Source organism: Pongo abelii, chromosome 12 (genome assembly GCF_028885655.2).
Source record: "Pongo abelii isolate AG06213 chromosome 12, NHGRI_mPonAbe1-v2.0_pri, whole genome shotgun sequence".
NCBI classification, from domain to species: domain Eukaryota; kingdom Metazoa; phylum Chordata; class Mammalia; order Primates; family Hominidae; genus Pongo; species Pongo abelii.
In genome coordinates this window covers 57,366,882-57,511,060 of record NC_071997.2, presented here as the reverse complement: position 1 = coordinate 57,511,060, position 144,179 = coordinate 57,366,882, and the positions used below count along the sequence as shown (strand labels likewise).

General features: G+C 45.5%; 1 protein-coding gene across 1 annotated transcript; it reads left to right on the top strand.

Annotated features, from left to right (window-relative positions):
- Window positions 1–46,488: 46,488 nt before the first annotated feature.
- On the top strand, window positions 46,489–106,403 carry HK2 (hexokinase 2). The gene is made up of 18 exons (XM_024242557.3): window positions 46,489–47,261; window positions 67,224–67,386; window positions 80,683–80,831; window positions 85,326–85,445; window positions 86,304–86,399; window positions 86,884–86,983; window positions 87,332–87,515; window positions 90,248–90,403; window positions 91,742–91,975; window positions 93,318–93,622; window positions 94,766–94,914; window positions 95,175–95,294; window positions 98,523–98,618; window positions 99,331–99,430; window positions 99,527–99,710; window positions 100,940–101,095; window positions 102,276–102,509; window positions 103,841–106,403. The coding sequence occupies exons 1-18, from the start codon at window positions 47,199–47,201 to the stop codon at window positions 103,983–103,985; spliced, it is 2,754 nt and encodes a 917-aa protein (XP_024098325.1). The 5' UTR covers window positions 46,489–47,198; the 3' UTR covers window positions 103,986–106,403.
- The last annotated feature ends 37,776 nt before the right edge of the window (window positions 106,404–144,179 follow it).

The window sequence follows — 144,179 nt, the reverse complement described above, 5'->3', positions numbered from 1 at the left end:
CCGTGTTCATGCCATTCTCCTGCCTCAGCCTCCTGAGTAGCTGGGACTACAGGCGCCTGCCACCACGCCTGGCTAATTTTTTGTATTTTTAGTAGAGACAGGGTTTCACCGTGTTGGCCAGGATGGTCTTGATCTCCTGACCTCGTGATCCACCTGCCTCGACCTCCCAAAGTGCTGGGATTACAGGCGTGAGCCACTGCATCTGGCTTGTTTTTCTTCTTTTAAAGGTCAAATCCTCTTAAGTTTCTGTATGTTCTTCACTTCTCGCCGATGCTTTCAAATAATTTTTTTTAAATTTTGTCTGGAGTTTAAATTATCAACAGGAGAATTAATTCAATATAGAATTACTGAGACAGGGATAGCATTTTATTGATTTTATTCTGTGTATCTGACTTAAAAGGCTGTGATTCCAAAGCAAAAGTGGTAAGAATGCTCAAACAACCAATTTGGGTAGTAGGGGAGTTTAAGAGCCAAACCCGGACTTTCGTAGAGTCTAAAACTGGCATTCAGGACAGTAAGCATGGAGAGCAGTTAGGAGGCTGAGGTCTTTGTGTAGGCATGTGTTGAAGGCTCATTTTAGAGGGGTGGTGATGGAAACAGGGATGGTACAGGAAGGTTTAGCTAGACAAGAAAGACCTGGGTCTCACTGAATAAGGAGGAAAAAGGAGAAGGAAGAGACAGAAATGACTCTTCAGTTTTGATCTTGAAAGACAGAAGGGCACAACTCTTGAGAAAGGCATGGAAATTGGGAAGGGTTGTTACAGGCGAAGGTGATGAATAGTTCACAGGGAGGAGGCAGTGTTGAATATCAGTTAGGCTAGAGGTAGTGATCTCTTTTTGGGAGAGTGTAGAGAGAGCCATGTGGAGACCCGGGGACTGATCCTGGGCAAATACTGGCATTTAGAGGATGGAAGAAGAAAGTAGAACCTTTGAGAGAACCTTCTCTGGAACTAATCTAGAAGAGGCATCAGAGAGGTAGAAGGGGATCTGTAGGAGAATCTGTTAAGAATAAGGAGACCTGGAGAATGCGGAAAGCTCAGAGGCCTAAAGTGGAGGAGTGGGGACAAGAAAAGACCATCAGAGGCAAGCAGGTTGTTGGCAGTGACAGTGGTGAGAACAGAAGTCATCATAGGTTAAATAGGAAGTGAGCTTAATTACTTCAAAAAAATTATCTGCCTTTAATGCAGTCCTATCCCTCATCCACTAGCTCTCCCAATCTCAGGTCAGGCTCTTTGTTGCCTCTGGGAGACTGGCAGTTGCAGTTGTTGCCAAGTGGCATTTACAGGCTCAGCTCCCTGAGGATTAACCACCCAGAAGAGGATTCAGCTCTGAGGACAGAGAGATGAGCACACCAGTTGAGCAGCCTAACCTCCCCATGTTTGGAAGATAAATGCTTCCCATCCCAGAATTTTAATTTGAGCTTTCCAAGCTTTCCTGCTTTCCAAACATTTGGCTAAGATGATGGATAACATTTAATTGTATACCTGTCTTCCTCAAAGCATTTTAAACAACCTTCTCCCAGGATCCAAATTGGCTGGAGATAAGGCAGAAGGGAGACTTTGTTCCTTAAGCACCATTTTCCCTTTTACAATCTCATCATCAGCTTTTTGGAGCTGGTCTCAGGTGACATTAAGGTAGAGCTGGCCGTGGACACAGCAGGTTCTGGGCCCTGATTAGGGTGCCCCTCCCAAGCTAAAAGACTAAGGCATGAATTAACTGAGAATAAGGATGAGAAAAGAGGAGGTGGAGATGCTTTCTGGGGTCCAGTTTGATGGATGGAGAGGTCATTAAGCAAGATGGAGAATATAGGAGGAATGATGTGTTTGGAGAAGATTATGACCTCAGTTCTGAACTGTTTGGTTGGAGGAGCCTGTGAGAGCCAGATGCTACCCAGTAGTCAATGTTATCTATGAGTTAGGGTTCGGAAGAGAGCTCAAGGGTGGGGATAAAGAGTAACTGGGACATAGACTGTTGGGCATGGTGTCTCTGGATGCTTGGTTGAGTTGCTCCAGTCCTTCCCAAAGTCCTTCCCATGGATTAAAGAATGCGTCCTAAACAACCTGGATGGAGAACCACTCTAAGCAGAATTTTCAGAATTGAAAAAGCCCCCAGCAGAGGGTCAGGATAGGTGGGTTCTAATTTCAGCTCCATTTTAACTTACAGTGTGACCCAAAGCAAATAGCTTCTTGCCTCTGGGACTTGATTTTCTCATTTGTAAAATGAGGGGATTAGCTTTCGTCATCTTGCATCGCTAGCGCCTAGGCATCCATAGCACTGTCTTAAAGGGGTCCCCAAATGAGGTAGGTTAGAAGGAATTAGACATCTTGACAGAATACAATCAGGCCTTAGAGCCCTAGAAAGAAACTTGGAATGGTATCCTTGAGAGCAATGGAAGGAAATAGTACTTTTTACCAACTTGCTGAGGACTTACAATGCACCAGGCACAGAGGAGGGCCCTCCGCTTCCGCTTCCATCATGTTTCCTCCTCACAATGCTGAGCTTCTGTGGCTTAGAGAGTAAAGGAGTTAGGATTCAAATCCAGGGCCTCCTAATTCTACACCAGTGCTGGTCAACACCAGGCATGAAAGAAAGAAAAAGCTGAGAAGAGGGGTGGGAGCCAGAGGATCGTTAGGCATAAAACCTGTCTTTTCCTTTGATCCTGTAAACTATTTTTTTTTTTTTTTTTTTTGAGACGGAGTCTCCCTCTGTCGCCCAGGCTGGAGTGCAGTGGTGTGATCTCAGCTCACTGCAAGCTCCGCCTCCCGGGTTCACGCCATTCTCCTGCCTCAACCTCTCAAGTAGCTGGGACTACAGGCGCCTGCCACCACGCTCGGCTAATTTCTTTTTGTATTTTTAGTAGAGATGGGGTTTCACCATGTTAGCCAGAATGGTCTTGATCTCCTGACCTGATGATCCGCCCACCTCGGCCTCCCAAAGTGCTGAGATTGCAGGCGTGAGCCACCGTGCCCTGCCAATCCTGTAAACATTTTTTGATGCTGTATAGGTAACCAGTAATAGAATTTAAAGAATTATAATTTCAATTTTATTTTAGATTCAGGGGCTACATGAGTAGGTTTGTTACATGGGTATATTGCATGATGCTGAGGTTTGGGGGTATGATTGATCCCATTACCCAGGTGGTGAGCATAGTAGTCAAAAGTTAGTTTTTCTTTTTTTTCTTTTTTCTTTTTTTTGAGATGGAGTCTCACTCTGTCACCCAGGCTTGAGTGCAGTGGCGCGATTTCGGCTCACTGCAACTTCCGCCTCACGGGTCACATCATTCTCCTGCCTCAGCCTCCCGAGTAGCTGGGACTACAGGTGCCTGCCACCACGCCTGGCTAATTTTTGGTATTTTTAGTAGAGTCAGGGTTTCACCATGTTAGCCAGGATGGTCTTGATCTCCTGACCTCGTGATCCGCCCGCCTCGGCCTCCCAAAGTGCTGGGATTACAGGCGTGAGCCACGGCGCCCGGCCACAAAAGTTAGTTTTTCAACCCTTTCCTCCCCGACTCTTTCCCCCTCTAGTAGTCCCCAGTGTCTATTGTTGTCATGTCCATGTGTACCCAATATTTAGTTCCTTGTTATAAGTGAGAACGTGGTATTTTGTTTTCTGTTCCTGCATTAATTCACTTAGGATAATGGCTTCCAGGTGCATCTATGTTGCTGGAAGAACATAATTTTGTTCTTTTTTTATGACTGTGTAGTATTCTATGGTGTATATGTACCGCATTGTCTTTATCCAGCCCACCACTGATGGACACTTAGGTTGATCCCATGTCTTTACTATTGTGAATAGGGCTGCATGTGTCTTTTGGTAGAGTGATTTATTTTCCTTTGGATGTATACCCAGTAATGAGATTTCTGAGTTGAATGGTAGTTCTAAGTTTTTTGAGAAATCTCCAAACTGCTTTCCACCATGGCCAAGCTAATTTACATTCCTACCAACAGTGTGTAAGTGGTCCCTTTCTCCATAGCCTCGTCGGCATCTGTTTTTTGACTTTTAATAATAGTCTTCTGCCTGGTGTGAGATGGTATCTCAATTTGGTTTTGATTTGCATTTCTCTAATGATTAGTGATATTGAGCATTCGTATGTTTGTTGGCCACTTACATGTCTTCTTTTGAAAAGTATCTGTTCATGTCTTTTGCTCACTTTTTAAATGGGGTTCTTTTTTGCTTGTTGAATTGTCTAAGTTCCTTATAGATTCTGGATATTAGACCGTTGTTGGATGCATAGTTTTGTGGATATTTTCTCCCATTCTGTAGGTTGTCTGTTTACTTTGTTGATAGTTTCTTTTGCTGTGCAGAAGCTCTTTCATTTAATTAGGTCCCACCTTTCAATTTTTGTTTTTGTTGCAATTGCTTTTGAGGACTTAGTCATAAATTCTTTCCTAAGGCTGATTTCCATAATGGTGTCTCCTAGGTTTTTTTCTAGGATTCTCGTATTTAAATCTTTACATTTAAATCTTTAATTTTTTACATTTAAATCTTTAATCCATCTTGTGTTAATTTTTGTGTATGGCAAAAGGGGTCTAGTTTTATTCTTCTGCATGACTAGCCAGCTATCCCAGCACCATTTATTGAATGGGGGAGTGCTTTCTCCATTGCTTATTTTTATTAACTTCGTTGAAGATCAGATGGCTATAGGTGTGTGGCTTTATTTTTGGGTTCTGTATTTTGTTCCATTGGTTTATGTGTCCTTTTTTCATACCAGTACCATGTTGTTTTGGTTACTATAGACTTATAGTATAGTTTGAAGTGGAGTAATTAGACGCCTCTGGCTTTGTTCTTTTTGCTTAGGATTGCTTTGGCTATTTGGGCTCCTTTTTAGTTCCACATGAATTTTAGAATAGTTTTTTTCTAATTCTGTGAAAAATGACATTGGTAGTTTGATAGGAATATCACTGAATCTGTAGATTGCTTTGGGCACTATGGGCATTTTAACAATATTTAGTTTTCTGATCCATGAGCATGGAATGTTTTTCCATTTGTATGATCTCTGATTTCTTTCAGCAGTGTTTTGTAATACTCTTTGTAGAACTACAGATTCTTTCAATTCCTTGGTTAAATGTATTCCTAGGTATTTCTTTTTGTTGATTTGGCTCTCCAGCTTGAATGTTAATTGGTGTATACAAATGCTACTGAGTTTTGTACATTGATTTTGTATCCTGAAACTTTACTGAAGTCATTTGTCAGTTCTAGGAGCCTTTTGGCTGAGTCTTCAGGGTTTTCTAGGTATAGAATCATATCATCTATGAAGAGAGATAGTTTGACTTCTTTTCCTTTTACTTTTTTCTCTTGTCTAATTGCTCTAGCTAAAACTTCCAGTACTATGATGAATACAAGAGGTGACAGTGAGCATCTTTGTCTTGTTCTAATTCTCAAGAGAAAGGCTTCCAGCTTTTGCCCATTCAGTGTGATGTTAGATATGGGTTTGTCATAGATGGCTCTTACTATGTTGAGACATGTTCCTTCAATGAAGCCTAATTTGCTGAGGGTTTTTGTCATGAAGTGTTGTTGGATTTTATCAAAAAAAATTTCTGTGTCTATTGAGATGGTCATATAGTTATTGTTTTTAATTCTGTTTATGTGGTGAATCACATGGAATGATTTGCATATGTTGAACTAACCTTGCATTCCAGGAATGAAGCCTATTTGATTGTGGTGAATAAACTATATGATTGCTGCTGGATTCAGTTGGCTAGTATTTTGTTGAGGATTTGTGTCTATGTTCCTCAGGAATATTGGCCTGTAGTTTCCTTTTTTTGTGTGTGTCGGCCAGGTTTTGGTATCAGGGTAATGCTGGCTTCCTAGAATCAATGAGTCATTCCTGCTTATCAATTTTTTGAAATAGTTTTAGTATAATTGGTACCAGCTCTTCTTTGTACCTCTGGTAGAATTTGGCTGTGAATCCATCTGGTCTGGGGATTTTTGTGTGTGGGTAGGTGTTTTCATTACTGATTCAATTTTGGAACTTGATATTGTTTTGTTAAGAATTTCAATTAGGATGGGAGAGAGAAGGTAGCTCAAAGTGATGATTATTCTACCTGCCTCAAACACAGTCTGTACCTTCCTGTTGGCCCAAGACTTGAGAGAAATTTTCACAGCAATGGAGCCTTGCATAATTAGATATTCTTCCTCTGCAGATTGGGATATAGAAAGGAGAACATTTTCATTTAATGAGAGGATCATACATGGCTAAGAACAGAAGTTAGGAGTTAGGATAGAGATGTGTTCTTCACCATTAATCCTGCCTATAATAAAGTGTGTTGCACTACTTGTCTCAATCTGGGTTCAATCAGGGAAGCTGAACCACTGTGAGTATTGCAGATTAAGGAATTTATTAGAGGAACTAGACCTTATGCAATTGTGAGAGAATCTGGGGAAACACAGGTTTGTGAAGGGAAGTTGAAGAATCAGAGGAAGAGTCATTGACTGGCCCTTACGCTGGCAAATGAACTGAAACTTGCAGGGGAATCTGGAAGCCAGGCACGTTCTACCATTGGTGTAGAAGTCCATGGAAGGTGGTGGACTCAGAGTGGCCTCTGCAGATTTGAAGTAAACTGCCTGATGACGGGGCCTGGGCTTACTACTGATCAACAAGGTTGGCAATCAGGAAAGAGCTAGAAGGAGAGCTAGTCATGGAGTGGGGTGCCTGCCTGCACCTCTGTGGTGTCTCTCACCTCCTCTGACATATGACAAATGCAGAGCTTGATGGCTGTGGCATCTGTCCCCCCACCTCTCACTCAGCTGTACCTCTGACCGAGGACCATACCGGTGAGGGGTTTTGTGAGACAGAATTCTCAACATAGCCAAGTTGATGCTAGAACCACTGAGCACATTATTATAGTGATGTAATATAATTGATGGTTGCTTTGGTTTGTTTTTATATTTACTAATTCATATTTTGCCTCATTTCAAAATAGGATATTTGAAGCAGCTTAGAGAAACATTAGAAATTGAGTGAAATTATAAAAGGAAGTGATGGAGGCAGAGAAAAATGTGTGGGGCAATAAAATAATTCAAACTTAGTGTCAGTGTTCAAGAAATCCATCTAAGAGCCTGTTTCCTTGCAGATGGGGCTATGGATTGGGCTCAGAGCATCCTCAGAGCCAAAGCAAATATTTTGTGACAAAGATCATCACAAGGGTAGTGGCAAAGATTTTCCTGGTCCTGTGAACTAAGGGAAATATCTCCTAGGGGTCCTCAAAAATATCCCTTTGATAAGGTGTCTTGGAACCATTCAATGAAATCTGTGCTCTGAGGAATTAAAACAAAGAAGACCTGGCATGTGCTCCAGGCTTTCCTGGCCTCATCTAGACTCTATCCTGCCAGAAAGCGGCCAGGAGACAATTTCTAAACATTACAGCTGTATGAATGGATGGTTTGTATATTCTTCAAGCTAGGAGTTGATGAACTTTTTCTTCTTCTTCTTTTTTTTTTTTGAAGATGGAGTCTCACTCTGTGGCTCAGGCTGGAGTGCAATGGCGTGATCTTGGCTCACTGCAATCTCTGCCTCCCAGATTCAAGCGATTCTGCCCGAGTAGCTGCGATTACAGGTGTCCACCACCATGCCTGGCTAATTTTTGTATCTTTAGTAGAGACGGGGTTTCATCATGTTGGCCAGGCTGGTCATGAACTCCTGACCTCAGGAAATCCACCCGCCTTGGCATCCCAAAGTGCTGGGATTACTGGTGTGAGCCACCGCGTCCAGCCGATGAGCTTCTTCTGTAAAGGGCGAGATAGTAAATATTTTAGGCTTTGCAGGTCGCTAGGTCTGTGTTACAGCTACTCAGCACTGTCATTATAGCATAAATGCAGCCATAGAGAGTCTGTAAACAAATGAGTGTGGCTGGGTTCCAATAAAACTTTATTAAGGAACACTAAAACAATAATTTCCATGTGTCACAAAATATTAATTCTTCTTTACAGTTATTTCCAACCATTTAAAATTGTAAAAACCATTCTTAGCTGTAGACTGTAGCCATACAAAAACAGGCAGCAGGCTGGATTTGGCCCATATGCCATGGTTTGCGCACCCCTGTTTCAGGTGGTCCTCCATAACTGATTAACCCATTTCCCCTTTAGAAAAAAAAGTGCGGCTCGCTGCCAGCACTGGTTTAATTTGACGTAAACATGCTTTTTGATGCTGAAGCAAAGCTGACCGATTTTCAATGTGAAAATAAAATATAAAAACTGTTCTTGGAGTTATTTCTAAGCAGAACTTGTCTCTAATCCTAGTGTAACAGAAATGTATATGATGTTACACTAGGATTAGAGACAAGAGCATTCTCGTGGCAAATGGAAATGAGTTAAGAAAGTGGGAGGCGGCTGGGTGCGGTGGCTCACGCCTGTAATTCCAGAACTTTGGGAGGCCGAGGTGGGCAGATCACGAGGTCAGGAGATTGAGACCAGCCTGGCCAACATGGTGAAACCCCATCTCTACTAAAAATACAAAAAATTAGCTGGGCATTGGTCCCAGCTACTTCGGAGGCGGAGGCAGGAGAATTGCTTGAACCTGGGAGGTGGAGGTTGCAGTGAGCCGAGGTCGCGCCACTGCACTACGGCCTGGGTGACAGAGCGAGACTCTGTCTCAAGAAAAAGGCCGGGCACAGTGGCTCACACCTGTAATCCCAGCACTTTGGGAGGCCGAGGCGGGCGGATCACGAGGTCAGGAGATGGAGACCATCCTGGCTAACACGGTGAAACCCCGTCTCTACTAAAAATATAAAAAATTAGCCGGGCGTGGTGGTGGGTGCCTGTAGTCCCAGCTACTCGGGAGGCTGAGGCAGGAGAATGGCGTGAACCCGGGAGGCGCAGCTTGCAGTGAGCCGAGATCGCACCACTGCACTCCAGCCTGGGCGACAGAGCGAGACTCCATCTCAAAAAAAAAAAAAAAGAATCTTCTTAAGGGTGGGGGAAATTACAAAGTACACTGATCAGTTAGAGTGGGGCAGAAACAAATCACAATGGTGGAATGTCATCAGTTAAGGCTATTTTCACTTCTTTTGTGGATCTTCAGTTGCTTCAGGCCATCTGGATGTATATGTGCAGGTCACAGGAGATATGATGGCTTAGCTTGGGCTCAGAGGCCTGACAGTTACCTGGAGATCACTGAAGATCCCTCCACTGGTTTTGATGGACCAACAGGTTTGGGCTGTGACCTGTGCTTTGCTGAAACCCTGCCTGGCTCCAAAGTCAGACACGCCAAGTGAGGTCAAAAGCAGGTGCTGTATAAACCAGGACTTTCTCTCCATGGATGGCTAGGCTGGCTTTGCAATAGCAATGTGGGCTGACACCCCGACTTTCTGAGAGTGAGGGGGCAGAGGTAGAAGCCCCAGGAAGGCAGGGCCTAGTAGGCAAAGTGAATAATGAGGTTTCCACTTCAGCAGTACACTCCCCTAAGCAAGAGGGATGGAGGCCCAGCTCAAGGCCTGGCTCAGAGCCAGATGCTTGGGAGAGGACTAGAGTCTCATGGGGGTGGTGACGGTGGTGTCAGCACTTAAAATACTATTTTTCTATCGTCAAAATTGCCTTCAGAGGCCCTCAATTTTCCCACAAAGTCTAATGTTTGGCCGGCTGCGGTGGCTCATGCCTGTAATCCCAGCACTTTGGGAGGCTGAGGCAGCGGATCACGAGGTTAGGAGATCGAGACCATCCTGGCTAACACGGTGAAACCCCGTCTCTACTAAAAATACAAAAAATTAGCCAGGCATGGTGGCGGGCACCTGTAGTCCCAGCTACTCGGGAGACTGAGGCAGGAGAATGGTGTGAACCCGGAAGGCGGAGCTTGTAGTGAGCCGAGATCGCGCCACTGCACTCCAGCCTGGGCAACGGAGCAAGACTCCATCTCAAAAAAAAAAAAAAAAAAAAAAAAATTCTAATGTTTAAGATAACCATATCCCACCCTATTTAGAAATTCTCTTTTGCTCACCAGCATTTAAGAGCTACCAATACGGTGGCACAACACTGCAAATGTAATGTATGCCACTAAATTTTACTCTTAAAAATGAGTAAAATTTTAAATTACTCATTTTGTAATTTTTATGTGTATTTTATTACAAGAAAAATGATAAATTGAGATAAAATATAAAAGTGCATATTTATGTTACATTTATTTTACCACCACCAAAAAAAAAAAAATCACTGAACTGGACAACAGGATGTGAACTCTGTGTGGATGTGGGCATTTAAAGAATTACCCTTTTACTCTCTAACAGGAAGGTGGGTGGACAATTCCAAAGAACTTTTGCTTGTCTGCAGGAGTTATTCTATTCTGCTTTTTTTTTTTTTGACGGAGTCTGCAACCTCTGCCTCCCAGTTTAAGTGATTCTCATGATTCAGCCTCCTGAGTAGCTTGGACTACAGACATGCACCACCATGCCTGGCTAATTTTTGTATTTCTAGTAGAGATGGGGGTTTCACCATGTTGGCCAGGCTGGTCTTGAACTCCTGACCTCAAGTGATCTGCCCGCCTCAGCCTCCCAAAGTGCTGGGATTACAAGCATGAGCCACCACACCCAGCCCTCATTCTGGCTTTTTTCTTTTTGAACTTTTTACTATGGAAATTAAAAACAAAACAAAACAAAACAAACAAACCAACAAAAAACACTCAAATAGTGAAGAGAATCCAGCAATGCACCGTCTTTGAGTCTAGGACCCAGCTTCAACAACCATTAAGGTTTGTTCTTTTTTTTTGGAGATGGAGTTTCACTCTGCTGTCCAGGCTGGAGTGCAGTGGCATGATCTCGGCTCACTGCAGCCTCCGCCTCCTGGGTTCAAGCGATTCTTCTGGGTTCAAGCGAATCTTCTGCCTCAGCCTCTCTAGTAGCTGGAACTACAGACATGTGCCACCACACTCGGCTAATTTTTTGTGTGTGTGTTTTTTTTTTTGAGACGGAGTTTGGCTCTTGTTGCTCAGGCTGGAGTGCAATGGCATGATCTCGGCTCACCGCAACCTCCGCCTCCCAGGTTCAAGCAATTCTCCTGCCTCAGCCTCCAGAGTAGCTGGGATTACAGGCATGCACCACCACCATGCTCAGCTAATTTTGTATTTTTGGTAGAGATGGTGTTTCTCCATGTTGAGGCTGGTCTCAAACTCCTGACCTCAGGTGAGCCTCCTGCCTTGGCCTCCCAAAGTGCTGGGATTACAGACGTGAGCCACCTCACCTTGCGTTTTTTTGTGTTTTTAATAGAGACAGGTTTCACCATGTTGACCAGGCTGGTCCTGAACTCCCGACCTTAAGTGATCCACCTGCCTCAGCCTCCCAAAGTGCTAGGATTACAGGCATGAGCCACCGCACCCGGCATGTTGTTATTGTTAATATACCCCTCCAATGTTTTTCAAAATTCTCTCACTCCATCCAGAGCATGTCAGGAAAAGCTCAAGCAGAGGTCTAAGGTGTGAGCGGGTGAAACCTATTCTGCAGGGAGGTAGATGAAAAATGATCTGAGCTGGGAATAGAGTGAATGCCGGTAGTCACTGGGCAATGGGACATAGAATCCCAGCTGTCTACATCACCCAGCTCCTGAATCTAGACACTTTCAACTTCAAGTGTGGTCTTGGGATTGGCAGCATCCATACAACCTGGGAGGTTGCCAGTCTTGCAGAACCTCAACCCCTGCCCAGACCTGCTGAATCGAAAACTCTGCGGGTGGGGCTCAGAAACCTGTTTCCACACACCCTTCGGAGATTCTGTTGCTTGCTCAAATTAAAGAGCATCTTCAACAGCAAGTGAGGCATATGGGAATGCAGGATAATATCCCCAACTACATGATTCATAACAAGTTGCTGATAGATGAATAAAGAAAAGACAGTTGGAATAAATCAGCAGTTGAAGTAAAATTACTGTATTATTGGGGGAATAAATGAGCAGTTGGAGTAAAATTACTGTATTATTGGGGGAATAAATGGGCAGTTGAAGTAAAATCACTGTATTATTTATTCATTTATTTAACACACATTTGTTGGGCCAGGTGTTATTCTGGCAGTGTGGATATAACTAAACAAAATGGACAAAAACTCTTGGCCTTGTTCTCGTGGGGAAACTTAATAATTGAGATAAAAGAATAAAAGATGTGGGCCAGGCACGGTGGCTCATGCCTGTAATCCCAACACTTTGGGAGGCCGAGGTGAGCGGATCATGAGGTCAAGAGATCAAGACCATCCTGGCCAACATGGTGAAACCCCGTCTCTACTGAAAATACAAAAATAATAATTAAAAAAAATACAAAAATTAGCTGGGCTTGGTGGTGCGTGCTTGTAGTCCCAGCTACTCGGGAGGCTGAGGCAGAAGAATCACTTGAACCCGGGAGGCGGAGGTTGCAGTGAGCCAAGATCCCGTCACTGCACTCCAGCCTGGTGACAGAGAGAGACTCCATCTCAAAAAATAAATAAATAAATAAAATAAAAATAAAAGATGTGGTATTTAAAGGGTGAAAAGTGATAGAGACAAACAAAGCAGGGAGGGGAAATGGGCAGCATGTGGGTGGGGACAGAGAAAGGGTTTGCTGTGTACCAAAAAGTGGCTAAAGAAGGCCTATGGAGGCTGGGTGCGGTGGCTCATGCCTGTAATCCCAGCACTTTGGGAGGCCGAGGCAGGCAGATCACGAGGTCGGGAGATTGAGACCATCCTGGCTATCACGGTGAAACCCTGTCTCCACTAAAAATACAAAAAATTAGCCGGGCGTGGTGGCGGGCGCCTGTGGTCCCAGCTACTCGGGAGGCTGAGGCAGGAGAATGGCGTGAACCCGGGAGGTGGAGGCTGTAGTGAGCCAAGATTGCGCCACTGCACTCCAGCCTGGGCGACAGAGCGAGACTCCATCTTGGAAAAAAAAAAAAAAAAAGAAGGCCTGATGGCCGGGCGCAGTGGCTCACGCCTATAATCCCAGCACTTTGGGAGGCCGAGGCAGCTGGATCACCTGAGGTCAGGAGTTCAAGACCAGCCTGGCCAACATGGTGAAACCCACGTCTCTACTAAAAATACAAAAAATTAGCGGGGCTTGGTGGCGTGTGCCTGTAATCCCAGCTACTCGGGAGGCTGAGGCAGGAGAATCGCTTGAACCCAGGTGGCAGAAGTTACAGTGAGCCGAGATCGCACCACTGCATTCCAGCCTGGGTGACAGAGTGAGACTCTGTCTCAAAAAAAAAAAAAAAAAAAAAAAGTTCTGAGTAAGAAAGTGGCAATTCAATAAAATCCTGAAGAAGTGAGGGAGGAGCCATATGTGTACCTGGGGAAGCTCATTTCAGGAAGCAAGGGGACAGCTGGTGCTAGAGTCCTGAGGCATAGCACTAAGGAGGCAAGTGTGGCTGGAGCACAGTGAGTAAGTGGGGGAGAGCTGCAGGAAGTGTGGCCAGATTGCTAACAGCGGATGTGCCATAAAGGGTCTCACAGACATTACGAGGACTTTGGCTTTTACACTGTGTGAGATGGGAAGTGTATTCATTTTCTTGTTGCTGCTATAATAAATTGCCACAAATTTCGTAGCTTAAAGGAATGTAGATTTATTCTCTTTCAGTTCTGGAGGTCAGAAGTCCAAAAACGAGTCTTCTCGGGCTAAAAGCAAGGTGTCTGCAGGGCCAGTTCCCTCTGGAGACTTCAGGGGATGATCCAGTCCTTGCACTTTCCAGCTTTGAGAGCCCACTGGCACTCTTTGGCTAGTAGCTGCATCACTCCAAACTTGGCTTCTGATATATCTCCTCTGACTTGGACCCTCCTGTCTTCCTCTTATAAAGACACTCATGATGACATTAGGTCCACCTGGATAACCCAGAATAATCTCTCCATCTCAAGATCCTAAATCACATCTGCAACATTTTTTTTTACTGTGTAAAGTGACATCATCTCAGGTTCTGTGAATTAGGATGTGAAAATATTTGGGGAGAGCATTATTCAGCCTACCACAAGAAGCCATCAGAGCTGTGACAGTGTGATGTGCTTTCTAAGAGTCATTACAGATACTGTGTTGAAAATTGTTTTGGGCAGGCAAGAGTGGAAACAGGAAAATTAGTTATTATATCAAAGTCTATCTACTCTTTAACTCCTAAGGACCTTGTAGGCTGTTCCCACACAAATGAGCATGTAATTCTGTTATGGGCTGAATTAAGTTCTCCACCCCAATCCATATGTTGCAGCCCAATCCCTCAGTACCTCAGAATGTGACTGTATTTGGAGACTGGGTCTTTGGAGAGGTAATTGAGTTAAAATGAGGCCATTAGCTAGGGGTTCCTAAAACACTCTGACTAATATCCTATAAGAAGAGGAAATTTAGATACACAAAGAGACAGCAGGGATACGAGTGCACAGAGAAAAGGCCACATGAGGACAGGGCGAGAAGGCGGCCATCTGCAAGCCAAGGAGAGAGGCCTCAGAAGAAACCAAACCTGCCAACCTACACCTCGGTCTTGACTTCCAGCCTCCAGAACTGTGAGAAACAACTTTCTGCTGTTTAAGCCACCCAGTCTGGGTATTTGTTTATGGCAGCCCTAGCAAACTAATACCAATTTTAAATGCTTTCCTGAAACCCAGACACAGACCCTCCTCTTAATCCCCTAGTCCAGGATTCCTGTCAGGAAAGGAAGTCACCTAGTTGGCCAGATATTTTTGAAGCAATCCTACCTACAGCCTAGGAATGAACAATTGAAAAGTCTTTTGCTCTTCAAAAGACACTGTTCAGAAAATGAAGACAAATCAGACTGGGAGAAAATATTTGCAAAACACGTATCTGATAAAGCACTTGTATCCAAAATACATAAGCCACCTAAATAAAACACCTAGTTAACCAAGTAGGTAAAAGATCTCTACAAGGAGAACTACAAAACAATTCTGAAAGACATCAGAAATGACACAAACAGATGGAAATACGTCCCACGCTCATGGATTAGAAGAATCAATATCATGAAAATGACCATATTGCCCAAAGCATTCTATAGATTCAATGCAAATTCTATCAAAATGCCAACATCATTTTTCATAGACTTAGAAAGCAATCATAAAATTCATATGAAATAAAAAAAGAAGAGGTTGAATAGCCAAAGCAATCCTAAGCAAACAGAACAAATCTGGAGGCATCACGTTACTTGACTTCAGATTATGTTACAAGGCTGTAGTAACCAAAACAATAGCATGGTACTGGTATGAAAGTAGATACATAGACCATTGGAACAGAATAGAGAACCCAAAATAAAGCCAAATACTTACAACCAACCAATCTTTGACAAAACATACAAAAACATAAACTGGGGAAGGGATACCCTATTCAATAAATGTGCTGGGAAAACAGGATAGTCACATGTAGAAGAATGAAACTGGATTCATCTCTCTCACCATATACAAAAATCAAGATGGATTAAAGACTTAAATCTAAGACTTGAAACCATACAAATTCTAGAAAAAAATCTAGGAAAAACTCTTCTGGACATTGGCCTAGGCAAAGAATCTGTGACTAAGACCCCAAAAGCAAATGCAAAAAAACCAAAAATAAATAAATGAGATCTAATTAAACTAAAATGCTTCTGCACAGCAAAAGAAATAATCTTCAGAGTAAACAGACAACCCACAGAATGAGAGAAAATATTTGCAAACTATGCATCTAACCAAGGACTAATATCCAGAATCTACAAGAAACTCAAATCAGCAGGAAAAAACAAATAATCTCATCAAAAAGTGGGCAAATGACATGAATAGACACTTTTCAAAAGAAGATATACAAATGGCCAACAATATATGAAAAAATGCTCAGCATCACTAATCATGAGGGAAATGCAAATTAAAACCACAATGAGATACCACAGCCAAAATGGCCATTATTAGAAAGTCAAAAAACAATAGATGTTGGCATGGACATGGTGAAAAGGGAATGTTTATACACTGATGGAATGGAAATTAATACAACCTCTATGCAAAACAGTATGAAGATTTCCCAAATAACTAAAAGCAGATCTATCATTCCATCCAACAATCCCACCATGGGGCATCTACACAAAGGAAAATAAGTAATTGTATCAAAAACACGTCTGCGCTCATATGTTTATCACAGCACAATTCACAATTGCAAAAATATGGAACCAACCTAAGTGCCCATCAATAGATGAGTGGATAAAGAAAATGTAGTTTATATATACCATGGAGTACTACTCAGCCATAAAAAAGAATTAAATCATGTCTCTTGCAGCAACTTGGATGAAGCTGGAGGCCATTATTCTAAGTGAAGTAACTGGGGAATGGAAAGCCAAATATGGATGTTCTCACTTGTAAGTGGGAGCTAAGCTATAGGTACACAAAGGCAAAGAGAGTGGTATAATGGACTTTGAAGACTTAGGAGGAGGGAGGATGGGAAGGGGATAAGGGATTAAAAACTACATATTGGGTACAGTGTATACCACTCAGGTGATGAGTGTGCTAAAATCTCAGACTTCACCACTACAAAATTCATCTATGTAATAAAAAACCACTTATATTACAAAAGCTATTGAAATAAAAAATATGTATTTAAAAATGTGGGCAAAAAGTTTGAACAGACACTTCACATTAGAAGAGATATGGCTGGCAAATAAGGGCAGAAAAATGCTCAACATCGTTAGTAATTAGCAAATTGAAATCATAATGAGATATCATTACATACCTACTAGAGGACATAAAAAAATCTGATGATATCAAGTGCTGACAGAATGCAGAGGTGCTGGAATTCTCATGCATTGCTTATGGGAATGCAAAATGGTATAGCTGCTTTGGAAAAGCAGTTTGGCAATTTCTTATAAAGTTAAAGATATTCTTTACACGTAACCCAGAAATCTCAGTCTTAAATATTAAACCAAGAGAAATAAAAATATATTTTTACTGTATGGGAATAGCAGCTTTACTCATAATATCTCAGAACTGGAAACAAACCAATGTCCCTCAACTGGTGAATAAAGAAACCATGGTACATCCACAAGATGGAATCCTACTCAGTAATAAGAAGGACTGAACTATCGATAAGTGGAACTACATAATCTCGAAAGCAATATGCTAAATGGAAGAAAGCAGACATAACTGGCAGCATACTGCATGTCCCATTTATAAGATTTTTTTTGAAAAAACAAAACTATAGGGGCATAGCTCAGGTTATTGGTTGCCAGGGGCTGGGAGAGGATAATTACCCTAATTAAGACAACATACGCAGCCGGGTGCGGTGGCTCATGCCTGTAATCCCAGCACTTTGGGAGGCTGAGGCAGGCGGATCACCTGAGGTCAAGAGTTCAAGACCAGCCTGGCCAACATGGAGAAACCCTGTCTCTACTGAAAATACAAAAATTAGCCGGGCGTGGTGGCACATGCCCGAGGCTGAGGCAGGAGAATCGCTTGAACCTGGGAGGCGGAGGTTGCCGTGAGCCGAGATCATGCCATTGCACTCCAGCCTGGGCAACAAAAGCGAAACTTCGTCAAAAAAAAAAAAAAAAAAGGCAACATATGCAAAAGTGTAAAATGCTACATGAGAAGATATTATAGTATTGTGAAACATCGACAAACCTTCCTCAGGAAGGCAATCCGTGGGAGAGAATGTCTTTTACCACCTTTGTTGAGGCAATGGTGCCTGCTGTCTTACACTTTGGCATTTAAAAGGAGGCCCTTGAGAGATTTATTTGCAAGCTTTGCGCCAAAGTGACTTACTAGCAACTTACAAGGTAACTTCTTTCACTAAGTTCTTTCTTTCCAGGCAGTTATCCTGTGGCAGTTATCCTCCATTTCTGCTCCTCTGAGGAGCAGAATTAGAATTGATTCTTATTTTTTTTTTATTTCTTTTTCTCCCTATACTTCAATGGATGCAAACCTTATTTTATTTTTTATATGGCTCTGCATTTAAAAAAACAAAAGCATAGAAATGCATATAGTTGGGGAGAGTTTGGGAAACCTCAAGAAGTCAGGTGTGGCTAGAAGTTGGATATATGGGGAAGTGGCAGGAGATACGGCAAAAGCTCCATGATGGCCGTAAAGGAGATTGTGTCAGTGGGGTCCTTTTTGCAAGGTCCTTACAGCCATTCTGCTCCGGGTTTAAAGCAGTGGATCTCAATGTGTTACACCCAGACCAGCAGCATTGACCTTGCCTGAGAGCTTGTTAGAAATGCAAATTCTCAGGCCCCACCTCAAACATTTTGCATCAAAACTCGAATCAGTTTCAGCTCTGTGTTTTAATGAGCCTGCCAGGTGATTTTTATCCATGTTGAAACCTGAAAACCATTGGTTTAAAATATTTCCAATTTGAGATTGGAAATCTCCCAATTTGGCTAGCTCCCCAGTGAGCTAGCCAAAAAGCCAGCTGCCTTCCTGATCTCTTAGCCCATCCTCTTGTACAGGGTCCCCTGTCTTGGTTCTCTAAACCCCAGAGAAGCCCTCTTCTCTGAAATAATGGCAAGGAGGTAAGGACTTGCCTCTGAATGAATAGATGTGATTTTATTTACAGGCAAAGAAGCGTCTGGGAGGGCCGCACTTCACAGTGCTTGCCCAAATCCAGATACTTCTCTCTTTGGGTTAAAAAGACCTGGAAGTAACCCAGAAGAGGTGCTCAGGAGGCACTGGGTCATCTAGTGCTAGGATGTTACAATGTGTTCTCTGCTGTTTCTCCAGATTATGTGGCTCTTTTCTGTCTGTTCCCATTATCTAAGGACAGAGCATCCACCCTGACCTCCCTGCAGAACAAGGAGGCCGTGGCTGTTTGAAATTGCCGTGAACCCTCAGGGGTAGCTCCAATGCCTTTGACTTTCAGACCCCTCACCTGGAAGCCATCTCTGCTTCACCAGAACTTACTCTACTCCCAAACTCTACCTGGGATTACCGCCTGTGTGTCTTGTTTTCCTTACAGTCTAAAGTGCTTAGCATATGGGAAAGAACCCAATAAATGATAATTACTATTTTTGGTGGTTTTTTTTTTTTTTTCTTCATTAAACAGGGAGAAAAGAGGGAGGAAACCCTAAGGAGAGGGACCATTAGGGCCAGCTACATAATTTGCGGGGCCCAGAGCAAAGTGAAAATGTGAAGCTTGGATGCTGGAAAAACACTCTGTCCTTCCCATGGGCCCACTCTTCCAGGCCATGTCTAATAGGTAACCCCCAAGAGGTTGCAACCTCCTTGCAGGGACATGCTTGGAAACTGAGATGGTTAAGAGGACCCACTGAGTGACTTGCCAAACACATCATCACCAGGGCACTTGCAACCGAGGGCACTTGCAACCCAGGGCAGGGTTGGCTGTTACCTTGTCCGGCAAGGAGCATGCCCAACTCCGATCCTCCCCATTTATGCACCCAATCCCTTGCTGAGGCTGGAGGGCAATGGAAAAATAACATGGTTGTCACTCCGGCAGAGGGTGGTGGCTGTCACAGAATAGGAAGGAAAATATTGGCCTCAGGTTCAAGGATCAGGTGGCTAATAACTCATCCCAGGGAGGTGCTGGGAGGGGACCACACATGAATCATCTGACCATATCACCTTGTCTCATTAGTGACATCTATGGCTTACCAGATAGAGCCACCCTCATGGGCATATGCCCCTGGTAGTCACACAGGGCCATGCTCAGAAGGGCCCCATGCTTGATGTAATACTCTGCTGTTGCCATCTTGAAATTCTAATGATTTTATCTTTGAACTTGTGTTTATTTAGTGAAGTCCAACAGGACAATGAAGCACACGTGTAAACAGAGGAGGAACGTGTGTCTGCCATTCCTTTCTGCCCCATTTGCCTGTAGTATTCACGAGACCCCATGAGCATAGAATCTGGTGGACTCATGGCATGTAGGAGTTTAACGAATACAAGGAAGTGCACGTGAGTGCAAGTTAAGTGTGGTATATCTATAACTGAGTAAGTGGGGATATTACAGCCCTAGATGCTACACCTTCTGTTCCAACTAGAACTTGCTTCAAATACAGACAGAAGGCATTTTAAGAAACAAAAACAATCAAGGAATCTATCATCTTTTCTTACTGTACCAGTCAACCACTTATGCTGAAGAAGATGACATAGAAGGAAAGGAAAAGATTGCACAACCCATAGTTCCTCTTCCCTTCAGTCCTTCCTTCCCCATCAGTAAGCCTAAGATAGAGTATTAGTAGAATGTGCATGTATTGAGAAGTGATATAAAAATAGTTGAGTTCGTTTTGCACAGCATTTCTACTGTCCTGGTAAGAATGAAATACACATGCACATTTGAGCTTTGAAATACAAACTGTGGGCCGGGCGAGGTGGCTCATGCCTGTAATCCCAGCACTTTGGGAGGCCAAGGCGGGCGGATCATATGGTCAGGAGATCGAGACCATCCTGGCTAACATGGTGAAACCCCGTCTCCACTAAAAATACAAAAAAAAATTAGCCAGGCATGGTAGCAGGCGCCTGTAGTCCCAGCTACTTGGGAGTCTGAGGCAGGAGAATGGCATGAACCTGGGAGGCAGAGCTTGAAATGAGCCAAGATCGCGCCACTGCACTCTAGCCTGGGCGAGAGCAAGACTCCGTCTCAAAAAAATAAATAAATAAAATAAACAAACTGTGTAATTTTAATGATTTCGAATATGAGTTAAATGTGCTTCTTTGCATTTAAAACTGGCATTGCCGGGCGCGGTGGCTCATGCCTGTAATCCCAGCACTTTGGGAGGCCGAGGCAGGTGGATCACAAGGTCAGGAGTTCAAGACCAGCCTGGCCAACATGGTGAAACCCCATCTCTACTAAAAATACAAAAATTAGCCAGGCGCAATGGCAGGTGCCTGTAATCCCAGCTACTTGGGAGACTGAGGTGGGAGAATTGCTTGAACTCAGAGGGTGGAGGTTGCAGTGAGCTGAGATTGTGCCACTGCACTCCAGCCTGGGTGACAGAGTGAGACTCCGTCTCAAAAACAACAACAACAACAACAAAAACTGGCATTGCATAATATAAAGATGAACAGTAAAATTTATGCTAATAATTTAAATTTTCAATTTTCTGTACTTAGAATGACACTAGTAGTAAATGAAAAACACCATGATGAATCAACAGAGAAAGTGCAAGAAAAAAAAAGCCTTATATTTTATTATCTTTAATGGCCCTTACTCTTTGAACAAAGGGTCTACATTTTAATTTTACACTGGGACCCACAAATTATGTAGCTGGCCCTGCCCCAATCATCCAGGACTTACCCTCATGTCCCACAGGCTTCCTTTCTACCAAGACCTGGCATCATGCTCTGCAGTTTCGGCACTCATTTGACTGATCCATATTCTAGGTACATAATGCTTTGGAAAAGGGAATGTGTTATATTAAGACACAAAGTTGTATATGCATGAAAAACTTATAAAAACGATCTGATTTTAGACAAGGATATTTATCTCAACACTTTTTATAATAGCAAAAATTTGGAACAACATATCTGTTACAATATGGGAGATCAATTTATTAAATGAATTTATGTCCATGCAGTGGAATATTTTGATCCTTTAAAACTGATGTCAAACTACGTATTTATTGAATGGAAAAACATTCTTGCTATATTAATAAATTTAAAAAGTAGGTTACAAACCAGTAAGGATAGTGTGCTGCCAGTTTGCTATAAAAGTACAACTGTGGCTGGGCATGGTGACTCATGCCTGTAATCCCAACACTTTGGGAGGCCCAGGTGGGTGGATCATCTGAGGTCAGGAGTTCTAGACTAGCTTGACCAACATGGTGAAACCCTATCTCTACTAAAAATGGAAAAATTAGCTGGGTGTGGTGGCACATGCCTGTAATTCCAGCTACTTGGGAGGCTGAGGCAGGAGAATCACTTGAACTTGGGAGGCAGAGGTTGTGGTGAGCTGAGATCACGCTATTGCACTCCAGTGTGGGTGACAAGAGCAAGACTCTCTCAAAAAAAAAAAAGGAAAACTGTAACCATACGCTACATATGCATTTAAAGTATCTGAAAGGACAAATATAAAAATATTTACAGTAATTGTTCTAGATTATAAGGTTATAGCTTTTAAAAAATCTATGTCTTCTAGCTTTTTCTCAATGAACATGTATTACTTGCATAAATAAATAATATGTTTGGTTTTTGGTTTGAAGTCTCTGTTTCAGCTTCATTAGGCTAAAGATGTTTGTACAAACTATTCTTTCTTTTTTTTTTTTTTTTCTTTTGAGATGGAGTTTCACTCTTGTTGCCCAGGCTGGAGGGCAATGGCACAATCTCAGCTCACCGCAGCCTCCGCCTCCCAGGTTCAAGCGATTCTCCTGCTTCAGCCTCCCACGTAGCTGGGATTACAGGCATGTGCCACCAAGCCCGGCTAATTTTGTATTTTTAGTAGAGACGGGGTTTCTTCATTTGGTCAGGCTGGTCTCAAACTCCCGACCTCAGGTAATCCGCCCGCCTTGGCCTCTCAAAGTGCTGGGATTATAGGTGTGAGCCACTGCGCCTGGCCAGACAAACTATTCTTTTAAATGTGATTATCACTTAAATCAGTAGACTTTGAGTAAAGCAGATTACCTTTCATTATGCAGTGGGCTTCATCCAATTAGATAAAGTCCTTAAAATTTAATAACATAAGGCCGGGCGCAGTGGCTCACGCCTGTAATCCCAGCACTTTGGGAGGCCGAGGTGGGTAGATCATGAGGTCAGGAGATCAAGACCATCCTGGCTAACATGGTGAAACCCTGTCTCTACCAAAAAAAAAATACAAAAAATTAGCCAGGCGTGGTGGAGGGCGCCTGTAGTCCCAGCTACTTGGGAGGTTGAAGCAGGAGAATGGCGTGAACCTGGTGGGGGCGGAGTTTGTAGTGAGCCGAGATCGTGCCACTGCACTCCAGCCTGGGTGACAGAGCAAGATTCCGTCTCAAAAAAAAAAAAAATTAATAACATAAAATTAACTATCCTAGTTGAGTAGCTGAAAAAATTCACATTTTTATTAAGAAGTATTTATTAAGCACATAGAATATGTGATGTGTTGAGAGCACAAAGTTGGATAAAACGTAGTCCTTTCCCCCAAGAAGCTCCTCATTTTTTAGAAGAAGGTGGTCAAAGAAGCAGACAATAATAATACAAGATGATAAGGGCAATGGTGGAAAGGCTCCTGGAAGTGAGTGGGGTATTATCTTTTTTTTGGGGGGGAGCTACAAAATTTGATATTAGTCTATGAAATGAACCATAAGATCGAGGAGCTTATGTCTGAATCCAGACACAGAATGAGCCAACCTCATGACTAAAGTTGTCTAGGATGACACAGAACTTGGCTTAGACAAAAAGGTGACACTGAACTGCATCTAAAGAATAAGTAGAAATGCTAATGAAGGGGGAAGAGGACAGTGCATTCCAGGTTGAGAATGGGACGATGGGGTAGCACACAGCATGAGTCATGAATCAGAGATAGCATGGTGCATCAGGAATTTGTGTTACTCAAGTGGGAAAAGTGGGGAGAGCCACAGGAAAGATTCTTGAGATCCACGAAGCAACCTAAATTTACTGGGAGTCTGCTATTGCCAGGTACGGAGTGTGTGTGTGGATGTTGGGGAGGGGGGATGAAGTATGAAGAAGAGTGTGGTGTTTCTGCCTTCAAGGAGTTAACAGATAGGCCGGACACACACACACACACACACACACACACACACACACACACACACAGCATTCTGCATAGGCTGGGGTGATCAGAGATGGTTTTGTCCATTGTAGTTATATATGTCTTGTGTCTGAGGTGGAAGATGGGAGTAGACCAGGGTGAAGGGGAGGGACAACAGAGAAAGAGTGCAGCCATACGTAAGCAAAGGTTCAAAGAAGGCTCAGAGGAGCCCAGTTTCCACTACCCTGGGAAGAAATCAAATTTGCTGGATGGAAGAGTTTGCATCAGGAAGGAGGCTAGGGCAGGGTGGAACTGGGAGAGTGATAAACACCAGCTGAAGTAACTTGGACTTCATCCCGTGGGCAGTAAGGCTTGATCAAAACAAGAGTGTGGCAAAATTTTAGGTGTGTAAGATGGTGATGTGGGTGTAGGAAGAGCAGCTGAAGTGTAGGGATTTTGAGGGAGGGAGCAAGATCAGGGATGGGGCAATATTATAAAGAGCTTTGAACAATAAGCTAAAGGCTTTGAAGTTTATCCTTCAGACTACTAGTGTTTTTCCAAAAAGTTTTAAAGCAGTGGCACCCGCCCCCCTGTTTTTTTTCAAAATAATCTTAGCAGAAGTTCAAAATATCAAACAGAAACCAGCAGCCATCAAGTTTGCTTGGTTCAAAAACTCCTGCTGAAAGCAATGGAGATTCCAGGAAGTTGTAAACTCTGATGGCAGTGTAGGATCTGATTGACAGGAGAGAAGCTGAAGGCTAGAGGCAGGTTAGAAAGAGATCATGAAGGTGTGGATGGTGGAGAAGAAGGGAGCAAGATGGATTTGAAGGGTTTAGGAGGGAGAAGCAACAGGGAGGAGAGGGGAAGAACCCAATCCCAGCCAGGAAAGAGAAAGCAGAGCCCTTGATGGTGGTTGTGGGGTGCGGTTCTTGGCTGCTATCAGGGAGGGTAACTTGAAAACGTCTGGTCCAGTTGTGTGGCCTCTGCTACGGATGGACAGTACTGCCTGTCCCCTAAACTTTGTTCAGTGCTGAGACTTTTTGGAGGAACTTTTGGAAGAAGATTTGAATTTTGAGTCTTACAAAAAGTACAATACTGTGCATGTGTCCATGCAGCCTGACAATCAGAAGTAAAACAACTCTTCCATCTGGGCTGTCAGAAAAGTTTTGTTTGAAAATTCCAACACAGCGCCTTTTTTTTTTTAATTTTTATTTTAAGTTCAGGGGTACATGTGCAGGATGTGCATGCTTCTTACATAGGTAAACGTGTATTAAGGGAGTTTGTTGTACAGATTATGTCATCGGACAGGTATTGAGCCTAGTATCCATTAGCTATTTTTCCTGATCCTCTCCCTTCTCCCACCCTCTGCCCTCCAGTAGGCCCCACCCAGTGTGTGTTGTTCCCCTCTGTGTGTCCATGTGTCTATGTGACACAGTTCTTGGTGTTGCTAACAACAATAATCTTGAGTCCTGGGCTAAAATGACCTATACAGATCCCTGACTGTCGAGAATTGTGAAGGACTTGAGATTTTGCTGTACTTGCAAGCTAACAAGCCTGACTCACAAATGCCAACAGAAGACAGAAGACTCCTGGGTCAGAGGCAAAGAACAGCTTAGTACTTAAGTAATAGCAGCAGCCTAGTATCCCTATTTTTGCGTTGGTTCCTCAAACCCCAATTTCCACAGGGTGACAAAAGACCAAGACCCAGGTAATTCTTGCACTTGTTGTGAGTTACATTATAAGAGAGGAATTCCAGGCTTAGTGAACTCAAATCTTTTGTGATGGGCCAGGTGCGGTGGCTCACATCTGGAATCCCAGCACTTTGGGAGGCTGAGGTGGGAGAATCGCTTGAGCCCAGAAGTTGGAGACCAGCCTGGACAACATGATGAAACCCCATCTCTACAAAAAATACAAAAATAGTCAGGGGTGGTAGCATGCACCTATGGTCCCAGCTACCTGGGTGGCTAAGGTAGGAGGATGGCTTGAGCCAGGGAGGTTGAGGTTGCAGTCAGCTGAGATTGCACCACTACACTCCAGCCTGGGTGACAGAGGGAGACCCTGTCTCAGAGAAACAAAATGTTTTGTGACAGACAATAAGCCTACCTGAACTTTGCCCTGAAAAAAGATACTATCTTTGTTATACTGGGCGTAAACAAACCTGACCCTGCCCTGGAGGGAGACACTATACCTTCCAGGGCTGTTAGCTGCACAGACATCCTTGAAAAGATAGTCTGAAATAAAGGCAGGGAGTGCTCCGACTCTAAGATATGCACAAATGCCAGAGACCTGTGAAGAATTGTCTCCTAACATGACAAGGCCCTGATAATGCTGAGCTGAAGAGAAGACACATTTCTTTCACTCCTTATCTTTTTCCTCCATGGAACCCATAATACTAGATGACTTTTCCAGTTGACCTAAAAGGTCAAGTCTTCTCTCACAATGGAATTCTTTGAAGTGTCTCAGATATCTGACCACTAGGTATTTGAAGTTCTACCCTAAAGGGAAGTTCTACTTGTCTATGCGTGGCTAGTTTAATGATTTTTCACTGACCATGCCTTTAAGTTACTTTGATTCTTCTTACCTCAAAGCTCTCAGCTTCTTTAGTAGCTTGAAATTTTGTAAAACTGAACTGATCCTATTTACTTGGACCAAACTGCTAAACTCAAAATTAAGAGGTCTATGAGGAATGTTCAGAAACTCTCCTAAATAATTTTCTCAAGTTTGAAAGAAATAAAATGCATGTAGAGCTTTGCAGAAAGCTGTTGTAAAATAGAGCAGCCAACACATCGTGGTGAAAGATTTAATGAGCCAATTGGAGAAAGTACTTCCATATCTTGTGGGTTCTTCTAAGCTACCAGTCTTGTTACTTTATAATCTCACCACACTGAAGAGTCACACTCTGGCACCTACAGATATGATGAGTTTTGTCAAAACAGCTCTGCAGATGGGACGAGGAACTGTAGTTCCTTTGAGCCAGATCTCTAAAGGGGATTCCCTTACCCGCTTCTGAGTCTAGAGGTCTCCAGCAGAGGCTGCATCTTATTGCAGTGGACCTGCCTTGTATATCAAGTGAAACTAACTTTGTTTCTGCTACAATAACTGATTGAACCAGGGATCATTACCCAAACCCAAAGGCAACTGGGTATAGATTGGACATCATGGAGCTCAACCCATTGTGAGGTGGCTTGGAGAAAAATTTAGCTCTTAGTACAGGTGACCCACATTGGATGGGACAGAAAAACCCAACCAAATCTTCTCTATAAGGCGTATAAATGTCAGATCCACAGAGGGATGTCGGCATACCCTTAGTAAACAAAGCTGTCGGTGGTTCAGTTCTCCTTGAGTCCTGGTCATCAAACCCAGGATACACTGGGACTCAGACAAACAGAAGAGTTAAGAAGAATAAACAGATCCCGCATGCTCTCACATTCCCTTGTATGCTCATCTCTATTTCCAAGCCATCCTTGAAATAGAAAAACATCATTATGTCCTAAAACAATTTAAGGACCTTTTAATCAATGTGTAAACAGACCTAGGATTGGAGTTAAAGAGGTGGAAAGTAAATCCCACATGCAGAAGATCTGAGACCCTGGAGAAGAGTCACTGTGCTCTAGCCCAGCACTCTATAAGCATCAAGTTAGGCAAACATCTGCTGATGAGGAGAGAAAGGTAGCTTCCCTGTCGGTACTGCCAAAGACAAAGGTGAAGACTTGCTCCCAGCTGCTGCAGGAAAACATTCTATAGTGTGGTCCACAATGTATGAGAGACTAAAAAAGTTCAAGCACATTAGGAATGAAAGCTTCTTTGTCTACACCCCCTCAATAGAGGACCTCATCCTTTCCCATGCCTCTAAATATAAGTTAACTTGACAACTCCCAAATTTTACCTGCAGCCAGATTTCTGATATGAACAGAAACTCATGTAACTGTCCACTTGTGATCTCCACCTGAGTTATCACAGGCATTTCAGTTTAGCATGCCCGAAATGGAACTCCGGATCTACCCATTAAATCCATTCTTCCCCATATTTCTGTCTCAATAAATGGTACTTCTCACTTGCTTACATCAGGAACCTGGAGTCGCTCTTCATTCTTCATATCCAATCCACCAGCAAGTGCTATCAGTTCTATCTCCAAAACATGTCTTGACTCCACCCGCTTTTCTCCCTCTCTACAGCCATCATCCTTTGCCAGACCACAATCATCTTTTGCCTGGTTGGCTCAGTGGCCTCCCAACTGGTTGACCAGTTCCCCTTCTGCTCTTTTCCAGTCCATGTTCCAGACAACAGCCTGAGTGATTAAAATATCACCCTCTGTATCTGCAGATTCTGCATTCAGAAATTCAACCAACTGCGGATCAGAAATATTTGAAAAAAAATTTAAAATAACAATATGACAATAAAAATAATGCAAATTAAAAAACCAATACAATACAGTATAACTGTTTGCATAGCATTTACATTGTATTAGGTATTAAGGGTAATCTAGGGATGATTTAAAGTATATGGGAGGATGTGTGTAGGTTATATGCCAAAACTATGCCATTTTATATCAGGAATTTGAGTATTTTGGTGTCCCTGGGGAGTTCTGGAAACAATTCCTTGAAGATACCTAGGAATGCTGTATATATACACAGTCAACGTGTCTCTTAACAATGAAAATATGTCCTGAGAAATGCATCATTAGGTGATTTTGTCATTATGGGAACATCATTGAGTGTTCTTACACAAACCTAGATGGTAGAGCCTACTACACACCTAGACTGTATGGTATAGCCTCTTGCTCCTAGGCTACAAACCTGTACAGCATGGTACTCTATTGAATACTGTAGGTAGTTGGAGTACAATAGTATTTGTGTATCCAAACATAGATAAGGTACAGCAAAAATGTGATATTATAATCTTATGAGACTGCTGTTGTATATGCGGTCTATTGTTGACTGAAATATCATTAAGTGGCACATGACATGTATATACACACACACATACACACACACACACACTGAACCATGCCACTGACCTGCTTAGTACCCTTTAGAGGCTTCCCATTGAACTTGGAATAAAAATCCCACCCTCCTCTCATAGCCTTTCAGATTCTCCCTGCAGCTGAGGTTCATCTCATGCCCCCTTCATGAGATGCTGGCCCCACTCTACTTCTCGCAGCAGCATGTTCTTGCCAAGATCTTTCCTGCTCCAGTGCCTGTGAGCATATGGTTCCCTCTCCTGAAAGGCTTTTTGGCCCCCACTCTGCCTGGCACTGGGGCATGTCATGCACATTGTATTTTCATGAGCAATGTCCCTTAGAGCTGTCCATCAAGGCAGCCCTCTTTCCTGACCACACAACCTAAAATCAGCTGCCAGCTTCTCACTCTCAGAGCACCACATTTTTTTTTCCCTCATAGCCTGTAACACAACTTGTAATACATATTTATTTGGGTATTTACTTTTTAAATCTCTCATGCCTCCTTAGACTGTAAGCTTCCTTCAGGTAAGGATCACACTTGACATGTTAACCACTGTATATCTATGGGCTTGATCCAGTGCTTGGTGTAAATCGGTGTTCTGTAAATTCTTGTGGAATGAATGAATGAAGGAAAACCCACAGGGCAAGGGGAACAGGGTCTAATAGGGCTGAGTGAGAGTGAATTAAGCAACAATATGACACCAATACTGAGCAAACTCCAGGCTTGAGGGCATGGCATGCTGGTGCTTCTCTGAGAGTCCCATCTGCCAAGGCTCTTAGAACTGTGTGGTGATAGCTCTTTAAGTGAGGGTAAATATTAACACACCAGGATTACCCCAACTGTGAACTCAACTTATGTGGTCCGAGTTAAAGGCCTTATCTCTTGCTACGATCACCAGACACAAATGAAGAGAGATCAGTATTCTCTGCTTCTCTCCCTCCTCCCACACTTCCACTCCATATCCTGGTGTTCTTTGCCCTTTCAAGCTTCTGTGCTCTGCCTTCACTATTTATTTATTTTTTTGCTTCTCCTTTCTCCATGCCCAGGAGGCTGCCCTTTCTTTTTGGCCCCTGTATTCCAGAGGGATCTCAGGCATTCTAGCCCTTGACTTGGGTCACCACTGCTGAATCACCCGCCCCATTCTCATGTCTTTCCTTCTGGTCTTTCGGACAGTCTTGGCTAGAGAGCCACCTGCATGCCCCTGCTGACCAGCACAGGCTCCCACCGATCAGTCTGTTATCTTTGCTCCCTGATCCTCACTCTCTGAGGCTGCACGTACCTGTCTCTCTAGAGGGAGGGAGAGCCATTTCTCATGCTCCTGTGATTTAAAAAGGCAGGCATTACTTTATCACAAAGCGCCCAGAAAAACCATAGCCCAGAATAAAAACAGATCCCTTTCTCTGCGGTCTCTTTCTGCTTCCTTTTTAAACTTCTCTTTTTTTGGTTGTACATATAGTCAACAGAAATTAAAACCATCAGTCAGTGGATATCAAGTTACTATTGGAAAAACTACTGGTAGCATTATGTGTATATACTTTTATTCAAAATGTCATTACATGTTATCATGATGCACATACTATAAACTTCAATGGGTGTGAAAGGTAGACATGAAATGTTAAATTTCCCTTCTATGTCCACACTGCCCCACTTCCCCTTAGCAAGTTTCTTGCATAACATTCTGAAGATCCTGTGCATTTACAAACATGCATATAGCTGCACTTTCCTTCCCCTTCTCCCACTCTTCCATTGTTCTGCACCTTGCTCTGTTCTCTGAACAATATGTTCTGCATCAGGAATCCAAAAGTGTTCTAACTTTTTTTTTCTTTTCAAGATGGAGTCTTGTTCTGTCACCCAGGCTAGAGTGCAGTGGCTCAATCTCAGCTTACTGCAACCTCTACCTCCCAGGTCCAAGTGATTCTCCTGCCTCAGCCTCCTGAGTAGCTGAAACTAAGGGTACGTGCCACCATGCCCAGCTAATTTTTGTATTTTTAGTAGAGATGAAGTTGCGCCATGTTGGCCAGGCTGGTCTCGAACTCCTGGCCTCAAGTGATCTGCCCGCCTCAGCCTCCCAAAGTGCTGGGATTACAGGCCTGAGCCACTGTGCCCGGCCTCAAAAAAGTGTTCTAAGTTTTTATAGCTACGTAGTATTTCATTTTTTGGACAAATCATAATTTACATTAAGAAAATGGCATGAAATTTCACACATATATTACAATATGTTTATGAATAAATTCCTCAAAATCAAGGGGTATAAATACATTCATTTTTAATTTGATAGAGATTGTTGAATTGCCATCTGGAGTAATTTATGACCATGCTGTTCTATACATCTTTGTCAGTATAGTTTACAAAATTTTTCTATTTTGCTAATCTGTGAACTGAATAATGCAGTTATTATAATTTTAATTTGCATTTTCTTTTTTTTTTTTTTGAGATGGAATCTGGCTCTGTCTCCCAGGCTGGAGTGCAGTGGCACGATCTAGGCTCACTGCAAGCTCCGCCTCCCGGGTTCACGCCATTCTCCTGTCTCAGCCTCCTGAGTAGCTGGGACTACAGGCAACTGCCACCATGCCAGGCTAATTTTTTTCTGTATTGTTAGTAGAGATGGGGTTTCACCATGTTAGCCAGGATGATCTCGACCTCCTGACCTTGTGATCCGCCCACCTCGGCCTCCCAAGGTGCTGGTATTACAGGCATGAGCCACTGCACCCGGCCGCATTTTGTTATTTGACCTTAAGCATATATTTGTATGTTTAGAGCAGGGGTGTCCAATCTTTTGGCTTCCCTGGGCCACATTGGAAGAAGAAGAATTGTCTTGGGCCACACAGAAAATACGCTAACCCCAACAATAGCTGATGAACTGAAAAACCAAACAAAACAAAAATCACAAAAAAATCTCATAATGTTGGTCGGGCGGGGTGGCTCACGCCTATAATCCCAGCACTTTGGGAGGCCGAGACGGACGGATCACCTGAGGTCAGGAGTTCAAGACCAGCCTCAACATGGAGAAACCCCGTCTCTACTAAAAATACAAAATTAGCTGGGCGTGGTGGTGCAGGCCTGTAATCCCAGCTACTCGGGAGGCTGAGGCAGGAGAGTTGCTTGAACCTAGGAGGCGGAGGTTGCGGTGAGCCGAGATCATGCCATTGCACTTCATCCTGGGCAACAAGAGCGAAGCTCCGTTTCAAAAAAAAAAAAAACTCATATTTTTTTTTTGAGATGGAGTCTCGCTCTGTCACCCAGGCTGGAGTGCAGTGGCGCGATCTTGGCTCACTGCAAGCTCCGCCTCCCGGGTTCACGCCATTCTCCTGCTTCAGCCTCCCAAATAGCTGGGACTACAGGCGCCCACCACCACGCCCGGCTAATTTTTTGTATTTTTAGTAGAGACAGAGTTTCACTGTGTTAGCCAGGATGGTCTCGATCTCCTGACCTCGTGATCCGCCTGCCTTGGCCTCCCAAAGTGCTGGGATTACAGGCATGAGCCACCATGCCCGGCCCTCATAATGTTTTAAGAAAGTTTATGAATTTGTGTTGGGCCACATTCAAAGTTGTCCTAGGCCGCATGTGGCTTGTGAGCCGTGAGTTGGACAAGCTTGATTTTGAGCATTTATATTTCCTTTTCTATGAACACTTCATAATCTATTTTTTCAAATAGAACAATAATTTTTTCCTTATTGATTTGTAAAAGTTATTTATATTTTCAGGAAGTTTGTTTATGGTGGGCTTGTCTTGAGTAGTTAAAAAAATTTTTAATGTAATTCAATTCAGCTTTCTTTTAAGGCATCTGGGTTTTTGTGTGATACTTAGGAAAGCTTTAATTGGAGGGTATTACGTACATTCTCCCATGATTTTTTCTAATAATTTGATTTTTTACACATAAATCTTTGCTCCATCTGTAATTTATCTTGTTGTAACCAATAAGATAGGAATCCAAAATAAATTTTTCTTCCCAGATGGTCACCCTGATGTTCCTGATGTTCCAACACCCTGATGTTCCAACATCATTTACTGGTTAATCCATCTTTTCCCTGATGACTTGAAAAACCAAAACTTTATCGTATACTAAGCCACTACATGGCTCTGGGCTTTTTATTCTGTCCACTAGTCTGTCTAATCATGTCTGGTGTCATGCCTTAAACTCTTTAACCTCTACTATTATGTCAAAGGGGTTACAACAGTTTTTAGGCTAGCGTTGGGGATGGTGTTGGTATCTGGCAAAGCTAACAGGGGGCTATATGGAGACTGAATCCTTAATTCTGGCCTAAATAACTCTTCATTCAGCTCAGTGCCAACTACTATAAAACAGGTCCTGATACTTTTAAGGAACACACTGGTCTGAGATGTCTAGACACCACATCCTGCTCTCAGTTAAGCCCCACAACCATCCTATGAGGTAATGTGTTCTTTGGATTATTTTAGTTTCAAGAAACAGATTCACTGAGGCTGGTTCAAATACTAAGAGATATTATACTGATATGTGTACATGGGAGACAAAAATCTCAGCCATTTCATCAGAAGCCATGTCACAAGACCTCATAGGAAGGTCTCTCTTTTATTTCTTTATTTATTTTTATTTTATGAGCTTGAATACTTGAATATAGTTTTTTTGTTTGTTTGTTTTTTGAGATGGAGTCTTCCTTTGTCTCCCAGGCTGGAGTGCAGTGGCCTGATCTTGGCTCACTGCAACTTCTGCCTCCTAGGTTCAAGCGATTCTCCTGCCTCAGCCTTCCGAGTAGTTGGGATTACAGGCACGCACCACCACACCCAGTTAATTTTTGTATTTTTAGCAGAGACGGAGTTTCACCATGTTGGCCAGGCTGGTCTTGAACTTTTGGCCTCAAGTGATCTGCTCGCCTTGGCCTCCCAAAGTGCTGGGATTACAGGCATGGGCCACTGTGCCCAGCCTTGAATACAGTTTTGAGGCAGAGTCTGGCTCTCACCCAGGCTGGAGTGCAGTGGTGTGATCACTTCTCTCTGCAGCCTCAACCTCCCTGGCTCAAGTGGTCCTCCCACCTCAGCTTCCTGAGTAGCTGGGATTACAGGCATGCACCACCATGTCCTGCCAATTTTTGTGTTTTTTGTAGAAATAGGGTCTCCCTATGTCTCAAACTAGCCTGGGCTCAAGCAATCCACCTACCTCACCCTCCCAAAGGGCTGGGATTTCAGGTGTGAGCCATTGCACCCAGCCTGAATAGATGTCTATTTAAAGACCTACTTGAAACATATTAGAATTCTAGCCTATGACAAGGGATAGGAAGAAAAAAGGGTACAGGTATCAGATTTGAAGGGTAAAAAGAAAAAAAATGAAAAGAAATAAACTACAAATAGAGGGGCCCTCCCTGGGCAGATGACAGTGTGCTATGCATTAAAGAATAGTGAACCACTTACATGTGAGGTCTTTTAAAAAATTAAAAGTCAAAATGTAAAACTCCAAATGTTGGGATATGAAAAGAGAAGTAGGAAATTAGACAGAGGAGAGCAAAAATGGGGCAATACAGGGAGGAGATGTAGGAGGAAGCAGATGACTGGAGGAGAACCAGCATTTCAGGTATTGTATCAGTCATGATAAAATAGGTTATACTGAGTTAACAAATGACCTCAAATCTCAGTGGCTTAAAATTAAAAGGATTTATTGCTACTTGTCCGTTGCAGGTGGATGGGTACTCTCTTCCATGTTGTCCTCACTTAGGGATCCAGGATGACAAAGGCTCTGTCTCTGTGCTTCCACGATAGCCAAAGCTCAACTTTTTGTGTGCACTTGCTCAATTTTTCATTGGCCAAAGCAAGTCACATGACTGTATCGAACTATAAAGGGATATGATTATGCAATCCTACCATGAACTTAGAGAGAAGACTAGAAATATTTGGTGAATAGAACTAATGATTACTACAGGTAGTGACTATAGCTTTTAGGGATGTGAGACATAGGGTGAGTTAACCTGACTTTAAATGTTAGGACAGAACTCTGGGATGAAGTCATGTTGGCTCAGAATCAGCTGATGTCCACTGGGGAGCGGTTGAGTCCTGGTGACACCAGCTGTCTGCACCTGTTCTATAGGCATGAGTTAGTCCTCAAGGCCTTGCCAAAGGCTTAGCAATCAGTAATACACACATGCATACACAATTCCTAGGATGGCATGTCAACCCTGATCTTTGCCCTAAAAAGCTGGTCTCTATAATTAATGATTTTGTTTTCAGTCTAAAGAGATAGTGGATAAGTAACTGTCGCAGAAAAAAAAAAAAAAAAAAAAAAAAGAACAGGGACATATTGTTCTTTTGGGTGTTTCAGCTGATACTTTAGTCTTAACTCCCTGAGCTCCCATGTCCCCTTGGGATACCAAACAATGCTGCAAATGGGAGCAGCCAACCCCACATTTTCCTTGCTGGCTAAATTCTACCAATAGTGATGTCATGCTTTGCTCTCTGATAAGATTAGAGAAGCAATTTTGTAATGTTCTCAGACTGGCCAATAAGTAAGTGTCTCAAGGCCATTTTGAGCGACTGTCTTCTCGTTCTGCAGAAGTATAAATATTAAATAAAGAATGTTAGCCTCACTGGGTTCTGGGATGATAGAGCCATATAATCTGTTGTAATTAACCACCAATTTCTAAATTTTCTGTCTGGGTTACCCTGAAGGAGGCAGATGCTGAACCTCAGCAACTGTGAAGCACTGACATGGGGGACATTGCTGGCTGTCTACTACACCCCTTCTTCTCTCTAAAAACCCTAATATTGTTTGGGGTCCATCAGATCACTAAGGGGAAGGTGACCCCATCCTCAGCTCTCGGGGTAGGTCCTGATTAGTCTAAGCCAGGGTGTTTCAGTCTCAGCACTGTTGACATTCTGAGCTGGATAATTCTTTGTTGTGGGGGCTATAGTAGGTATTAGAGGATGTTTAATAGCATCCCTGCCAGGGGCATGCCCCAGTGCAGTTTAACAGCCCAAAATGCCTCCAGATATTGTCAAATGTTCCTGGGAGTCAAACTCTCACCGAGTTGACAGCCACTGGTATAAGCCCACCATGGTAATCCTTTTCCTCTTTCCAGGTAACTGGTTTAAAAATGGGTATGTGACAATTTGGCTAATGAGATTAACGAGAAAGAAAGCTGCTGAGGGGTTTCAGGAAACATTTTTTTTTTCCTTATAAGAAAGAGACTCAGGAGGAGATGGTGTCCTTCTCTTTCTCTGGATCTTGTTGTTTACATTCGAAACCTGGTCACACTGCAGTCGTCTTAGCACCGGTTTGAAGATGAAGCCAACTCAGAGGGAGGCAGAGCCAAGAGATTCTCTGAGAAGCAGGGCCAGAGCCCTGATGCACCAGCCTGGAGCCTGGCCTGGAGCCTGGCCCACTGCTGGGCAGCTTTTTGTTTGAAACAACAAATATCCTTATTGTTAGAGGCAAAGTGTCCTGTTACTTGCATCAGAAGTGACATTCTAACTGAAGTCATTGAAAAGAAGTGTCACAGAGAGAGGTCCTGCTGGAGCTGCCAGAAACAGGGCCCTGGCTCATTCCTGCTGGGACAAGTGCCTTCCTAATTAGAAGCAATACATTGCCCATCTCTAAAGTGACAGGAGGTTAGGAAATTAACTTGGGTTTTGGCAAGTTCATAAGAAGGAAACTGAGCTCCCACTGTCTGGAGGGGAGGGATGAGGCAGCTACGAAGATAAGAAGCAGATGCTACTTATGCAGGAAGAGATATGGGCTCAGAGAAATGCAAAGGGATCAAACTAGTGCTTAGGGGGTGGAGGAGTCAGATTTAGATGCTAAGACTGACACTAACTCGACAGATCTCCCAAACTCTGAAACCAAAACACTCGCAGTCATGTGAGAGTCCTGGTTTTTACCACTGGCTGCACTTTGGAATTGCCTGGGGAGCTTTAAAAATATTGATGCCTTGGTCCCACCCACAGAGTTACTTATGTATTGGACTGGGGTGTGGCCTGGATATAATCTTTTTTAATTTTTAAATTATAATTTTTTGTGGATTCAGATGTCTTTACTACTCTCGTCCTTTCTACTCAATTGTGCTGCCTTCACACCAGTAGGTCCTTTTCTTAATTTACTTCAATTCTGTGTGTGTGTATGTGAAGAGATAATACTTGTGACTCATACAAGGCTATACAATAAGATCTCTCTCCCATGCCTGTCTCCCAGTCCCCTAATTCTTCCACCTAGAAGACAGTTTATGACTATACACAGGTATATGTTTATTTTATTTTCAGTTACTCTGTATATACCAATGGTGACTTCCTATGCACATTGTTCTACATCCCCTTTTTAAACTTAACTGTATTTTATAGATCATTCTATATTAATATTTTGAGAGCTTCTTTTTATTTTATGTGATGGCAAGTTAATTTTGTGAGTATGCTGTAAGCTACCTACCCAGTCCCCAAATGATAGCATTTAGCATGGTCTCAGTCTTTCTATGGCAAAGGATGTTGCAATGAATAACCTTACACAGCATGTATGGGTGTACCTATAAGAAAAATGGAGGCCAGGCGCGGTGGCTCACGCCTGTAATCCCAGCACTTTGGGAGGCTGAGGCAGGCAGATCACGAGGTCAGGAGATCGAGACCATCCTGGCTAACATGGTTAGACCCCGTCTCTACTAAAAATATAAAAAAATTAGCCGGGCGTGGTGGTGGGCGCCGGTAGTCCCAGCTACTCGGGAGACTGAGGCAGGAGAATGGCGTGAACCCGGGAGGCGGAGCTTGCAGTGAGCAGAGATGGCGCCACTGCACTCCAGCCTGGGCAACAGAGCGAGACTCCATCTCAAGGAAAAAAAAAAAAAAAAGAAGCTTCTGAGGTTCAAGTGCACAAGAGTCTACAAAATAAATTCTCTTATTTGGCTGGGCGCGGTGGCTCATGCCTGTAATCCCAGCACTTTGGGAGGCCGAGGCGGGTGGATCACCTGAGGTCAGGAGTTCAAGACCAGCTTGGCCAACCTGGTGAAACCCCATCTCTACTAAAAATAAAAAATTAGCTGGGCGTGGTGGCACATGCCTGTAATCCTAGCTACTTGGGAGGCTGAGGCAGGAGAATTGCTTGAACCTGGAAGACGAAGGTTACAGTGAGCCGAGATCGCCCCACTACACTCCAGCCTGGGCAATAAGAGCAAAACTCTGTCTAAAAAAAAAAAAAAAAAAAAGAAAAAGAAAAAAGAAAAATGGGATTGCTGGGTCAAAGGGCAGGTGTACTTATAATTGATAGTGTCAAACTGACCTCATGGAGGCTGTGTTCTCCCACCTACAATGGATTCTTCCATTATAATAGTGAACAAGACACAATGCTTGGGAATTTAAACTGTACAAGGAACTCAGAAGGCTAGAATAAGTAGAGAAGGTTAACAGTGCTTCACGAATTTCATTTCCTCTTAGGGAAATCTGTTTACTTTAAAGAGTGCCTCTTTCCCTATGGTAAGGTATGTTGTCATTATTTGATTTTTGTTCAGCTGATGGGCAAAAAATGGTATGTCGATATGGTTTAAATTTGCATTCATCATTATTCTGGGTGATGTTAATTATCTTTTCATATATCAAAAAGACATTTGTTCCTTTTCTGTTAACTCTCTAATGTGTCCCTTACTCAAGGGTTGGATTTCTTTTTCTTAATAATTTGAAAAACTCTTTTATATAGCAGGAAAATGAGCCTTTTGTTTCTGATATATATTTTTGTCTAGGTTGTTTTTTGACATTGCTTAATAGAGACTCTTTTGTGGGTCTTTTATGACACTTAGGTTTTTAGTCTTAGAAATGACTTCACCAGTCTAATATTTATTTATGTATGTATTTTTTTTTTTATCACCAGTCTAATATTTAAAAAGCAAATGAACAAGCTTCTTGCTATGGTTTGCAGAAATTTTGGGGGTAGTCCTACTTGTTTACTTTTCCATAGGAACATTATAATCAGCCTGGTTTCTTTTTAAGTTCATTATTTTTACGTGGATTGCATTTAGAATTTACAGATTAACCTAAGAGGAGGTGAAATTCATGAAGTACTGTTGGGACTCCCTATTTGTCCTAGTTTTCTTCTGAGTTCATTGCACAGTTGAAGTCCCCAGGAATTTAATATATTTTTCCACTATTATAATAGAAGAAAAGATGCTATTAACATCTTAAAAAAATTTTTTTTAAGAGACAGGGTCTCACTCTATCGCCCAGTCTGGTGTGCAGCGGCTCGATCATAGCTCACTGCAGCCTTGAACTCCTAGGCTCAAGCGATCCTCTCAGAGGCCTCAGCCTCTAGAGTAGCTGGGACTGCAGATGCACACCACCATGCCTGGCTAATTTTTAAATTTTGCGTAGAGATGGGAGTATTGCTATGTCGTCCAGGCTGGTCTTGAACAATTGGCCTCAAGCTGTCCTCCCACTTCGGCCTTCCAAAATGCTGAGATTATAAGCATCAGCAACCGCACCCAGCCCTCATTAATATCTTTTGGTTATTAATTTGGCATCAGGATTATTAAAAGCTCTTCAGGTGATTCTGATACAGTAAGTGGACAAGGAGCAGGAAGGGAGGGATAAGCCGGGTGCGGTGGCTCACGCCTGTAATCTCAGCACTTTGGGAGGCCAAGGCGGGTGGATCACAAGGCTAGGAGATTAAGACCATCCTGGCTAACACGGTGAAACCCCGTCTCTACTAAAAATACCAAAAAAACCAAAAAATTAGCCGGGCATGGTGGCGGGCGCCTGTAGTCCCAGCTACTCGTGAGGCTGAGGCAGGAGAATGCCATGAACCCGGGAGGCAGAGCTTGCAGTGAGCTGAGATCACGCCACTGCACTCCAGCCTGGGCGACAGAGCGAGACTTGGTCTCAAAAAAAAAAAAAAAAAAAAGGAAGGGAGGGATACTCTGGGTCAGCTGGCTGTAATTCAGGAAGAAGTATTTTGTCACTGATATTGTTTAGAATTGCCAGCCTATGGTGATAATTAAAAAAATCAGACAGGGTAAAGATTTTATTATTGTTTATAAATTCTCTGCAGCAAGGCACCCATCATTGCCTGTACCCAGGGCCAACCACTCACTCCCCTTTGTACAGCCTGTTCCAAAGAGCAGTCAGGGTTGAAAAGTGTTGTCTTGGAGTCTTCCAACTCTCTCCCACGTCTCTCCACACTCAATCACTTCATGTGTCCCGTTCAGGCTACCTCTTATATTTTCTTCACTTTTTTCCCCTCTTCTCTGTCCTTCTGCCATGAGTCTAGTAGAGGCCTCCAGCATCGTTTCTCAGGACTCTGGTTTCACTCTTTACTAATCTATCTTCCACATTGCTTCCAGCCCAGATACTGTGTCTTTAAGCACTGATGGGATTCTATTACCTCCCATCCTTTCAGCTGAGCCCTGTCTACTTGCCCAGCATCCTTCCTGCCATTCCCCACTAAATTATCTCTCTAGACCACAGCACTGCATTTCCATTTGGAACAAACCAGTCTCTCCCATGTACCTGAGACTCCACATTTGCTAGGCTTGACACCTGGACTTTTTTTTCTTCTATTCTTTTGAGACAGAGTCTCCCTCTGTTGCCCAGGCTGGAATGCAGTGGCGTGATCTCAGCTCACTGCAACTTCTGCCTCAGCCTCCCGAGGAGCTGGGATTACAGGCACCTGCCACCATGCCCGGCTAATTTTTGTATTTTTAGTAGAGATGGGGTTTCACCATGTTGGCCAGGCTGGTCTTGAACTCCTGACCTCAAGTGATCCAGACACCTGGGCTTTTAATCACTGAGTTCTTATAGAATAGGGGACTTGATATTACAAGCAGTGTGTTTAGGAAACTAGATTCAGGATCTACTAGGTACCAGGCTCTGAACTAAAGATTTTGCCCATTCTACATCATGATATCCACTGTGCTGATGCAGAAACTAGGGCTCAGAAAGGCCCAAGACCACAGTGTTTCCATGCCAGCCTCAGCATGCCACCATGCCCTTCTCATGCGGATTGTTGGAGGGGTATACCTATGGCTCTATGTCCATTAGGATGAGAAGATCAGGCATGACAGGCCTCACATTTGGGATGGCCTTGGATGGGACCCCCTGGCAATATTTCACAGTGGCCTTTTCCTTATCTTCTGTGACACTGACGGCATCTGTGGACAGGTGCTGGGTTACACCTTGTGTGTGGAGAGGATAAATAATCCAGTTCCGTGTCAATTGATTTGTAGTCAGATTTCCTGGTGCTGATTTGCCTGCTGACTACTTTTCCCCTGAATTTAACTCCAATCAAGTACAAATGTCTTATTTTTTAATCTTTCTGATATATTTTGGATGTCATAAAGCCAGTTTGTCTAAGGGCATTTTAAACTTAGCACATTCAGTGACTGTTGCGAGTGGTGGAGGTTTGCCAGGCTTTGAGACTGGCCAGCCCCTTTGAACATCTTTCTTATGTTTTGGAACTTTTCTGCATTATGGCTCCTCACCCCCTGAGCCCACTTTCCCAGATTCTCTTGCAGCGAGGGCATGGGAATATGATCCAAGCTCTGCCAACCAGCTGTAAAGTGCCAATTTGGAAATAAATACCATAAAAAAGGAGGTGCCATGCGGAATTCCTTTTATCAAGGGTGCTGAGAGACAGATATTCAGCTGTCAAAGGTGGCTGTGGCACCTCCAGGCTAAATAGCATCCCATGTTCAGTGTCAGGAGTGTGGGCAGAGATGCCAGCCCAGTAGCCATAGCAATAGCATCTCCCCTGGCAGAGTTTCGTGGTATAACTCGAGCATCACTCTTGGCTCAGTTAGCCACTGAGCCTGATCCTCTGGCCCTCCTGAAGAGCCTGCAAGGGACTTAAATATTCTTCAAGGGACTTAAATATTCTTCAATAAACTCATTTTCTGTATAAATTAGCTAGCCTGATGGCTAGGCTCAGGTCAGTCATACGTGGAACCAGCACCAGCAGTAGCCTTGTGTAAGATCAGGAAGCTGCATTTGCATTTGTCAGACCACCCTTGGCCAACTCTAGCCTGTGGCTGTGTCTCTTCCTCCTTCAGAACTCCACCATGTATAAAGACAGATACATGTTTGGCTCTTAATGATAGGCTTTTCTATTCTGTAATATTTGTTTCATGTGTTCGTTTATATCTCTGACTAAACAGTTAATCTCTCAGATGCAAGACCCACATTTTGTGTTTCTTTTTGTATTTCACTTTGAGGAGAGTGTCCTGAACACCGTAATGGTTTACTAATCTTTGCTGACTAATTTCCTTCCTAGGGCTGTGGAATATAAATTACATGACTGTCTGTCTCTTCAATTTTCAACACCTCTGTGTGTGCATGTGTGTACATGTGCACGTATGTATAAGAGAGAGAGATTTGAGATTCAATAAATAGTAAACTTGAGGAATGGAGTTTGGAGGCAGAAGAACCACAGAAACAAGTCAGCCTTATGTGGGTAGCCTCCCCTCAGTTTGTTGTGTATCAGTTGGGGTTTATAACAATTTTTTTTTTTTTTTTTTGAGACCTGTCTCGCTCTGTCCCCTAGGCTGGAGTGCAGTGGCGTGATCTCTGCTCACTGCAAGCTCCGCCTCCCGGGTTCACACCGTTCTCCTGCCTCAGCCTCCTGAGTAGCTGTGACTACAGGCGCCTACCAACATGCCCGGCTAATTTTTTTGTATTTTTAGTAGAGATGGGTTTCACCGCGTTCGCCAGGATGGTCTCGATCTCCTGACCTCATGATCCGCCTGCCTCGGCCTCCCAAAGTGCTGGGATTACAGGCGTGAGCCACTGTGCCTGGCCTATAACAATACTTATTCCAACCACCTACCAGGATTACTGGGAACTTTGTAAGAGATAACATGTACTTAAAGTTCCTTATGATTATTATCCGGTTCACATGAAATGGGACCACAGAGGGGAGTGGAGAAGAAGCATTAAAACTAGTGTGTGAAGAAAGGATCATAGCTGACCCAACCCCACTGGCTTTGGTTCTACCTGCCTGGAGACAATGCATTTTGTAGCACCAGGCTATTGAATTTCCATCTGATTCTAGGCAGCAGGCATCCTCCTCTTCATTTCCTTCCACCCACCCCAGCCAAAGCCATCAGTTCTACCTCTGACTTCACAATACCTAAACCCATAACCTTCCTCCCTGCCCCACTCTCATCTTGGCTTAGGTCCTAGTCTTACCTTATAGCTTCTGCCTCTTTCTGCCTTTGGTCTCTGACCTCTTTCCCTCCCCATCCACATGGAGGGCAGTTATGGCCCTAAAAAAGCAAACGTGATTGTATAATTTCCTGCTTTGAGAATCTTTGGGCCGGGTGTGGTGGCTTATGTCTATAATCCCAGCACTTTGGGAAGCTGAGATGGGCGATCACTTGAGGTCAGGAGTTTGAGACCAGCCTGGCCAACATGGCAAAACCCTGTCTCTACTAAAAATATAAAAATTAGCTGGGCATGGTGGTGAGTGCCTGTAATTTCAGCTACTTGGGAGGCTGAGGCAGGAGAATCGCTTGAACCCAGGAGGCAGAGGTGGCAGTGAGCCGAGATTGTGCCACCGCACCCCAGCCTGGGCGATAGAGCAAGACCCCATCTAAAAAAAACAAAAAACAAACAACAAACAAACAAACAAAGAATCTTTGTTAACTATCTAAGTCTATATATTTATGGTGTGTCTATATCTGAAGAGGGAAGCCCAGTTATGAGACTGTTCCAGTCAGGTGAGAGATATTGGGCATATGATCTAGGGTAGACAGAGAAATGGGAAAAGATTTGGGAAGTAGTATATAAAACTATAAACTCTATGTGTGTGTGTGTTGTTACACAACATGTGAACAGTAGTCATCTCTAAGATTCTTCTATGAATTCATTCAATAAATGTTTATTGCATGTCTGCCATGCGTCAGGCACCATTTTAGGCATTGCAAACATGAAGGAATGACATAGACACAGACCGTGCCGTCTTTTAGCTTATCATCTATTGAGGAGAGGAAGAACATAGCGAAAATAAATAGGAAATAAACTAGGGCCAAGTGATAGTGACTTGGGGAACTATTTGAGATAAACTGGTCAAAGAAAACCTTCTGATGAGGCAGAAGGTGGGGACTTGACTCTGGAGGTGGGGTCTAAGACTCGGGACCAGACTCTAGATTAGAGTTCCAGATTTAACACCTAGAAGTCACTGCCCCTTTCCATGGCAATGACTCAACAACCCGTTACCAACCTTTTTCTAGAAATTTCTGTATAATCTGCCCCTTAATTTGCATGTTAACTAAAAGTGGGTAGAAATATGAGTGCAGAACTGCCTCTGAGCTGCTACTCTGGGCACATGGCCTATGGGGTAGCCCTGCTCTGCAAAGACCAGTGCCTCTGCTCCTGATGTACGATGCCACTTCAATATAAGCTGCTGTCTAATGCCACCTGCTTGCCCTTGAATTCCTTTTTTTTTTTTTGAGATGGAGTCTCTTTCTGTTGCCCAGGCTGGAGTGCAGTGGCGCGATCTCGGATCACTGCAACCTCCGCCTCCCGGGTTCACGCCATTCTCCTGCCTCAGCCTCCCGAGTAGCTGGGACTACGGGAGCCCGCCACCACGCCTAATTTTTTGTACTTTTTTTTAGTAGAGATGGGTTTTCACCGTGTTAGCTAGGATGGTCTCGATCTCCTGACCTCGTGATCTGTCCACCTCGGCCTCCCAAAGTGCTGGGATTACAGGCGTGAGCCACCGCTCCCAGCATCCCTTGAATTCTTTACTGGGTGAAGCCAAGAATCTTCCCAGGCTAAGTCCAAATTTTGGGGCCTGCCTGCCCTGCATCATGAGGAGGTATCTGAGTGGAACCTCAATGAGGAGGAAGAATGAGTTGGAGACAGGCCTGGAGAAGAATATTCTAGATAGAAGGAAAAGGAAGAGCAAAGACCCTTGGGTGAGAAAGAGTTTGCATTTTTGAGGAAAGCATGCCAGTGTGAATGCCAAGCAGTGTTCTGTGGGAAGATCTCAGGAGGTGTCTAAGGGCATGGAGAGAAGTGGTCAGATGCAGGGTCTGTTTTATAGGTGGAATTAACTGCCTGCTGATGGATTGACTGGCTGTGAGGGTGAGTGGCAAGAAGGAATTGAAGATGAGTTAGGGTGGATGGCGATGCCATTTGCTGAGACAACTGGGAAAGAAAAAGATTTGGGAAAAAAAGTTGAGTTCAGCTTTGGACATGTTAAGTGTGATATGCTAATCACTTCAGTGGAGATGACAAATGGCAAGCTGGAGAAATAAGCCTGCAACTCCAGGAGAGGTCCTCGCTGTAGATTTACTATGGTGAGTCATCAGCATGCAGATGATATAACAGTCATGGCGCTAGGAAGTTAGTTTCTCCTCAGGGAGTTTGAAACTGTAACTAGTTCAGAGAAGAGGGTGGAGGGCATCCCCGAATACCCCAGCATTTACCAATAGAGCAAACAGGGACTCAGAAGCCTGGGGAGTGAGGTTAGCCGGAAACCAGCAGAGTGGAGCACTGGTGCTCTTACTGAGCGAGGAAGGTGTGTCCAGATGGAGGATGTGATTAACTGTCCTCAACATCCCTGAGAGGAGGAGTAAGACAAGGGCAGGGAAGAGAAGAGAATGCAAGATTTGGCAACATGTAGGTCATTATGATGACTATGACAAAAGCAGTTTGAGCTCAATTCTGTCTGGAGTATAGGGAAGGAGGGTTGAGGACGTGCATTTAGAAGGGTACATAGTTCTCAGGAAGTTTTGCTGAGCACATGTGTAATCCCAGCTATTTGGGATGCTGAAGTGGGAGGACTGCTTGAGCCCAGGAGTTCAAGACCAGCCTGGGCAACATATCAAGTTCCTGCTTTAAAAAAAAAAAAAGGAAGTTTTGCTGAGAGGCTGGATGGATCATGATTTTTGTTTATTTTTCCTGTTTATCCATATATTATTTTTCAACAATGAGTATTGATTACTTATATAATAATTTTAAGCCTGTACACATTGCAGACAGCACCCCACTGTTTGAAAAACTCCTCAGTAGAACATGGCAGACCTTCATCTTCCTTCCCTGAACCTTTTCCAACCTTAGGCTTGCCATTCTCCACCAGTGCTAATGTCATGTCTCTTGAAATCAGTATTGAAGTCAGTATTTCATTCTTGCCAGTTTCCACTGTGTGTTTAAATTTGGAGTCTGGTGTCTAGCATTAGCCGGGGTTGGGGCTTCCACTCCTCTCAGCATTGGTAAGCTCCCTCACCCACCCCATCCCATGTCCAAGATCATCCAGTTACACACTTAAGATCTACCCAGTTCATTCACATCATCAGTCCCAGAGCTGCAGAGATGCTCTTTTTCTACCTCCTACTTCTCTGGCTCTTAGAGATGCAGCATGGGATAATGGGGCAAGTGAATAGGGCCTTAAAGTAGAGGGACAGGTGTTCTCTTCCCTATCTGCCACTTATTAGCTATGGGACCTCGTGCAAGTCTCTTTTTTTTGAGACAGGGTCTCCCTCTGTCACCTAGGTTGGGGTACAGTGGTATGATCATAGCTCACTGCAGCCTCGAACTCCTGGGCTCAAGCTATCCTTCCACCTTAGCCTTCTGAGCAGCAGGGACTACAGGCACACGCCACCGTGTCCAGCTGATTTATTTATTTTTATTTGGGAAGATGGGGGTCTCACTATGTCGCCCAGGCTGGTCATGAACTCCTAGTCTCAAGCAACCCTCCAACCTTGGACTCCCAAAGTGCTGGGATTACAGGTGTAAGCCCTGGCCTTGCCTCAATTTCCTCATCCGTAAAACTCACATCCTATCAGTGGTGTGAAGGATGGGCCAACTCTTGTATTGCCTGCTCTAGTACAATCAGCAGCTAAGGCGGCTCACTTGCCGGCCGTGCTACGATAGGTAAGAACTAGGATGCTTTAGACGTGTGACTGGGCAGTGGGAGCCCCTCACATGATCCCGACATGCCAGACAGTGTCTCTCCGCACAGGGCGTGTGCTGGTCCAGTGGCCCGTTTTTCCAGTTGCCCCACACCCCGGGTCTGCGATCACGCTCCCCCCACCCATAGCCGAGCCTGACGCGGCGGTGGCTCATGCGCCTTTCCGTCCCAGCCTTTAGCCACGGACCACACGTCCCATCTCAGGCGCCCCGCCCCTCCCCCGCCCCCCGCCCCCGGCGCGCCTCCCCAGGCTGCCGGCTCCGGTGTCTGAGCGGCCGCGCCCGCGAGCCGTGAGCGATGATTGGCTGCGCCGCGGCGGCGGGCGGCCCGCGGGCGCACACACCCTCCCCGCGCAGCCAATGGGCGTGCGCACGTCACTGATCCGGAGGCCCGCGGGCCGGCAGCCCCTCAATAAGCCACATTGTTGCATGAAACTCCGGCGCAGGAGTCCCGGGCTGCCGCTGGCAACAGCGTGTCACCCAGCTAAGAAAATCCGCGGGCCGGAGCCACGCGCCTGTGAATCGGAGAGGTCCCATTGCCCGAGTGGAGCCGGGCTGAGATTCTTCTCAAGTTGAGCCTCAGTGATCCTGTGGCCGAAGTTAGCGCCTTGACGTGGGACAACCGGACACGTCGCCAGGAGAGAACTGAGACGCCTTCTAGCAGTTGTGACGCCAAAATCACGTCTCTGGAGACCCGCGCCCTCCGCCAGCCGGGCGCACCCTAGCCGGTAGCCTTCTTTGTGCGCCGTCCGGACTCCCAGCTCCCGGCTCGGCAGCCGAGCCCCAGCACAAAGCAGTCGGACCGCGCCGCCCGCCTCCCCGCTCGCGTCCTCGCCTCGGTTTCCCAACTCTGCGCCGTCGGGCCGCGGCAGGATGATTGCCTCGCATCTGCTTGCCTACTTCTTCACGGAGCTCAACCATGACCAAGTGCAAAAGGTAAGTCAGCGCGGGCGGGGCGGCAGGCTGGGCTCTGGCAAAGTGGCCTGGCCTCCAGCAGTCTCTTCCTCGACCCTGCGGGGACCCGCTTCCTCCCTACTTGGGGCCTGGGACGCGGAAAAAGTTTGGGCAGCCGGGACACTCCTGGGCGCCAGGAGCCACGTCCGCTAGGCACAGCCGGCGAGTGCGCGCGGGCGGGGAGCCGAGGTCGCGCTCCGCCTGGCTCCCTCCTTTCCTGAGCTCCGGCACGCGCTCACGCTCTCTCCCCCAGTCCCTTTTTCCCTGTTACTGGAGGGGCGGGTCACCCCGCAGGTAGTCCGGGATTGCTGCGCCCACGTGGGAGGGAGCCCCCTTCTGCAGCGCGAGTTCCGGCGAGAGCACGTGGAGAGAATCGTGGCTGCTGGAGGCTGCTCCGCTGCCGCGTGGGGCCGCCGGGGGCCGTCCGTGCTCGCGGACCGCGTGTAGGAGATGAGCGGTTCCCTTCTCCTTCCCCGCGGCCCTGCGGGGGTGGGCTCGAGGAAAAGCTGACCCGGGAAGGAGTAGGAAAGGGGCAGAGGAACTCCGCCCGCCGCGCCCCCTCCCCGGAACTGTGGCGCCCGGAACTGAGGCTTGGCGAGGGGCGTCCCCCATTAACCCCCGCCCTTCCAAATCAGCCTCGAGACCGCCCAGCCTGGTGTCCTCAGGGCCTGCCTCCGAGTAAGGGGAGGACTTTGGTTGTTACTTTCTGATTTGCCCCAAAAGTTACTCGGAGAGGGCCAACGCGCCGCGTTCCTGGATTACTTGAGATTCTTTTTTTTTTTTTTTTTGACGGAGTCTTGCTGTCCCCCAGGCTGGAGTGCAGTGGCACGATCTTGGCTCACTGCAAGCGCTGCCTCCTGGGTTCACGCCATTCTCCTGCCTCAGCCTCCCGAGTAGCTGGGACTACAGGCGCCCGCCACCACGCCCGGTTACTTTCTGTATTTTTAGTAGAGACGAGGTTTCACCGTGTTAGCCAGAATGGTCCCGATCTCCTGACCTCGTGATCCACCCGTCTTGGCCTCCCAAAGTGCTGGGATTACAGGCGTGAGCCACCGCGCCCGGTCTACTTGAGATTCTTGAGATTTATGTCCTTCCCAAAACGAGCTTTTTTTTCCTTAAGCCTCGACCTGTCTGTTCCCACCTCGCTCCGCGGCTCCCTACGGCTGAGCGCTCACCGCGGCCGGGTCATTTACATAAGAAAGAGCCTCAGGCCAAGCCGGGAATCTCTCATTCCCCGCCTCGGGGTATGGGGGTGGGGATGGGGCCGGGCAGGGCCAGGGGCGCGCTCAGAATTAAGTTTCTGAAATGCCCGGGATTAGGGGATTGGCTCCTGGCCCGGGCCTGGGCTACGATTTGAGGTAGGGGACAAGTTGGGAAGGGATTAGAGGGAGGGAGGTTGTTTTAGAGCTGTGAGGCAACGGAGCGTTGCTCAATTACATACTTGGGATTTCAATATCTGATGGGAACACGTTTTTGGGAAAATGTCTTGCCATTACCGTTCTGTGCGACAACCTGCTTATATTCCCATTCTGGCGGTCCCGAGGGCATAGGAGGCATATTAATGTAGTGATGGCGCGTGAACCTCCAAGAAAAGCAGGAGTTACCCAGCCTCAAGTCTGGAGGAGCGAGCAGAGGCGGTTGATTTACTTGGGTTTTACTGTTTGTAAATGGCTGTTATTCTCTAATTCCTGAGATGTGGCTCTGCACCTTGATTCAGTTTACTTAAAAACGTGCCTTTGATTTGAGCTGGCAGGATCTTGGTAACTTCTCAATTTCTAAGAACTCTTGGGGAAGGCTATCATCTCTTGGCAAGTCCTAAAATACACAGTGGAGCATCATTAATCTCAGGGAGTTCTTCTCTTTTGGGTATTACCCCAGGACATTTGAATCCTTGCATAAATTTACTCTTCCTCAATCCAGAGGAGGGCAGTAGGGTTGGAACCCCGTTGGAGTTATACCACTCTCAATCTTGGAATGGGGGTCATCTCTCTGCCCCCAGAGTGGAACGGGAATTAACCAGGGTATCTGGAAATGAGTTGTAATCCCTGTCTTGTGGTTTATTAACCATAGCACCCTGAGCCTCTTTGGACAGCCCGTTTCTTTTTTGTAAAATGCAGTAATAACAGTAGGCTTGTCCACTTTATGGAGTTGCGATGATTAGGCACTGCAGTGTGCAACTGTCATTCCTGTAGGCTTCTTTTCTCTACCCTTGCAGCCACCTGTCAGTTTGAGAAGTGTCCCTGAGGACCTTTGGGTGTATTTCCTCTAAACTACCAATAGGGGCAGAATTGAATCAGGCCTTTAACTCAGTAGTTGTCAGAACCTGGGATTTGACTACCAGCTTAGGTGAGCGAAGCTGTTTGATTCCAGTGGCAGTTACATAGAAAGCAGAGAAAGACTCAGAGTATCTTGCAACCATCTTTCTGAGCTGCCATTGGAAAGAAGAATTAAGAGAGAAGAATGAAAATTTCGTATAACTTTAGAGTCTTTTGAAAAGACCTTTTGATTTGGACCCTTCTGAAATCCCCCTGTGATAAGATAATCTTACATATTCTGGGTTGTAGTCTGAGGACATGGAAGGCTTGGGTTCACCTGCCCAACGAGGTCACTTGTCATCTCCTGATGGACAAGCTCAGTGTTTTGGGGCATTAGAGATGAGAATAAGGGTTATTTCCTCACTTTTGCCAATTGACACTTTGGAACTCAGGAGCGACTGCAGAGCACCTACTGTGTACCTGGCACTGTTCTAAGCTCTTTAGGTATGTCAGCTTATTAACATTCAAATCAGTCCCATGAGGTGAAGACTGATTGTTATTAGCATCCCTGTTTAACTGAGGCCCAGGGGTAACTTGCCCAAGGTCACCAGCTTTTCTGTACGAGCTGGGAATCGAAGCCATTCATTTGGCTTTAGAGCACCACACTCTTGAGCACGTACTCGCCTGTCTCTGGGGAACGTGAGCGGGCTCCTGGCCCGGGCCTGTGCCCACTCCTGGCTGCTGGTAGCACCCCCACCCATCATGACCACAGATGGAACTAGCTCTTCTGTTGGTTTGATCAGTGGCACCAGTACCCTTTGTCTATTCCAGCTGAGAGTCCTGGATTCATTTTCATCAACTCTCTAACTTTGTCAACTGGTCTCGGGGTTACTTTGGAGGCCTGCTAAGGGTGTCCCTAAAACTCTTTCTGGAGCCAGACTGGATCATTTCAGGAGCTGTCTACACCTCTTAATTGCCTCCCACTTCTACCCCCCAGCGTAGCCTCATCTTCCTCTCCATCCTTTCACTCCTCTGTCCTGCCTGTTCACACTAGGTCCTTTTGCCCTTGCCTTTTTTTTTTGAGACACAGTCTCACTCTGTCACCAGGCTGGAGTGCAGTGGCGCTATCTCGGCTTAGTGCAACCTCTGCCTCCCAGGTTCAAGCGATTCTCCTGCCTTAGCCTCCTGAGTAGTTGGGACTACAGGCATGCGCCACCATGCCCAGCTATTTTTTGTATTTTTAGTAGAGACAGGGTTTCACCATGTTGGCCAGGATGGTCTCGATTTCCTGACCTTGTGATCCGCCTGCCTCAGCCTCCCGTAGTGTTGGGATTACAGGCGTGAGCCACCGCGCCCGGCCTGCCCTTGCCATTTTTGTGGCCCTGAACTCTGCTTGGCTTCTTTCCATTTAACCCCTTCCAGCTCAAATACGGTTTACTCTCTTAATTTTCTTTCTGCTTCCTTCTCCCCTTCCTGTGTGCCAACATTAGTGTGTTTGAACCTTGCATGACATTTGTTTCATTCCACCATCTGTTAGAGTTGATGGTTTTCAGTTTGGGTTCCTTCCTCAGGGCAGGGAGAATCTTGGCTGTTAGGTTTGTCGCTGCAGTTCCTGGCCACTGGTGAGGTGCTCAGTGAGTACAAGAGTAAAGGAGGAGAACTTTCTGGAGAAAGAAGCTAAACCAGGGCTGCAGGAAGTGGAGGAGCTGGGCAGGGGCAGCTAGTCTTAGGCTAAAGGGATGGTATATGGGTGGACACTTAGAGGGAGGGGCAGTTCGCAATTATCTCTTGATCCAAAGCATGACCTGAGGCCAAAGCATGACCTGAAGCCGGTCCTGAGGAGGGAGAGAGAAAGGGAGGAGAGTTTCCTGTCCTTCAGCAATCAAGACTTGTGTGTCCTGCCTGTGGAGAGACAGAAGATTCTATTTTTTTTTTTTTTTTTTGAGATGGAGTCTCGCTCTGTCGCCCAGGCTGGAGTGCAGTGGTGCAATCTCAGCTCACTGCAAACTCCGCCTCCCGGGTTCACGCCATTCTCCTGCCTCAACCTCTCAAGTAGCTGGGACTACAGGCGCCTGCCACCACGCCCGGCTATTTTTTTGTATTTTTAGTAGAGACGGGGTTTCACTGTGTTATCCAGGATGGTCTCAATCTCCTGACCTCGTGATCCGCCTGCCTCCGCCTCCCAAAGTGGTGGGATTACAGGCGTGAGCTACCGTGCCCGATTCTTTCTATTGATTGAGATAAGTTAGTATATAAGATGCAAGATTTTGTCTCTTAAGAATGGAGAATCAGGGTTAACCATAGAGATAAAATGAAGTATATACTCCTTCCTCTGACCATTGACCAAATTGTTTTAATATGCATAGACTGGTGACATTTGCACTGGAATCCTGTAATAGACATGGCTCATGTAGATTCCTTGTTGTATGAGCAAGGGGTGACCTTCAATGCTGGGCTTGAGAGGAATATCTTGGAAGCAAAAAGATTGAACAGAGACCCCAAGAGTCAAGAAAGCCAAGAATTTTAATGTTTTTTTAAGAACGGCCCTCTGAGTGTGATGTGGGAGACAGAAACCCAGACACTTTTCAGTTGTCTAGAGAGATATGGCCACTAAGTCAAAAGAGTGAATTACCATGGGTGGGGCTGGAGTTAGAGGCCTCAAGGAACCTTGGCACATTTTGGACACCTACTGTGTGCCAGTAGTCTGCACGTATGGGATTAGAGTATCAAGAGTAATTGCTGATTGAAACCTTAATAATATTATTTTTGTCTATGTTAATTTTGATTGGGCAAACTGACATTGACAGGTACAAGTCACTCCATTTGTTCAATTTGTAACATCTTGGTAACCTAACTCTGTCCCTTTCTCTGCTCAGAAGACAACTGATAGTAGTAGGAATACTTTGTAGCTTTTGTTAACCATCCATTTGTTTTATATTGCCAAACTTACATTTCAGAGAGAGCTAAAAAGCACTTTTTCCTCTACCTTTGAATGAATTAACTCCCCTGAGCTCAGCCAAAGCCAAATTTTTTTTTTTTTTTGTGAGACAGAGTTTCGCTCTGTCACCAGGCTGGAGTGCAGTGGCACAATCTTGGCTCACTGCAACCTCCACCTCCTGGGTTCAAGTGATTCTCCTACCTCAGTCTCCCGAGTAGCTGGGACTACAGGTGCGCACCACCATGCCCAGCTAATTTTTGTATTTTTAGTAGAGACGGGGTTTCACCATGTTGACCAGGATGGTCTCGATCTCTTGACCTCGTGATCTGCCCACCTTGGCCTCCCAAAGTGCTGGGATTACAGGTGTGAGCCACTGCGCCTGGCCTTTTTTTTTTTTTTGAGATGGAGTCGCCCAGGCTGGAGTGTAGTGGCGTGATCTCAGCTCACTGCAACCTCAGCCTCCTGGGTTCCTGCCATTCGCCTGCCTCAGCCTCCCGAGTAGCTGGGACTACAGGCGCCCGCCACCACGTCCGGTTAATTTTTTTATATTTTTAGTAGAGATGGGGTTTTTCACTGTGTTAGCCAGGATGGTCTCGATCTCCTGACCTCGTGATCCGCCTGCCTAGGCCTCCCAAAGTATTGGGATTACTTTGGCGTGAGCCACTGCGCCAGGCATTTTTTTTTTTTTTTTTTAAACATCACTTTTCAAAGTTGAAGTTTTCCAGTACTCTGGGGAGTTTGGGGAAATTGGAGGTCCTTTTCCAAGGGGGGGAATCAGAGCAACACAAACCACAGTTGGCAGTGGGAGTAAGGAGATCTGATGAACTGAAAGAACTTGCAGCCCCAGAAAACTGGCTTCCTTTGTTCAGATACTTCCAGTTGAAAAGACCAAATCTTGATAAGACGTTCCTCATTATCATCGTTGAGCTTTGAAGTCAGCAGGTTTGGTTTGTTTTCCAACACTGTACCTAGTCTGTCTTTGCCTTTTCAAAGCTGTGGGGTTACGCCGGGCGCGGTGGCTCACGCCTGTAATCCCAGCACTTTGGGAGGCCGAGGTGGACGGATCACGAGGTCAGGAGATCGAGACCATCCTGGCTAACACGGTGAAACCCCGTCTCTACTAAAAATACAAAAAAAAAATTAGCCGGGCGTGGTGGCAGGCGCCTGTAGTCCCAGCTACTTGGGAGGCTGAGGCAGGAAAATCAGTTGAACCCGGGAGGTGGAGCTTGCAGTGAGCCGAGATGGCGCCACTGCACTCCAGCCTGGGTGACAGAGCGAGACTCCGTCTCAAAAAAAAAAAAAGCTGTCGGGGTTGGGATGTGGCAAATTAAATCCCACAGCTCACTGGACACGTCTTCATATCACACTCTGTGGATCACGCACCATGCTTCCTTGTGCTGGAGTGGCTCTTTCTGCTTATCTTTGAAGCAGTTTTCTCAGCCTTGGTGCTATTGACATTTCGGGACAGATACGTTTTTTTGTGAGGGGCTATCCCAGCCTATCATAAAGAGCAAGAATTTCCACCTTACTCAAATTTCCAGAGACAAAGCCTATCTTTTAAAAATTCTTCATTTAGAGCAGTAGTTTTCAACTAGGAGTGATTTTGCCCCCCAGTGGACTTTGGCAATGTCTGGAGACATTTTTGGTTGTCACAAAGGTTTGGGTGAGTGTGTGTTACTGACATCTAGTAAGCAGAGGCAGGTTTGGGCGAGTGTGTGTTACTGATATCTAGTAAGCAGAGGCTAGGAATGTTGCTGAGTATTCCACCATGGATAAGATAGCTCCCCACAACAAAAAATTACCTGGCCCAAAATGTCTACAGTGTCAAGTTTGAGAAACTGCTTTAGAAGAACATGGTCCTTCCCCCCCATCCCCTTCAGTTTTCAGGTGTATTGCTGATGGTCATACAGCAAGTTAGTAGCCCTAGTTGGGATCAGAGCCCTGAGTTCTCAACAGTGTGCCATGTCATGGGACCGTCATAGTGGGAAATGGGCTTCTACAAAAGATGAACTAAAGATGAGGTCTACAGTTCACAGCAGTCTGCAGATGCCCACAGTCCCTTGCTGGGGGGCAGGTTTCCAGGGCACGGGAGCTAGTTGCTGTTTCTGTATTCTCAACCAGAGAAATGTGGGCAATACAAGTGCTCCAGAAAGCCAGCAAGAGAAGTTTACTCAGTTGCCCTTGGAAGATGCTCACCCTGGTGCTGCTGTAGTTTCCATGGAGGCTGGGCATGAGCCAGGCTTCCCAACAAGGCAGGCATGTGAGCTGGTGTAATGCGAGCTCAGAAGGCACTTGAGCTGGGGAGCAGAGGAGATAGGCCAGTGACATCCACTGAGGGACAGCCTGACAGTTACTGGGAGAGGCTGTTTGATGAGCTGGAGTCAGGCTCCCTGGGGTTGAACTCTGGCTTTCTGCATAACGCGCAGTGTGAGCTTGGGTCAGTTATTCTACCTGTCTAGGCCTCAGTTTCTTTTCCCTATAAAATGCAAAGATTGTTTTGATAACACTTTAATTGAGTAGTTGTCAGAATGAAAGAGAAAAGGGTTAACAGGTGTGAAGCTCTGAGATCTGTGCCTGACATATAGTCAATGCTTTACGTATTATTAAGTATTGGTACTTAACAGCGGTTCAACTTAATGATTTTTTTTGACTTCACAATGGCGCAAAAGTGATACGCATTCAGTAGAACCTGTACTTTTAGTATTCATATAACCATTATGTTTTGTACTTTCAGTACAGTATTCAATAAATTACATGAGATATTCAACACTTTATTGTAAAATAGTCTTTGTGTTCAATGGTAGGTTAGGTGTATGAAATGCATTTTTGACTTACTAATCGGGACATAACCTCATTGTAAGTCGGAGCATCTGTACATAGGGAGAGACACAGTCTTAGATGTCCCACTGCACCGTCCGCCTGGACAGGAGCAAAAAGAGGCCCTGCTTTACCCTGGATAATTCCCAAGAGCTTCTTTTAGAGTAAGTGGTTTCAGGTCCATTTGTGTCTCTGTGTGACATTGGATTGAATCAGAGGACACAGAAGTCAGAAGGATGGAAAGTTCCTGAAGCCAGGGAAGAAGGATGCGTCCACCCTGCTTCTAAAACCTTCTCTTTCCTGGGCGTAGGAGATCCATCCTTAAGCTCTTCCTCTAAGTTGCTTTTCTTCTGGTCGTCTACAGAGGTGGCTCCTCCATTCGAGGTCTCTGGGATGCCTGGGACATTAGTGCACTTCAGGTTGAAGCATCCTTGTGATGCCGCAGGAGACACAGCTGTGCTGAATGATCACAGGGTTAGTTCCAGCTCCTTTTCCCTGGAGAAGCCTAACCTCTCTCTCCCCGATAACTAACCCAGAGAAGAGCAGAGGCTTCAGAGGGCATTGTGGAGGCTGCTTACTTGGGATTTCATATTCTTCTGCTGTGGAGTTTGTCAGTTAAATACTTGCTCACTCATCCTCACAGCTCTCCCAGACCCTGGCTTTCCACAGGGGAAATCCTTTGCAGTGCCCTGTGCTGAAGAGTCATAGGACCCGCCATGATAGGTTTGGCCCCACTGACCCCTGGAATTTCACAGAAGGGAATGGCCATTCTCACATTCTTTCGGCAGATTGGGTGAGGTTCCCTGGGCATCCTGGGCTTTGGCAGACAGCTCTTTGCCCCTCATATACAGACCCTGGGCTGTTGAGTGTGTTTCCTCCTGCTGAGCCCGGGGTGCCCTGGGTTCTTCACGAAGCCCAGGGGGATTCTGCCTGTGGAACCCATACCCTCCATCCCACCTCTTGAACAGCCATTGCCTTATCCACGTCAGGAGTCAGGAGTCTTGGCCCTGTTCCTGTGAACAGAGAATCTCATTTCCCCTAAAATGCTGCCCTCTTTTAGGGTGGTCACTCATTTTGTTTGCAGATGGATCTCTAAGCATTTCCTGGACATTCTTTCCCGCCTTGGTTAAATCTTATCTCAGCGTTAACCAGGAGAGTGAGTCAGGCTCTGAGAAACTGGCTCTGGAAGCCCTTGGGGCCCACCCACCTCCCTCCCACTCAGCCTTCCTGCCTTACCACCATTTCTGCCCTGGATGCTTGGAGGTGGTCCATGTTCTTAAAAGGCCTTTTTCCCAATCCCTTCCTTCTGGCATCTCCATATTGTCTGAAGGAATAAAGCCAGATGAACCATCTGACAGCTTTAATTAGGGTTAAATGAGGTTATTCGAAGCTGCCACTTTTCCTTCTTACCCATTTGAGGGACTTCCTCTTCCTGCTTCCTGTTTCCTCCCAAACTTTTCTGTCTCAGTCCCCTCCACGAAGTCCTGTAGCCTCTTCCCATCAGCTCTATGTGTAGTAACTCAGGCCACCCTCAAGCTGCCCTCCAGGTAGGTCCTGTTATTATCTATTATTCAAATGAAGAGACCAGGCACAGAATAGGATAGTACCTTGCCCCAGGGCAAGCCAGAATCCAGACCCAGGCAATGTGACTCCAGAGCCAGTGCCCTTAACCCTCAGCACAAAGCTGCTGGGACAACTATGTTTCAGTTTCACTTATGTTTCAGTTTCATGGGGTTATGAGTCAGGTGTCAGCTGGGAAGGGAACTTTGGGACCATGTAGTCTAAACAAACCCTTCATTTTACAGTTAAGGAAACCAGATGTTGTGTACTAAGGGACCAGCCCAAGCTCACATAAGATAAGCCCCAGACCTGGAACCCAGTTTCTTGATCCCCATAATGTTTTTTTAAAACACCGTTTGTGCAGCATGAACTCTTATCATTTTAAGTGTCAGTTTCCCAAGATCAAAGGCAGGATTTACTTAGCTGTATCTAGGGGGATGCCCTAATTGTCCAAACTGTGCCGCTTTTGAGAATGGAAGAAAGCACTATCAGTAGTTATGCCATGAGCACAGGTGTAAACTGAGATTGTCTTGGGTAAGCAGGGAAGTGTGGGTACCTTGCCTGTGGTGGGTATGATCTTGGGGTGGATGGGGCAGACTGGGACAGACCCAGAGGTATTTGATCCACCAAGTGGACCGCTGGCAGCAGACAGGAGTGGTGAGTTCAGATGCCACTGTGGGGCAAGAGGCTCAGAGGCAGATTCTGGTCCCTGGCCTGGGGCTGTCGAGGGGTAGGCAGAGTCTGACTTCTAGGGACCTAGCATCCTAGGCAGGGCAGACAGGTAGACTGGGAGGAAACCGTGCTGCTGCGGGGATCCCATGCAGTGTGGGCACCGGCCTGAAGAGCAAGGTCCGACACAGAGCACCTGGTCAGTTGGGAGTAGCCAGCTCTTCCCCTTCACCAAGTTACTTGTCCAAATTTTCTCTTTGGTGTTCCCATAGCCCCTTGTGTATAACTATAACAAAGGTTTCTTGAGCACCTATTATATCCTAGTATTGAGATAGCTGCTGCTATGACTGCAAAGAGGCCATTTGTGCTGGGCTGTGGAGGGTCAGTGGGAGTTTGTTAGACAAGGGGAGGGGACATTCTGGGCAGTGAGGCCAACACATATGCATTTCTAACCATTTCAAGACAAACACTCCTCAGATTCACATTGATGTATGTGATTTAAGTGATTGTAAATCCATATTTTATTAATGTAAAAGAAACTGCCCACTGTTCTGCCCTTCCCGTCAGTTTGTAATTACTTGTTAATGTATCTGTCTTCTGCCAATAGACTGAGCCCCTTCCTGGCAGAGGCTGGTTTCTCCTTTATCCCAGTATCCTCAGTGCCCAGCCCTGGCACATTCAACTTGGCACTCAGTCAATATCTGTTGGCAGGTGAACTGTGCCAGGGTCACGTGCATCTGGGACATAATCCCCCTTTGCTCTGCTGCTCCGCAGTCAGAACAGAATGTCTGAGGACAGGAGGACCCCGGGCCGGGTGTCCCAAATGCCCATCTCCTGGACCCTGGACAGGTGCTGCTGCCTAAGGTCTATCTGGCTGTAACTTGATGCAGCTGAGAGTGAGAACTGGAAGAACAGGAAGCCCTGTGACTCACAACGCTGCAACAGGATCTTGGAGGAGTGGCCCGTATGCCTCCCTGGTCAGCTCTGCGCTTACCCGCCGCCTTGGGTTTGTGAGTCTGCAGTGTGTCAGAGCTGGCATTGGCCTGAGGTGGCATGGCTGCCCTGGCAAGGACAAGTTCCTTGTCCTGTCTGAAGAAGTGGCATAGGAGATCTGTCAGTTTCAGTCCGTGGGCTTTCAGAGGACAGGAGACTTACAGAATCCATGTTCTGCTGTATGTCTTCCCCCCGGCTCATCTTTTTTTTCTTTTATCAGAAACATCTGGCCCTGCCCTGGCAACTTTGTAGAATAAACTTGCTGCTCTTTGTACAGCCTCAGACTTCCCAGGAGGAGTCTGTGAGGGCATTATTATTAATGAGGTTACTGACAGCAGTTGCTTGGCTTTCCCAGGATGGGCACACCTGTGCCCTAGGTTAGGGCACTCGGCTGGTCACTGGATGCTGCGGGCCTTCAGGGACTAGGCCTGTGATTTGGGGAGGCTTCTTCAAGCCTTGGTTTCCTTGTCAGAGATTTGTGGTAAAACACTGGCAAAGAAATAATGCAAAAATATGAAATTCTTTTGAAATTAAGTTGCAAGCATGTGTCAACACAGAGTCACTGGAAGCCTTTGTGTGGCCAGATTTAAATGATGGATCTCTCTTTGTTTGGCCTCTTTTGACTTCTTTAATCTTCTTTGGCTCCTTGACCGTGTATAGTGGGTAGACTTGGGCCAAGTCAGTGCCACCTGCGTTTTTTTTTTCCAGCGTCTTTTGAATTGAAGTATAATGCACATGGGAAACTGAAAGCAGCAGGTAACCACCATCCAGATCCAGTAACAGATCATTACCTGAACCAGCCCCATGTTCTCCTACCCACCACCACCATCAAGTGTAATCACCGTCCTGACTAACAGCATAGGTCTGTTTTTGTACTTAATATAAATAGACTCATACAGGATATAAAAGACGCCTTTTGTGACTGGCATTTTTCACCCAGTGTTTTACTGTATTTTGAGATTCACCTGTGTGGTTGCATGTGGTGGTAGGTAGGTGCATTCTGGTTGCTGTATACTATCTCTTGCTCCACTCTGGCTTGTTTGTTTGTTTTTTTTTTAAGAGGCAGAGTCTTGCACTGTTGCCCAGGCTGAGTGCGGCAGTGTGATCATGGCTCACTACAGCCTTGACCTCCTGGCTTCAAATGATCCTCCCTCCTCAGCCTCCCAAAGTATTAGGATTACTGGTGTGAGCCACTGTGCCCATCCCACCACCCTGTTTTGACTGTGGTTGATTAAAAGCAGACGAAAGTAGTCATAATAAGGCCCCTGACTTGCAGAAGGTATGGTCCTTTCTAAGTTTCTGTCAAAGGGGCCAAATAGGAGTGTTGACCTAATATATAGATGACCTGATTGTATCTTCAGGACAAGAACATGCATGTTAAGAAAGGTGAAGTTCAATCAGTTGGTCTTCTAGGGTCTAGAAATGAAAAGGTAGGATTTTTAGCTGTGGTCATCTAGGGCGCCTGGAGAGATGGTTCTAGATAATCAATTAGAAATATCCCAAGACTGGAGAGACGAAGTTCAGCTGTGCCACAGGCATCCTGCATCCTTTGCTTTGATGCTTCTATGCTTGTGGAGTAACTTTCTTATCCTATTTGATCACTTGAATTCAGCCCTCTACCAGGAGGGTGTGCCCTGCAGACACAAGTGATGAACATTTGCTTATTCATGTATTATGTATTTTCTGCTTGCTTACTAAAAGGATTTGGTGATTTGGTTCAGCTTTCAGTAAAAAGATTTCTAGAACAAGAGTCATCAAACTGGCGAGATGATTACGGAAAAACTTGACAGGCCGGGTGTGGTGGCTCATGCTTGTAATCCCAGCACTTTGGGAGGCCAAGATGGAAGGATTGCTTAAGGCCAGGAGTTTGAGACCAGTCTGGACAACACAGTGAGACTCTGTCTCTACAGAAAAAATAAAATAAAAAAATCAGCTGGGTACGAGGGTGCATACCTATAGTCTTAGCTACGTGGGAGGCTGCAGTGGAAGGATCATGAGCCCAGGAGTTTAAGGCTGCAGCCTAGGAGTTTGAGGCTGCAGTGAACCATGATTATGTCATTGCACTCCAGCCTGGGCAACCGAGCAAGACTCTGTTTCTAAAGTTAAACAAATGTGACGGAGCTCCAAGCTTCCTGACAGTCAAGGCAAAAAGGATAGTTAGTTCTCTTTGAGTCAGTCGTTTTCATCCCATAGGCCTATAACAGATAGCACAGTGTGTCTGGGCAGCCAGACTTTCTCCTGACACTAAACCCTACTGGGGACTGAATGGCTAGGGAAGCATTAGTGAAAGACACAGCAGCTTTACGTGGTGCGGTGGTCTTTATAGTCTTTCCTGTGAGCCCTTGATTAAAAATGATAGAATTAAACCTATGAAGCATTTCATGGGGAGCTAATGTAAGGTTGTGAAGATGAGGAGCTTTCTGTTCCTGGAATTGGTAATTTCCCAGGGTCTTGGGGGCTTGCCCACGCCTCCTGAGCCTTTTCACACTGCTGTCTCTAGGTGAGCATTTATCTGCTAAGATGGCTGAGCTCCAAAAGTATCCCCTTTGATTGCCAGTCTCTCAGGCCACTTAAATCTGTGACACTTCCCATGGGCTGCCTTGTATTGTGCCCGACATTCTTATTAGACAAGATTCATCTCTCCACGCATTCTAGAGACACTCATTGGTCTATAATATGAGCCAGCTTCTTTGATATAAAGTCCTAGGGAGCAGGGCTGTTGATTTCTTAAAATTTTTAAAAATTGTAATAAAATATTAATCACAAAATTTACCATTTTAACCATTTTAAGTGTACAATTTAGTGGCATTAAGTGTATTATTCACATTGCTGTGCAACTACCACCACTATTCATTTCCAGAATTAATTTCTTGTAAAATTATGTTTCTGTACATTAGTGCTTTGTATATAATAGCTGTTCCATAAATGCCATAACATGGAAGATGCTGGGGTTGCAACAGTAGTCAGGATTCAGGGATTGAATGATACGGATCTTACAGACTCAGACATTGAAATTTAAGGTTTCGTTTCTTCTACACTTCCCTTTTAAACCCCTTGAGTACCTTACTCAAGGTAGGATCTGTAGTACTTCATATAAAAACTGTCAAAATTGGAATATTGCTGTCTTCTGGATGTAAATAATTTGATCAAGGCCAGGTTCCCACAGGGACCAGATGGGGTGGGCTCAGGATCCAGGCAGTGGCACCAGTCTTTCAGTTGCATTGGGCCTGCAGAATGAGATGGGTGCTTCCGGACCAGAAGGGTTGATATTCATCCAAGTAATCCAGATTCTAGTTTCAACTGTGTGACCTGGGTTGAGGCTGCTCCCCGATGGGCCTGGTTTCTCTGAGATCCCTTTCTTGCACTCACCTCCAGGCCTTTCCTTCCTGGGCTTCCCCATACCTGGCCAGGACTCTGTATGGCCCACCCTGCACACTGCATGCTTCGAAGTGGAGCCTCCATGAGTGTCCCTTTTGTTTTCTCCATTTGCTGCTTTGTGACAGTGACACAATTTCCTCTCCTTTTTTAAGTGCTGGTCTGGAGGAAAATGCAGGTACTTAAGGGAATGGGTGTTAATGGCTTCCCATTTTGGGTATTATCTTATTTCCTAGAGAGTATGGGGTTAATTTGTCTTTAGGGCTTCCCCTGACACCAACCCCAATTCTGTAGAGGAAGTGGGCATGTCAGACTGATATGTTATGGGAAAAACTGAAACTGACCAAAATTACCCAATGAGGAAGCTCTGATCTAACCCTTCCTGAAGAGATATCAACTAACAGTGCTATCTCTTTCTGTCTAACATGCCCTCGCTTCCTGGGCTGGCAGCTTGGCAGGCAGATGGGAAGGTAACCCGTTCCTCAGCCAGGCTTTGCTCTGGCCTGCCTCTGATTCCCCAGCCTGGAATGCCCCCTCCTTCTCTCCTCCTCTCCCAGATAGAGATTTAAAGAGAAGCAGCCTCGTCCATGCCCATCACAGAAAGAGAGGGAACAGTTTGGGGAAACAGCCTCTGCTTTGTGACTAAGGAGGGTTGAGAAATGTCTGTGATTGCCTGAAGGTACCCCTGGATGGAGAAAAGCCTAGAAGAAAGAAGGGGTGGAAGGAAAGCGGGGGTGATAGAGAACTCTTTTGTCCCCACAGTTATGCTAATGACTCTGTCATGTGGGGCTATTCATCTTGTTTTGTGGCGAGGAAGCTGGGGTTCAGATGAAGAGTCCTCTAATGTCACACACCTGTACGAACGCTACCACTAGGATTTGCATACTGGTGTTTCTAATGCCAGAGCACTCCCTTCACCACCACCAGCTACAAATCAAGGGCTGACCTGAATGAGTCTGCTTCGATAGTATCCAGAAACTTACATCTCTTAACAACAAATGCGGAGTTTGTCTTCCCAACTCCCAGCAGGCTGGATCAACACAGGATTACTTCACAGGGTCACACCTGGCCTAATATCTTAACCACCGACTCTCAAAGATCCCAGGCAGAAAAGTGGTATGCAGTGTTGATCAGAACAGGGCCGACCACGATCACGTTATTGGCATATTGGAAACCTGCCAGAGGAGAGGGGAAGGTGTTTGAGCCCCAGCCCTAGAGGTGTCATTTGGTTAGTCTGGAATGGATCCTTGGAATTCTTACTGTTTTTTTTAAAAGCTCTTCATGTGATTCTATGTGCAGCAAGTTTGGAAACTCTTATCAGAAGTGACAGAATGGAGATTAGGCAGAAGTATCAGAAAGCAGATTTATCTTTGATTGAGGAAACTCTTTGAAACAAGTAGAGCTGTTCAACAATGGAATTTAGAGAAATAGTGAGCCTCTCAGGCTTGGAAGTATTCAAACCTAGGCCACATGACTATCAATTGGGTGGAGAGAGACAAACTAGATAAACTAGTTACCCTAAGGGCCTTTCCTTTCTAAGGATGAATACTTTTCAGCTGCAGTCCCACTGCTGTGTGTACATTTCCTTTCTAAGGGTGAATGCTTTTCAGCTGCAGTCCCACTGCTATGTGTACATCTGCTATCAACTGCTTGGCTTTCTCCCTTGTCTTTGGGCCTGGTGCTCCCTCCCACTGATGGCACTGTGGGTGAAAGTTGGCAAGATTCCGAAAATTGCATTCATCTCCTTCTCAATCCAGGAAAATCGTCTTTGTATGGTGGCTGCTTCTTGTTTCTGACTTCCGCTTCCCTTGGCTACCAACACAGCAGTGCCCACCAACACAGCAGTGCCTATCAGGGCTGGGTGGGCTCCACTGGTATGTTTAGGAAACTGTGGAATTAAGTGATTAATTATTAATTATCCCTTCCTGAGTGGCCCTAATAAGCTGAGTGGACACATCATCATGCCCTGGTGCCATCTATTCTCAAGTTTTGAGAGTTCAAAGAGCTCCGATGTGAAAGAGGGGAAGTTTGGGCCGAACTGCTGGCCACAGCTGTTTCATATCCTCTCTCTTAGTCTCCTAAGATGGAGAGGAAAGTAAGGTCCCAGGGTCATCCAAGAAACCACAGGGCAGGCAGGGAGTGCCCATCCACACTAAGAGGGGCCCACAGGACAGGCGAGGGTGGCTGTCCTGAGGGCCTGGCATTGGGGCCAGACAGACTTCTGTGGAATCCCATCTCTGCCCTTTGTCACCCAAGTGATCTATAAAACAGAGGTGCAGAAGTTTTACAAAGACAATGGAGAACAGGTCAGGAAAGCAGGAAATGCCTGACAGGTGAGAAATGCTTGAGGAATGCTTAGCCGCTGTAACTATCACTCCACTACTGTTTTCATCTGTCATTGAACTTGTGGAAGATGGTTATCTATGGGGCAAAAGGCAACGTGGATACAGGGTGACCGTTTAACTTGATTCTTAAAGGGTTAAGGATGAGAAGTGTCTGACTGGATTTCCAACAAGTCTTGAAGCAGTTTAAACATCGAAGATAAACTAAGATTGGCTGCTGTAGAATTTGCTCTTTTGTGTGCATAACCTCATGCTTCTGGACATGATGATAGGACCATTTAATGAGGTGGAACAGGCTCAGCTCCTCAGTGCAGGAACTCCTGTGCCCTTTGCAAACACGTGAAGCCTTCTATAGAGGCTGGAGCTGAGGCGGGGGTGGGGGCATCAGTGAAGCTTCTGGGCCTCTCTTCTCTTTGGGAAAGTAGTGAGGTGGGAATGTCTTTGTCAGGTGTCACCCTCGTGACAATGTTCAGAGACATGTCTGCTGCCCCAGACCTGCTCAGTCACCTCTGTGGGCCTCACTCTCCACTGTGTGCCGTTCATGTCTGCATTGGGAGGTGACTGGAATAGAAGATGGCCTTTTGATGGATATGGCCAGCCTGCATTCACTGCAATGCTGTTTGACCTGTATAGACCCTGCTGTATCCAGGCAGGCAGGGGGCAGTCATCTAGCAGAGTGGACAAGAGCACAGAGCAGCCAGACTTCTCTATCAAGCCAAACATGGCCCCTTGTGTCTGTGTGACTTACCCTCTCTGTAGAATAGAGGTGCTGGCACATCCTACCTCAGAGGGCTGTTCTAAGGATGAAATGAACTAATGGGAGCAAACCTGGAGAATAGGATCTGGCACAAAGCAGGAGCCACGTGAGGGCTTGCCATTACTACTGTTGCCCACGAGGGCATCTCAGGCTTTTCCTGGATGTGGCCTCGCATTGGCTTCTGGTCTGGGTAGCCCCAGACTTTGTACATTAGCCCTGAGATGTGAAAGTTGTGACGTAGCATTCCTGGGCCAGTCAGTGTGTCATTGGATCTGGAGTGGGAAGCCTCTGGGGTGGTCAGAGTTACCCTTGAACTAGTGTCACTGGAGGTGGCTAGAGACTTGTCTGACACTTCACCAAAAAGAAAGGGGGGCTTATCTAGTGTCAGGCTGAAGCTGTACCCTTTTTCCTCCTGGGGAGCCTCAAATGTCCTCATGGGGGAGGCCCAGGCCTCCTCAGGAGCACCTTGGCTCCCAGATATTGTAGGAAGTAGAGGTCAGAGACCCAGCCTGTGGGATGGAGGGTGGGGGGCTAGTGCCACACAGCCCTGGAGGTTGTGGTAGATTCCAGGAGTTGGAAACAAGCTGGGCAATATAGCAAGACCCTGTCTCAAAAATAATAAATAAAAGATTAAAAAAAACAAAAAACAAGTGAGAGTTATCTGATGCTTCTCATTCTTCTGGTATTAAATCTGGGAAAAGTTTATGTGAATTTATGTGGGAAACAGGATCAGTGAAAGAACTAGGGAAAGTTGCCTCCGCATGAGCACAGAGGCTGCATTATCGTTTACATAGAGCCTCGCCATTGTGCCAGGCACCGTGCCAGCCTCCAGGTATGCAAAGGTGAACAAGTAGACATTGTTCTTCTAGCCTTTGGTGCTTATGATTTGGACCATAATAAATATTTAGTTCCAAATTGTGGATAGTGTTGTGAAGGGAAAAGCTCAAGTTCTTAGAATAACAGGGAGGCCTGACTGTTGTGATCTGGAGGATGAGAAGAGGCCTCTATGGAGAGAGGCCTGAAGGAGTGGTAGCAGATTGGCAGGGCATATACCTGGAGGGCCTGTGTGCATGAGCTCCAAGGCAGGGATGGGCAAGTTGGGGAAGTTGGGGAACTGAACCAGGGAGAGAATCTGCACAGAGTCCAGACCTTACCATAAGATTAGGAGATGGGGCTGGGTGCAGTGGCTCACTCCTTTAATTCCAGCACTTTGGGAGGCCGAGGCGGGTGGATAGCTTGAGTCCAGGAGTTTGAGACCAGCCTAGACAACATGGTGAAACCCTGTCTCTGCTAAAAATATAAAAATTAGCTGGGTGTGGTGGTACACCGCTGCAATCCCAGCTACTCGGGAGGCTGAGGCACTAGAATTGCTTGAACCCCGGAGGCAGAGGTTGCAGTGAGCCGAGATTGCGCCACTCTACTCCAGCCTGGGCGACAGGGTGAGACTCAGCCTCAAAACAACAACAACAACAACAACAACAACAACAACAACAACAATTAGCCAGACATGGTGGCACGTGCCTGAAAGTCCCAGCTACTCAGGAGGCTGAGTTGGGAGGATCACCTGAGGCTGGCTGAGATCTCATTGCTGCACTCCAGCCTGGACAACTGGAGCGATACCCTGTCAAAAAAAAAAAAAAAAAAAAAAAAAAAAGATAAAAAGATTAGGAGGTGGCTAGAGGCCCGATCATGTGGGGCCCTGAAAGGATTTTGAGCTTTGTTCCAATGGAAAGCCCTGAAAGCTGGGGATCAGCGGAGTCTGGCTGGGTGTGGAAAGTGGATGGAAGAGGTAAAAGCGGAACTGGGGATTGTAGGCGTCCAGGAAAAAGGTGATGGCTACCTGGCCTAGGGTGAGGGGCAATGGGATTGATGTGACTGGCCGTGTCAGGTGCTGGGGGAACAAGAGATGAGGGTAATGAACCCTGGCTCCAGTGATGTTGTCACAGGCCTTCCGACTCAACCATTCTGAAAAGAACTCTCCTCTGTCCTAATAGGCCTTTCCTCAGGTATGCACCAGTTCTCCAAAGATTAGGTCTATTTTTATAATTTTAATTTTTTGGTTTTTTTTTTTAAAGACAGAGTCTTGTCAAATCGGTTCCTGGTAATGGTCTTTAATAATAACTTTCTGTACATAACAGATTTTGTTCTTTTGAAGGGCTGAGTGGTGTTCCATGACATACACCTATGCCATAATTTATTTAACCAGTGGTCTCTGCTCTTGTCTTCCTCCTTTTTCAGGTTGACCAGTATCTCTACCACATGCGCCTCTCTGATGAGACCCTCTTGGAGATCTCTAAGCGGTTCCGCAAGGAGATGGAGAAAGGGCTTGGAGCCACCACCCACCCCACTGCAGCAGTGAAGATGCTGCCCACCTTTGTGAGGTCCACTCCAGATGGGACAGGTACTGCATCTGGGGGATGGCTCTAGCTGCTGCGTTACTCAGGGGTGATTTAGTTGGCTTTGCTCAGGGACCCAAATAACTCAAAAGCCTCAGAAACCAACCCTGCCTAAGGGAAGCATCCAGGGAATTGAATGGAAGGCTGTGTGACGGATGGACAGGAAGCTTGGGAAAAGCTGGCAGTCCTGGCAGTCAAGGGAGGGCAACTTTGTCAGCCCTACTGTGGCATCACTGTTGGCCATTTGTTTTCTACCTGTGTGCTGAGAAAGGCTGCTTGGCTCGATTGGCATTTTACGGTCCCACTGAGATTGCACGCAGTGACGGTGATGAACTACAACAAACGTACCTCACATGGCCACAACTGTAGGCCATGGGAGTCGCTCTCAGGCTCACCTGTGCATGCTCTAACTGGGACGCCGGACGTCGTGTAGGCATGTGGGAGGGACAGTGTAGTGCAGATTGACCTAGATTTTTTTCTTGAGCCCCATGTAAAAAGTACTAGAAATCCAAATAGACTTGGGGAAAGTATGGCGAGCCACAGTGCATATATATATTTTTTGAGACAGAGCTTCACTCTTGTTGCCCAGGCTGGAGGGCAATAATGCGATCTTGGCTCACCACAACCTCCGCCTCCTGGGTTCAAGCGATTCTCCTGCCTCACCCTCCAGAGTAGCTGGGATTAAAGGCATGCGCCACCACACCCGGCTAATTTTGTATTTTTAGTAGAGATGGGGTTTCTCCATGTTGGTCAGACTGGTCTTGAATTCCCGACCTCAGGTGATCCGCCCGCCTCAGTCTCCCAAAGTGCTAGGATTACAGCCACTGTGCCTGTTGCCACAGTGCATATCAAGGAAAGGCTCAGAAGTCCTGCAATACGAACCTATTAAGCTTTGCTTAATCATCTTATTTGGATACAAAATCCTTTTTTTTGAGATGGAGTCTCGCTCTGTTACCCAGGCTGGAGCGCAGTGGCGCGATCTCCGTTAGCCAGAATGGTCTTGATCTCCTGACCTCGTATCCGCCCACCTCGGCCTCCCAAAGTGCTGGGATTACAGGCATGGGCTACCGCACCCGGCCCAGAATCCTTATTTTATGGTCCACCACCCAGCAAGTGATTTAATCAGGTAGGGGAAAAAGGATCACGGTGGAGATTCAAGTTGGAAAGGTCCAGTGGATTAGGGCTAGGTCACTAAAGGCCTTGAATGCAAGCCTAAAACATTTAGTCTCTGCAGTAGCATTGGGGAGTAAATGCAGGGTTTTGAGGGGTGTCTTGGTAATGTTATGTCATTGGCAGTATAGGTAGAGTGGAGGGGGAGCGAGGCCCGGCTGGTAGAGCACAAGACATGGCTCTGGTGGGTGGTGGGTGGGCAAAAAGAGGATCAAGTTTGGGGCCCGGGCGTTGAGCCCAGCTGCCTGGGAATGGCAACATCCCAGAGAAGGAGACCAAACAAAGTTGTGTCAGAGCTTTTATTTAATCCTCATAATAGGTGCCTCCATTTTAGAGATGAGGTGCTTGTGAGGCCCATGAGGGATGGTGGGTGGGGGGTAGGTACTCACATCTAGAGGACATGAGAGAGAGCCCAAGGGGCAGCTGCCAGGGCAGAGGAAGAACCAGGAGGCACAGTGTCCAAGAATCTAAGGGGGATGAGATCTTCAGGAAGCTGGCAGGTCGCTGGTGAGGCATCTACAGGGGCGTTGTTGGGAGGGGAGTAGGGGCAGGGCATGGGTCAGGGCTTGATAATGCCACACGCCTGTGCTATTTCCAGCACATGTGTGTCCTTGAGGCTCATCTCCCTAAGTGCCTCTAGGGACCTGGTTCGTCTAATGAGACTGTATCGTTCCCAAAATAAGTGTTTGCTGAAGCCTTGGGACCCAGCCTGGACCCGTGCTGAGGGTATGACCTTGCTTAGGATTGTTTCCTGAGTATGTTTCTTGGCCCTTCAAAGAGCCCCTCAAGGTGAGGGGCCTCTTATCTCTTCCATGTCCTCTAGATTGGCATGTTTACCTACCACTCCCTCTGACTGGAAACCACACCCATTTCTGAGATTTTTATTTGACATTCAGATAAATGTACACACTCCTGAAGGCCAGGGCCTTGTCTTTATTTCACCCAGCACTAGCGCTAAGTAAGTACCCTAAATCTTTTCTAAATACATATGGGCTAAGGACTCTTTTGGGCACCTCAGTGTATTAACTCATTTACTTTTCAAAAACCTTTATGGTAAGTACAAATTTTATCCACAATTTTTAGATGAGAAATTTGAGGTTTGAATGTCAGACAAGTTGTCCAAAATCATACAGTCAGTGGGAGGCCGAGTTAGGAATCAAGCTTGTGTAAGCCGAAGTTCAGGCATCAGTACTGCACGTGATGTGTTATATGTGTTCATGTATGGGTTAGCCTGTGCACTTGGCGCTGGAGCACACTGCAAATGCTCAACTAAAATTTTTTTCGAATGGAGTTGGGACTGATTGTTTGGACTGCATTATAGGCAAGTGAATTAAGTTCGTTAAGGAGAACTAATTATGGGGCAAGCTTTCAAAATTCTCATTGCTTTCGTGAAGCTGGAGGCTCCAAGACCTCCCATGCGCCTTGAAGCTTGCACTGTTTGCAGCACATACTGGAATGTCTTACTCACTGAAACAAAGGAAGTGGCCCCTGGAATAATAGAGACCAGATTGCAGGAAACCCACACCTAATCCCTCCCTCCCCATTTGCAGGGGGTGCATAGGTTAGCTCCTCACCTCCATACTCTCTGGGACTCAGCCTTTGCTTTTGTAAAGTAAAGAGGTTGGACCCAGCAGTTCCAGTCTGTTCTGCACGTTTACTAGAACTATTTTGCTAGTCTATTCACACGAACACTTCTGAGATCCTGTAATGGGAGATAAACCCTTGGTGTTCATTGGATGGTATCTTAGTTCATTTTTGTGTTGCTGTAAAGTAACATATGTATATACGACAACTCAGCAATTCCACTTCCAACTATATGCCCTGAACAGACTCCTGTATGAATCCAAGGAGACATGGCGGAATGATGTTCATTACAGTGTTGCTTATAATGGCAGTGTATTGGAGTTGTTTTTTTTTTTTTTTTTTTTAAGATGGAGTTTTGCTCTGTCACTCAGTGGTGTGATCTCAGCTCACTGCAACCTCTGTCCAGGTTCAATTGATTCTCCTGTCTCAGCCTCCCGAGTAACTGGGATTACAGGCACCCACCACCACACCTGGTTTCACATAGTGAAACCCCATCTCTACTATAATCCCATCTACTATAATCGCACCTATAATCCCAGCTACTCAGGAGGCCGAGGCAGAGAGAATCACCTGAACCCGGGAGATGGAGGTTGCAGTGAGCCGAAATTACGCCACTGCACCCCAGCCTGGGTGACAGAATGAGACTCTGTCTCAAAAAACAAACAAAAATAGATAAATTTTAAAAAAATAAAGTGGTCAGCATCAGGGCTTTCAAGTTTTGTTTTGTCAGTTGGGGGTATGAGTTATGGAATATGGCAGTGAAAATAGGTGACTCCTAAGTTGATACAGACTATCAAAAATGAAAATTCTCTGTTGTCAGCACCCCAGTGAAGTGCTGCGAGGAAAGGCCGAGGTGATGTTGTGTTAGCAATTCCCCCCATGTGGTCGCACACAGCCTGGGTGCTTGCCGCTGCTGCTGGGGGTGAAGCTGCATCCCTCTCCCACAGAAGGCTCAAGGCCTTTGCTCCAGGGGCACCTGTTCAGTGCCACCTTTCTCAGAACATTCGTTTCTCAGCCTGTTCATGGCTAGTATTCTTTTCAAATCTGAGAAACCAAACCCCAGATATAGAGGGGAGCCAATCTTTAAATCCATAGCTTTCTAACTTTTCTGGGCTATATCTTCACAGCAAGAAACACATGCATATAAATATTTATATGAAAGGAAATAAATTTGGGGACCAGAATTTATTCTTAAACATGATGAAGTTGGGTTTGTCTTCTATTCTTTAAGAAAGTTGCTAGTCAGAACCTACTAAATGTTTTTCACCTTGCAGTTTGAAAGCCACTGCCTTAAATGATCCTTGGCCCAGTTTGGTTCTAGATGAGCATTTCATTTCTCGCTGGCCTGAAATACGTAGTTTCAGGACAGTGTGGGGTGAGAGGTGAGAATCAGAATTATAGCTTCAAATGGGTTTGAATTCAAGCTGTGTGCTTCAGGGCAATTTATGCTGTGATCCTCTATTTCCTCATTTGTGAAAAGGGGAAACTTCAGGGGGATCGGTTTTCTGAGAATTAAGGGAGAATCAGATATGTGACTTTCTCACATGTGCTACAAACACTCCTGCAGCCGCAAACTACCACTGCAAAAGGCACTCTCATTGCCAAATTTACTAAGAAAAGGTGTGTGAGACTCCCAAGTTTTAATTTTGGAAGAGATTGGCATCAAGGGAGCAGGTGTCAGGGTTCATCCCCATCACCAGGGGCCCTGCATTTTGGAGTGAAGACCAGGCCCCAGGTCTTATACCAGCTCCACTTATCTAATTGTAATCAAAGTCCTATTAGAAAATGTGGAGAAACCAGAAAGTTTCAGGCCATTTATTTGTGGTGGAGGCCTCCCCATCATGGCTTATGGGCTCCTGTGTGAGAAGGCAGAGAATGTCAGTAGCCACTGAACCCCGTAGGGGTGAAATGTTCAAGGTAAATCGTGAAGTACCTGTGCTTCATGGGTTGTGTGGCCTACACAGTGTGAAGAAACACAGTTGGCATAATTAAAAGTACAATAGACATAAATGGTCCAGGAATGTCTTACTCAATGACTGAATTTGGTGTCAGCCAGAATATATAAAAAATGGTCTCTATTTGTCGTTTTGCTTCTTTCCCAAACAGTTTTAAGAAGTTGAAAGAATTCTATAGTGGTCATCTATATTTTACTTCGGTTTGCTTTATCAACCCCCCGTCCTTCTATCCATCAGTCCAGCTTGTTATAATTGATGCATTACAAAACATAAATTGCTGAGAAAGTATAGTAAATACTAATACTGAACTCTAGTTACTGTGTATGCTGAAGTTTTAGGGTTCAGACATATACTTACATAGTAACTAGAGTTCAATATTTGCTGTATTTTCTTGTGATGTAAGATCTAGATGAAGTGAAATAAATCTTAAGAGTATTATCTGATAAAAAAAACAAATAGAAGGCCGGGCATGGTGGCCCACGCCTGCAATCCCAGCACTTTGGGAGGCTGAGGCGGGCGGATCACGAGGTCAGGAGATTGAGATCATCCTGGCTAACACGATGAAACCCTGTCTCTACTAAAAATACAAAAAATTAGCCAGGTGTGGTGGCAGGCGGCTGAAGCAGGAAGAATGGTGTGAACCCGGGAGGCAGAGCTTGCAGTGAGCCGAGATCGCGCCACTGCACTCCAGCCTGGGCCACAGAGTGAGACTCCATCTCAAAAAAAAAAACAACAGTATTATCTGATGAATTGACAAATACACCTGTTTAATACAATCTCCATCAGAAAAGGGAATGCTTATACACTGTTGGTGGGAATGTAAATAAGTACAGCCTCTATGGAAAACAGTATGGAGATTTCTCAAAGAACTAGAAATAGAACTACCATTCCATCCAGCAATCTCACTATGGAGTATCTACCCAAAGGAAAAGAAATCATACCAAAAAGATGCCTGCACTTGTATGTTTATCACAGCACCATTCACAATAGCAAAGATGTGGAGTCGATGCCATCAATGGACAGATGATTGGATAAAGAAACTGTGGTATATATACATAATAGAATACTGTTCAGTCTTAAAATAGAATGAAATAATGTATTTTGCAGCATCATGGATGGAACTGGAGGCTGTTATTTTAAGTGAAACAGCTCCAGAACAGATAAATACAGCATGTTTTCACTTATAAGTGGGAGCTAAAAAATGTGTCCACACGGACATAGAAAGTGGAATGATAGACCATGGAGACTTAGAAGGGTGAGGGTAGGAGGGTGGGGGGTGCTGTGGATGATGAGAAATTACTTAACGGATGTAGTGGGTGTTGGATACACTAAAAGCCCTGACTTCACCATTGTGCAGTATATCCACGTAACAAAATTACATTTGTACCTCATAAATTTATACAACTAAAAAAAAACCTCCATCAAGATACAGAACATTACCATCACCCCAGAAAGTTACCTTGAGCCCCTTCCCAGTCCGTCTGTGTACCTGATCCCCCCAGAGGCAATCCCGTTCTACCATTTTCCACATATGTGAGTTATGCCTGTTCCAGAACTTCACATATAAATCGACTCATACAGTATTTGCTTTTTATGCAAGTCTTTTTTTACTTGTCATAATGTGGGATTTATCTGTGTTGTGTCTATCAGTGTCTCGTTCCTTTTGGTTGCTGATTCCATGGTATGATTAGAATCTGATATGAATATTGATGGACACCTGGGCAGTTTCCAGTTTTTGGCTATTTGAGTAAAGCTGCTATGAACATTATCGCACAAGCCCTTTTGTGGACACGTTTTTAGTTCCTTGTGTAAACAACTAGGAGCGGAATTACTGGGTCATTCATAGAATTTGGTACATGTTTAATTTTTAGGAACTGCCAGACATTTCCCCCAAATTGTTGAACCATTTATACTCCCACTAATAATGTATGAGAGCTCTGCCTGCTCCATATCCTCAACAGCGTTTGTTGTCTGTATGTCCTTGTTTCTTTTTTTCAGTGGAGAGTTAATTAAAGAAAGCATTCATTTGTATTTGCCAGGAATCACACCATCTTGACCTCTCTGTAGGCAGCCCTAATCTGTGCCACAACCCTGCATGTGATTGTGGTACCAGCCCTAACACAGTTCTGTCAGGGGCCCCACCACACACATAGGGGCCTGGCTTTCAGAGGACAGTTCCATCTTAAAAGGGAATGCAGGGGTCGGGCACGGTGGCTTATGCCTGTAATCCTAGCACTTTGGGAGGCCAAGGTGGGTGGATCACTTGAGGTCAGGACCAGCCTGGCCAACATGGTGAAACCCCATCTCTACTAAAAATATAAAAAATTAGCCGGGTGTGGTGGCATGGGCCTGTAATCCCAGCTACTGGGGGGCTGAGACAGGAGACTCGCTTGAATCTGGGAGGCAGAGGTTGTAGTGAGCCGAGATCATGCTGCTGCACTCCAGCCTGGGCGACAGAGCGAGACTCCAAAATAAAAAAAGGGAATGCAGGAAGAATTGATAGCATTTAATGAGCACCCATGGTGTCTGTACTATGCCATTTACATAAATCTGTTTTACTTTCCACAAAAACTTTACAAGAGAGTCATTCTCACTTTAAAAATGAGGCAACCAAGGCTAAAAAAGGATTGATGGTTGCCAAGGTCACCTGTGATCAGATGGTGACAGTTGGGATGTAAACATAGTCCTGACTCCATGGCCATAAGATACACAGTTTACATTGGCTTGTACTGCTGAACAAAAGTTTCTAGGGAAAATCAGATGATTATCTTTTTAAATGGATCCTAAATACGAGTTGGCTTTGTAGCATTAAAATAAGAAGCTCAAGTACAACCCAACTGAAAATGTGTCAGCCGCATATTCTAACTTAGAAATGAAGTAACTTTGTGGTGTCTTTATCACCCTTGTCTTGGCAAGATCGTTTGGTTATAACGATGCCTTATGAGACAGAGTGAGGGTAAGGCAGTGTCAAATTGATCATTTGACTCTTCTTCACCTCTGAATTGTGAATTATGTTCACAGGTAAGTATACCTCCATCCTCTAGCCAGATTTAAACCCTCTAGAGAGCAGGGAACCATGATGCTGATGGTGACAGTGATGATGATGATGATAAAAATTGTAGACATCGTTAGTGCCAGGTACTGTGCTAAACGCTGTGTTTGAGCTATCTCATCATTTCTTACAGTCATCCAGTGGTAGGTACGCTGAACTTCACTTTACAGAAAAAGAAAATAGATTTGGAGCAATTAGGCAACTTGCCCAAAGTCACATAGTGAGCAAGTGGCAGCATTGGGATTGGAACTTGGCCAGCCGAATTGCTAATGCCTGGGCTTTTAAGCAAACCACCAGTGGCACATTGGTGGTGTGCTGCTAGCACAATGTGTGGATTCTTCTCTTACTAACCCAGGCCTAGCTGTTCAGTTCATTCAACAGTCCTCTCCGAGGCTTGGTCCTCTGTGCAGCAGCAGTGTGCTAAGCTGCCTCGTGCCCTTTGAAGAGTGAAAGTTGTGCTGGGGAGATAAGGCCCATGTAGACAAAACAATTAGAGATATCGGGCCATATAATGCAAGCACATGATATGATAAAGGGAGACCGGGCTGGTGATACGTTGCATGAAAGCTGGCTAAACCCGAAGGAAGCCCTTATCTTGGTTGCTCTGCATTATATTAACAACTGTACAGCGGAGACATACATCCAGAGATAGCACACAGCAAGTTAATTAGTGGACTTACGTAGTCCGGGCAATATAAATTGAAGATTGTACTGATAGATAGCCTCAGTAGAGCAGATGGCACTTACATTGTCAGGCGTTGTGCCAAACGCCTTACACTTCCTTGCACTGAATCTTGACAAGCTGTGTGTGTGTATGTGTGCATGTATATGTGTGTGTTTTCCTGTGTTCTTGTTCTGGGTTGTGGAGGGAGGTGCTGACTAGAAGGAGGTTATCGTTACCCTTTTAAAACAGATGATGAAATCTGAGTGTCAGATTTCTAATAAATTGCCCACAGCCACATGGCTAATGGCATGTTAGAGTGGGATTTGAACCCAGGTCTGCCTGCCTAAAAAGCTGAACATGCTCAAAGCCTACACAATATTGAAACATAATCATGTTTTAACCCTTTGAAGAGTGGTTTCACATCTGTGGGGCTAATTACACTTCTCTGTGACTGGCACGTATTTTGAGCTTAAGAAACACTTCCTGGGTAAAAAGAGCACCAGAGTGGTGGTTTCCAAGAGGTGTCCTATGAGCTTTAGGGTGCCAGTCATGTGTTTTACATGTTCCACACCCCTCCCTTCAGTTGGAGCAGCTCTGTTTTTCTCTATTTTACGTTGTGGCATTTGGCCCACCAATTTTATTTGGAAATAAGCATTCTGTTGCTTAAAATGGTTTGAAAACAAATGATGTAGAAGATCAGATCACTCCATTCCTAGTCTGTACCAGACACCAGCATTAACTGATTCAATGCCTTTAATGACACGGAGTATTGAATACTTCTGTATGGCTGAGCTCTTGAATGGTGGCCGGCATTGCATTGTAATAGAGTAATTGGAATCCTGGGGTTTAAAAAGAGGCTGCCAGGTGTGGTAGTGATCATGGCGATTCCGGGTACATGGAAAATACGTGCATTGAGACCTGTGTCTTGCCGCATTACCTGCTTAGGACTTGGAGATGTATCTTTTCAGTCCTCGTTTCATTTAGAGTATATGCCATACATTCTCAGAGCAGTCCACTGTTGTGTGCTAGCAGGTGTTTGAAAACAAAAGGAAAAAAACAAGATCCCTTCAACCCAGAGTCACCCCATAGAGGATGATTGGAATGTTCAGTGCAGTTACCTGGGGCCACTGGAAATGATATTGTAGGGCAGAAAGGGCAGGTCCCTTTAGGGGCATTAAGTTATAAATATAGGGCTGGTTCAGGAACTGAATGTGAAAGTATGTGTGTGTGTCTTTGACCCACCTCCAAGTTTACGGCTGCATGCCTCAGGCATTGAGTGACAAGGAAGAGCCAGAGGCTCTAAGGTTGGATCAAATACAGTCCAGTGTTCTGATTTGCCCGAGCCTTTCCCAGTTTTGGCATTGAAAGTCCCATGTCATAGGAAACCCCTCCATCCTGGGCAAACTGGGATGGTTGGCCACCCTACATGGCCCTGGAGCTCATACCCTCACTGCTGCTCAACTCAACTATGGCAGCAGCCTTTGAGCTGCCTCCTTGTGCTATCCCTGCCCTCCACAGTGCCATTAGAGCCACTAGAGCCCTTTTGGAAACAGATCTGACCTTCTTAAGAACGAAAGAAAGTCCTTGGCAATGGTATTTGCTGTGCGTTTATAGCCACGTCACGTGAGCCCCATGTTGTAACTACTCTGGACATGCCATTTTTTGGCACCCACAAATTAATGCCAACTTGTAGTTATACCAAACCTCTGTCCTGCCTTACTGGACACAAGAGCATGCCACAAACCTCCATGGCCTTGACAGGGAGAAAGGGAACAAGTACCTTGATAGGATCTATTAACGGAGGAATAATTTACTGTGTTTCTTCTTTGTTGTTGTTGTTGTTGTTGTTTTTTTTTTGAGACAGAGTCTGGCTCTATTGCCCAGGCTGGGGTACAGTGGCGAGATCTCAGTTCACTGCAACCTCCACCTCCTGGGTTCAAATGATTCTCTTGCCTCAGCCTCCCGAGTAACTGGGATTACAGGGCTATGCCACCATGCCCGGCAAATTTTTGTATTATTAGTAGAGACAGGGTTTCACCATGTTGACCAGGCTGGTCTCAAACTCCTGACCTCAAGTAATCTGCCCGCCTTGGCCTCCCAAAGTGCTGGGATTACAAGCATGAGCCACCACACCCAGCCTGTGTGTTTCTATATGTTCACATACAACATAGTCCATGTTTCACGTAAGCATCACAACTGCTGGGAGATGTCGGCGTTATGAATCCTGTTCTACAGGTGAGGTGACATGCTCAGAGAGCCCTGTGATGTGCCCACACCACACAGGTAGTGAAGCTGCTGAGCTGGAATTCAAAATGAGGCCTGCCCACCTGTCTGAGGTCCAGTGCCTAACCACTGCTCTGTGGGGGCGTCTCATGCGTGGGCATTAGGAGAGGGGCTGTCTCAGGATTGCCGAGTCACAGTGCTATGCCTGCCTCAGATTCTGGACTTGGAAGGAATGCAGTCATTGGCTGTGGTGGTTGTGGCTTCCTATGTGTGTGGAGGAGGGCTGCAGGGAGGAGGGGTGTCAGGGAATGTGTGTTCCAGAGGAGTCCTGTAAGCAAAGCAAGAGAGGACCTCCTTCCTGGGAACAGGGTCATCAGCAATACTTTCTTATTTGTGTTTTCCCTTCAGTCCATCAGAAAATCCTGCACACCACCCGTTCTTGGTGGAGCTGTGGCCTCTGGTGAGTCCAGCTGGGCTGGCCTCGGATGATGACCCACCAGGGGCAGCCTCACCACCTCAGTCCACTGTGGTCACTGATTCAGCGGATCGCGTGTATCCTGGACTTGAGAGTGCTGATGAGGCAGTTCATCTTTGATATCCCTTTCATCCCTCATGACAGCCACCACGTTGTGTTTCCTAGAATTTGGCTGAGTTCCCACTACCAGGGAAGGCTCAGAGCTGGAGTGTCTGGAAAAGCCACCCATGGCCATGAGGCAGGCAGGCTAACCCCAGATGAGGGCGATGTTGCCGTAGCTAGCCCGCAGCTGTACCTAGTGGTGGGGCCACTTCTAGTCACTGGGCAGGAAATGGAAAATTAGTGCCCCTAAGGAGGAATGCTGCTGTCACTGGATCCAATTCCAGTGACTTTTCTTGGACAGGTTTCTGCAATCCCTTCTGCTTTCATTGGCCTGGGAGAGTCAAGTGAGGCTGTGGGACAGGGTCTGCCTAGAGCCCGGAGAGACAGTACCTAGTACTTAGTGAGTGTGTCCTGAGTTCTTGGTCCCACACCACACTTGTGTGTCTAATTTTTCCCCTCACAGCAACCCAATGAGATGCAATGTTCCCATTTTAGAGATGAGGCAGCTGAGGCTCAGAGGTTCAGGAACTTGCCTCTGCTAAATAGTGGCCGGGGTTCTGGAGCAGGTGATGTGGGCTCCAGAGCCAGTCTCCGTGTGTCACATCGCCTGACACACTTCTGATTGTGTGGTCTCTGGTGGATGATGTCTACCGTTTTCCCCCTTGGGACCCTAGGGACTGTGGGTGGTGTTCTCAGGGAGCTGGGTAGATGTGACTTTTCTCAGGGCCTAAGTGCTGGAGGTGCTGAGTGGACCTGGGTGTAAAACAAACATTCTTGGGTTATTGAGTCAGAGCATCTCCCTGACCTCTGACCCATTCCGCTTCACTTCAGTGCTGTTGTCCCACCAGGAAAGGGGTTGAGTGTTGACAAACATGCCAATAAGTGAACCCCCCAGGAAATTGCCTTGTATCCTTTGAGAAGGTTGTGGCAGGGCAGCAGAAGACTGGCGGTGCTGCTCGCGGTTGGGGCAGTCACCTGCGGATGCGCCTTGCCTGCTCCGCCAGCCCCTGCCCCGCTGCAGGCTCCGCGCCTCTTCAGCACTTTCATTCTGTGCCACACAATGGGGCCCTTCCCCATAGTCGGTGGTATTATCACCCAGGATCTGGATGTTTCCTGTCTACACTGCTGTTTCCTGGAGGGTAGGAACTGCACCTTCCCGGTGACACTGACAGTCTTCACCCATCTGTGTCTGTGGCTCCTTTCTGGAGTCTCACTCGTCCTCTCTCCTGCTCCCTCACAGCTTTTCTGTGGCTTGAGTGGCCTGACTCTTGTGGTACATACACGCTCTGGGGTCAGCATTCTCTTGCATTCTAATAAGCCTGAGCTCCTTTGAGGGGGCACCTGCTTGCCTTATTCACCAGGCCTCAATGAGTTGGACCTCATTCCACTCCATCACATGACCCCTCTGATCTTGCTGCAGGACATGGCCCTCATAATATGCAAACATTAGGAAGTAAATTTAATACTGTGCTTGCAATTTGGTGTTCTGGGGCTATGAGGAACAGGGTGGAGGCATGGACCCCTGGCATGGGGCTTGCTGAAAGCACTGAGGAGATAGTCGGCTCTCAGGAGGGGGCGAGCACATCGTTGGATGCGAAACTAATTGTTGATTGAATTATAAAAGTAATGTATATGCAATGGAATACTACTCAGCCATAAAAAGGAACAAATTAATGGCATTCATAGCAACCTGGATGGGATTGGAGACCATTATTCTAAGTGAAGTAACTCTGGAATGGAAAACCAAACATGTTCTCACTCATAATTGGGAACTAAGCTATGAGGATGCAAAAGCATAAGAATAATACAATGGACTTTGGATGGGAAGGGAGTGAGGGATTTAAAAAAAACAACCCTGTGAGTTTCCAGTTTTAATAAAGCTCTGAGAATTAAAAAAATAATAATGTAAAGGTATATAGCATGAAATTAGACTATATGTAATGTCTGTAGAGAAGTGAATCCCACTGGCCTCCCCTTACCCACAGATATTCCTGGAGGGACTTGGAGTTTTAAGTCTCGGTTGGTTCCCGGAAGAATTTTGCCCAAAATTAATAGTGGCCCTTCCTTTCTCTGCAGAACACGGAGAATTCCTGGCTCTGGACCTTGGAGGGACCAACTTCCGTGTGCTTTGGGTGAAAGTAACGGACAATGGGCTCCAGAAGGTGGAGATGGAGAATCAGATCTATGCCATCCCTGAGGACATCATGCGAGGCAGTGGCACCCAGGTATGACCCTTCTCTCAGGGCGGCCCCTGGTGACAAAAAACTTCCTTGGCATGTTCTTTCTGTACTTTCTCCAGCCGCTCCCAGCGTGTGGATAGGCAGTCATCCAAGACACTCACGGATGCCAGCACAGCTGTAAGGGCTCCCTCTCAGTCGGAGCTCAGGCTGTTCTGGTTGTATTTTATACCCAACATGTACTCAGTATTAGAAGGAGTGACTAGAGAAGAAGCATGAAATCCAAGTAAGACGCTGTTCAGTGTTGTCACATTCGGGCCTCAGGGCTTGGAAGAGGTCAAGCCCTCTGATTCCTGGTCTGCTGTTCTCTCTCCCACACAAGGCTCCCTCCTGGGAAAGGAATTTCTGACCATGAGTAGAACACGCTGGGGAGATATTTTTAGATTCATTATTTGTCTTTGGGGTGGCCTTGAGGTAAACCTGCTTTCCTTGTTATCATTCTGGGGTTGGAGAAGGGAGGCTGCATCCCTAGGGCTGTGGGCATTTGAGCTTTACAGAAGTTGTCACGTGGCTCCAGCATAACGTCAGGAGGGACACAGAGGGTAGCGGCCCTTCCACTGCCACTCCTATGCCTGCACCAAGCTGAGGTATTAAAGAGGTTGGGCCCTGTATTCAGGCACTCTAGCTGTGTGATTCTGTGTGATTCTGTAAAAAGAGATGATAGTATATGGATTGTGGTGTAGATTAGAGGAGGTCATACCTGTTGAGTATTTGGCATAGTGCTGGTGCATAATCTAGTACTCTTACTGTTTTTTTCACAGGGGTTTTAGTCTGTTTATCTAATTGCTTCTTGTGCTGTCACTTTCTGTGGCTAGTAATTGCGTTGTTCCCTGTTGTGGGGGATGTGGTTGCCTTTTCTTCCCATTGCCTCAATCTCCTGCCTTGGGCCACATCCCCCAGATGATAAATATTTAAGAACCAAGTAAACAAGATAAGACAAAACAAAACAAACAAAATAACATCTAAAGTTTGGCTGTGATTATGTAAAAGACTTGTAACGTGATGGTGATGTATTAAGTGGATTTTTAAGTTTTACAAGAACAACACTCTCCCTGTTGCTTGTATCCTGACAACATGCAGGGCCCAGGCACCTTGCAGTCCCTGCAGCGTCATCCCTAGAGCCTGGCAAGGACAATGAAGTGTGTCTCTGCCAGTTGAGAAAAAGAATCCATTTTAAACATTCAAGATGTGAGTGAAGTTCTTCTTGAAAAAACCTTAAAATCGCTCAGACGACCTAGTTAGAGGGTATCAAGAAAATCTACTCTCTATGCAATATATAAGAAAAACATTATAGTCCAGATTAAAAAAAAAAAACAACTACGAGACCCACCTTGAAGAACATTAAAACTGTTGGGATATTAGAAAGATTTTAAGTAAGTGAAAAATGCTATTTAAAAATGAAAAGGAAAGCTAGAAGAAAATATAGGTATCTTTGATCCTAAGGAATAGAAAGACTACTGTGTACCTAAAAGCAGCAGAAAACACTTGGAAAAAAGGCTGAAAGGAAGTTCATTGTGGCTATTTTAGTGGTGGAATTACTGGTGCTATTTTCCCCATATTTTCCCCCTGTTTTGGTATTTGGTATCAGTATTTTACTTAAAGGAAAACAAATGGATTGTAAATATACAATTTAGTTAAGAACAAATCTTGAAATCCCAAACTTGCAAAGGTTTTTGAAGAATTGTGAACCTGGGCCATGGGGGTCCTTCGGTAAAGTCTGTCTTCCGGCACATTAATTTCTCCTGAAGAGCAGTGGATTGCAAACCTGAATGGCAGCCACTTAAGATTTTAAAAGTATATCTCGTGGAAAGGGAAGTGAGCAGAGTTTCAGACCAGTAAGGAAAAGGAAACCATTTTAACTTCATAAAACGATGCCCTTTGAGCCTTTTTATGACAGGAAGGTGTTAGCTGTTTCTCTGCACCTTACCCATAGATCCTCCTCAAAGAGAACGAGATAGTCTTCCAATTCAAGGAAGCAGAAGGTCTCCTCTTCCCACTTGAGAAAAGATGTAGGTTCTATGAACCCAGCACTAGCCATTGGAACTTCTTGCAGCAATGGAACTGTCTCCTATCTTCCCTGTGCAATACGATAGGCACTGACCCTGTGGCATCGAGCCCTTGAAGTGTGGCTGGTGTGACTGAGGAACTGAATTTTTAAGGTCTTTTCTTTTTTCTTTCCTTTTCTTTTCTTTTTTTTTTTTTTGAGACAGTCTCACTCTGTCACCCAAGCTGGAGTGCAGTGGCACCATCCCGGCTCTCTGCATCTTCCGCCCCCCAGGTTCAAGCGATTCTCCTTCCTCAGCCTCCCGAGTAGCTGGGACTACAGGTGTGCACCAATAGGCCTGGCTAAGTTTTTGAATTTTTAGTAGAGACAGCTAATTTTTTGAATCACCATGTTGGCTTTGAGCTTCTGACCTCAAGTGATCTGCCCGCCTTGGCCTCCCAAAGTGCTGGGATTACAGGCAGGAGCCACTGCGCTGGCCTGTTTTAAAAATTCTAATTAATTGACATAGCCACAGATGGCCAGTGGCTACTGTATTGGGCAGAGCAGTATTTAATGCTTCTTCACAGCCTATTTTTCTCTACCTTCCTATGTTAGGAGCGCAACTGGAAAGAAAGCAGTGATGAGAGCTGGGGGAGGACAAACCATTTTGCTTTCCCCCCTTCTAACCACCCCCCCTCCAGTCTTTGATGATTGGCCTTATCTCTTTGCACAACTTCTGCAACTCTTTTTTTTTTTTTTTTTTTTTTTGGATAAAAACTATTTGTACTAAAGATCATTTTGACTAGAGTACCAGGAAGAAGGTGCTGGGAATTTGTTTAATATACGTATCTTATAATTCATCTCTAGTCACCTTCCCGACAGAACAGAATTTGCTGAATATTTCCCTATTTTCATGTTAAAATACTTGAACTCTGTTCAAGGGAGTTGGCTCACCTGCACTGGTGATCCCCATGGCAAGAGAGCCTTGTCCTCCCCAGCCTTTGCTCTTGAAAATGTTTTGGTTTGGAGGTTGAAGGTTCAGCCTCAGCTGTTGTTAACTTTGCATGGGATCAGACAGAGGGACAGACACAATGGATGTGGGAAGTTTAGTTAGATCTGGCCATCTTCCAGACTGGGATGGCCTTGTCTTCCTGGGTCCCTCCTGCTGACCATACCCTAGGCATCAGGAGATCCAACAGGTCTGTCAACTTCCCTCTCTCAACTTCTCAGTTCCTTTATAAATGTAAATACTTTCTGTGGTTTGGCATAGTGGTTCTCAAACTACTGCTCCAGGATCACCTGGAGGGCGGAAGCCTTGCTAACAGATGGCTGGGCCCCACCCCCAGAGTTTCTGATATAGTCGGTCTGTGGGGGGGGGGGCCCTAGACCCTAGAATGTACATTTCTAACATGTTCCCAGGTGATGGGGCTGAGGTTGCTGCTCCAGGAGCACACTTTGAAAAGCCATGGTTTAGTCAAATCTTCTTGCACCTTCTTGGATAGGAAAAGGATAGTTGACTTCTTACCCACCTTGGCTTTTAGATTTTGCCACTTAGTCAACCTGGCCCTTGGAATCTGCCCAGCCTCTTTGGCCTCTGCTTACTTTTTATGCCAGAATGCCTCTGGTCTCAGTCTTCACCTAAAGGGTCAGCAGCTTCTCTTTGGGGGTGTAGGGTGGGGCAAGAAGGAAGCCAGGGGATTGTGAGCTTTGGGGCTGATTGAAAGCCTGGCTTATTATGAATACAGCTTTTCTAAGGCTTAGGAGCTCTGGGTCCCGCACAGTGAGTGTGTGTGGTCACGGTTGTGAGGCTGCTCACCCACAAAATGCTATTTATTTCTCAGCGCTCTTCATGGACTTACTGGATGTTCTGTTTAGAAAGTTAGAAAACAAAGATAACTTCTTTGAATTGCCCTCAGGAGATTAGTTTTCTAGAATGGAGAAAAAAATATAAAAATTACTTGTTTTTGTTAAGTCGGTTCATAGAATGCCAACAGAAAATGTTGTCCCTGCAAACCACCCCCCACCCCATCACCAGAGACAGGGATACTAAAATACTTCTTGGCAGCAAGATGGGCTGGCCTTTCTGGTATGATCGTCAACTGGGCTTCCATGTCAATGGGTTTCTGACAGGGCCACCAAAGAATGTTCTGTTCCCCGGGCATGAAGCGACTTTCTGATTAATGTTGGCCATGATTTCCCCTACCTCACAGGGTTATCTTGACAGCAGTTTAGATAAATGGCTTAAGTAGAGGACAATATTTAGTGGGCAAAAACTAATGTTAAGCCTTTACATGTATTGACTCATGTACTCCTTTTCATAACTCCATGAGGACAGGTCCAGTTATAATTCCCTTTTTGTAGATGAGCAAATGAAGATATCAGAGGAGATATGGGTTTTGCACACATTCAGCTAGTTACGTGTTGAGCCAGAAGTGCATGCCCTTAATCTCTATGCTGTTTGACCTCTCTGCTTACCACCCTGTGTCATGTAACCTTAGCTGTTTGACCACATTGCCGAATGCCTGGCTAACTTCATGGATAAGCTACAAATCAAAGACAAGAAGCTCCCATTGGGTTTTACCTTCTCGTTCCCCTGCCACCAGACTAAACTAGACGAGGTAAGATGGGCTTTTCAGACACTTGTTGCTTCACTCTTGGGGCTGGGAGGGCTGAGAGGGACTTCTGAGCCACCTGCTGTGGTGTTGGTGGTAGCACTGGATGATTGTGGAGATGAAGTTCTGCCTTTCTGGGTGACTGTGTATGTCGATGTGGGGGCTAGTGAAGAAATATCTGGGGGGTTGGGAGTGCTCTTTATCACCCTCTCTCCCACACACATTGCGCAGTATCCTTATCCCATCCACGGAAACAGGAATGAGAAATCAGGAACTCCCCAGTCTAAAGTGTTGTGATAAAGACCCTTGGAAGAAAGATACTTGGAGAGTTAATGATGTAAGGACACAAGTACAGTCATGTATTGCTTAACAATGGGGATATGTTCTGAGAAATGCTTTATTAGGTGATTTCACTTATGTATAAACATCATAGAGTGCACTTACACAAACCTAGATGGTATAGACTAGTACACACCTAGGCTGTATGGGACAGCCTGTTAACTCCAAGGCCACAAATCTGTATAGCATGTTACTGTACTGAATGCTATAGGCAGTTGTAACACAGTGATATCTGTGTATCTAAATAGGTAATAGGAACTTTTCAGCTCTATTGTAATCTTGTTACCACCGCAGTATACACAATCTGTCATTGACTGAAACATTGTTATGTGGCACATGACTGTGTCTTATAGTGACAGTTGTCCTGAGTTTCTTTTTCGTAGGCTAGCCAGGAAGTAATACACAAATTCAATCATGACTTTACCCCAGTGGCAGAGGTCTCTGCTAATGACGGAGGTTTGAGGGGTGTGGTGTGAGTTTCAGTTTTAGTGGGAAATCAATATTCACTTCTTGGTCCTTTTCCAGAGTTTCCTGGTCTCATGGACCAAGGGATTTAAGTCCAGTGGAGTGGAAGGCAGAGACGTTGTGGCTCTGATCCGGAAGGCCATCCAGAGGAGAGGGGTGAGTGGGGTGGCAGGAGCTTGGGGTCTGTGGGCTTTTCTGGGTCCACCCTGAAGACTCCCTGAGTGTCCTCGACTCGTCATCGTTTGCTTATGTGGAGCTTAAGGAGAGTTCTCTTTTCCCTGACACATGTACTCAATAATTTTGTATGTGATCTGCTGCTTTGGGGGTTTTTAGATTATCAAATGGATAAATAATCTTAGCCTTGGCACAAGAAAAACTTTTTAGTTCTTAACCTGAAGAAGACTTGAATGTGATTTCCAAGTAAGAAAGTTGGAATGATGTTGACATGGGAGTGGAATGGCTCAGAGAGAGAATGAGTTAAAAGTCTTATCACAGGGGGAGTTATGGGGAGGGAGGGGGGAGAGAGAGAGAAGAAGAAGAAAAAGGAGGAGGAAGAGGAGGAGGAGTGATGTACAGCTGGTGTTAGGAAAGTCTCCCTCTGTGATGATGAAGGTCAGAGCCCTCCCGTTTATCTCCACAGGACTTTGATATCGACATTGTGGCTGTGGTGAATGACACAGTTGGGACTATGATGACCTGTGGTTATGATGACCACAACTGTGAGATTGGTCTCATTGTGGGTGAGTGAACACCATGCATGAAGGGCCCATGCTGGCCAAGGGATGGGGGTGTGGGTTGGAAAGGGAGAAGGGGCCCATGTGCTGGAAAGGGAGAAGGGGCCCATGGGCTGGGTGTTCCTTTGTAGTTCATATTAGAAGATAATGGTCCAGTCACTTTGGAGAGCCGAGCAGGGACTCATGGAGTTGGGGGTGGCAGAAGATTAGACCATGTATTGTGATGCCCCCAGAGTCTGCAGTGAGAAATCCCAGGCACCCTGGCCAGGCAGTCTCGGGACAGTAGTATAAGAGGGAAGAGAGGTGGGAAGGGGCCGGAGCAGGCGTGTGCATAGCCGTCCCTTGTTTTGGTAGGCACGGGCAGCAACGCCTGCTACATGGAAGAGATGCGCCACATCGACATGGTGGAAGGCGACGAGGGACGGATGTGTATCAATATGGAGTGGGGGGCCTTCGGGGACGATGGCTCGCTCAACGACATTCGCACTGAGTTTGACCAGGAGATTGACATGGGCTCACTGAACCCGGGGAAGCAACTGTGAGTAGGCCCTTCCTGTGCGAGTGGGCTTGGAGGGGGCCTGGAGCTGAGTCTGGGGCTGGTCGGGGCCAGGGGGTTGTTTCTTTACATACAGTCTTACATCCCCAAAGTTTGCCAAGGCGGCCACTGGTCATAGGAATGTCTGTGACTATAAATTGCTGAGAGGATCTAAAACAGAGAGCAAGCGGATACACCAGATTATAGCTAATAATGTGTTTCCTTCATGGGAGTCATTTTGGAAGGTTCTATTCTGAGTGTAAGTGGGTGGCCCTGCTCTTTCTTTCCACCTTCTATTTGTAAATTGTCCATGGGAACTGTGAGCCACCTAAGAAAAGTTGTGCTGAGGTGGCCAAGATTGGGGTCTCTGAAAGCTCCTTTTACAGCTCCAACTCCATCACCACCCAGAGGACAGGCTGACAGCTGGCTGCACATTGCGGCTCCCTGGGGTCCCAGGGCCTCCTGCTGCAGCTGCAGGCAGACCCATGGCCTCTGGAGACATTGGCTGAGGAGCTTCCTTGGCCTCCTTCACTTGGACCTTGGCCCAACTATGTCCTGGGATGGATTGGAGGAGGGGCATCTGGCATTTTGGATCCTGAATATTGTATTCTTCAGCCTGGCCTGCCTTTGTTTTTAGTTGCTTTTATCTCTTACAAAACCTTATTTCACCCTCACAAACATTTGCCAAATGTGCGTGTGAAAGATCTTGAAACAGGGATTGCTTCAAGGTCTGAAGCAGTTGCAAAACATTTTGAGCAATACAGATCATCTCTGGTCTTGTGACTGTGGTAGAAAAGCTTTTCGTGCAGATCTCTACTTGGAGAGGAAAATTGAACCCTATAAATCAAGTCAGTGGTGGGTAACCTTTTTCTTTCCAGGAGAGTCCTTGCTTTCTTTTTCTTTTTCTTTTTTTTTTTTTTTTTGAGACAGAGTCTCGCTCTGTTGCCCAGGCTGGTGTGCAATGGCGCGATCTCGGCTCACCGCAATCTCTGCCTCTCGGGTTCAAGCGATTCTCCTGCCTCAGCTTTCTGAGTAGCTGGGATTACAGGCGCCTGCCACCACGCCCAGCTAATTTTTGTATTTTTATTAGAGACAGGGCTTCACCATGTTGGCCAGACTGGTCTCGAACTCCCGACCTCAGGCGGTCCGCCCTCCTTGGCCTCCCAAAGTGCTGGGATTACAGGCGTGAGCCACCGCGCCCGGCCTGAGAGTCCTTGCTTTGTCAAAGCATGGTTTATTTATCTAAGTCACAAGCTTGTTTCACATGTTGAAATGAGTCCTTTACTTGAACTTTCTGAGGATCATACTGGTTGTGTCTGCCATGGCTGATGAGAGGTTTATGAGCTGAAAAGTCACTCAGTGTCTGCTTCCATGAATGAGGCACACCCAAGTCATTCCGAGGAACTAAAGGCCCTTTCAAGTGTCAAAAGACAAATTTGCCAGCCAGACCATGACAACACACCCCCGGCTTATCCTTAGACACCCACCAAATTGTCATCCATGGTAGCCCTGAAGTCACTATAGATAATTTTTGTCCTCTCTAATATATTTCCAAGTAAGTATCTTCCAAATGTTGACTGGAACAAAGTGTTTTTAAAAACTAGAATAAAAACTTAGCAACACGGAGTTCCTTACTGTTGAAGCCAGGCTCGCATCCACGCTGGTTTCCTTCTCCTGAAGCTCTGCCTGTGTGGGTGCACTAACATTTAAAATGCACGCTGTCATCTTCACAATTTTGCCAGCTCTCAGCCCTGATGCTGCTGTACTTGGCCCTGGGTCTTGAGCAGGCTGCTTCCTGGAGGCCTGGGTTTCCTCTCGGAAGGGTAACCTTGGAATCCCTTCTGCATCTCAGTCCTGGGCCTCCTCCCCGCTGGGGTTCATCCTAGTTAGTGGCAGCAGGCCCAGGTGCCTCCTCTAAGACACAGGTTCTTTCTCAAACACCCAGAAATCGGCCTTTTGTCAAAGAATCATCACCAGGGCTTGGTTTCCTCTCAGTTCTAGCCAGAAAGACCAATTACTAAAGAAAACAGTGCCACCTAGTGTTACAATTAAATCACCGCACCGCACTGCCGGTTTGGGGGCCGTCCCCTGCCTTTCTAAAACATCTTGTCACCTGCCTGCTCAGAAGCCTGTTTCACTCCCAGACCCCTGAGACCTGTCATTTAGAGCTCAGATCCCAGTGCAGATTCCTCTATCCCAACCTGCCTTTATAATGTTGCCCCATCATCCCCTGCCCCGGGTGGTTTTCACACCATTTTCTCTGGAGCCCATGAACGGCTTGCAGGGGTGGACAGTATGAGTTGATGAGTTTCTAGGCCTGTGCTACATATTTAATCAGATCGCCTTTTTCTCTTGTAAATAAATATTGGGCTATGTAAGATTTTAATTTTAAAAATGATTTCCTGGCTAGAGAAGAATTTTAAAGATTACCACCCTACGCATAACTTTACCTAAAATACAGGCTGTTCCAGAATGTTCCATACTCCCTGTGTGTTTCATTTGGCTGCTTAAGGTTCATTTATTCTTCTCCATAGGTCAAGGCCCACCAGCCTGCAGGGACAGCCCAAGCCAGCCCCTCTGAGCTGTCACCTCTCTATGTATCTTACTCCTGGGCCGTGCTGCACACATTAACCCTTAGTTGTGAAGTTGCACGTGTGCGCATCTTGCTTCAACAGGGAAGCTATGAGTACATGGACAGTGGGGACTTTATGTTTTTGGTTTGTGTCTTCCGGCAGGTTTGAGAAGATGATCAGTGGGATGTACATGGGGGAGCTGGTGAGGCTTATCCTGGTGAAGATGGCCAAGGAGGAGCTGCTCTTTGGGGGGAAGCTCAGCCCAGAGCTTCTCAACACCGGTCGCTTTGAGACCAAAGACATCTCAGACATTGAAGGGTGAGCTTCTGGCCAGCCCCCTCTATTCACTGGATCACCACACGAGTAGACGGGTAGTTGGGGAATGAGGAGGGGCTGTAACTTTTGACTCTTCAAGTATAGACTGCAAGAGGGTCTCACATGATGTGGACCATGGCGGGCCTGTGGCTTCACTTCACTTACCAGTCTCCACTCTTGTCGATTTTGAGTGTGATTGCTACCAGTGACTCATTGTACTGGGAACGGTGGTTGGCCTCCATATGCAGGGACTTGGGCTGTTGCACTGGGTTTAAAGCTGGAGGATCCCAGAGGGCCCCTGAAAGACTTACCTGCACCTGCCTCCTTTTCCTTCTCCGGAAGCTCTGACATCTGATTCCCTATTGGCGATTCTCAAAAAGGACTCTATCATGACCCCTGCTTCATAATAGAAAGCTAGGTCTTTGGATTGGCCAGAGATATAGCTACCCAATTAATTCTAATAAGCAGAGCTGGGGCCTGCATTTTCACAGCCCAGCAGGGGCAAGAGTGAGGATGGCTTGATTTTTGTTGTTGTTGTTGTTAACAGTATCCCAAGAGTCAGGCGGGCCTCATTTGCTATTGTTGAGATTTCCACTTGTAGATTGAAGAAGTCCTGGTGTTTCAGGGACCAGATGGTGGAGAGGAGGTGTCTTCAGAGCCAAATGGAGCGGTGGAAATGACTTTGTTTTAAGGGGAAACTCTTGAAGGATGGGGCCTACTTGTTGCTATACCCCAAGGTGATGCAAGTACCCCAAGGTGATGCAAGATTTAGTTCCCTTGAGAAGGGTGCTAAGGTTATAGCACTAGCCCCTTACCAACCGTCTTTGGACACAAGCTAAAGCAGTGCCAAGTCCATGGTGAAATGCAATAGACTCCTACTGCTTTAGAGAGAGAAACCAGGTGGGCATCACTGCAGGGTTCACATGTTGAGAGTGGCTGACAGCAGAGACACTGTCTGTCTCCCCTAACACAAGCAGATGTAACACAAACTCTCACACACACAACTCGGTGGTAAAGCACCAAGAATAGGGCCTTGTTTTTACATAGCACGTGCATAAGAAATACTTGTTTTTCTCAACTCCATGTGTCTGTGTGTGTGTGCACACGCGTGCGTGTGTGTGTGGTGTCTGGGAGAGGAACCTCAGGGTGGCTGTGCTATATTTTGCACCCCCTTCCTCCTCCTCCTGCCCCTGCACAGGTGGATTGAGCAATGAAGAGGGATTCTGTCCCCACTGGGCGATGAATTTGCTGGAGCTAAAGGGCTTCCTTGCCACCCCCCGACACACACACTGGCCACAGTGGGTCAGACACGGGCCCACATGCTGTCTTTCTGTTTCCCAGGGAGAAAGATGGCATCCGGAAGGCCCGTGAGGTCCTGATGCGGTTGGGCCTGGACCCGACTCAGGAGGACTGCGTGGCCACTCACCGGATCTGCCAGATCGTGTCCACACGCTCCGCCAGCCTGTGCGCAGCCACCCTGGCCGCCGTGCTGCAGCGCATCAAGGAGAACAAAGGCGAGGAGCGGCTGCGCTCTACTATTGGGGTCGACGGCTCTGTCTACAAGAAACACCCCCAGTGAGTCAGTGTGTAGGGCCTGGAGACGCGGAGTTCCTGGAGTACCTGGGGCTGAGTGACTCCTCATGCCAGCTCCATTTTGCATTTCAGGGGTGGTGTGGAGAGACCATAGAGCTGAGGGTCTTGGTGGAATAAAAGTTCCCACCTGAGCAAGGGGGAATGGAAGGAAGTCATATCTGGCATGGGTGGAGGTGATTTCTGAAGGCTACCGATGACTCGGGCTCTCCGCAGAGCTCCTCTGGCTGCTGGACACTCTCTTTGCCCCCCTCTTGTATGCGTTATTGTTCCTGTCTTTACTTTTAGAATTCTTGGTGATTCCTGCAGGTGCTGTGTCCTCTGCCAGGGGCCACCCCAGCCCAGTGAGGGTTACCAGCTTCTCTGGCTGACCTTGGTATTAAATTGATCCTGCCCTGTCCACATTTTGATCCCTTAGGTCATAGGTACCACAATGTTCACATTTCAGCTGAGACCTGGAAGATGTCTCTTTATTGTGCCTACTTATTTCCCCATCATTTTCACCTAATAAGAATGCCAGGTCAATGTGCCTTTGTTTTCTTAACTGGTCGGTGCAGGAGGCCTCAGCCCTGAGATTCCCTGTTCCTACCCAGTGTTGCAAAAACTTGAGTGTGCATGTGAATCACATGGGGATCTTGTTAAGAGGCAGATTCTGATCAGAAGGTCTGGGGTAAGCCTGAGATCCCACATCTCTAACAGCCCCCAGTAGGCTGCAGCCTACTCCTACACTTGGAGTAGGAAGGCCCTGGAGACCATGGCTCCAAGTGGCCACTACCCAGAGAGTTCCTGGCTGAACACATTGTCTTTAGCTGTGCAGACACCTTTGGGATCATTGGCAGAAACTGGCAAAAGAGATGCTAAAGTCCAGAAGAGCATCTCTAGCTTTTAATTTTGGGTCTTTCCCAGACAGCAGCTAGTGAAATGAGTGATGGAACAAGACAGGTAGGTGGCATCAGAACCACCTAATATCACAGGGCTGCTCTAGCAAAGAGGCTGATGGTACCATGTTGGGCAGAGGAGCAGCGGCCAGGGGGCCTTCTTCAGTGAGGAGGAGGAGGTCTTGTGTGGCTGCATGTAGGGGACAGTGGCTTATTAAAAGGTCTTTTCCTTTCATTGGTGGGGTGAACCAATCCTGGGTGGTCATAGTTGATGTGGTTCTTGTAGTGGTTCCTAACTTGGGAGAGTGGAGAGAGGATGTTTAGGGCAGCACCCACTCCTGCAGGTGCCTTTTGGCATTTGGGTTAAGGTGGTGGGCAACTGTCTAACCATTTGCACCATTGACCCTAACCATGGACACCTGTCTCTTACCCACCCTGGGGAACTGCAGTTTTGCCAAGCGTCTACATAAGACCGTGCGGCGGCTGGTGCCCGACTGCGATGTCCGCTTCCTCCGCTCCGAGGATGGCAGTGGCAAAGGTGCAGCCATGGTGACAGCAGTGGCTTACCGGCTGGCCGATCAACACCGTGCCCGCCAGAAGACATTAGAACCTTTGCAGCTGAGCCATGACCAGCTGCTGGAGGTCAAGAGGAGGATGAAGGTAGAAATGGAGCGAGGTCTGAGCAAGGAGACTCACGCCAGTGCCCCCGTCAAGATGCTGCCCACCTACGTGTGTGCTACCCCTGACGGCACAGGTACACGGCAGGGTTGCCACCTGGCTCACATGGTGGGCCTTTGTCCTGGTGTTGATACCCTGGGAGGGCTCCCTTAGCATTAGCATTGGACATTTGAACCAGAACACGTTTCTTCAGCCATATTACTAGGGAGTTCTGGTCTTTGATAAACTCAAACAAGGTGCTCCTCTGCAAACAGTAATAATGGTCAACACTTATTGAATGCTTACTGTGTGTCAAAGCACTTTATGTGTATGAACTCATTTAATCTTTGTTAACTGTTAAAAAATATTAGCAGTTAATTTATGTATTGACCTATGTTTGACAGAAAACTGAGGCGCAGAGAGGTTAAGACGCCTACCTAAATTCACACAACTAGAAAATGTCAGAGCTGGGATTCAAACCCAGGAATTCGGGTTCTAGAATCTGCTCTTGCAATCACCACATTGGTCTGAGTCAGGGTTGGCAAACTATGGCCCATGGGGTGAATCTGGCCCACCACCTGTTTTTTTACATAAGGTTTTACTTTACACAGCCATGCCCATGCGTCTGCACGTTGCTTATGGTTGTTTTGTACTGTCTTGGTAAAGTTGAGTGGTGGCAGCAAAGACTGCATGACCCACAGAGCCTAAAATGTTTGCTGTCTGGGCCTTTACAGAAAAAGATTTCTGACCCCTGCTGTAAGTCTTGTAACCTCAGAAATGGTGGTCTTATTCCAATTCAGAGAAGACAATCGATGAGCAGGCCAGCGTAGCACAGTTGTTACAGGTTCCAGAGACAGAGACTGGGATTTGGTCCCTGCTCTACCCTGTCCTGGTCGTATGGCCCTGGGCAAGTGATTTAACTATCAGCCAGATCCCAATCATCCTTAAGAGAGGAATGCAGTGTCTCCCTCGCAGGGCTGCCTAAGGGTTGAACGAGGACTGTGTGTGAGGCACGTGGCACGCTGTAATTGTCCAACAAGGGAGGGTTTCTCATTTTAAAAGATTTCCCTTCAGCTTCCTTCGGGGAGCTGGACTCTTCTGTTCCTTCTGTATTCTAGAATGTAATATAAGGTGGCATTTGATGGAACAGGAATGGTGTATTTGGAAAGTTTTAAGTGTGCTGTCTCTGCATTCCCCACGTTCTGCCCCAACTTATCACTTCCTCGGGCTTATTTTCCAGAGAAAGGCGACTTCTTGGCTTTGGACCTTGGAGGAACAAATTTCCGGGTCCTGCTGGTCCGTGTTCGGAATGGGAAGTGGGGTGGAGTGGAGATGCACAACAAGATCTACGCCATCCCACAGGAGGTCATGCACGGCACCGGGGACGAGGTGAGCAGGGCGGTGCCTCCAGGAAGGGGCCCCTGGTGGACGTCACCTCTTACCTTTGAGGACAGTGCTTTCTCTGCTCATCTGTGACCCTGGGGAGGGCTGGCTGGACCCAGGGCTCCAGGCTGGTCTTGACTCAGGTTTGTGCCTGAGCTTGCATTTCTTCTGGGTGGAAAGAAACATTGATGTCGTGTGCAGGCCCTACTGGGGGCAGCCTGCCCTGCCCAGGGCCCCTCCCTCAGTGTCCTAACTTCTCCCTGCAGCTCTTTGACCACATTGTCCAGTGCATCGCGGACTTCCTCGAGTACATGGGCATGAAGGGCGTGTCCCTGCCTCTGGGTTTTACCTTCTCCTTCCCCTGCCAGCAGAACAGCCTGGACGAGGTAACAACACCTTCCTGGAGGGCTCTCCTATGGGCTTTATTGACTCTAAACAAAACCAGCCATGTATGGAGCAGGGGAGAAAGTTGAGCTAAGACTAAGGAAAGAAGGACGTGAGTGACCAGTAGTGGGGAGGGGCCCCTTGATGGGAATGAGTAAGTTGAGGCTGGTGGAGGTTAAGTAGGTTAGCTCAGCTGTGACAGCCTTTGGGGCAACGATGATGATGCTACTCAGTGTTAACAACTGCTGGGCGTGGTAACTCACACCTGTAATCTCAGCTCTTTGGGAGGCTGAGGCAGGAGGATTGCTTGAGGCCAGGATTTCAAGACCAGCCTAGGCAACATAGGAAGACCCCATCTGTATTGAACATACAGATATATATATATAGCATTTTTAAGCACTTACTTTATGCCAGGTACTATGTTAGGCTTCTTATGTGCATTATCTCGTTTAACCCTCACAGCAACCATATAAGAGATGTGTTTGAATACCCATTCTACAGAAAGGAAAATAAGCCCCATAAAGGTGCTGGGTATCTTGCTCCAGGTCATAATAGCTTGGGACTGGCCAAGCCAAGATTTGGATTCTGAGTTCCTGATGCCTGAGCCTGTGCTGTCAGTTATGCTGTGGGGCTCCTGAGGCCCTTGTTATGGGCTCAGGGCATTTTCATGCCTTCTCCTGTTGTTTGGTTGCCCTGGCTCTTCTCTGTTCTCCTCTTGCTTCTCACTCCTCTTCAGCTTACCTTGGGTGAATGAAGTAGGTGCGTGAGGATCTGGCACTCCTGGCCGTTCTGGACATGAGTGCCCCGAGAAGTGGAGGAGAACTGATTAGGCAGTGCTGGATCTGCTGATGACTGGTAGCCCTAAGCATTAGGTATCTGGAGACTGTTTTTAAGCAGTTGTGTCTCTGTCTCAGTCATGTAGGAGTGCACGTGTACGCTGCTGGTGTGTGGTATGTTGCACATGCCACTGCTAGGTATAAAAGGCATGGCTCCTACCTTTAGATGCTTACAAACAAGCTGGGCTGACGAAGCAAGCTCAGAAAAAAATAGAGCTGCTGTTTGGAATGTGGCCCTAATGGGATGGATACTGAAGCCCCCAGGACAGGTAGTGAGACAGATGTTAATCCGAGTGCATACCTGGGAGATGTCAGGAGGACTTGGAACAAGTCAGAAGAATGAGTTGATGGGAAAGAAAGGTGAGCAGGCTGCCCAGTGTGGAGAGGGGCATGTAGGTGGGAGCAAGTGACAGAAAGAGCTGGGCCAGCACAGAAAAGCCTACCCCAGTGACAAGGAAAGACCAGCATTTCCCACAGGGTCCCTGCAACAGTGGCCCTCAACTTGCTTCACTGAGTTTTGTAAATGCCTCCTTCTCCTCCTTATCTGAGAGAATTCCCCATGTGCATTAGTATAATTAAGGTTTTAGGAAGTTCTGCAATAAAAACTCAGCTTAGTCTGGTATTTCTCAACACCTATTAACATTCATCTAGTGTTAACCAGACCAGCGTTGCTTTATGTCTCATGTGGACAAATACTTATGTACTATTTAATGGACTCTTACTTATTATAACAAAGATATTAGAAACAAACTTGTTTAATAGTGAGATAATAGTTAAATAAATTATGACCCACTTATTAGCTAATATCAGCCACTAGCTATTTGTAAGAAATTCTAATCACATGAAAAAATACTGGTGGTATGACTAAAAAGTTTTAAAACTATTTTTCTTTAGAAATGGTAATCTCTTTATAGAAAAATATAAAATACAATTAACGGGATGATAAAAGCCTAACACTCCAGTGTATATCCTTCTTCTAGACTTCCTACCAAAATATTTTCAAGTAGACACTATCTTTATATTTGCCAGGGAAACCAGAATGTGTGTTAACTGTTTCTGTCTGAATTGTGAGATTCCAGGCCATTGGATTAGGTTTTATTCTGTGTTCCAGGTTTCTGTAAGGAGCACGTGTTAGGTCTAGAGCCGTAAAAATTAAGAGCAAATAAAGCAGAAGTCATTTCTCTGGCAAGATCCTCCTGTGATGGGGAAATCCCGCCAGTGCAGAGGCCCCTGGGCTTAGAGGCCCCAGTGCTCTATGAACCCCAGCTGTGTTTCCCAGCTGTTGGGCCTCCACTTGCCTTATCAGTAAGGATCACCTGAAATAATGATCACCTGAAATTATGTTATTTGAACATCCCATAAACACAAACTTGCGTCAGCGATGTGAAGCTAACTTGTAGAGAGCTGGGTAGAGATCAGCACACACTCGTCAGCCAGCTGTCTGAGGGTATGTGCTTTGTTTTTCTGAATCTCCTGGGGTCTGAACATAGTGTGACACCTCCATGTTGATGTGAATGAAATGCCAAGCTGATGGGCATGAATCCCTGAGCAAGGCCTGGAGAAATCATGCAAGTGGGTGGGTTAGCACACAGCTCATTTATGGAAGCCGAGCTCTTGGGTAAGGAGTCTGAAGCCCTGAGGCTTGTTTCCTGGTGGGCTGTGGCAGCAGAGAGGGCATCAGGGAATAAAACCCAAAGTATTTCTCCCAGGTTCAAAGCCATCAAGCATCTGCTCCCAGAGGACCACACTGAAGGCAAGGGGCCACTGAGGATGCTGAGGAGGAGATTGGAGTTGTTTTCCTCACTGAAGACATGGGGTGGTGGTGAAGCCTAGCTGTCACCCAGCTGTGGGCAAAGCACTTGTTCGCCAGATGCTGGAGTTTGAAAATTAGGAGACATACGCTGACCCTTCTGATGTAAAGGATAGGGACAGAGCAAACTGCTTTGCCCAGTGAGCGAACCAAGCACATAGGAAGAAGTTGCACAGCAGGGGCAGCTGCATGTTGCTTATGAGCCCAGTCACTGGGGTCGAAGGGCCTCGGAGTGCATCCTGCTTCTCTATTCCAAGCTGTAGGCCTTGAGCAAGTCACTCCAGAGCCTCAGTTTCTTATAAAGTGGCCATAAACATGATAGATGTTCCACAAGGGTGCTGTGAGGGTTAAATAATGTAATGCATGATTTGTGCTTAGCCCAGTACCTGCTACACAGTAGGTGCTCAATAAATCCAAGTAAGTACCTTAGGAACAGTTTAGACTAATTTGTGGGTGAGATGATTGGTGACTCTGGGAGATCCATCTGACCTGTGAGGTTGAGAGCTAGAAGCACAGCTGGACCCCCAGAACTGACCTGGGACCCTTTCCCTGATGTCCTCTCCATGCTCGTGTGTGATTTTTAGAGCATCCTCCTCAAGTGGACAAAAGGCTTCAAGGCATCTGGCTGCGAGGGCGAGGACGTGGTGACCCTGCTGAAGGAAGCGATCCACCGGCGAGAGGTAGGAGACACCTGGCACGAGGTCTGATGTGTCAGCTCCTCAATGATTGACCTGGTCTGTGTGTTCAGAAAGTGAGGGCAACAGTAAGTGTGGCTGCACGGGTTGGGAGGAAGATTAACTCAAGTGTCATTCAGCAAATTGTTGAGTGTGCACTGTGTGTCAAGCCATGTTCTCAGCATTGGCGGTTCAGGAGTGACCACAACAAAGCTTTGTTCTATAAAGTCCATGACCTTGTGGCAGGTGCTGTTAAGAGCTGTGAAACACACACACACACACACACACACACACACACACACACACACACACGTGTAAAGGAATAAAAGAATGGCTACTCCATAAGCAGAGCAGCCATGAGGGCTGCTGGTTGCGCATTTTTATGGTTATTTCTTGATTATATGCTAAACAAGGGGTGTATTATTCATGCCTTCACTTTTTAGACCATATAGAGTTAAAAAAAAAAAAAAAGAAAGAAGTGAAGTGGGGTGAGGAGAGCAAATGGAGCAAGTGTGCTGGAAAGGGGCACTGTTAAATAGCACAACTTGGGAGGGTCTCGCCAAAGAGGTGACATTTAAGCACGGACCTGAATGGAATGAGAGGGTCAACCATGGTGTATGATATATATTTTATATACCTATAAATCTCCCATGCAAATGTCTGGAAGGAGAATATTGGGGTTCACCTGTGAACTGGGCATCTGCTTCTGCCTTCTCAGGAGTTTGACCTGGATGTGGTTGCTGTGGTGAACGACACAGTCGGAACTATGATGACCTGTGGCTTTGAAGACCCTCACTGTGAAGTTGGCCTCATCGTTGGTAAGGACCTAGACTGCCCTTTCCACCTGGGGATGCACAGCCTCGGGTGTGCAGGGGATGGTGCTGAGTGAGGCCCTGGTATCCTGTGATTGGCAGGCACGGGCAGCAATGCCTGCTACATGGAGGAGATGCGCAATGTGGAACTGGTGGAAGGAGAAGAGGGGCAGATGTGTGTGAACATGGAATGGGGGGCCTTTGGGGACAATGGATGCCTAGATGACTTCCGCACAGAATTTGATGTGGCTGTGGATGAGCTTTCACTCAACCCCGGCAAGCAGAGGTAGGCACCCAACTGGGGCCCTGTTAAGTATATCCCAGGACTGGATGGCAACAAGTGATCAGAGCTTCCACAATGGCATCTCCCAGGATGCTCGTTCTTGTGAGATGTTAATAAAGGAGGTTTTCTTGGAAAGGGTTTCTTGTCGAATGCACCTGGAAAGTTCTGAGTTAGTAAATGTAAGAAGCATCTCCCACCCAAAAGCCTAGGAGAACAGGTGGGAGAATACTAGACCCTAGGTCTGACACTCTAAGGAGAAACAAGTAGAAAGTTGAAGCACCTGCTGCTGCCAGGCTGAAGAGCATCTCTTGGGTGATGCAGACAGGAGCAAATCCTCTCCCTCCTCCATCTTCCAGTGCCGAGCACCACCTACTGTCAGAATTGAGCAAGGGGCCAGCCCCAGTGTCACAAGGCCCTGTGCATGGTAGGGGAGCGGGGTCTGAGCTGAGAGACAATAGCTTAAGATCTAACACACTTATCATTAAGGTGTTGTCTGTAGTGTTTCCTAACTAGATTAATCAAACACCCTAGTTCTGCAGAATACACTTTGCAAAACATGTGTCTAGAATAGAAGTTACAGACTAAAATGCCTCTAGGTGCCAGGCAGGCAACATTAATGAAGGAAGCAGGCTGGGCCAAGACAAGATGGGGTGGTGATGGGGTATTTGTTGAAACTAGGGACCTCGATTTTTTTTCAAGGCAGGTTTCAGGACCAAAAGACCCTCAAGCCACTGCATAATCATGTTTAGTTCCAGTGGCCAGGACGGGGTCCCTACAGCTGGCAGTAGTTCCTTGAGTAATGATGATTAGGTCCAAGAGAATGTATGCCAAATGCCTAGTGAGGTTAAAGATTAAGACTCAGCATTCTCCCCTGCTCCGAGAAGTCCGGTGGGGTTGTGGTGTGTTCCTTCTTGAGTTGCTTCTTGAAATTTCTAAATAAGCCTTGGAAAGGAAATGAATTCCTTTCCCTGTGGATTTCTTTCCAAGGCTTATTTCCCCAGGAGCCCCACGGGCCTTGGGCACTGTGGTCAGTGTTGCTGAAGGTTGTGAATTAGCATGCAAAGACACCAGGGATTCTGCCCAAGTGAATCAAGTAGCAATTCCTTTCCCATCAGGGGTGTCTGCCTGTCTGCCACTTCTGATGCACTGGGGGTGACTAAGCTGGCCTGTCCTGTCTCAACACATCCCTCTACCTTCCTACTTAACCTCCATGAATGTTACTCACATTGCAGGTTCGAGAAAATGATCAGTGGAATGTACCTGGGTGAGATTGTCCGTAACATTCTCATTGATTTCACCAAGCGTGGGCTGCTCTTCCGAGGCCGCATCTCAGAGCGGCTCAAGACAAGGGGCATCTTTGAAACCAAGTTCTTATCTCAGATTGAGAGGTGAGAGCTTAGGGCTCAGGGTAGCGGGGGGCCATGTCCTTTTTTCTCACTAGCAGACAAACTGAAGGATTTCCACAGCTCAGGGCATGACTCATACAAAAGTCAGTTTAGTGGCAAACACATTCATGTCTATAGTGTTTACTAAAAGCACATTATGGGCAGTTGTCATTTTAAGGGCAGACAGAGCATTCTCATGAAAGTTTGTGCTAAGCCTGGCCTGAGGTCATGCAAAGTGATATTGTTGGGTTTTAGGCCATGTATCAAAGGTAGAAAGATATCTGCTCGTAGCATGTAAATTGAAACGCACAGAGGAAGATAACCTATTAAAGCATCCACACTCGGCTTGAAAGCCCTTCCTAACTGCTGGCTGCAGTAATCAGGCAGCCAGGATTGAGTAAAGGTTGGAACGTCAGGCAGTGCAGACACATGCCACACAGTGGCTCATTAGAGCAAAGCCTCACTCCTGCAGTCAAATGGTGGAAAATCTCCAAATTAGAACAATGAATTTCAGAGCCCTTTAAAAATTAATGCTGTGCCATTACTCTAAGGGCAGAGAAGAACAGGAACTAGACAACTGATGTGAGTAGACCCTTCGGGCATCTGCACCAGTGAATAGAAAGATATATTCTAGCTTATAGGTCTGTTATGTTCAACGAGGTGATTCCAGGCTTCTAAAATAGCTTTCTTTATATAGGAGGGTTTATTTTCTTTCTATAACTTTATTTATACTTCCTTCTTAAATAGCATATAAATACAGTTCAGACCACCCAGAGCAGCAGAGCAGAAATAAAGCACGAGTCTAATGCTGCTTGGTTAGTTCCTGCCCTGCAAACCCATGAACAGCAGCGAGAGAATGGACATGAAAGAGCTTTGTAACTGACCACTGTGATAAACAGTGAATTTGCTTTGAGTATCTACTTTGTAGTAGTAATGGTCTACCTGGAGTAGGGAGAGTGGAATGAGGAGCTCTTTGTATTCCTGTCACCCTCAGGAAGAGTCAGTGTAGTCCAGTAGGATGAGCAGTGGTCTGAATTTAGGAACGGGAACCACCTCGAGGGGCCAGCTCCTGGAGAGCTAGACCCCCACAGAGCCTCCCCTGTAAGGAGTCAGGCCCTGGTGTGGTAGGCTACCAGGCTTCTCGGTGCATGACTGAACACTTGCTGTCTCCCTCCCACCCCAGTGACTGCCTGGCCCTGCTGCAAGTCCGAGCCATCCTGCAACACTTAGGGCTTGAGAGCACCTGTGACGACAGCATCATTGTTAAGGAGGTGTGCACCGTGGTGGCCCGGCGGGCAGCCCAGCTCTGTGGCGCAGGCATGGCTGCTGTGGTGGACAAGATACGAGAAAACCGTGGGCTGGACACTCTCAAAGTGACAGTGGGTGTGGATGGGACCCTCTACAAGCTACATCCTCAGTGAGTGCCTGATCCCAACCCTCCCTGCCTACCTTCTTTCTCTTTGTTCTTTCCCTTTTCTTTCTCTCTTTCTTTTGTTACTTTATAGTGAATTATCAGGCATTCCAAATAGTGTATATAATACGTGGATTATAGTTTTAAGATTCATAATCAGAAATAGGCCTGTGTTTCACCCTCCACCGTGGGAAGCCCCCTCTGAGCTCCTCCACAATTGTGTCCTCACTCTCCCATGCCAGGGGTAAGTGTTGTGCTGCATCAATCCCTTGCTTTTCTTTTCCACCCCATATATCTAGGTATGCATCCATATTGTTTAGTTTTACTTATTTTTGAACTTGCCACAAATAGAATCACATGGTATCTCTTCTGTGGCTGGCTTTTCTCACACAGTGTTTGTTTTGAGATGCATCCGCATTGAAGTATACAGTTGGTAGTTCATTAATTTTCAGGGCTGTATAGCGGACCTTTGAGTATATTGTTGTTTTTTCTATCGTTGATGTGATATTTAGGTTACTTCTAGATTTTGACCATTACAAACAGTGCTACTGTGAACATTCTGGCAAATGTAACGCTAGAACTCTGGAGCAAGATTTTTTTCAACATTCTAGAGCAGGGGTTGACAGGCGACAGGCAACATCCACAGGCTGTTATTATACATAAAGTTTCATGAGGATTGGGAGGGGGACAGAAGCCCAGCCACCAACCCTGGGACATGGCATCCTCAGCTTTGTAGATGGGGAGGGTGTCCTGACCCTGCTGTATTGGGGCAGATCACAACTCTCTCTTTCTCTGGTCCATATAAGAAGGATCTGTGATCACTGTGATATCCTAGCTGTGACTCTGTAAGTCTGCTTCTTTTGCCTCCAATGACATTTTGGAGCAGATGTGGCTCTGATATGAGGCTATGCACCAGGAAAATAGAAAATCACATTTATGAGTCCTGGTCTCCCCCTCCAGAGTTTGTGAACAGGTTGTGCTCCTCTGTTAGGCACACTTGTGGCTTCCATGGTTGTTGAACTTCTCTTTTACTGACTATTAGTTTTAAGAACACAATTTGCCAGGATCTCAGACATTTGTCCCAGAATTGAATCCTACCTCTCCTAATGGCTGATGTGATGTGGAAATTGGGCATAGTACTAGTGTCTGCAAGCCACGGTTTTCTGGTACTTAATAATATATAGTAAATGTTTAATACATTATAGCTGTCATCCTTCTCCTCTTCTTAATTATTTCTGTGTTTCCAGCATCGCTTCTTAGCTTTCATTTCTAAGTGCAAATACAAACCAATCATGACTAAGATGGTTTTTCCTGTGTCTTCCTCCCACCTTTTCCAGCTTTGCCAAAGTCATGCATGAGACAGTGAAGGACCTGGCTCCGAAATGTGATGTGTCTTTCCTGCAGTCAGAGGATGGCAGTGGGAAGGGGGCGGCGCTCATCACTGCTGTGGCCTGCCGCATCCGTGAGGCTGGACAGCGATAGAACCCCTGAAATCGGAAGGGACTTCCTCTTTCTCTCCCTCTTCCCTGTTTTAAATTATAAGATGTCATCTCCTTGTGTCACAGACAGACCCCTTGGCTTTTCCTTGGCAGAGAGGACCCCACTGGACTGGGTTTTGTCTCTGCATCTCATTGTAGAGCTTGGTGGCCGAGCTTGGCCCTATTAAGATAAATACCGTTCCAAATAAGGATTTGTTCATATGCATCATAACCATTCCCATTGGTTCTCTTAAAACATGAAAATTGTCACCCTTAGTAATCCCCCTTGCCAAATTCCATGTCCCTGTATAATTCTACAGGATGGGGACACTAATGAAGATATGGTTGCTTCACCTTGGAGCCTGAACATGACATTTCTAGGTGGGGTGCATCCCCCAGCACTGATGTTGTTACTGATTCTCCTGTCAGAGATCTGGGAGGTCTCCACTGAGGATGTGAGCCTGATTGTCCTATAGGCAGACGTGGGGAGAGTGGAGGGGCGACAGTGGAGGGAAATCCATGGATATCCACGCAGCAGCCCCTCTTTAACCTCATCTACAAGCATTTGCCCTGTGGATTCCAGCATTTGCTATTCCTGGAATCAAGGAATCCTGAGTCTGGGCAACGAAACCAAAGCCAGGAGTTGACGCAACCTGCAGTTGGGCCAGCCGTCGCATCTCAGTGGGGTGCACATGTTATCCACGAGCAATGGACCTTTGGGGAAGGGGGAGTTTTTAGTTTGTTTTACAAATTTTTCCTGCAAAAGTGGAAACACTGTATTTTCATTTTAATTTATATTTGAAATTTTATTTAGTTCTTGAAGTTGATCTGCTTCTTCATCTTGACATGTAATGGTCAGTTGTATGTAATGTATTTATATGTTAATTTGTTATGTATATAGATATGCAAGTCTTGTCAGAATTGGCCTCAGTGTAGTTAAAGGGCAGAAGGGGAAGATACTGACTAGTCATAGAAATACCTCATTCGCCTGTGGGAAGAGAAGGGAAGCCTCTTCAGGGTGAGTGAATGGCAAAGCGGTTGCTTCTGGCTCCTCGTTCCCCTGTGGTCTTGGAAGTGTGTGGAAGGCAGGAACAGAGATGGAGTCCGAGCCAATAGACTGAAGAGACCACGGCAATTGGCTCCTCCATCTAGAGATTTTCTTGGCAATATTCCATGGGATGTTAAGCAAAGGAAACCAAAGGAATCATTTCAAATGGACTCATGGCTTAGAAATCTTTATTCTTAAGGCAGTCAGTAGTATTCTAAAGCTTTCTGACAAGATAAAGGAAGTCACCAAAATTTCTTTTTTTAAATTGTATCTAATCCTCAACAACAAACCAAAACAGAACAATTAAACAACCAAATAAAACCTCAGGGACAACATTTTTGGTGTATTTGAGCCCTCCCAGCAAGTTTCACCTTGGGTTTGTATTTTAAATGTTTTAGAAGAATTGTTGTCCATGTGCTTCCCTAGGCTGAGCTATCATTGGTCTGCTGACCTGCTTTTGTGTTTTTCTTTTTTTTATACACAACATTTATTTCAAACTATTGGGAGGGATGAGAGTGGCTTAAAAACTTCCATCCCTACTTTTCAAGAGTGCAGTTGATTCTGAATCTGAAAGCCCGCCTCTGCCCTAAAATACACACAAGCACAGACATTAAACCTGGATACTATATAATAAAGAGGGATGTAACTATTGAATTGGATACAAGGATCAGAATGGAAAGAAACTCACGATGAAATTGCACCCGGTTTTTATATATTTATCAAACTTGTGCTGAGAATAGTGTCTGATTATACGACTTTTAAGCCAAGTTGGATGTAATTAGGTGAAAACGGCCCAGCTCCTCCCGGGAGCACAGAGGGGCGAGGGGCTGGTCCTTCTCGTTTGCTCTGGTCTCGCTTTGCTGTCTGGTGTAGCTCCTCTGCTGCTCCCATCTGCACTAATTGACCCAAAATGTGGGTGTTTCCTGCTACACAAAAGCCAAAAGGTTTCATGTAGATTTTAGTTCACTAAAGGGTGCCCACAAAATAGAGATTAATTTTAACTTAAATTTTAAGCTTGAAGATTAGGTACTATCTATGAAGTTACACTTTTTTTTTTTTTTTTAAAGGTAGAGATGTGTGTGTGTGTGTAGGTATTAAAGATGTGTTGTTGGTTTCCAAAAAGGAACACTGGAAAATAAATTTTGAATGTTTGTGTTCTCAGAATCAGGTTGACAGTCCCTTGCTGACATGGCTTTGGTTTGTGTAAATACAGTGGATCTCAATCTTCGGGGTGTGATGAATAGCGAATCATCTCAAATCCTTGAGCACTCAGTCTAGTGAAGATGTTGTCATTATGTACAATACATAACTAGTTTAATTAACTGTGATGTTAACTATTATTAATAAATTTTAACATTTTCCAAAATAATCAAATGTGTGATTCATGAGTGTTTTTAAGAGTGTGGTCATCTTCTGGTCATCTCAGTACTTCCTGGCCAGCCCGATGAGTAATTTATGGGTGTCTTGATTTTGAATGTGTGTGTTTGAGAGGCATGTGGCTTTTCCAGAAACTCAGTCCCAATGGAACTAGAAGGCAGCTTTTCCTGGACCGCCTCTGACCCCTTAGATTTCAAGCCACTGAAGAGCTATAGCTAGTCCTGCGGTCTACTGTTTAAATAGCTTGGCTGAAATTAGCACCACCCTGAGGGCCTCTGGCTGGTCTTGGTTGGCAAATGTGATTCATATTCAGGATATATAGCTCTCATGTGAACATCCAAAAAGCACTTGCCTCTGTCCTCTCTCTACCAAGCTTTCCCTTCTCCCCAATAAGCAGAACACAGGTCTGGGGAGTAAATTCATCAAAAGTCCCTAGTGATACCCATTAACATTCACATGGCCCTGTTTGACAATAACTGAGGGAAGAAGATGACCACGGCTAAGAGGATAATGGAGATAGCCAATGGGTGAAGGAAAGATTAAAATTAGACCATATTTTTTCTGATATCAAATTGGTGAGATTATGGGAACATTCTCCTACACTGTTGGTGGAAGTATGATTGGTATAGCCCTTCTGTGGGGAAAACAGGCAATATGCCTCACAGCAGGCTTTTTGTAATTTTCCAGAAATTTGTGCTAAGGAAATACATACAGTTGAAGACTAAGATTTAACTTTAAGGATATTGACTATCATATGGCTTATAATAGCTAAAGAGAGAAACCGTCTCTATGTAATAGATCCACTCACCCTTTATCAGGGTACAGTCAGGAAAACAATCCATTCCAGTCGTTGTAAACACTTTAATACTGTGACTTGGTTACATAGGTGATGGCAATGCTGAGAAGCCAAGCAGTACAGAGAAGCAACCCAGGGATTAGCAACATCAAGAAAAGTAGCTTCAATCCCACTGGCTGGATCCGAGTCCCAAAGCTAGGGTAAGGGGGCAAGTACTGGGACCGTGGAATGGCGTGGGAGATGAAGAAATTCTCTGCCTTCTCTCCCTCCCACCCACTCATTTTCTGCAGTGTTTCCATTGGCTGAACCTAGCAGGAAGTGTGTTGGCACAGGGAGCCTGGGAAATGGAGCCTCCTGTGATATGGGACAATTAGGAAAGTAACCGGCATGCGACTTATAAAACCACTATGTGTGGTTTTATAGAATATTATTGAGCAGGGTTATAGGAGAATATTTAGTAATATAGAAAACGTTGCCAGTATGCTGCTTCATGCCAAAGAATATTTCAGAACAGTGTATTATGATCCTGTTTTTGTTAAAAAAAAAATACTTGTTAAAAATTATGATATATGACATAAGAGTTGTAATGGGTTTCCCTGAGTGCCTCCTCTGCCTTGTTGAACTCTGGTAGAGGCCTCAGCCCCCTTCCTCAGCAGCTCTCCTTCAAATGACTCACCCCTCTGGAAGTCTGCGTGCTGCAGTTCAGCTTGGTGGTGTTCACCAGCCTTAGCCAGGCTGCTGCTCAGTGCAGTTTTGATGCCACCTACCCTCCCTAGGCCACTGCTGCCCCCACTTCACAGCCTGAGGGAAGAGCTGCACTCCCATTTCCCATTGGGGGCTCGAAGTGGACATAGACACATTCTCCGCAGACCATAATACTGGACAAAACATTCAGAAGATAATTTTTGAGATGGTTTGGCTCTCTCTCCCTACCCATATCTCATGTGAAATTGTAATTCACAGTGTTGGAGGAGGGGTCTGGTGGGGGGGTGATTGAATCATGGGGATGGACTTCCACCTTGCTGTTCTCATGATACAGTTCTTAGGAGATCTGGTTGTTTGAAACTGTATATCACCTCCCCCTTCTCTCTCTTCCTCTTGTTGGCCATGTGAAGACGTGCTTGCTTCCCCTTACCTTCTGCCATGATTGTAAGTTTCCTGAGGCCTCCCCAGCCATGCTTCCTGTGCATCTTGCAGAACTATTAGTCAATTAAACCTCTTTTCTTATAAATTACCCAATCTCAGGTAGTTCTTTGTAGCAATGGAAGGATGGATGAACACACTTTTTTTAGTGTATAATTTAACACAGGGATTTGCACTAGAATGCCCTCCAAACCCTGGATTCCCCATGCTCATGGCTTCCCTTGGGCTGCCTCCCCGCGCAATTCCCACCTGCTCTGTGGGATTCCTCACCACAGGAGAAAGCCATGTCCTTTATTGGGACTCAGAAAACGATATTCCAAAATAATGGTGCTTTGACATGCTGAATAAAGAGGCAACCTCAAGGTCTTTATAACCTCCCGCCCCACCTTCAACCCTCTGTTTCTCCCAAAGCAAAGGATAAGGCTTTTCTCTGATATTCCCTGATCTGTGTAAAGACTGAACCCCCTCCTCACAAGGAGAACACAACTGCCTTCTGTCCTTTCCCTGAAATCTCTTAAGGACCGGACCCACCTAGAAGAACACAATTGTCCTCTGTCCTCTCTCTGAAATTTTCTTATCTGTTGCAGAAAGGAAGACTGAGGAATGTAACCACAGCTGGATGGATTTTTTCACAAGATAATGTTTGTGGATTCCAGCATTTCATTCAAATTCCAAACAGAATCATTTACAAGTTAATTTCTGTCTACCTGGCACATTCATTCTCTCTAATAAACATTTACTGCCCCTTGAAAAATCATCACGTTTCCCCTATCTCTCCTTCCCCTATGAAGGAGGGTATATAAGCATCTGGACTTCACTGCATTATTGGGTAATCATTCTGTGATTCTTCCATGTTATGTATGTTAAAATAAATTTGTACACAAAATAAAATTGCAATAGAAGAACAATCCTATTAATCTGCCTTTTGTCAGTTCATCTTAAGAAAACCTTTAGAGGGTGGAGGGGTAAGTTTTCTCTCTTTGCTTCTGCAGATTTGAGGCTGTGAGCAGGATAAACCAAATCTACTCTGCTCTTCCGGAAACCATAGTCAAGGGAATCTAGGACCTGACAAACTGGCAAAAAGGGTAAGAATTTCTCACCAGTCAGATTCCCAGGTGACTGTCTGTGGAATCCAATAGAGCAGATGGTAAAAATCACTGTCTCTGTTTCCTTTCCAAATTCAGGTTAGTGGGGAGAAAAGCATTTGTACAGACTTGCCTTAGGTTTAGTGACCGTGGTATATTTTTATCATGGGGGCTGCATTTTTTGCACCCATTTAAAAAATGCCGCATGTTGTTGTAAATCTGGAAAGTTACCTTTGGGACTTTCCATAAAAAAGGCTTATTGGTTTGAGTCACTTATGGGATAAATAAATCAGCCGTATTTAAACAACTGTTTTGCCAGTTTGTCAAGTTCTAGGTTCCCATGACTGTCTTCTTAGCACCCATGAAAAGACACAAAAGAAATATAGCCTTAGAGACTTATTTGACAAGAATAAAAGAAAAACAGATATTAGGTTTAAAACAAAGTTAAAATCCTTCAAATGCTCAAACTGTCTACTTCGGATTTTATAAGCAAGGCACTCTAGCCTGTGGTCTAGTGGTTAGAATTCAGTGTTTTCAGTGCTCCAGTCCAGGTTCAATTCCTGGTTAGGGAACCAGCTCCTTGGAAATAAAAGTCCTTTGACTCAGGAGGCAGGAAAAAAAAAAGCATTTATGAGAGTTTAAATTATTTGTATTGAATTTACATTTGTATGACTCTTGACTTTTGGAGGTATCCAGTCATTTGTAATCCTTTCTTCCCTCATGAACAGCATTAGATTTCCTGCTTCTATTTTCCATCCATTGGGTCACATGTGTTGTTGGGTCTTTGATGCAGATGACCAGCGGAGAGGTTGGGACCCTAGAGAATACGTCCAGATGGAGGTGTGAGTTGCACCCCATTTGCAACTGGTGAAACTCCTTTTTTTAAGTTGTCGTTGGGAGTAGTCTGGATCTTGGAAATGTTGCAGCTTTTCGCTCCCCTTTTGGAGACCTTGGTTAAAGCAATAAAGGGCTTCATGGTTTTAGTCTCATATGTGTTCATTTGTTTCAGTTTTGAGTCATTTGAAGTTATGCATTTGGTTTAAAACTTTGGTTTGTGTTTAGAGTGTGATGGCAACTCCCCACCTCCCACTCCCCGCCGCCGCCGCCCCAGTTATTTTACTTTCTGGGCAGGAGAGCCAAAGCCATGAGCAAGCATGGTGCCTCTCCCAGGCAGAAGGGGGAGATACTGCTCCCTCAGCCACGGCTGCCACAACTACCACCACTCCTCAGCTCCAGGGAAGGTTGGTTGCTCATAGGGCAGAAAGTTTGCCGCTCGTATATTTAAAAGGATTTTGGTTAAGACCTATATGGTATGGTCAGAAGTCAGCTTAATTAAAAGCTGATATTCAGGTATTTTTGTAAAAGTTATCTTTTAGGTCCTATTTCTCCTATGGGAACTTCTTAGTCAACTAGGCCTCTTTTTCTGGGACCCCTGATAACTAGAACTTCATTGGCCTTCTGGGAAACTTAAAAACTCCCCAAACTGGCTCTTCTAAGACCTGTTCTTACACTTACTTAAGTCCAAGTGCTTTTCAAGTTCATGTCACTTCAATAAATCTTTGGTAAATAAAGTTAGTTCAAAAATTGTTGGTAAAATAAACCTGTCTAACCCAGGCAAAAATGTCAGAATTAATGTTGACAATTTTGAAATGTCATGTCAACATTCATTCTGACATTTTTGCCTGAGTCTACTGGTTAGACAGGTTTATGCTGTCTCTGTAGATGTATTAAAGTCATAAAACTTGCTTCTGTGATGTTTTTGATACTTGCTTAATTTGTTGGTAAGCTAAAGCTGTAAGGGCTGGCTTCTGGACTCCCCTAAAACCTTACACACGTCTTGCTGCAAGCTTATATCTTTGGTTTTGAGCAGCTGAATTCTGGGGTCTGGATAGGTGGCCATGGTGAGTACTTGAGATATGTGCGTGCACAGCACAGGACAGAGCCAAGCCCAATATGACCACATCTTCCTTGGCTCAGCTCTACCTTCTGGCCATGCTGGGAGACACTGGATTCTCCAGGCATTGTCTTCACAGCTCCATCCTCTGTCTTGGGCTCTGCACTTGCTATGTAAATCCAGGACACAGATAGGCCCTACCCTTCATAACTGCTCTGGGTACCACATTGGTATTTGGGACCTAGGATGACTGGGGCTGAGGGGCACATTGAGGAGAGTACCTGTGTCCGGTATCTTAAAGATCTTGGCTTAAGATGAGATTGGCTAATACAGAGTTTGCTTTTTCAAAAGAAAAAATAACATAAATGGCTAACTTTTACATGGGCAATTCAAATATAATTGTTAAGAATGAGCAAATTAGGTAAGTGTAAATGGGATAAATGCTTTTATAAGCTTGCCATCATTTCAGAAATCTTTTTGGTAACTTAAAATCTTAAAGTCAAGTCATGTTTGATTAAGTAATAGATAATCATAAAATATCTCACTCATTTCTCAGTAAGTTAAAATACAGAAATATTAATTATTAAACATAAATTTATGTTTATACATTTTGACATATTATTGTACATGGTATAGAAAAGCTAAACATATCTGGATCTGTTAATAAACAACAGAAAAAAAATGGAGGGAACATATATTTCTCAAGCCCCTGGCATCAAGCACTCCTCCTGCCTCAGCCTCGAAAAATGATGGGATTACAGGTGTGAGCCACCATGTCTGGCCAGGAACATATATTTCTAAAAAATACAAAATGTTTTTCATCCACAAATACTTATATAAAACAATTCAAAATAACTTACTTCCTAAGTTTTCAATAGAAATTATGGCTACCAAGAGTTAACATTATAATTAATATGTGTAATTAGAACTACTATCTATAAAAAACAATTCTGTATACAAAGTATATGAGGAAAGTAAGATGTTATAAGGTATGAAAATAGGCATTTTGTTGTGGAAAGAAATGTTTTTGTCTAGGGGGAAGTTATTTAAAGTTCATTTTAGAATAAATGAATAAAGGAAGAAATGATATAGATGAAACTAAATGAATATAAAAAGTTGGGGGAAAGAGAATAAAAAAGTTGTAAGAGATTATAAAAGGTTTATGAAAATGTTATTTTGTGTGGTCAAAACTGAGATTGAGTGGATTTATTAGGTTTCACTAAAATTAGCTTTAGTATTGATGAAACAAAAGTAAAATTTGTTTTTCCCTTTTAAATAAGATTTTCTTGCATCAATAAGATAATAAAAGACTGTTCACCTTTTGCACAAAGTACAAAAGAAATTTTAAAAGGGAAGAGAGAGACAGATTCTGTGTGCCTCATGCTGTCTTTCTTAGTTCTTTTGATTACTTGAAAAACCAAGTATCTATTAAAGAGTAAAGAATTTTGCTTATTGAAATTTTTTTTTTTTGAGACAGAGTCTTGCTCTGTCGCCCAGGCTGGAGTACAATGGTGCGATCTCGGCTCACTGCAACCTCTGCCTCCTGGGTTCAAGCAACTCTCCTGCCTCAGCCTATTGAGTAGCTGGGATTACAGGCGCCTGCCACTATACCCATCTAATTTTTGTATTTTTAGTAGAGACAGGGTTTCACCATATTGATCAGGCTGGTCTTGAACTCCTGACCTCAGGTGATCCACCCGCCTTGGCCTCCCAAAGTGCTGGTATTACAGGCGTTAGCCACCGCGCCTGGTCCTATTTCTTGATTATATACTAAACAAGGGGTGGATTATTCATGAGTTTTCTAGAAAAGGGGTAGGCGATTCCTGGAACTGAGTTTCCTCCTCCTTTTAGACATATACGGTAACTTGCTGATGTTGCCATGGCATTTTTAAACTGTCATGGCACCGGTGGGAATGTCTGTTAGCATGCTAATGCATTATAATTAGCGTATAATGAGCAATGAGGACGACCAGAGGTCACTTTCATCGCCATCTTGGTTTTGGTGGGTTTTGGCCAGCTTCTTTACCACTTGCTGTTTTATCAGCAAGGTCTTTGTGACCTGTATCTTGTGCTGACCTCCTATCTCAACCTGTCACTAAGAATGCCTCACCTCCTGGGAATGCAGCCCAGTAGGTCTCAGCCTTATTTTACCCAGCCTATATTCAAGATGAAGTTGCTCTGGTTCAAATGCCTCTGACACTTATATTTGGACAAACTTTGTGCATGCAAACTACAAACAAAAAAAAATCTGTCAGATTGCCACAAATCTTCTTAACTGACTGCCTTCTAGACTCTAAAGAAACCAGCTTATAGACTACTGCAGACATTTGTTTTTCTTATTTCCATAGAAATGCCTCTTATTAAGGATCTTTTTGCCAAATCATATATGGAGGCCTACCTTTGAGATCCCATCTGCAATGCCAACCATTTATTGAACTGGTCTATTCCCAAGAGTGCGAGGCTGGTTGAATGGGACCCGTTGCCATTCAGCTACTAACTTGATTTTTCTCTCCACAGCTACTCACAAAAATTTTAATATATAAACCTTCCAGGAAAGTTTCAGACAGGGAATGTTGGGTCTCAGAAAACAATACCCCAATATAAGGTGCATGGACATGCCAAATAAAGTAGCAGCTTCAGGAGCTCTCTATACTCCCATCCCGCCCTAAGCCTCTGTCTGTCCAAAGCACAGGATGAGGCTTTTCTCTCATACCCCTTTATCTGCATAAGGACTGGACCCAACTGGGAGAGCACAACTGTCCTCTAACCTCTCCCTGATATTTCATTATCTATTTCAGATAAGAAGCCTGAGGAATGCAACCACACCTGGACAGACTTTTTCACAAAATAATGTCTGCCTCTTAGGCTCATTCAATTTCAAAGAGAATTATTTACAAGCTAATTTCTGTCTTTTGAGTCCACTCATTCTCCCTAATACCCATTCACTATCCCTCAAAAAAATTGCCACATTTTCCCCATCTCTTCTTCCTTTATGAAGAAGGGTATATACGCATCTGGACCTCATTGGATTATTGGGTAATACTCTTGTGATTATCCTGTGCTTATGCATGTTAAAATAAATTTGTATGCATTTTATCTCCAATTAATCTGCCTTTTGTCAGTTCATCTTCGCAAACCTTCAGAGAGTGAAGGGGAAAGCTTTTTCTCTTTTTCCTAAACCTTCAAAGAAATGGGTGGTCTGCGCCCAAGTTGTTTGTGGCTTGGAAATTGCTTTTCCACCTTCTTCCAAGCCTGTTGGGTCCTTTTCTTTCTTTCCTTTCTGCTTTGTTTTCTTTAGTTTGGGCCTCAGGTGCAGAAGGCTAAATTACTTATAGTTCTGCTTTTTTCAGGGCCTTTTCTAGTCTTTGCATAAACCTTTCTTGCTTTGTAATTTTCTTATTCCCTTTTATCCTCATTTTCCATTCTCTACTTAACAATCAACAAATGTGTTATTGTGTTTGACATGCAACTTATTTTTGTATGTGTTTTTATAAAGCATACGTTGTGTGCATGAAATTTTACATGCACACAAAATTTACAAAATTCTATTGGCTAAAAGTCTCTTTTCCATCCACTAAGCACCATACTTTTAAAGATCCACAGGTGCTGCTATGTGTATGTCTCATGCGTCCGTGTGAAGAGGCCATCAAACAGGCTTTGTGTGAGCAACAAGTCTGTTTATTTCACCTAGGTGCAGGCGGGCTGAGTCTGAAAAGAGAGTCAGCAAAGTGTGGTGGGCTTATCATTAGTTCTTATAGGTTTTGGGATAGGCGGTGGAGTTAGGAGCAATGTTTTGCAGGCAGGAAGTGGATCTCACAAAGTACGTTCTCAAGGATGGGGAGAATTACAAAGTACCTTCTTAAGGGCGGAGGAGATTACAAAGAACCTGCTTAAGGGTGGGGGAGATTACAAAGTACATTGATCAGTTAGGGTGGGGCAGAAACAAATCAAAATGGTGGAATGTCATCAGTTAAGGCTATTTTCACTTTTGTGGATCTTCAGTTGCTTCAGGCCATCTGGATGTATACGTGCAGGTCACAGGGAATATGATGGCTTAGCTTGGGCTCAGAGGCCTGACAGTGTACATCTAACTAATTACTTCCAGTTGCTGCACAATGTCCCATTGTTTGGATGCACTGTGTGTTCCTATTCACTCCCTCAGTGGTAAATATGTGCATTGGCTCAACTCCAGCTACACAAACATCATTGCAATAAGCATCTTTGCACATGTTCTCTTAATTGTCTTTGTGATAATCTCGCTGGGCATCTACACAGGGGTACAATAAGGGGGATCACAGTGTGTACATTTGTTTCTTTTGACCCTGAACTACCAGATTACTCTTCTGAAAGCCTGCCCTACCCAGCCCCTAATCCCACCAGCAGCAAATCTCCACTAACACTGGCATTATCCACTTTCTAATTGCTGTTAATCTGTTGAGTGGGAAGTGAGGTTTTTTGGGTGTTTTAATTTACATTTCTCTAATTACTATGAACTTGAGCATCTCTTCATATGTTTCTTAGGCTTTTGGATTTTCCTTAATTGCCTTTTCATATTCACTGCTAATTTTTCAACCAGGATTCTTTCTTTTTCCTTCCTGATTTGTTAGAGTTTTTTGTTTAATCTAGATTAGTCCCTTGTTGGCTTTAGATAGTGCATGTATCTTCTCCTAACCTGTTGTCCGTGGTGTCATTTAGTGACCAGGAATCCTTTATTTTGGTGTAATTAATTCCACCGTTTTTTTTTTGCTTTGTGGCTTGTACTTTGGACCTTTCTCAGTCTTAGACCACTAACATGGCCTTCTATTAATTTTATTTGTAGGTTTACTTTTTACCTTAAAGGCCCTGTTTCCAATCAATTAAATGATTAACAAAACCCTCAGAGAATCCATCTTTTTATGTAACATTAAGTAGGTTCTTTTATTATTTTATTTTTTTCACATGATTAGCAAGTTATTAGATTTTTTATTACTGATCTGGGACATCTTTTCTTAAATATTCTAAGTTTGCAAGGGTCTGTTTCTGAGTGTTTTATTCTGTCTCATTGATCTGTTTTGCTTGTTCTTGGGCCAGTAACATACTGTTTGTACTACCAGGGCTTGATAGCGTGCCCTAATATCTAGCAGGGCTAGACTCCCCTCTTCTTTTTCAAAGCTGACTTTTGCTATTCATGGCTCTTTATTCTTCCATGTAAATTTTAGAATAAGTTGATCTAGTCTCTGAAAAAATTCAGTTTAAGTTTTGATTAGAGGTGTAATGGATGTACTGACCTGGGGGTAGAATTGACTTTTACAATATTTGCAAGAGCATAGAATATCTCTCTGTATAAAATTATAAAATTATAAAATCTTTTCTGCCTTTTTATCAGTTTCAAAGTTTTCTCTATAGTTTTGTGAATTATTTAAGTTATCACACAGACAGTTCATAGCTGCTGTGCATGGTCCTTGATTTTGATTATTTTTTCTGGTTGGTTATTGCAGATTACAACACAATTTTTCGACCTCAGCATTATCGACATTTCAGGCCAGGTAATTCTTTGTCGGGGTGGGAAGGAGGTTCTGTCCTGTGCACGGCAGGATGTTTAGTGGCATCCTTAGCTTATATACATCGGATGCCAGTAGCACCCCAACCCTAGTTGTGACAAAATGTCTTCAGATGCCAAATGTTCCCATAGGATTGACAGATAAAATACAGGATACCCAGTGTTTTGTCTCAAATATTGCATGGGACAAAATTATACTAAATAATTACTCATGGTTTATCTGAAATTAAAATTTAACCAGGTATTCTATATTTTTATTTACTAAATATGTCAACTGTACCTGAGGAAAAGAATCATTCCTGGTTGAGAACAGCTGGTGTAGAGAAATTTTAGACATTTCTATAAGTTGATCTTATTCCTGAGAACCTTGCTGAATTTTATTATTAATTATAATGGGTTTTTTGCTCTGTTGGTTTTCTACATAGATAATCCTACCATAATGGCAGTTTCATCTCTTCTTTTCCCTTCAAGTAGCTAAACCTGCTTTTTTTTCTTTAAATATTTTCTTTTCTTACAGTAATGGTTAGGATCTCCAGTACCAAGTCATACAATAGAAGTCACAGGGCATTTTGGTCCCATTTCCAATCTTAAAGGGAATGTGCCTAAATTTTCTCTATATGAAAAATGTTTGCTATAGATTTTTTTTGGTAGCAATTTAAGGGTTTTCTTTCCCATTTTTAGTGTCGTAGTCTGTTCAGGCTGCTGCAACAAAATGCCATAAATCTGTGACTTATAAATAGCAGAAATTTATTTCTCAAAGCTCTGGAGGCTGAGAAATCCAAGATCAAGACACTGGCAGATTTGGTGCTTGTTCATAGAGGGCATCTTCTCCCTTCATCCTTACATGTTGGATGAGGAAACTATGGTCTTTTCAGCCCCTTATAAGGGCACTAATCCCATGTATGAGGGTTTTACCTCATAACTTAATCACCTCCAGAAGAACCTACTTCCTAAAACCATCACATGGGAAATTAGGTTTAAATCTATGAATTTTGGGGGTCACAAACATTCAATCTATAGAACTTGGTTTGCTAAGATTTTTAATTATAAAAAATTGCTGTTGAACTTTATTAAATGGTTTTTCTGCATCTATTGAAATAAATGTACATTTTTCCTTGTTTACTCTTTACTGCGATGAATAACATGGATGCATTCTCTGATAAGTCTTCCTTATATTGCTGGGATAAACCATATCTATTGTTTACTACATTGTTGGATTAGTTCAGTTAATATTTTATTTGTTATTTTTGCAGACTTCTTGTATTAGTCTGTTTTCATGCTGCTGATAAAGACATACCTGAGACTGGGAAGAAAAAAGAGGTTTAATTGGACTTACAGTTTCACGTGGCTGGGGAGGTCTCAGAATCATGGCAGGAGGCAAAAGGCACTTCTTACATGGTGGCAGCAGGAGAAAATGAAGAAGAAGCAAAAGCGGAAACCTGTGATAAACCCATCAGATCTCATGAGACTTATTCACTAGCACAAGAGTAGCAAGGGAAAGACTGGCCCCATGATTCAATTACCTCCCCCTGAGTCCCTCCCACATGTGGGAATTCTGGGAGATATTGTTCAAGTTGAGATTTGGGTGGGGATGCAGCCAAACCATATCATTTTTTCCCTGGCCCCTCCAAATCCCATGTCCTCACTTTTCAAAACCAATCATGCCTTCCCAACAGTCCCCCAAAGTCATAACTCAGAAGTCCATAGTCCAAAGTCTCATCTGAGACAAGGGAAGTACCTTCCGCCTATGAGCCTGTAAAATCAAAAGCAAGCTAGTTACTTCCTAGATACAATGGGGGTACAGGTATTAGGTAAATACAGCCTTTCCAAGTGGGAGAAATTGTCCAAAACAAAGGGGTTACAGGGCCCATGCAAGTCCAAAATCCAGTGGGGCAGTCAAATTTTAAAACTCCAAAATGATCTCCTTTGACTCCAGGTCTCACATCCAGGTTTTGGTGATGCAAGAGATGAGCTCCCATGGCCTTGGGCAGCTCCACTCCTGTGGCTTTTCAGGGCACAGCCTCCCTCCTGGCTGCTTTCATGGGCTGGCGTTGAGTGTCTGTGGCTTTTCCACGTGCATGGTGCAAGCTGTTGGTGCATCTACTATTCTGGGGTCTGGAGGATGGTGGCCCTCTTCTCACAGCTCCACTAGGTAGTGCCCCAGTAGGGACTCTGTGTGGGGGCTCTGACCCCACATTTCCCTTCCACACCGCCCTAGCAGAGGTTCTCCATGAGGGCACTGCCTCTGCAGCAAACTTTGGGAATCCAGGCATTTCCATACATCATCTGAAATCTAGGCAGAGGTTCCTAAACCTCAATTCTTGACTTCTGAGCACCCGCAGGCTCAACACCACATGGAAGCTGCCAAGGCTTGGGGCTTGCACCTTCTGAAGCCGCAGCCCAAGCTGTACGTTGGCCACTTTCAGCCACAGCTGGAGCGGCTGGGACACAGGGCACCAAGTCCCTAGGCTGCACACAGTATGGGGACTCTTGGCCCAGTTTATGAAACCACTTTTTCCTCCAGGGCCTCCAGGCCTGTGGGAGGGGCTGCCATGAAGTTCTCTGACATGGCCTGGAGAAATTTCTCTCCATGGTCTTGGGGATTAACATTAGGTTCCTTGCTACTTAGGCAAATTTCTGCAGCTGGTTTGAATTTCTCCCCAGAAAAAATGGGTTTTTCTTTTCTATTGCATAGTCAGGTTGCAAATTTTCCAAACTCTTATGCTGTTTCCCTTATAAAACTGAATGCCTTTAACAGTACCCAAGTCAAATCTAGAATTCTGCTTAGAAATTTCTCCCACCAGGTACCCTAAATCATCTTTCTCAAGTTCAAAGTTTCACAAATCTCTAGGGCAGGGGCAAAATGTCACCATTCTCTTTGCTAAAACATAACAAGAGTCACCTTTACTCCAGTTCCCAACAAGTTCCTCATCTCCACCTGAGACCACCTCAGCTAGCACCTTATTTTCCATATCACTATCAGCATTTTGGGCAAAGCCATTCAACACGTCTCTAGGAAGTTCCAAACTTTTCCACTTTTCCTTGTCTTCTTCTGAGCCCTTCAAACTGTTCCAATCTCTGCCTGTTACCCAGTTCCAAAGTCACTTCCACATTTTCAGGTATCTTTTCAGCAATACCCCACTCCTGGTATTTCTTACCCACTGGGAAGAAAAAGAGGTTTAGTTAGACTTACAGTTTCACATGGCTGGGGAGGCCTCAGAATCATGGCAGGAGGCAAAAGGCACTTCTTACATGGCAAGAAAAAATGAGGAAAAAGTGGCTGGGCGTGGTGGCTCATGCCTGTAATCCCAACACTTTGGGAGGCCAAGAGGAGTGGATCATGATATCAGGAGTTCGAGACCAGCCTGGCCAACATGGTGAAATTCTGTCTCTACTAAAAATACAAAAATTAGCCAGACATGGTGGCGGGTGCTTGTAATCCTAGCTACTCAGGGGGCTGAGGCAGGAGAATTGCTTGAACCTGGGAGGCGGAGGTTGCAGTGAGCCAAGATTGAGCCACTGCACTCCAGCCTGGGTGACAAAGCAAGACTCTGTCTCAAAAAAAAAAAAAAAAAAAAAAAAAAGAGGAAGAAGCAAAAGCAGAAACCCCTGATAAGCCCATCAGATCTTGTGAGACTTATTCACTATCATGAGAATAGCACAGGAAAGACCAAGCCCCATGATTTAATTGCCTCTCCCTGGGTCCCTCCCACAACACGTGGGAATTCTGGGAGATACAATTCAATTTGAGATTTGGGTGGGGACACAGCCAAACCATATCACTTATTCAGAAATACAATGAGCCTGTAATTTTTTTTTTTTTTGTATTGGCCCAATCTAGTTTTGAATCAAGATTACATTAGCTTCATAAAAAAGGCTGGACAATTTTCTCTCTTTTTTCACTTGCTGGAACAATTTGTGAGATAAAAAAATCTGTCTCTTGAAAGTCGGGTAGAGCACATTTGTAAAGCTATCTGGGCTTTAGGGAGAGGAGCTATGATTAGCATTTCAATTTCTTTAATGCTTGTTAGTCTATTCAAGTATACTATATCTTGGCATTTAGTATTTCCCCACTAAGTTGTCTATAATATCTAAAGTTTCACATTATTTAGTATACAGTTGTCCATAATACTCTAAAAACTTTTTTTTTTTTTAGAAAATTTCGAATACATTCAAAAGTGGATTAATAGACCTCTGGTGCTTCAGCAGTTATCAATTCATGGCCAATGTTGTTTCATCTGGAGCCCCACCCACATCCCCTCATAATTCTTTGAAGTAAATTTCTGACATTGTATAATGACACCTGCAAATGCTCCAGTAAAAATCTTCAAAAGACAAAGACTCTTTTTCAACCTGTTCATGATGTCATTACCTCCTCCCCAGATAATAATTTATCAACATCAAGAAACTCCCAATTAGTGTTTAAACTTCCAATTTTCTCACAAACTTTTTTTTTTTTTTTTTGGCGGGGGAGATAACTTTGTCATTTGAATCAGAATCCAAAGTTTACACATTGCACTTGGCAGACCTGCCTTTTAATTTCTCATAACCTCTGTTTCTTTTCAGCTTTCTGTTTTCCTCCCAGAGTTTCCTATGATTGCATCTCTAGTTTAATACAGAGGACAAGTTCCCTTGTCCTCTGTATTCCTGTAAGTTGATAGTTAAATCTCAATCTGATACAGAAGGGCTGGGCTCCCAGCTAAACCCCACCCCCAAGCCAGGAACCACGGCCCTAAGTGAAAACAGGTGATCCTGTTTTTCCAAGCAAATGTTGCCTTTTTGGCCTGCCCCGCCCCTAACCTGTGCCCGTAAAAGACTTCAGCTGGCAGAGCAATATAAGCGGCTGAGCGGCAAGGATACATGCGGCTGAGTGTCAGAGACAGTGGATAGATGCGGCTAACTTCAGACGGTGCGGCTTCGGAGCGGGACCTGGCCGGAGACTGCCGGGCTTCAGAGAAAGATCACGTTCCCATCTCCTTTCCAGCCTCCCTTTCCGCTGAGAGCCGCTGACCGCTCAATAAAGTCTTCCGCATTCATCACCTTTCAAACAGTTCGTGTGAACTGATTCTTCCTGGATGCCAACGAGAACTCAGGTGCCAAGAGGGCGGGGGCTACCACCCTGACTCTCCACTGAGCTGGTTGGCACTTGGCCGTACCTGGACGGCAGAGCAGAAAGAGCGCTGGTTGAAACATGCTTGGACATTGCTGTGTAGCATGCATAGAGCCTGCTCCCTCCAGAGAGGAGCGACCGGCGGGTTCTGGGGTTCGCTTGCTCGGGTTCCTGCACCCGCTTGCTCTTACGCTCCCTCATGCGAGGAGTGGCCAGTGACGGGCTGAGTGAAACGAGCCACTCCAGTTCCTGCCCATGAAGGGGGTCAAAGGAACTATCCCATCTCAAATCCATGATCAGCTTTAGGTTTGATATTTTGACAATGCTACTTCAGAAGGGTTACTGCAATTACATTATTCTTTCGTCTTTGTTGTGCCCGCAATTGTTTTCCCCCCTTTTTCATTGTAGGTTTTATCTATTGCAATTTCATTTTCTCACTCTTTTTCTTCTTTTTTTTGTATCTCTATTGCCCCAGGCTGGAGTGCAATGGCGTGATGTCGGCTCACTGCAACCTCCGCCTCCCAGGTTCAAGCGATTCTCTTGGCTCAGCCTCCTGAGTAGTTGGGATTACAGGCATGCACAGCCACGCCCAGCTAATTTTTGTATTTTCAGTAGAAACGGGGTTTCACCATACTGGCCAGGCTGGTCTTGAACTCCTGACCTTGTGATCCACCCTCCTCGGCCTCCCAAAGTGCTGGGATTACAGGCGTGAGCCACCGTGCCTGGCTTTTCTCACTCTTTTTCTTGATCAGTCTTGCCAGAATTTTATTTCATTAATCTTTTCAAATAATTAGCTTTTGATTTGGTCATTTTTTCCTTCTCCATTTTATTGATTTTTGCCTTTCTTTACTTATTTTTCCTTCTTGTTTCTTGAATCTGTTGCTCTAATTCCAACTTCTTGAATTTACAGTTTTCCTTGTGTTTGAAGTTATAATTTCCCTCTACTGCTGTTAAGTCCTACACATTTTGATACGTTGCCATTTCATTGACACTCTAAGTAAGTAGCAATTTGCTATACTTTTTTTACCTTTTAAAATATATTCTGTTATTTAGTTTCCAGTAATATGTTTTTATAAACTATCCCTCTGTTATTCATTTCTAATTTTTTGGCATTCTGGTCTGAGAACATGATCTGTATGACACTGATTCTTTGGAATTTATCAAGTAATCCTTTGTGGCCTGGTATACGGACAATGTCATAACCCTTATATATGTGCTTGAAAACTGCTTTCTCTGGTGTTGAGCATAGAATTAGAAGGCGAGGGGGAGAGATAAGCACAGAGGCAGATATATTCCACAGCATTCACAGAAGTTATTTCTGGGGTGGGAAAATTACAGGTGATCTTTATTTTCTTCTTGGACAGCAGTAGTCTTTACTTGCCTATGATTCCAAACATGTTTGAAAACAATGTCAGAGATTTCATAGGCCTCCCACTGCCCTGGGTGGGTAAGAGCAATGGTGTGGACAAGAGGGAGCATTTGCCATTGCCCATCGTCTGGGTGGTTCACCTGACCTTCTGGGCCTGCCATCCTGTTCTATGAAATGAGGATATTGGGCTGGGTGCAGTGGCTCACACCTGTAATCCCAGCACTTTGGGAGGCCGAGGTGGGTGTATCACCTGAGGCCAGGAGTTCGAGACCAGCCTGGCCAATATGGTGAAACCCTGTCTCTACTGAAAATACAAAAAATAGCTGGGCATGGTGGCATGCGTCTGTAGTCCCAGCTACTCGGGAGGCTGAGGCAGAAGAATCGCTTAAACCCAGGAGATGGCGGTTGCGGTGGGCCGAGATTGCACCACTGCACTCCAGCCTGGGTGACTGAGTGAGACTCCATCTCAAAAAAAAAAAAAAAAAAAACAAATAAAAATAAAAAATAATAATAATAAAGAAATGAGGATATTTAAGCTCCCACTCAACTTGAACATTTGTATTGTTATTTATAAGCTCCATCTGCTGCTGGCATGAATACCTGAAAATCCTGGGACTGTGGGATGTGGTCCAGGCTCTCAGGTGTCAGCATCGCAGGGAATCCCACAAACCTATCCCTGGAGGGAGCACAGAATCTCATGCATGAAGGGGCTGGGGTGAGGCCTTTCTCATAGTATTATCTGGAGAGGGTGTGGCCTTTCCCCTTCTTTCATTTTGGGATAAGCATGGTTTTTTTCTCTCACTGTACTTTGTTTTCCAGGCTGCAAGCCCATTTCCAGGGAAAGCAGACAAGAAGGGCCAATCAGAGCATTGCAGTAAAAGGGAATCAGTATCCTTGGCAGTGCCTGGACCTGCTGAGCGACAAACGTGTGTTTTGTTTTATTAAATGTTTTCCTTTTTAATAAGCAGTGGGAAATGTCAGGACCATCTGCAGCTGCCTGGTGACCGTGGGACTGGAGTAGGGGATGCAGCATTCGGCCTCCAATTGTGTTTTTCTTCTCTGATAGCTCAGTTGTGCCGGGAATGTACTCGCCTTGGCGCTCCAGAATCATCCTAAGGAAGCAGCTCCGCCTTCTATACAAGCAGAATTCTACCTCTAGCAGGACCAGGCGACCCCTTCTTCGGCAACTTTCTATATATTTCTAAGCCCCTGATGTTGCCCTAAGGCCATTTTCCTATGCTCCACAGGATGAAAATATCAGGAAAATGGTTTGTGCATGTTTATTATTCAGTTTATACACATTATGCATGAAGCAAGTATGAAATTGCTGCACAAACACTGGGATGCAAGAAATGTCATACTACTTAAATCAGATTAGATCTAGTTCTGAGCCCTTCCTCACCAGGGGGATCAGATGTCCCAAATCAGGTATTCTCCAGGATGGAGCAAGAGTCCCTGGGGGATGACACAGGCCAGAAACACCTGAGAAATAGCCTCCAGTCTTCAGCCCATGTGGTCCCCTGATTTCTGAGCCCAAGTGGCCTCTTGGAGAGCTCCCGGTGACTGCCAGTCAGCTGCGACCCCTGTGCTCAGGTATCCACCCTACTTCGAACCAGACACTGACCCAGACCCTGCTGAGAGATAGCACCCCTGGATGTAGCACTGGGCACTGCACGTGGCAAATGACCATTTTTTTTTTTGAGACAGGGTCTCACTCTGTTGCTTAGGCTGTGGTGCAGTGGTACAAACATGGCTCACTACAGCCTTGACCTCCCAGGCTGAGGCGATCCTCCTGCCCCAGCCTCCCATGTAGTTGGGCCTACAAGCGTGCAAAACCATACCCAGCTGATCTTTTGGTACTTTGTAGAGTCGGGGTTTTGCCATGTTGCCTAGGCTTGTCTTGAACTTCTGGGCTCAAGTGATCTGCTTGTCTTGGCCTCCCAAAGTGCTGGGATTATGGGGGTGAGCCACTGTACCTGGCCGACTTTTGGATTTTTAAGTGAAATGAGAAGCCACTGGAAATAGTTTTGAGCAAAAGAGTGCCAAGGTCTGAGTTAAATTTTAAAAAGTGCACATTAGCTGCCATGGAGACCACAGGGAGACACAGAAAAACCAGTCATGAGGCGATTGTGAAGGCCAGGCGAGAGATGATAGACCAGGGAGTGGCGACGTCAGCCGTAAGAAGTGGTCAGGGTCTGGGTGTGTTTTGAAGATGAAACCAATAGATTTCCTGATAGAATAGATATATGTGTGAAGGAAAGAGACTCAAGGCTGACGCCAAGGTTTTTGGTCTCCATTCCATGAAAGAATAGAGCTGCCATCTACAGACATGGGGAAAACTGAAGGAGGTGCAAGTTCTGAGGGGAAAATCAAGAGACTTATTTTGAACCAACCCAGGAGCAACAGTGACCCTAGCACCCTGATTGTGGGCTTGAACGCCATTTGCCAGGTTTGCGGATCCACAGTCTGGGGCAGAAAATGGACCAGATGTCCTGGAGCTTCTTGAAGTACCAGGTAGCAAGGAAACTATCAAAGATGATTAGGGTTCTGTTAATAGGACTAAGTAGCCAACTAGGAGGAGCTCCCGTTTGCTGAAAATGGGATAATGTGAGCATCAAAAGGATAAAACCACAGTGGATGGAAACATCATCGAATTTATGGTCCATGAATTTATGGCGATATTAACATTGGTCTCATAATTGGTATCTTTTGGAAAATAACAGGGAATCAATTCATTATTTTAAAAACTAGTTAAAAATGGAAAGAAAAACCATTTTGTACTGCCTTTCCTGTACAAACTTTACCTCAGGGTAACCAAGCAGTAGATGAGGGGACATTTCTTTGTATGGAAGGATCCCAGTTAATGAATGAAGAAGAATGATAGGTTTTGAATGTCACCATCTGGCAATCTTCGTGAGGTAATAGGCCCAGGCAGTGAACATAAACTGCTCAGGATACGGCAAAAAGAGAGAAAAGCAGACAATATGTGCCTCTTGATGGGAGACCACACCACCACCTCTAGAATCCAGATACCAATTTGCAGATACTAGAGCAGGAGGCGGGACATGTTAGACTGTAGCATGGAGTGCATTCAGCAAAAGTAAGGTAAGGAAAAGTCTCTAGGACCTTGTTTCAACAAACACATTGAAAAGAAAAAAGAGATGGAGAGAGAACCTATAGATTAAAAGAGATGTAAAAGATATATCATGCATTACACTGGGTGGGCCTTATTTGGATTCTGAATCAAGCTTACAAAAATTATGAGACAATGAGAAATTTGAACACTGTGGTTATTAGAGATGTTAAGATTTTTTAAATGAATATAATAATGGTATGATAATTATGTTTAGAAACGAGGCCTTATCTTTTTGAGATGCAAACTGAAATATATACAGATGAAATGATGCAACATCTATAGGACTGGCTTCAAAATAATTCAGGCCGGAGGGAAAACAGACAAGATTGACCATGAGTTAGCAATTGCTGAACCTGTGTGATGGGTATGTGGGGATTCACCGTACAAGTCTGTCTTTCTATTTTTGTGGATGTTAGAAATTCCCTACTATAAGAAGCAAAAAAAGAGAGAAAGGATAAAAAAGGAAAAGGAAAAAAAGGAGGGAGGATAGGAAGATGGAAGGAATGGAGAAAAGATGGCAAGGAAGAAAGGAGGGAGGAAGAAAGGAAAGCAAGGAGAAACTTGGGTGTGTTAAGTTTGTGCTGCTAATTTCATGTTCACACAGAGATGTTGCATAGGTAGTTGAGTCATGGAGGCACTGAAGTTCAGGAGAGTATTAAGGTAGACTTGAAAATTATGGAGTCTTAAATTGATAAATATTAAAATCACAGAAGTGTGTGAGATCACCTTAAAAATGAATATGAGTAAGAGACAGAGATTTAGTATGACTAAATCTTGGGGATTTCCAAAATTAAGAGGTAGGAAAGAAGAGGCAGAAAAGGGGCCATGCAGATGCAGCTAGAATGGGAGAAGAGAAGAAAGGGGTGTTCTGGGGACCAATGTGTCTGACACCATGTCATCAAGGAGAGGGGCATGCGCCATCATCTGTGTCAAATGCGGGTAGGGTGGAGTGGATGTGGCTAAGGGCTGACCAGGGCATTAGGCAGAGAGGAGTTAAGTGTTGACCTGGACCAGGGGAGTTTTGGGGGAGTTGGGGGGAGAAACCCTGGTGTGGATTCCTGAAGGCAGAGATGGAGATGAGAGCCATGAGCATTGTTGAGACCTTAGGGGAGTTTAGAATAAAGATCAGCAGAGAAATCAGATAGAGGTGTGGGTGGGATGTGAGGCCAATAGGGTTTTTTTTTTTTTTTTTTTTTTAAGAGATGAGATAAATTACAGCATGTTTTATTCTGATGGAAGTGATGAAGGTAGAGGGAGAGAAGAAGAGAGACAGAGAGAGAGGGAGTGAGAGAGAGATTGAGAGAGAACAGTAATCAGTGATGATGTGAGAGGGGGACAATTACTAGCCAGATGTCCCGGATCACCCAGTGGGCCTGAAACAGGTTTGTAATCAGGTCAACTCTGATGCATTTGGTGTCAGGACACATATATTTCACGGTCAGAGGCCTGAATACCACGTCCAGGTCTTCCCAGGGACCTCATGGAGGTGCTGATGCAGCCTTGATGCTCATGTGGCTATTCTGAATCCATGTCCACATTGAGGGGATGGGTTGGGCCCCCAGGTGTGGGGCTCACAGGCCAGCACAGGCAGTGTCAGCCCAGCTGAGCTCGCTTGGAGCCATTTTCTTGGTCAACTTATACATGTTCTTAGTAAATCCCTCACCTTTCACTCACTGGCTGGCACTGAGAAGCAGCTGATGCCTTCCTGTTCCAACGGGAGCATGTGCCTGCTGTTTCCAGCAGGATCCCGACAACTCCGGCTGTGCTCTTGCTCTGCCACTCCTTGTGGCTGCCCATCACTGAGGACAAAATGGTGAGGTGAGGCCAGACAACACAGACCACATAATGGGGAAGGGCCAGCATTTGGTGCTGGGGCCTATGCTCAGGCCAGGCTCTTCTGGGGCAGGAGGGCGAGATGCTGCTTCTGGGTCTGAGGATGAGACCAGAGGCAAGGCTGAGGTGGAGCTGGGAGCAGAGCAGGTGCTGGGATGGAGCAGTTGGAGAATGCTGGTTGCTTGATCAACACAATGTCTCTTCCCACAAGCATTTCCCTGCATTAAGTCTCATTTAATTTCCACCATGTTAATAAGAAGAAGCCTGGTAGCCCCTTGGGTACCAATCACAAGGATCACCACTAGACTGAATCATCCTTCCCGGGTGTCTGCATGTGGTTTCTTCAGCACACAGAACGGAGCTCTGAGGGTTTCCCCCCAGCCACTGCCCACAGCCACATCCCACAGGGAGGGCCTTCAGTGCAAAGTGTGGAGCAGTCACTCCAGTTTTCCACACTCTGGTATTAGCTCTGGCTTAGGTAACCCGGCCAGCTCTTCATTCCCCAAGCGATCTGTGTCCTACTACATCCTTTCACAAATGCCTCATGGCACCATTGAGAGGTGCCCTGGACAGAGGGTCCAGAGAGCTACAGTTTACTTCAAGCTCTGCACTGACCAGCCTTGGGCTTCACTTCTTCACGTTTGACACATTGTTGTTCTAAGCATTGGAGATGCAGTAGTGACAAAAGAAAATTCCTGCCTGCGTAAAATGTATATTCTAGTGGGGAAACAGATATTAAGCAAATTAAATCAAACATATAATGTGCCAGACAGTGACAAGGTCTATGAAGAGAAATAAAACAGGATAAGGGGCAGGGAGGTGTGAGTGGAGTGTGTGTGTGCATGTGTGTGATTTTACATAAGGTGATCAGAGAAGGCTTCTAGGAGGAGATATTTAAGCAGAGGCCTGAAGGAGAAAGGCATATGGTTACCTGGGGAGAGCATTCCAGGAAGAAGAAACAGTGGGTGCAAAGGCCTTGAGGCTGAGCACGCTTGATGTCCCAGGAAGAACTGGGGCCCTGTGTGGCTGGACAAGAGGGAACAAACAGGAAGCTGGCAGGAGATTAGTTTCCAGAAGTGCGGACAAAGTGGGCAGGTTGTATAGCATCATGGGTCACTGGAAGGTCTCTGGCTTTCATACTCAGTCACATAGGAAATATTAGAGAGGTTTGAGAAGTGGAGTTACATGTTTAAAAGAATTGCTCTGGTGCTGTGTGGAGAACAGGCTGTAGGGGGTGGGAGGAGGCAAGGGCAGGAGCTGGGGGTCCAGTAAAAGCTATTGTAATGACCCAGGTGGAAGATGTTGGTGCTTTGGAGGAGCTGGAGAAGTGGTCAGATTTCTGGATAATTTTGGAAAGTCAGAAAAGGTTTGCTGGTGGATTGCACGTGCAAGGGGAGGGGCAAAAAGGAGTTGAGCATGATGTGGTCATCATTAGAGCTGTTCACAAATATTTTGGTTGTTTTCTCTTTTTTTTTGAGATGGAGTCTTGCTCTCTTGCTCTGTCGTCCAGGTTGGAGTGCAGTGGCACAATCTCAGCTCACTGCAACCTCTGCCTCCTGGGTTCAAGCAATTCTCTGCCTCAGCCTCTCGAGTAGCTAGTATTACAGGCACCCGCCACCAAGCCCAGCTCATTTTCATATTTTTATTAGAGATGTGGTTTCACCATGTTGGCCAGGCTGATCTCGAATTCCTGACCTCGTGATCTGCCTGCCTCGGCCTCCCAAAGTGCTGGGATTATAGGCGTGAGCCACCTTGCCCAGCCAGTTGTTTTCTTTTTTGAGCACTTAGTAAGTTTATGCTTCCAACCCTCCTTTAAGTTAGGTGTGGCCATATGACTTGTTTTGGACAATAAAATATAAGCAGAAGAGGTGCACGGGGCTTCTGGGCAGAAGCATTTCACTGCAAGTGCAAGACCCTGCAACATGCCCCTTCCCCTGTCTCAAAAAACATGAAAACATTTTGTCAAGATACAGCCTCCATCAGCTTTAGTCCCTCAGTGAAATTGATGAGTAGAGTCTCCTGTCAACTCAGCCTGGACATCAGCAAAAACACGAACATTTGTGGTGTTTTTGGGGTTCTTTGCTATGGAAGCATCACCTAATTTGTATTGACAAATACAGATAACATGATGAAAGCATTTATTCTGAACAACTGGAAGATTAGAGTTTTCATTTATTGAGATGGAAAAGGCTGTGGGAGCAAATGGGAGCAACAGGTTTGAAGGGGGAGGATTAGGAATTTGCTTTTGGACACGCTACATTTGAACACATTAGGCATCCACGTGCAGATGATCAGTCAGCAGTTGGGGATGTATGGGTCTGAAGTTCAGAGGAGAGTTCAGGCTGGAAAGAATGCATTCGGAGTTGTAAACGTGAGGCCAGGCAGGATCATGAGGAAGTGAGTGTCAGTAGAGAAGAATGTGCATAGCCTTAGGCACTTGAGTGAATAGGCTCAACTGTGTGGAAGGCTGCTGACAGGTCATCTAAGATGAGGACTCTCAACTGACTGTTGGATTTGCAACGTGGACCTGAAGAGTAATTGTGGTGAAGTTGTGAGAATGAAACCGATTGAAGTGGATTCAAGAAAGAACGAGAGGAGAGAAAGTGGAGTTTGAGTATAAATAACTCTTTTGGAGAGGATTGGTGTAATTGAATGGCGGGGGTATGAAATTTGAGGTCAAGGAAATATTTTTATTTTTATTATTTTTTAAGATGAGAGAAATTGTAGTACACATGTATATTTATGGGAATGACTCAGTAGAAAGACCAAAAATTTCATATGTGAGAGAAGGACCAACTGATGCAGTGATGTTCTTGAGTGGGCGTGAGGATGGGATCCAGTGCAAAGTGGAAGGCGGCACTTAGGAGCACGCAGCACTCGTCCATGTCAGCAGGAGGCAAGGCAGAATGGTGAGTACAGACACATGTGCGCTGATGTGGTGCTGGGAGTGTGGGTAGAATAGCAGGTTGTTCTGGATGATGGGTAAGGTTTTCTCAGCTCTTAAAAATGTATTATTTCAAAATCAAACTTTTCATTGTAATCTTGTCTTCAGATCTTTCCTATTCTTCATCTTGCAGATCTAGATTGTCATTAGGCTCTGTTGATTTCACCTACTGAGTGGGTCTTGTCTGTAACACCCATCTGGCTTCTTCAGCTCAGTGCGATGGAAGGGCTCTGTTCTGTAGTGACTAGAATTTAAAGCTAGCTCAAATTTATCAGGCATTTGATGGCTACCTGTTTAGGGGCCCTAGCAGGGAAGTATTCCAATTGGGATAATAATATGCTTACCCCATAGGCCCATTTAGAGAATTAAGATAAATATCAGGTGCTAAGCGCTCAGCATTTCCCTGGCACATAGGAGGTTGAGCTGTTGGTATCTTCATCCACCATCACTGCTGTAGGTCATGGTGAGCTTTCTATAGAGCAGGTCTCTGCTTTAGAACCTCTGACTCTGCCAGCTACCTGGATCAAATTTGAACTTTTTTCACCTGTTAAACCAAGGCCTTCACGATCTGGCCCCAAACTCCTTTTTTTGCCCCATGTCCCAGCACTTCTCTTTCATGTTCCTTCTATTTCAGACACAGAACTAGCCCTTCTTCAACCTATATCCTTTCTTTTCAGTTCCACGATTTTACAGAAGATATCTTGTCACTAAGCCTGGCAAAATCCTGCCCATTCTTTAAGATTTAATATATGACGTTTTCCTGAGGTACTTCCTGGACTTCCCTTCGGACACCTCTGGTCCCCAGTCTGGCTCCTTCTTAGGCCTGTCCCGTACTTCTAAGCTTGTCTGGCTGTCCTTCCACTATGAGCTCTTTGGGAGCAGGACCTCTGTTTAGTTTTATTCTTTCTGGTGCCTTGAACAGTACCTGGCACCAATAAACACCTTAAGGAATGACTGCATTCCTTATTCTTTCCTTTGTATCCACCTCTTTCCTAGCCCTTAGTGTTGCACATTGTTGATGGCCTGTCTTCCCCATCACGCTATTAATGCCGTGGGAGACAAGACATTATCTTTTATTTCTCCCCACGTCACCAGAGCCTAACACACAGTGGCTCCATCTCGGCTCACTGTAACTTCTGCCTCTAGGGTTCAAGCGATTCTTGTGCCTCAGCCTCATCATGAGTAGCTGGGATTACAGGTGTGCGCCACCGTGCCCGGCTAATTTTTGTATTTGTAGTAGAGATGGGGTTTCGTCCTGTTGGCCAGGCTGGTCTCAAACTCCTGAGCTCAAGTGATCCGCTCGCCTCGGTCTCCCAAAGTGCTGGGATTACAGGCGTGAACCATCGCACCAGGCCTCGATAAATGTATAATGAATAAAACGATGAAAGGACCCGTCGCCTCCTAAATGCAGATCTCGAGGGAGCCTCCAGGTGGCGCTCGCCGCTCGGAGAAGCGGGGAGTGAGCGCTCTGCAGCTCCGGCAGGCGTCTGGGAGGTGGTCGCCTCCTCACCTGCCCAGAGCACAGCCTCAGGCGGCCGTCCCCCGGGAGCAGGTGGCGGTGACCTCAGGACTGACGCGCTGCCTCCTCCGGGCGGGTGCGCAGCCTGCGTCAGGGGCGCTGTTCTCCCTGTGCTCTTGGACCTCGCAGATGTTTTAGGAACGTTCACTGGGGAGAGAGAACGGGGCCGCCTTCCGGTGCCCGGTGGGCAACACCTAAGCCGCGGTGCTTACTGGTAAGGGAGTCGGCTGTCTGCTGGCGGCTGTGACAGCTGCAACACGCCACACAAAAAATGTTATTTACCTGTCATATTAATGATAGTGTTAGCAAGTGCGTGGCATGTCCAGTACTTTTTTTTTTTTTTTTGAGACGGAGTCTCGTTCTGTCGCCCAGGCTGGAGTGCAATGGCGCGATCTGGGTTGACTGCAACCCCCGCCTCCCGGGTTCAAGCGATTCTCCTGCCTCAGCCTCTCGAGTAGCTGGGATTACAGGCGCCCACGACCACGCCCGGCTAATTTTTTGTATTTTTAGTAGAGACGGGATTTCACCGTGTTGGCCAGGATGGTCTCGATCACCTGACCTAGTGATCCTCTCGCCTCGGCCTCCTAAAGTGCTGTCCAGCACTATTCTAAGTGCTATGTACACATTTACTCAAAGGTACCTAAGATAATACAAAATAAATATTTCCATTTTATAATGAGGAAACATAGGGGCAGAGGTTGGATAACTTGGCCGAGATGGTCCATTTAGCAGTAGCAGAGGCAGGGTTAGAACCCAGGCAGTCTATACCAGAGCTGGCAGATGCCCCTTTTATGCACCCCTGCCTCCCTCTCAATGTCCAGCAGGGCTACCATCCGTGTTCCAGCCGGCTGGCACTCAGCCAGCCAGACACCATTTATTAAGCACCTACTATGTGCCAAACACCTTGCTTAGTGTTGGGGATGAGCAGGTGAAGGGGAGAAAGTGTCTCCCTTTCAGAAGCCTCCAGGCTATCAAGGGAGAACAATGTGTTGTGGGGGAGGGTTGTGCCAAACGGTAATGATGGACAGAGTAATAATGGGCACCCACAGGAGGAGCCGTGGCAAAGGAGATGCTGGCCTTCCCAGACAGCCCACCTGGCCCTTTTCTTGTGTGCCATTCTTGTTATGGGTTTTCCTGGGGGAGGCGTGGGGACACTGGTGCTCTAGCCTTGGTTCTGAGAGCCTGTCCAGCCCCGAGTCCCTCTAGGGCTCGGGCACCCCCCACTCCAGTCTTGTCCTTGAATCCCTGCACAGTGGCTGGGACCCTTGTCCTTAGTGCCAACTTCTCTGGTGCTGCCTGCCTGCCTAAATTTCTGAATATCAGGGACTGTGCTCCACTTGCTGCTTAGACACTGCTCCCATCCTCCCACCCGTTCCCATCCTCAGCCTGGTCCCATGATCAACAGCCACAGTTTGCCTGATCTTCCCCTAAACTCTGATTTTTGTGGCCCCAGACTAGCCAGCTCCCTGTCCTTCTGGTGCAATCACACTTCTGCCTCTACTCCAACTAGTGGTGTCTATGTGTAAGACCCCCAGATCCCAGACTCTTTCCTTTTCCTCTGATACATCAGTCCCCTGCTGACTCCACCCATCCTAGATGCCTTCTCGGTTGATCACTTGAACCACTTTCTTGCTGGCCCCTCAACTTTTCTGTCTCCTTGTAAACACTTGCTCTAGAAACCCCCTCCTTTCTCCACTTCTTCACCTGGGGTGCTCAGGGATGCTGCAGGAATTCACAGAGCTGGCAGGTTGGTGCTGGGCAGTTTTGGGAACATGATTTTCAGGCCCCAGTGTAAAAACATGTGGGGCCAGGCACAGTGACTCACATCTATAATCCCAGCACTTTGAGAGGCAACTCAGGAAGATCACTTGAGACCATGAGTTTGAGACCAGGCTGTGCAACATAGTGAGACCCTGTCTTTGCCAAAAATTAAAAAAAAATTAGCCAGGCATGGTGGTGCGTGCCTATAGCACCAGCTACTCGGGAGGCTGGGGTGGGAGGAAGGCTTGAGCCCAAGAGGTTGAGGTTGCAGTGAGCTATGATTGCACTTGGGTGACAGAGTGAGACCCTGTCTGTTAACAACATACTTTTTATTGTCTAAAAAATAAATAAACAAACAAACAAATAAATAAAATGAACACATGGGGCCCTTGTTCAAAAGTTGTAAGAATTTCAAGATGCCAACAGTAGACAGCAGTTAAACCAAGTTCAGGGCCCTTCTATGCATGGAGCCTGTGTGACTGCATGGTCATAGCCCCCCGAAGCGCTGGGCCAACGCCCCCACCTTCTCAGAGCTTCCAGGGCTATCTGATTACCCTGAAGTCTCAGACTTGTGGTCTCCCCTACCTTCCCAAGTGGCCTGCCACCACGGTTGTCTTTAGCTATCCCATCCCATCCCATCCCATCCCAGTCCCAGACAACATTCCCTGCAGCCTCACTTGCATTCACATAGGCTTTCTAGAGTGGAGGAGAAAGCCTGGAGTTCCCAACAGTGGGAAAGCCACCTAGACCAGGTAGTGTGGTTGACAATGACTGAGAATCTGTCTTCAGGGATCCCTGCAGAGGCTGGTGTCCTCAACTGTACAGGGATTGGATCTAGATGTCAAGGGAGAAGACGGAAGGTAGAGAAGGAACCAACGAGCAGGCTCCTTCCCATTCTAACTAACTGGGCACTTTCCACAATTTCCTGAATCTAATTCTCTAGGGGCCTTTTATATTTCCTGTTTCATAATTGTAGAGATGAGGAAACAGGCTCAAAAAGGTTAAGCAGCTTGCGAGCCCACACAGCTAGTAACTAGTGGCAGCAGGCCTTAAGGCTAGGTTGGTGTGAGGGCAAAATCCTACCCTTTCCCTCTTGAATCTTGCTTTCCTAAGGGGCAGAGCTAGGCCTTGACAGTTATTCCCTAATCAAATCCAACTTCCTTTCCTGCCCCGTCTCCCCTGCCACCATCACAATGATTGCCTCCTGAGGAAATTTAATCTCATCCTCAGAACCTGCCAAGCTGAACACTTCTGCTTGCTGATGATAAAAAGAATACCGAGCTTTCAGGAAGAAAAAGTCACTTGGCTGTTCTCTGACAGTCCCTCCTCATCTGAACCTCACCTTTCCAGAGTGGGAGAGAATTTTGTCCCTCTCTGCTCCCCACTTGCCCCTGGCCCCGGTTATCTCTGGGCATCTCTCTTTTTCTTTTCTTTCATTTTTATTTTTGGAGATGGAGTCTCGCCCTTTTCCCCAGGCTGGAGTGCAATGGCGTGATCTCCGCTCACTGCAACCTTTGCCTCCCAGGTTCAAACGATTCTCCTGCCTCAGCCTCCCAAGTAGCTGGGATTACAGGCACCTGCCAGCTAATTTTTGTATTTTTAGTAGAGACGGGGTTTCACTGTGTTGGCCAGGCTGGTCTCGAACTCCTGACCTTGTGATCTGCCTGCCTCGGTCTCCCAAAGTACTGGGATTACAGGCATGAGCCACCGCCCCCAGCCATCTCTCACCCTTTTGTCCTCCATTTGAAACTTTACCACCAGCCTGGTCCTGGCCACAAGCAGGGCCACCTGTTTTCCTGTCTTACTTCATGCCCCTTTCTTTTTTTGTTGAGTTGGAGTCTCACTCTGTCATCCAGGCTGGAGTGCAGTGGTGTGATCTCGGCTCACTGCAACCTCCACCTCCTGGGTTCAAGTGATTCTCCTGCCTCAGCCTCCCGAGTAGCTGGGACTACGGGCACCCACCACCACACCCAGCTAATTTCCATATTTTTAGTAGAGACGAGGTTTCACCATGTTGCCCGAGCTGGTCTTGAACTACTGACCTCAAGCAATCTGCCCTCCTCAGCCTCCCAAAGTGCTGGGATTAGAGGTGTGAGCCACCATGCCTGACCACCCCTTGCTTTTTGATTGTGCTTCAGCCAGCGCCCCTCCCGAGACAGGTAAAAGTGGTATTTAGGAGACTCTTGGAAATGAGATCACTGACCAGATACTTGATAATGTTAGGAATTTGTGTTATCTAGGTATGGTGGAAGCATTGAGGTTATATATATATTTAAAGGAATCAGTTTTTGAGATATAGCTCAAAATATTAATTGATGAAAACAAAATATTAATTGATGAAACCAATCCCAAACCAAATATTTGGGATTTGCCTCAAAATAATATCAGAGGGGAGAAATAAGTAGGGTTTTTGGGTAAAACAAGATTAACTATAAATTGATGGTTGCTGAACCTTGGTGCTGGGTACATGAAGGTTCATTGTGCTATTTAACCTACTTTTGCATTTGTCTGAATTTCTCCATGATAAAAAGGTTTTTTTTTTTAAAATGTTAGGCATTAAAATGAAAGACAGTAAACTCAAGAGCTCTGTGTATGTAAGAGTGAGAATGCGGTGGGCAGAGCTGGGAAGGGGCCTAAAGTAGGTGAGTGCAACAAGGCAAAGTACAGCACATTTCTGTTTTCCTGGAATAAGTCTGTAAGCAGCCACAGCTCTCCCGATCCTGCCCCAGGCCCGCTGTCCTCAGCTATGACTAGCAGGAGCCCAGGGTCCACCGCTGCGAGCCCACCTCCTCCATCATATCTTACTGGAATCCTGGGGGCTTATGCAGGCCTGAATGGGGCTCCCCGAGACTTCTGTCTAAGGAAGCCATGCCCCGGCCAGCTTCGTGACTGTGGCTGCTCTTTCCCTGTCTGACACGGGAGGCTTTTGCTGGGTGATGGCCCCTTTCCTTGGCTTCTGCTGTTTTCTTTTCCAGCAAAGGGTGCTTCTCTGGGTGGGGCTTCAGAAAGAGGCTGGCTCCATAGTGCCTCTCCCTTCTAGGATCCCCTCTGCCCTGGTAGTCTCTTTTGTTCTATCAGGGTGCAACCCTGGGCTGTGGTTTTAGGAGCCCTGCCCTGGTCTTTGTGGGACTGGCCCCGCCCCATAGGACAAGAAGTTCGTGGGCTTTGTCTGTGTGCCACCCAGGGCCAGTCCTCCTTTTGGTGCATGGTTCATAACCCAGGGCCCAGAATTCCCTGCTTAAATGTCCCAGCCTCTTCTAGGGCTGCGTGAACCTCTTCCCATCTGTCCCGTCTGTGTTGAGCTTACTGAGGCCTCAGGGATAGCTAAGGGGTGGCTCTTATTAGCGGCCTTTGCACAGAGTTTGGGCATGTGGGCTGAAGTGTTTGTTCAGTGCCTGCTGGTGGACCTGAGAGGGGAAGAGAAGGTGGGGTGCCGACCAGCTGCCTTCATTTATACTTTTGCCAATATTAGAGGCAGATGTGGGTCTGGGGTCTATTTAGGAAAGGGAAAAGTGTGATTCATTTTTCCAACTGTGTCACCACTTTCCCTACCCTTCCTTTCTTGTAGGGTGGATTAACAGTTTTTTTTTTTTGCAGAAAAACACACCAACCAACAAATGAGCAAAAATCAACACCCCAAACTATACATACAAAACAGCAGGCCCAACCCACACACCAAGAAATCGGACACTCAGCAGGCCACTCTGCCAACATGCTTTGAAAGGATACTCTTAAGAAGTTTTGGAGGTAGGGTTAACCTCCGAAGGGGACAATAGGGACTGATATTTGCCTCAGGCTGGTAGGGACAAAGGGCATTGTAGAGGAGAAGACAACGGAAGTGAGCCTTGTGGGCTTATTTGGTGGCTGGCAGCTTGAAGGTTTCTCCTTCTAGGGCAAGGTTTCCAAGCTATTGTTCACTGAAGAGCCTCCTCTTCAAACATAAGCTTACCTGGAGACCCAGTAAGAGAAACAAATGCTAGTGGAGATATTCTGGCCAAAACAGGGTTGGGGGCAGGGTTACTGTCCTGCTTGGTGACCTGCCTACTTTGCCCAAGAAACAAGTTGAAAACTTCCACATCTTGGGAAATGCCCAGATCAGGCTGCATCAGGGCTGTTCCTTAGGAGCTCAGGGACAAAGTGAAAGCAAAGGACACCAATGCTGGGTGCTTGGGACAGTGTACTGTTCTCCTCATGTTGTGGTCAGTGCCAGTACACATAGGCAGTTTTCTGCCTTTAAATAAGATAACATAAGAAGCTCTTTGTAAAGTGTAAAGAACCGAGCACGCATTAGGTGATTTCTTTTCTTTTCTTTTCTTTCTTTTTTTTTTTTTTTTGAGACGGAGTTTCGCTCTTGTTGCCCAGGCTGGAGTGCAATGGCGCAATCTCGGCACACCACAACCTCTGCCTCCCAGGTTCAAGCGATTCTCCTGCCTCAGTGTCCCCAGTTGCTGGGATTACAGGCATATGCCAGCACGCCTAGCTAATTTTGTATTTTTATTTTTTTTGAGATGAAGTCTAGCTCTGTTGCCCAGGCTGGAGTGCAGTGGCACAATCTTGGCTCGCTGCAATCTTTGCCTCCCAGGTTCAAGTGATTCTCCTGCCTCAGCCTCCCGAGTAGCTGGGACTACAGGTGCCTGCCACCATGCCCAGCTAATTTTTTGTATTTTTAGTAGAGATGGGATTTCACCGTGTTGATCAGGATGGTCTCGATCTCCTGACCTCGTGATCCACCTGCCTCAGCTTCCCAAAGTGCTGGGATTACAGGTGTGAGCCACTGCACCCGGTCCTATTTTATTTTATTTTTTTTTTAGTAGAGATGGGGTTTCTCCATGTTGGTCATGCTGGTCTTGAACTCCTGACCTCAGGTGATCCACCTGCCTCAGTCTCCCAAAGTGCTGGGATTACAGGCGTGAGCTACCACGCCCAGCTGCATTAGGTGATTTCTACCAGTGAAGGGTAGGTGTGGGTGTTTTGGGCCTGGCTGTTCTATCTCAGGGCCTACCATTGTCATCTTGTTCACACTCCCTGTGCTGGTTATGAAGCTGATATCTCTAAGGTCAGACCCACCTGTCTGTACTCTACCCTGTGATTCTGGGGCTGGGACTTGGCGAACCACACTGCTCTGTGGCCAGCTGGCTCCATGTGGGGCTCTGTCAGTAAGGAGGGATGGCAAATTGGCAGAGCATGGACTTGCCTCTTCCTGGGACTGCTTCTTGTCCCTGTGAGCATCACCCCAACAATGACTTTTCACCTTGCAGTGGCAGTTTACCTCAATAGCAATGGGTTCCAGTCTCCAACATTTTCTGGACTCTCAACTCCAGCCTCACGGATACTGTGCAGTCGCCCCTCCTTGGAAGCCTAGGTCCCAGCTCTACAGGGCTCCTCTTCCAAGCTTTGAAATTATTACAACCCCAGTATCTTCCCTGTGTTCTTCAGCCCCAGAGGTAGAGCTGCCTCTGGCAGTTACCATCCCTGTGTTTATCTTGATACTTCCTTTTTGCCTTTCAGCCTCTAATACCTGCTTACTCAATTGCCTAGATTAAATTATTTCTGTTAAAATACAGGTCATTTTCCTGTTTTCTTTCCTAACTAGATCTGACTGTTAACATGCCCCTTGGAGGCATTGCCTGAGAAGCACATCAGGGTGTAGCCTTACCTCGCTGTGCTGCTCCGAGGACCCTGATGTCAGAAACCCTGCCAGTGGCCCCAACAAGTGAACCATCATGGTAAAAGAACTCTCTCATCACAGGAAAGTCCCCTAATCTAAGATAATGTTGATAAACAAGCTAACTCCAGGAGAGAGGGTTTAATTTAAGAAAGCCAGTAGGGACCCTAAATCTTTTCATTCCAATCAAAGCTGTCAAAGCCAGTTATTGTCAGAGCCAGTCAGGTGGTCCTAAAGCTGCCATCTACCTGGCAGGTGTCCTGTCACCACGGAAACCACAAGTTGGTGAACAGGGCCCCAAGGAACCCTGCTGAAACTCAGTTGCTTGACATATTTGTCATTATCGAGTCTGCCAGAGTGCAGCATCTCTTGCAACAGTGATTCTCTGAAACTTCTCCTGCTTCAATCCCTCTACCCATTGTTTCCCAAATAGAGAATATGCCCACCTCTGAGAAAGACATGTGCTGGCAGGCATCACAGGCCCAAGAGGAGGCACTTGTTTACTCAACAACAGACAAGGTGACTGTCTGCTACATTGGCACCAGGACTAGCATTCTTTGGGCACCCCCAACTACCTTTTCAGGCCCCCGTGTCTTCAGGCTGTCTAGGTTCTGGACTGGTGGTCGTCAAGTCTGCCCACCCTCCCTGTCCAGCAGCACCAGTGGAGCATGCTTCATAACTACCCTTTCCTCTCTCCGAATTGAATTTGATGTCATCACCCTGCAAACGATGAAATAAATCCCCATTTTATTGATGACTGATAACTTCAAATGTGACAAGAGGATTCATTCCCTTATTCAATCATTCCGCAAATATTCACTGAGCATCTCCTATGTGCCAGGCACCAGGCTGGACATTAGGATCAATCATAATAATTTTTAGGTTATGGATAATGCCAGTGGGCACTTAGACGGGATGATCAGGGAGGGCAGTTCTGAGAAGGGGCATATGAGCTGTGTTCCAGTTGTCTATTGCTATGTGACAAACTGCCCCAAAACTTAATGGCTTAAAACAATGACAGAAATTACATTACTCATGAATCTGCAGTTTAGGCAGGTGGGGACAGCATGTCTCTGCTCCACCTAACATCAGCTGAAGGTGGGAACTGGAATCATCTGGAGGCTTCCTCACTTACATGTCTAGTGGTTGATGCTGACTGATGTTGGCTGTTGGCAAGGACCTCTGACAAGTCTGTTCCCTGAAACACCTGCATGTGGTACATGGCTTTGTCACAGCATGATGGCTGGGTTCCAAGGGTGAGCCTCACAAGACAGAGAACCAGGTGGAGGCTGTGCCATCTTTGGTTACCTAGTCTAAGAAGTTACACAGTCACTTCTATACCATTTAATTCATTCGTAGCAAGCCATTGAGGCTAGTCCATGTTCAAGAGGAGGGGAATTGGATTCCCCCTTTTTGTAGGATAGAAAAGAGTTTGTGGACATGTTTTCAAATGACCACAAACTATGACCTAAAGAAATTAGCGGAAGAGCATTCCAGGAAGAATTGTAAAGTCTCTGATGCTGGAAAGGCTTGGTGTGTTTAAGGAAATGAAAGGCCAGAAAGGCTTGAGCACAGCAAGGGCGGAAGGTAAGATTTGAGATTAGAGGTGGATAGAAGCCATATTAGGCAGTTATAGGTGCTTGGATTTTATTCTGGATGCAGTGAGGGCTGTTGAAAGATTTAAGGTTTGTATTCACTTCTTGAAAGGATCACTCCAGCTAATGTGCAGAGAATGGATTGAGGTGACATAAGAGTAGGGAAAACCAGTTAGGATGCTATTGGAGTGGTTCGGGGAGAGACAGTGATGTCTTGGACAAGAATGTTGGCACTGGAGATGAAGAGAAGTAGATAGAAATGGTGGAAGTAAATGAACAAATCTACCAAGAGACTGAATGTGAGAGAAGGAAAGGAAGGCAGGAAACAAGAAGAATTCTTGGGTTTTAGGCTCGTGTCCATCTTGATGGTAGAGCCCTTTCTGTGATTGGAAGACTAAGAGAGGAATTTGTTGATACGGGCAAAAGATAAAATCCAGAGTTCTGTTCTAGGCACGTCAAACTTGAGAGGTTTGTAAGATATACTGAAGGCAAGAAGTAGACATTTGGATATACACGAGCCTGAAACTCAGTGGAGAGCTTGGGACTGGAAACATAAATTTGGGAATTATCAGCATATTGATGGTATTTAAAGCCGTAGGCATCGGTGAGGTCAGCAGGGGAAAATCTAGAAAGAACAAAAGAGTGTGGAGACTGAGCCCTGTAAAGGGTAGCCTGCAAAGGAGATTGAAAAGGAGTGGCCAAAAAAGACAGCAGGGAAACTAGGGCATTGGATGTTATAGATACCTGAGAAAGCATTGGTCTGAATGACTGTTAAGGCTCCTCCAGATATGAATTTCTATAACTTTATGGATGTTTCAAATCCCTTCAAGCTGGGAAATTCTGTCTCTGTTGCATCTTTGGGATAACAAACTTCCTGAAGAATCACTGGGTCTTTTCAAAGACTGAAAATGGATTCCCAGCAATGTGAAATCTTGTGCCTGAGTCCTAAAGTGATCAAAGGTAAGGTTGAGCCTAGGACAAAATGAGGACCCCCTGGAGGGAAGCTAGGGCAACACAGTAAGTGGCAAAAGAATACAAGTGAGATTATTTGACTATCCTCTTCCAGTAGGGCTGGCTCAGCTATGGCAGACCCCAGGGTTGTTAGGACAAATGGCAGCCCCATACAGGGACATACATGGACCCTGATCCTTGTTTTTTTTCCTTTTTGAGGCCTTTCTGAATCTCCACTCCATATGCAGGGTTGACCTGTTTCCTTGAGGAACTCTAAGATTTGCATCAGTGGAGTTATCTCAGGGCTCTGTGGCTTGGGCTCTGTCCAGGAGGGCAGCCTGGCAATTGGATTGTTCCTGCTGGCTGGTGCCATTGTGTGATATTGAGTCACCAGAATGGTGCTGACACACTGTTTTTGGGTGATCCTCACATCAGGCACAGGATTAATTCGGGGCATTGGGCTACTGATGGTCAACTGTTAGCACCTGGGCTTGGGCTGTGTGTGGGAACCCATGCCTCAGCTCTCACCTGTTCATGTTCCTCCATGGTACCATCTCTGATTTGTGGCGTTCAAAGGCGTAGGATGGCAGCAAGCCTCCTTCACCCTGTATATCCATCCCCTTGCTGTTGGCACCTAAGATTGTCACCGCATGCCCTCATCAGTCTCTGTACCACACATCAGGAAGTCCTCCAGTGGTGGCTGTGCCTGCCTTCTCTGAAGGCACTCTAAAGACCTTGGCTTTGCCACACCAACAGGCTCTTCCAACCAGTGCCTTGCCTCCAAATGATATGGCGATGTTTTGCTTTCCCAGGTCGATCTTAAGCCATTCTCAACAAGGAATGGATGTCCTTGTGTGAAAAATACTGTTTTTCTTGCTCCAGTCATGTCTCCTTGCATTTCCTCTCTTTTGGTGGTGATGTGCAGAAGCAGAGGTGCAGGAAATGTTGAAAGGGATCACATTCTAAGAATGTAGTTATAATGGCCTGAAGAATTCAAGAGAATACATGGTTGGAAGATGTGTCACTTTATGGTAACACTATAAAACTCCAAATGAAAAATAAATTATCATTCATACTTTCCTGAATATTCTGGGTAAGGCTTGCATTTTGGTCATTATTAATGAAGTACAGAAACAACCTCTGAGAGAGTGGTTGGATGCCAGTATTTGCAGGTGCCATGATGAATGATGCAGCACCATCAGTAAAGATGCAACCAACATTAGACAAACGGAGTCAGAGAACCACAGAGGCAAAAAATCAAAACCAAAACCCAAAACTATATTGTTTCAATACAAACAGGTTCCAAAAGCCATGACATTGTGAGTGACAACAATGTTGCTGCCTCTTTCTCACAATAGGAAATAAAACATTAACCAGAACAGCGTGGGCAGATATTTCCCGGATCTGAACAGGAATAGCTGGTGTCTGGACTC

Excerpts from the sequence above, each read along its gene's own strand:
- HK2 (XM_024242557.3), top strand. The coding sequence starts at position 47,199 with ATGATTGCCTCGCATCTGCTTGCCTACTTCTTCACGGAGCTCAACCAT. Across the intron at positions 47,262-67,223 it reads ACCATGACCAAGTGCAAAAG|GTTGACCAGTATCTCTACCA; the intron begins GTAAGTCAGCGC and ends CTCCTTTTTCAG. Across the intron at positions 86,400-86,883 it reads AGGCCATCCAGAGGAGAGGG|GACTTTGATATCGACATTGT; the intron begins GTGAGTGGGGTG and ends TTATCTCCACAG.